The sequence below is a fragment of the Phoca vitulina genome, unplaced genomic scaffold (assembly GCF_004348235.1).
Source record: "Phoca vitulina isolate PV1807 unplaced genomic scaffold, GSC_HSeal_1.0 scaffold10, whole genome shotgun sequence".
Taxonomy (NCBI): domain Eukaryota; kingdom Metazoa; phylum Chordata; class Mammalia; order Carnivora; family Phocidae; genus Phoca; species Phoca vitulina.
In genome coordinates this window covers 33,784,386-33,926,491 of record NW_022589713.1, presented here as the reverse complement: position 1 = coordinate 33,926,491, position 142,106 = coordinate 33,784,386, and the positions used below count along the sequence as shown (strand labels likewise).

The following is a 142,106-nucleotide window of genomic DNA, read 5'->3' as shown; positions in this document are numbered from 1 at the left end:
ATGCTGCTGCTGCACTCGAGTTTGAAAACACTGCTTATGAAGCCGGTAGCATCTACCGCCAGAGAATTGATCAGTCCTGTATTTCAGGGCTATCGGGCCATGTGACTAAGTGTATAAGGCCAGTGGCTGCCCCTTTCTAGATTTTCTGTACCATGCCCCCAGATGAGCAGGACTTGTGCCCTGTAATAGGTATATAATATGACTAGATGTTATATGGCAGGGTAGGATTCTAAATGCAAAATCCACATTGCACGGGCTTCTGATTTCGGTTCTTCCTACAGACCTGGATGAATTTCTGCCCACAGACTCTAGGAGTAAACTGCTATTCTCATGAGTTGGTATGCTCACTGCTAGCAAGTCTTTACTAATTACCTATAGATTTACTTATCTATATTCTAGAAAGTAAATTTATTCCTAAGGCTTAGACACTTCTTTCCGGCTGTGCAGGAAAAACAAAATGTCTTAATAGTGGTAACAATAGGATTGTCATTTAAACCATAGTCAATATCCAGGACCAGCTCTTACCTTCTGAATCCGTATAAAAACTCATTCCTCCTTCTCATGATGCAGTTCTATAGAAGAAAATTGGAGAAGACTACCTTACCATGTGCATCATAACCAAGAAACTGCATACTGATTTTTCATATGTCTGGATTCCATTGTTTTAAGGCACTGTGTTGGGACATCCAAAGACTTTACAATTTGTGACTAACATATTAGGCTTTTGAACTAGTAATGATCTTTTATGTATGGGTCTTCTCTCAGTCTTAGAAGAGAGGCCAAATGTAATTTTTTTAGATTAAGCCAAGAGGCACATAGGTTTTTTTACTACGTCACTATTTAAAGTGTGGTCCTGGACCAGAAGCGTTAGCATTACCTGGGAGCCAGAATCTCAAGCCCCACCCTAGAGTTACTGAAACAGAATCTGCACGTTAACAGGAGCTCCAGGTGACCTATCTGCACAAAGAAGTTTGAGAAGCCCAGCAATACTACACCTGGGAGACAGAGGCTTTGCAGCAGGAGTGTTCTCTGGAGGGAAGTGGTAGGTAGCCTTCTCAAGATGTCCCCCAATGACCCTTGCCTCCTGTTAGTCACTACCTTGTGTAATCCCCTCCCCTTGAGTGTGAACTGGACCTATGAATTGCTTCTAAAAATAGACTATGGCAGGGATGCCTGGGTGGCTCAGTCAGTTAAGTGTCTGCCTTCAGCTCAGGTCATGACCCCAGGGTCCTGGGATCGAGTCCTACATGGGGCTCCTTGCTCAGCGGGGAGCCTGCTTCTCCCTCTCCCTCCCCCGCTCCCCCTACCTGTGTTCTTTCTCTCTGACAAATAAATAAATAAAATCTTAAAAAATAATAAGAAATTAAAAATAAAAATAGACTATGGCAAAAGTGATGGTATGTCACTTTTGAGATTATGTTATAAAAGACTGAGACATATCCTGCTCACACTCTCTCCCTGACTCTTCTTACCTGCTTACCCTGATCAAGCAAGATGCAAGGCTTCGAGCTGCCCTGGAGAGATTCATGTGATAAAGAACTGAGGGTGCCTTTGGCCAGCAGCCGGCAAGGAACAGGATCCTGCCAACAAGCACATGCATGAACTTGGAAGTAGATCTTTCCCCAGCTGAGCCTTGAGACAACTTCAGCCACACCCAACACCTTGACTGCAAGACACTAAAGCAGAGAACCCAGCTAAACTGCATGCAGATTTCTGATCCACAGAACTGTGAGGTAACAAAGGTTGTTTTAACCTTTAGGTTTTAGGGTAATTTGTTACTCAGCAATGGATGACTAATAACAAGCAGGAACCAGTAGATCAAGGATATCAAAAGTCCAGATATCATCCAGACTCCCCGGAAGTCACAGGGACCTAACAGACGATTAGATAAATATAGGCAGAGTAAGTACCTAAAGAAGATTATCATTGAGTACAAGATGAGTAGTGAGACTGAAAACTGGATTCATTGAAAGTTCACCTAAGTGAAGCAGCAGGGCCCATCTAACACTCTACAATGAAGCTTTAAAGTCAATGGGGGATCCCAGAGCTCCCCAAGGTCCACACACATACACACTCAGTATCTAATCAGCTTTTAATGCTTCACTCAAATATAAACAGATAGCAATGGATCACTAGACTTTGAAGGAAGATTCTACCATGATGGAAAGAAAATAGAAACTAAGAAACAATACAAGAAGCAATTTTCTTTATTATTGGAGATATAAGACAGAGCATCCAAGAGAGCGGAATGCTACAAAAAAGGAATACAAAACACGTAAGAGTTCTTGAAAATTAAAGGCAATTTACAAAATAGAAAAAGTATTAGAAAAGTTAGAAATCAAGGAAATCACCATTAAGCAGAACATAAAGACAAAAGATGGATATTAGAAATTATTATTATTTACTTATTTATTTTTAAATATTTTGTTAAGTTTTATTTATTTAAGTAATCTCTACATCCCACATAGAGCTTGAACTCACGACCCTGAACTCAAGAGTCACAGGCTCCACAGACTGAGTCAGCTGGGTGCCCCGGAAGTGATTGCTTTTTAAACTTAAAGATTAATCCAAGTGCAGGAGTTCCAGAATGAAAAGTATCAAAGAAATAATTGAAGAGAGTTTCCCTGGAATTAAATGAAAGGGTTGCCAGATTAGAATACACATAGATTATTCTGCACAACTAATGAAAAAGAAAAACCCTCAAGGCATGTCATGATGAAACGTCAAAACATCAGGCATAAAAAGATCATAAAAACATCCTGAAAGAAAGATCAGATCACATACAAAACAATAGAAATCTAAATGTCATCAGACTTCTTAACAGCATCACTGAATGCCCCAGGAATGCCTTTAAATTTTGAGATAAAAATACTTTACCTCAAAACTCAGCCAAACCATTAGTCAGATACAAAGTTAGGATAAAGATATTTTCAGACAGGTAAGTGTTCAAAAAACTCCCCTTCTATACACCTTTTCTTAGTAAGTCACTAAGGCGATATAACATAGACTGGGAGAAGAGAGGGAAGAAAAATGTGCATTTTTATGTGTGTGTGAGTGCACAAGCATGTGGGTGTGCTAACATACCTACACATATGAGAGGTACCAGAAAAGGGGATGCATGTGACAGGAAAGTGTTATTTAAATTCTCATCTTCCATAATAGCAAGTCAGTAGATAATACCTAAAACTTATGAATAAAAAAAAATAGCATTTTTAAGGATCTGATGAACGATGGGGAAGGATGGGGCAAGGAACCACTGTTACTCATCATAAGTCTTGTAGTACTATTGACTTCTTAAATTGTGTGAATTTATCAGTTTGATGAAAATAAAAATTACTTTGAAAGCAAAAACTGGGGGTACCTGGTTGGTTCAATCAGTTGAGCATCTGCCTTCCGCTCAGGTCATGATCTCAGGGTCCTGGGATTGAGTCCTGCATCAGGATCTCTGCTCAGCAGGGAGTCTGCCTCTCTCTCTCCCTCTGCCTCTCCCCACCACTCATGCTGTCTCTCTCACTGTCTCAAATAAATAAATAAATAAATAAAAGCAAAAACAGGGGTGCCTTGTGGCTGTCGGTTAACTCTTGATTTCAGCTTAGGTCATGATCTCCCAATCGTGAGATCGAGCCCCGAGCTGGACTCCACACTGGGTGGGCCTCTGCTTGAGAGTCTCTCTCTCTCTCTTCCTCTGCCTCTGCCTCTGCCCCTCCTCCTCCACCCTTGCTGCTCTCTCTCTCTAAAAAAAAAAAAAAAAGGTAAAAACCATCCAACTCCCCTTAAACACCACAATCTTCCAAAATAATAGAAAATATCTACAGCTGAATTATAGCTGCTCTTAGGTGTCTGAGCTGCTTTTTCACTGGTCCCATGTCTGGTCAGGATATTACTAATAAAACCGTCTCTTTCTCTCTTCCAAGTTAAAAGAAAGAAGAATGCTTTGACCCTATAATTCCATTTCCGGGAATCTATGCTAACAAAATAATCCTCAATACACAAAAATCTTTATGTGAAACAATATGTAGCACTGTTTATATATTATTGCAAAACTGGCAAAATTACCCAACCAGAAGAAAATTCCCCTTGCCTTTAAAAAAGAATATTTATGAAGATGAGGCAATAATGTGAAAATGTTGATAATCTAATGTAAGTGAAAAAATCAGTATGAAAAAATGCATATGAAGTAATATTACGATTTTTTAATCCTATGCATTAAAAAAAGATTGGAAGAATACATCAAAAGGTTTAACAATGGTTTTGTTTTGATGACGATAGTATAGATATTTTTTCTTTTTGTGCATTATCAAAAAATTTTTAAATTTTTGTCTAATATTATAATGAAAATATTTGAAAATATGAATTAAAATTAATATTTATGTTAAAAATGTTTTTGGAGTTTACCATTTTGATGCTGCCAACTTGGCCTTAATGTTTTTACCCAGTGAATTTTTTTAATGGCAGTCATTTTAAACTTATAGATAGTTGACTCTTTCACAACTTTATGAATACAAACCACAATTACACTAATACTGATAAATTTTCAGCAAGAAAGTATTAACTAGAGAAATCCATCAGGCCAACGTGACTTGAATAATTTATTATTGAACAAGTCAATAAATTATCAATTTTTATATGGTGAAGTTAAACTATTTCAAGTAGTTCCCATTTTCATTTTGGTTTGTTGGAATTATTTTCATAAACATCAAACTTTTCCCTAAAATTCTTATAAAAAAAGAGCTGATTCATTGTTCAATTTTTTCTCTTTCTTTCTTCTTTTTCTTTCTTTTCTTTTTTTTTTTTTTTTTTTTTTCTTTTTTGGCCAATCAGAGCTTCAACCATTAAGCTTTCTGCTTTTTTTTTTTTCTTTTCAAGATTTTATTTATTTATTAGCAGGGGGAGCAGTAGAGGGAGAGGGAGAAGCAGACTCCCTGCTCAGCACCCTGGGATCCCAGAACCCTGGGATCATGACCTGAGCTGAAAGCAGACATTTAACTGACTGAGCCACCCAGGCACCCCCCATTAAGCTTTCTTTCAAGAACTTATTTCTTCCAAGTCCATCTGCCTTATCAAATTTTGCAGATTTTTCAGTTTGTCAAGATTTAATTCTATTATTTTTGAGTCAATAACAAATCTTACCATGTTTAATTTTAGCCATTGTAAGTTTTATTTTTATCATAATATTCATTATGAATTTGATTTTTTAAAGCCTGTTGGTTTCTGCTTTTTTAAAAAAATCTAACTCATGAAAAAATGTGATAAATTCTCCTCAGATATTTCAGGATTTGTACAAAGTTCATGACTGGGCAACTCCACTGTTGAACAAATGTCCTAATCATTTTTCCCATTTTGAACTGAGTCTCCAAGCTGCTGATCAAGAAAAAGGTAAAGTCCCAGTCAAAATGTCCTACTTCATAAAAATCAAATAACTAGAAACGACAAGATAATATTTATCATTAGCACTTTTAGATACCTACTTTATATCAGGCACTACAGTAAGTCCTCAGGATGAAATGATGCTAGTCTCTACTCAGACAACTCTAGGGCTTTTAATGAAGGAGGACTACTACAGTCTTCATAATATGCTCATTAAATTGGATATACTTTTTAAACAAGATTTACTTATTTATTTTAGACAGAGAGAAAGAGATAGAGATATAGAGGGGGGCAGAGAGAGAATTTCCAGCAGACTCCCCACTGAGCATGGAGCCCCACGACGGGCTCAATCTCACAACCCTGAGACCATGACCTGAACTGAAATCAATTCTGATGAGTCTGACGCTCAACCAACTGAGCCACACAGGTGCCCCTAAATTGGATATACTTAATGCATTGGTTAAATTGGATACATTTAATCTTTTTCCACAGTTGATATTTAAGACTTTGCCAGTAAGCAGATAACTACAATGCTGCATCACTTCCCTGGTCCACCTCGTTTTTCTCCATCCTAACATCAAGGCTCCAATTTAGCCCTCCCCCCCCCCAGTAATCTATTCTGAGTGATCTTTTTTAAAATCTAAAATTATGTCATCTCCCTGCTTAAAGCCCTCCAATACCTGTTCATTTCATATAGAATAAAACCAAGGTCTTTCCCATGGCTTAGAAGATCCGACATGACCCAGCCCCTGCCTCTGTCTCCAACCTTATCTCCCTCCTCTCTCTCTCCCTGACTATCCTTCCATCCCTGCTTCATTGGCCTCCTTTCTTTTCCTCTAGAAAATTTGCTGTTCCTTCTTGCCTGGAATGACTTTCCCTCTGGTCATCACATGGAGTCACATTTTATCCACACTTTATCTTTTTTTCCTTCTGGAGACTTCCCTGATCCCCATTTAATGTCTTTCCATTCTTGTTCCACAATTCTTGTCACTATCTGAAATTATTTTATTCATTTACTTGTTTATTGTCCCCTCTACTAAAATATGGGATACATGGAAGCAGGGGCCCTGTCCATCATGGTCACTGGTGTATTCCATTTGTCTGACACATGGCTGTTCCTCAATAAATATTTGTGAAATGAATGAATAAATGATGTGTAGGAAGAGCTATAATAGAGGAATAAAACACGTGTCATGGAAGAGTCAGAAATGCCATGACTAAAGAGTGGGTTTTGTTTAGATGATGAGTAGAAATTCAGATGGTAGAGGGCAGGCAGTTGAGAAGGGGGCCAAGTGGAAGAATGGAGAAGAAAGGAAGATACAAGAGATCCCGGAAGATGAAGTCTGTGTAGAGGTGACCAAATGAGAAAGAAGGAACAGGTGTACTGAGGAATGAGATCAATATGGTTGAAACCTGAGTTGTTTCATTCCTGCCTGACAAAGACACTGTGGTCAGCAGAATAATGGTCCCCAAAGATGTCCGCATTCTGTATCGTGATTCCCCAGAACCTGTGATTATCTTAAGTTACGTGACGAGGGAGAATTACGGTGCAGATGGAATAAGGTTGTTCATCGGCTGACCTTAAACTAAAGAGATTAGCCTGGGGGACCCGATGTAATCACAGGGGTCCTTTAAATGGAAAAGAGCAGGGCAGAAAGTCAGTGTCAGTGTGATGCAGGCTGAGAAAGACCATGCAGGCCATTGCTGGCTTTGAAGATGGAAGGGCTGCCACAAAACAAGGAATGCGGGCAACCTCTAGAAGTTGGCAAAGGATCTTCCCCTAGAGCCTCCGGAAAAGAATACAGCTCTACGGAGCCTGGATTTTAGCCGAAAGAGATCCACTTTGGACTTCTGACCTCCAGACCTATAAATTAATAAATTTGGGTTGCAATATGATGCCAAATTTGTGGTGACTTGTTATAGAAGCAATAGAGAACAAATACAGACACCATGAAGTCACTCAGGTAAAATGAGGAAAGGAAAAACAAAGCTCCCAGCTAGTTTTGAGTTTATGGACTGGTGAGTAGAAAAGGTCTGGTAAGCAGTAGAGAGATTGCATTCTACTCTTGGAATGCTGACTGCACGCAGTTCATCTTTGTTTGCACAACATGTGAAAACAACCTGAAGAACTGAGAAATCCTTAAGAACACCTTCAAAGCACAGAGGGAAAGAGCGGGTGAATGAGATGGGGAAAGGAGCCTGCTGAGTGATCACTATTGCTTTCCCTTGTCATCCTTTCAAGATTCAGAAATCATTTATTACATGGATCTCTTAAGCAATCTTTTATAGATTCTAAAAAAGTCTATTAGGTACTGAGTCTTCTGATATTCTCTGAATTTTTTTTTTTTTTTTGAACTAGAGAGAAACTGGATGCTTTCATTTAAAGGAGGAAAAAAAAAATCTCTGAAGAATGTTTTGTTTTCTCAGGAAGATGGGCAAGCTGTGAATAATCACCATTGTGGTTAGCATTAATTCTTGCAGACTTGATCCTTATAGGTCAACCAGATCCCTTTCTTTTGCTTTATAAATTGAGCTGAAATAGTTCCTGCTGACCCGAGAGTGCTGGCTGGCAGCCCAAAAGCACCACCCTGCAGGCCCTGTATAATGAGACAATCCACAGGGCTGATCTCAGCATAAATAAAAGTTCAAGCTGGGACTTAAATTTTTAACACATTGCAGTATGAAAGCAAAATAGCCAGAGGAACTGCAACGGAATGACATCATTCAAATCACTGAATAAGCATTTAATCATTCAAAGAACCAATATCATAAAAGACATGTCATTATGACAGCATGGCCCACAGCTGCCTACAATAGATGTTTCCTTCTTACTTTATACCCAGGACAAAACATAAGGAGACAATTACATTTGGTGTTCTGTTTCGGTTTATTGGAGTGCTTTGTTTGGGGGCAAAGAAAGGTGAGAAAATGTTTGGTTTTCCTTTGTAGAAAAAAGTTTCTGCATGTAAAAGATGGAAGGAAGGAAGGAGCCGATGATAAACACACACACACACACACACACACACACACAAACCTTCCCCATTTCTTTTGGACTAATATCGAAGTCAGGTCATTACTTTGCCATTCTTTGGTGAGCTAGATTTAGAAATGTCTCAGGAGCATTGTTAATATTTGTAATATGAATATGTAAATTTCAAAAGGCAAAAAATTGTATTCTCATACAAATATTTATTAGGCTGCTAGGATACACCTTATTAAACTCTTGGAAGCATTGTTTAACAAAAGTGAAAAAGTGTTACGTGGTATGAAACTAAACATATTCTATTTTTGAATTTTTATTATTTGTGGTTATATATTCATTACTGTGCCACACCCCTAGATTTTCCTTCTTCAAGTTAATGACTTATCCTAGGAAAAATGAAGGAATAAGTAAAAACAGGGCAAAACATCTTAAACCAGATGTTAGCAGTTGAACAATAATTTTGTACATCAGTTTTAAGTACATTTTTAAAAATTCATAAGCATGCAAATTTAAAAATGAATTTACTAGCTTGCAAAAACATTTGTTCATTAACGCTGTTTGTTAAACAACACAACTGCTCTAACAGCTTATGAGTAAGTTCCCCTTAAATCTAACAGAAAAGGTCAGAAGAAAAGACTATCTTTGGAAGTGATTAATAACACACTTTAGTGCAAAGCATGTTTCTCAACCTTTTTTTCATTATCACCCACCTAAGGGAAAAAATAAATAAATATAACTTAAATGCTCCCTAATGGGAGAAATGAAGTACTAAGGAACAGGAGTTTTTCAGGTGGGGTTGAGTTTTGAAGGGCCACAAACTACTGTAATATCTGTATTTTTGCCCCTTAAAAAACAATTTTCACTTCCTGGGGGGTGCCCCTTCGAGAATTCATGGTGTAAAGAAAGCAAGACCAAAAAAAGTAAGGGCTAGGGTGTCCAGAGAGGAGTAGAGGGGAAGGAGGAAGAGGTGGAGGAGGGAGGATACAAAAACTCATTGAATGTGGGCAATTATCCCCCTAACCCCATGTATTATATAAGCTGATACGTGTGTACAGCAGATTTTTCCCAAGAGTGGTGCTATTGACATTTTGGGCTGGATAATCCTGTTGTGACAGGTGTCCTGTGCATTATAGGGTATTTAGCAGCATCCCTGGCTTCTCCCCACTAGATGCCAGGACCAAACCTCCCAGTCCCCAGTTGTGACAACCAGAACTGTCTCCAGACATTGACAAATGTTCTGGTGGGGGGGAGGGAGAGGAGGGAAATTGCCCCCATTGAGAACCACTAGTGATTCACAAACTGACAACAGAAAGGAGAACTAGAGCTCTGGGGTGTGTGGTAGGAGAGAGAGTAACTTCTGTGGGTGAGGTTAAATGACAAATGGAGAGAGCAGAATAATACTGTGTTCGTTTCTTATTGCTGCTGTAACAAATTGCCACCAACTTAGTGCTTTAACACAATGCATATTTATTATCCAACGGTTCTATAGGTCAGAAGTCCAACCAAGGTCTCACTAGACTAAAATCAAAGTATTAGCAGGGCTGCATTCCTCTCTGGAGGCTCTTGGGGAGAATCCCTGTTTTCTTGCCTTTGCCAAAAGCTGTAGGAGGCTGCCCACATTCTTTGGATTGTCCTCCCCTTCCATCTTCAAAGTCAACTACGTGAAGTCAAATCCTTCTCATGTGCCCATCTCTCGGACACCCCTGCTTTTCTGCTTCCCTCTCATATTTAAAGGACCCTTGTGATTACATTGAGCCCACCAGATAATCTCCCCATTTCAAGGCTGGCTGCCTAGCAACCTTAATTCCATCTGCAACCTTAATTCCCCTTTGCTTTGTAACTTAATATATAAATATCACAGGATTCAGGTATAAATATCACAGGATTCAGGACATGGACGTCTTCAGAAGGGCCATTGTTCTGCCTACCACAAATGCATATGGAACAATCCCATTAATGTTCATATTGCTGACTTCTGCCATAGGAAAAAAAACAAAACAAAACCCTGCTTTGGAGGAAGAAGCAAGAGGGGAACACACTCCAAGTTCCTTCTGTTTCCATTGAGAGGTACCTGCAATCTTCTCCATTTCTTTATAAAACAATGGAAGTTATTTCGTGGTAGGTAATAATACATAATCCTTACGTGGGTTTGTTTTGTCATGATCCTGGAGTTAAAGATGTACACTTCAGCTCACGAAATTGCAGGTGAAGACAGGGACCTGCAGATATAATTTGGTATAGCAGTTTATACAAATGACTGGAATTTCATTGTGTGATTTCTTTGTTTATTAAACACCTGTTTATTTAGCCTTATTTTATAGGCACTCTCACAATAGCTATTATTAAAGCCTGCCTCCTGGGACTAACTCAAAACATCCCTTGAAAAGCCTTCTGTATCCATAATCACGTCTGATGTTTCCATTTAGCTGTGAGTTTTCTGGTCCATAAACGCACCACATTATAAAGAGATCAAGGGCTCTAAGCCATGTTCCTTTCCAACCATCTATAGTCTATTGGCTTTGGGGTAATATGGCTCATAGAGGTTCTTACCAACTCTCACCTCAAAATTAACCTCTCCATTTACAACAACTTTAAAAAACAGGGTAGACTCCACTGACTAATCCACTGGCTAATAACTAGTATTATAGCGCCAGATAAACACCAGATAGAAAACTCTGTCTCTGCCCAGTTCCCAGAAGAAGGAAAAATGAGACAGTCTTTGGGGCAAGGAAGCAACAGTGCATTTTTGAACTCACTGGGTAGTTGAGGGCGAGAAGACAGATCTGGGTCTCATACCCCTTTGATACTTTTTGGAAGCCCACTCCTGTTCCCCACTTCCCTCCCTCACTCTCTCCCTCTCCTTCCTTTCCCTTTTTCGTTTTCCCTTCCCCCCCCTCCCTTCCACTGCTATTTATTGAACGCCACAGTGGACAAAAAGAGACAAGAAATCTAACTGCACCAGACTTACGACTTCTGGGGGTGAAGGTGGCCAGATAAACAGTAAATAAATAAGTAAAACGCGAGGAATGTCAGATGGTGCTGTTACGGGGATAAAATAAATAGAGAAAGGGAGAAGAGGGAATGCCAAGGGCAAGGATGAGGGAATTTTAAATTTTAAACAAAGGGTCCAGGAAGGTCCCACTGAGAAGGTGACATTTGAGCAAAGACTTGAAGGAAGTGAGGGAGTGAGTCATGTCTTTGGAGGAAGAACATTCTGGGTAGAGAGAACAGCCAACGCAAAGAGCCTAAAGCTGGAGCACGCGTGATTGTATTTGAGGGCAGCAAGGAGGCCAATGTAGCTGCAAAGGCAGGTACAAGGAAAAAGAGTGGGAAGTGAACCCAGGGAGGTAACTGTGCCCCAGGTCCCTGGTAAGAGTGAGACTCAAAGGCAGTGAGTGCGTTCCTCTGTCTCGGGGGGCATTTTGAAAATTGGTGGGGGTGTTTTTGATTGTCACAACAATGGCAAGGGTGGTACCCGCATTTCATGGAGGCCAAGACTGCCAGAAATCCTGCAACTGTGTGGGACAGTCCCACTCAATGGGGAATTGTTCTGTGTTTGACACAACTTCCAAATGTCTTGCCACAGTGACAGAGGGGAAAGAAAATTTTATTTTGTTATATGAGCCTAGAACTTCGTTTCACATATAAACACAAACTACTTTTTGTACAGTTTTAATATATACCATATTTTCTAGAGTATAACTACTTTGTGAATGAAGGGAAGGTTGTTGTTTGTCTAGTTTGGAACTTTATCAAGATTCTTTAAACAGTTCAGGAATCAGATCATTGATGGCAACACTGTTTATGGTATTTGAGTGGCCGATAGCATACACACTTGTATCAGGCTATATTTACAGTCATTCTGCATACAGGTATAAACACCATCTTATCACTTCATTATATCGTCTGACCTAGTTATATGTAGAAATTTACATATTGACATACATATTGTTTTATTACAGATTACTTTTATATTTCCTTTATATTATAGTTTGGGCATTATATTGATTTTTCTGAAATTATATTTGTAGATTAGTTGTTATATATACATTTCATATTATGATAATAAAGAGGGCATTATAAATTCTTATTATAAAAAGAGGGTGTTGGGGCACCTGGGTGGCTCAGTTAGTTAGGTGTTGGACTCTTGATTTTGGCTCAGGTCATGATCTCAGGGCTGTGAGATTGAGCCCTGTGCTCAACTGGATTGGGCTCCACGCTGGGTGTGGAGCCTACCTGAGATTCTCTCTCTCCCTCCCCCTCTTCCCCTCCCCACTCATGCACACGTGCTTGCTCTCTCTCTCAAAAAAAAAAGAGGGTGTAGGGCACCTGGGTGGCTCAGTCAGTTAAGCGTCTGCCTTCAGCTCAGGTCATGATCCTGGAGTCCCAGGATTGAGTCCCACATCAGGTTCTCTGCTCAGCGGGGAGTCTGCTTCTCCCTCTGACCCTCCCTCCTCTCGTGCTTTCTCTCTCTCACTCTCTTTCTTAAATAAATAAATAAATAAATAAATAAATAAATAAAATCTTTGAAAAAAAAAGAGGGTGTTGACCCCAAAACAAATAATCCAATTAAAAGTGGGCAGAAGACATGAATAGACATTTTTCCAAAGAAGATGGCCAACAGACACATGAGATGCTCAACATCACTTATCATCAAGGAAATGCAAATCAAAGCTACAATGAGATGTCACCTCACACCTGTCAGAATGGCTAACTTGAACAGCACAAGAAACAACAAGTGTTGGCAAGGATGTGGAGAAAGGGGAACCCTCTTACACTGTTGGTGGGAATGCAAACTGGTGCAGCCACTCTGGAAAACAGTAGGGAGGTTCCTCAAAAAGTTAAAAATAGAACTACCTTAAGACCCAGCAATTGCACTACTAGGTATTTACCCAAAGAATACAAAACCACTAATTCAAAGGTATACATGCACCCACCCCAATGTTTATAGCAGCAGTATCTACAATAGCCAAATTATAGAAACAGCCCAAGTGTCCATTGACTGATTAATAAAGAAGATGTGTTATATGTATCAATACATAGATATATATAATGGAATATATTACTCAGCCATAAAAAAGAATGAAATTTGCCACGACATGGATGGAGCTAGAGAGTATTATGCTGAGTGAAATAAATCATCAGAGAAAGACAAATACCATATGATGTCACTCATATGTGGAATTTAAGAAACAAAACAAACAAGCAGAGGTGAAAAAAAAAAGAGAGAGAGAGAGAGAGACAAACCCAGAAACAAACTCAACCATAGGGAACAAACTGATGGTTACCAGAGGGGAGGGGGGTAAGGGATGGGTGCAATAGGTGATGGGGATTAAGGAGTGCAGTTGTGATGAGCACAAGATGATGTATAGAGGGGCGCCTGGGTGGCTCAGTCGTTAAGCATCTGCCTTCGGCTCAGGTCATGATCCCGGGGTCCTGGGATGGAGCCCCGCATCGGGTTCCCTGCTCAGCGGGAAGCCTGCTTCTCCCTCTCCCACTCCCCCTGCTTGTGTTCCCTCTCTCGCTGTCTCTCTCTGTCAAATAAATAAATAAAAATCTTTAAAAAAAAAAAAAGATGATGTATAGAAGTGTTGAATCACTAAATTGTACACCTGAAACTAATATAACACTGTATGTTAACTAACTGGAATTTAAATTTAAAAAAGAGAGTGTTGGGCCCTTTGAATCCCAAAATAGAGTGGAAACTGCTAGTGTAGGAGTCTTGTAGGCCTTTTGTCCTTTTTTTTTTCTTATTTTATCTTTTACTCTGAGATTGAAAAACACTGGGGAGTTTTGAGCAAGAGTACCAGGATCTGATAAGTTTTAGAAATGTCACTCTTGCTACTTTGTGGAGAATAGATTTTAGGGAATCCCAACTCAAAGTGTAAAAGGTTTATCAGGACCCTCCTCCTATACTGCTCCGTGGATCCCTACGTTTTTATCATCGTAGCCCACCAACAGTCAGAGGGCTGCTCAGCCTCTCTGCATCTCAGCTACCCCTTCCAGAAGCAGCCCACACCTTCTCCAGACTCTCCATGTTCTCCTGGATCTGGGTTCTCTCTATGTTCTCCTGGATCTGGGTTCTATAAGTTTTCACTGCTTGTTAGCTCCAATGCCTGTATATACATAAATATATATATAAAGTATACATATAGTTTATATACTTACGTGTGTATATATACTTTATATACTTATATGTATATATACTTATATGTGTATGTGTATATATATACTTTATTTACTTTATATACGTATATGTGTGTGTATGTATATAATTATATATAAAATTTGTTCTACCTTTCTAGTTGTCCTCAGAGGGAGAGCTTGTCCAGATTACCTATTCTACCAATTATAGATCCCACCATTATTAAAGGTGGAATATCTATGATTCTTTTTAAAGACTTTATTTATTTATTTGTCAGAGAGAGAGGGAGAGAGACAGAGAGCACAAGCAGGGGAGAGGCAGGCAGAGGGAGAAGCAGGCTCCCTCCCAAGCAGGGAGCCTGATGTGGGGCTCGATCCCAGGACCCTGGGATCATGACCTGAGTCAAAGGCAGACGCTTAACGACTGAGCCACCCAGGCGTCCCTCTATAACTTTTTTAATTAAAAAAAAAAAAAAAAAACTCGAAGAAAAGAAATCAAAATAACATGGTTCTCTCTAAGTGGTGGAATTCAGGTAATTTCTTTTTTTTTGTATTTTCAAAATTTATGTAATTAAAAAAAAAAAGACTTCTTGCTTGTTAGCATTAAGTTCAAGAAGTTTGAAAGTCCGGGGAGCCTTAGTGACTCAGTGCATTGAGCATCTGACTCTTGATTTCAGCTTGGGTCGTGATCTCAGGGTCATGATCTTGGGGTCATGATCTCGAGGTCATGGGATCGAGCCCCTCGTTGGGCTCCGTGCTCAGTGGGGAGTCAGCTTGGGATTCTCTCTCTCCCTCTCCCTCTGCCCCTCCCCCCACAATGCTTACTCTTTCTCTCTTTCTCTCTAAAATAAATAAATAAAAATCTTTAAAAAAAAAAAAAAGAAGAAGAGAAGAAGAAGAAGTTTGAAAGCCCGGGGGCACCTAGCTGGCTCAGTCAGTAGAGCATGTGACTCTTAATCTCAGGGGTTGTGAGTTTGAGCCCCACATCAGGTGAAGAGATTACATAAAAAAAAAAGTCCGACACATTCTAAGCATATTTAAAAATAGAAATAATTTGTACAGGTAGTCTAGAATGTGGTATTTAGAGTTAATTTTAATGTATATTTTAAACATTCCTTTAAATGATGTGAAAAATTTAAAGTAACTTACTATTCCTTGGAATAGTCTGAACACTTGATTAGCTAAAAAGTCAAACATATATTTACTATTTATTTAAAATTAGAAGTGATTTAGGGTAAACTTGTTAAGAACACTGTCGTTTATTGTAAGATATGTGAGATTTTTAAAACATCCTTCACCTAGAAATGATAATATTTAATTGATTATTAGAAAATCATTAGGGGCCCTGGCTGGCTCTGTCAGAAGAGCATGGGACTCTTGATCTCAGAATTGTGAGTTTGGGCCCCATGTTAGGTGTAGAGATTACTTAAATAAATAAAACTTAAGAAAAAAAAATCATTGTATATAGAAGAGACTACATGTAAACAATTATGTTTCCACTAGAGGCACAAATGTATTTTGAAACACCACATTTAAATATTTATCTAAAACTGGTAAAGTTTTAAGAAGTTCCAAAACATTGAAGGCTAAGTAATTTGTGCAAAACTGTTCCTTGACTCTATTAGACTTGAAATGTTGGCCAAAGAAATTATTGATAATGAAAATGCTTTCAGAAAAAAAATGGAGAGAAGATCATGAAAGCGCTGTAATTTTGTGAGACAGACATTGTTGATGCTCAGCCAGAACACTTTAGATTTACTTTTTACTGCTCCTGTGTTGCCCTCTTCAGCTTCTGTGTGCTTTTGTTTCTAAGGGCCTGCACCTGGGACCTTGAGCTTCAGGTGCCACTTGCCTGCTAGGTTACGTTCTAGTGCCTGGGAGTTTACACTCTCCCCAGGTGACCCTAAGCCCGTGACAGACTGGTGCAGGAGTCTGTGAAAGCCCAGTTTTGTTGCTATGTGTTGGGACAAACTCTGAGGCATAACTTACACACCAGTATTCCCCCAAGAGGACTTCTGTGATAACCACTAGCACAGGAATCCCTGATTTGGAGTCAATTTCTATATATGTCATTATTTCAGATTACAACTTCTTTAGGGAAAAAAATTAGTATAAAACTTTTTTCTAGATCATGTCAAAATGCAACAGGATTTATTTTTATACACAAGTCACATATGACATACATTGGAATTAAATATACTTTATATATTCAGAAATTTAACGTTATTAGTTTACTAAGGAGTTCTTAGGGACTGGAGGGTTAATGTGCACTAATAGTATACAGTTAGGACCATTTTTATATGATGATATATAAACTGAAAATCCAGACCTAGGGTCTGCAGAAAAAAGAGCTATTCCTGGTCTAGGTGGAAGACCAAATTATTGATTAAGTGATTGCTTGGGGAAATGCAGAATTAGAGGGCAGGAAATTGGCTCTTACGAGAAATTTCAGTCAAGCCATCATGACCTAAGTAGATTCCTTTGTTCCACTACAGAAATACTTCTCTCTAAAAAATCTGACCCAGGCGCCTGGGTGGCTCAGTCGTTAGGCATCTGCCTTCGGCTCAGGTCATGATCCCAGGGTCCTGGGATGGAGCCCCACATCGGGCTCACTGCTCAGCAGGGAGCCTCCTTCTCCCTCTCCCACTCCCCCTGCTTGTGTTCCATCTCTCTGTGTCTCTCTCTCTCTCTGTCAAATAAATAAGTAAAATCTTAAAAAAAAAAAAAAATCTGACCTAGACATCCAGACTCCAAGAATACTCCTTCTCCCAGGTAGAATTGGAAAATTATTGACAAACCCTGGATTTATTGTGTTTTCCATTTTATACAAAAACTTGAAGCCATGTGCCTAAGATGATTCCTGCCAGGAATTGGGAGTACAGGAGTTTGAACTCCAGCAATCTGACGCCAGCATCCTTGTCTTTAACTATTGCCCTACTAACACACAGCATCAGCTCTCATGTTGATAATGGGAGATATAAGCACAAGAGAGACTAAGAAGCTTGCCTGAGGCATCAGAATGAGTCCCAAATGGTAAAACTAGATTATCTTTAAAAAAAAAATTACATACTTTAGGGGCGCCTGGGTGGCTCAGTCGTTAGGCGTCTGCCTTCAGCTCAGGTCATGATCCCAGGGTCCTGGGATCGAGCCCCGCATCAGGCTCCCTGCTCTGCAGGAAGCCTGCTTCTCCCTCTCCCACTCCCCCTGCTTGTGTTCCTGCTCTCGCTATCTCTCTCTCTCTCGTCAAATAAATAAATAAAATCTTTTTAAAAAAATTATACTTTATTTTTTTATTTATTTACTTAGTTATTTTTAGTAATCTCTATACCCAATATGGGGCTCGAACTCACGACCTTGAGATCAAGATGCTCAGGGTGCCTGGGTGGCTCAGTTGGTTAAGCGTCTGCCTTTGGCTCAGGTCATATCCCATGGTCTCGGGATTGAGTCGGGTTCCTGGCTCAGCAGGGCATTTGCTCCTCCTTCTGCCCCTCCCCCTGCTCATGCTCTCTCTCTCTCTTTCAAATAAATTTTAAAAATCTTTAAAAAAAAGAGTCACATGCTCTTCTGACTGAGTCAGCCAAGCTCCCCCAAACTAGATTACCTAGTTGGATGTGTGCCTAGTTCTTTCCTTCCTGTTAACCTCTTGATTCATCTAAAATCCTCTTTAAACAGTTTCTCCTGGTCCCAGCTACACTACAGAGTATTAACAGGGGGTCATGGTGGTAACACAGGTGACCACTAAGAGCCCTAGAAGGTCAAGGGAATCTTGACTAGTCTGGCCACCCAATCCCACTTGGAGACCATTCCACATCTACAAGCCCTTGAGATTAAAGTTTTATTTTATTAAAAAAGGCAGTGGCTTTTGTTTTTGTTTTTTATATTAATTCCAGTATAGTTAACACACAGTGTTATATTCGTTTCAGGTGTACAACATGGTGATTAAACATTTCTGTGCATTACTCAGTGCTCATCATGATAAGTGTACTCTTAATCCCCATCACCTGTTTCACCCACTCCCTCTGGTAGCCACCAGTTTGTTCTCTATAGTTAAGAGTCTGTTTCTTGGTTTGCCTCTCTCTCCCTTTTTTTTTTTTCTTATTTTGTTGGTTTTATTTCTTAAATTCCACATATGGGTGAAATCATATGGTATTTGTCTTTCTCTGACTGACTTATTTCACTTAGCATTATACCCTCTGGAACCATCCATGTTGTTGCAAATTGCAACCTTTCATTCTTTTTATGGCCTAGTAATATTCCTTTGTGTTGATAAATACCACCTCTTCTTTATCCATTCATCTGTCAATAGACACTTGGGCTGTTTCCATATCTTGGCTATTGTAAATAATGCTACAGTAAATATAGGGGTGCATATATCTTTTCAAATTAGTGTTTTCATTTTCTTTGGGTAAATACCCAGGATTGGAATTTCTGGATCATATGATAATTCTACTTTTAATTCTTTGAGGAACCTGTATGCTGTTTTGCACATGGCCACACCAGTTTGCACTCCTACCAACAGTGCGTGAGGACTCCTTTTTCTCCATACTCTACCCAATACTTCTTATTTCCTGTGTTTTTTATTTTAGCCATTCTGATAGATATGAGGTGGTATCTCATTGTGGTTTTGATTTGATTTACTTGATGATAAGTGATGTTGAGCATCTTTTCATGTGCCTTTTGGCCATCTGTGTGTCTTTTTTGGAGAAATGTTTGTTCATGTGTTCTGCCCATTTTTAATTGCATTATTTGTCTTTTTTTTTGGTGCTGAGTTGTAGAAGTTCTTTATATATTTTGGATATTAACCCTTTATCAAATATGTCATTTACAAATATCTTCTCCCATTTCATAGGTCGTCACTTAACCAACTGGGCCACCCACGCGCCCCTGATTTGCAAATATTGAACTACACTTGCACCCCGGGAATAAACCCCACTTGGTAGTGGTGAATGTTTTTTAAACTGTATTGTTGGATTCTGTTTGCTAATATTTTGTTGAGGATTTTTACATCTATATTCATGAGAGATACTGGCCGCTAGTTCTCTTTTTTTGTGGTGTCTTTATCTGGTTTCGGTATCAGGGTAATGCTAGCCTCATAGAATGAATTTGGAAACTTCTCTTCCTCTTCTATTTTTTGGAACAGTTAGTGAAGAATAGGTATTAACTCTTCTTTAAATGTTTGGTGGAATTCACCTGTGAAGCTGTGTGGTCCTGGACTTCTGTTTGGTGGGAGTTTTTTGAATACTGATTCAAATTCATTCCTGGTAATTGGTCTATTCAAATTTTCTATTTCTTCCTGATTTAGTTTTGGGAGGTTATATGTTCCTAGGAATTTACCCATTTATCCATTTCTTCTAGGTTGTCCAATTTGTTGGCATATAATTTTTCAGAATATTCTCTTATAATCCTTTGTATTTTTGTGGTGTCAGTTGTTATTTCCCCTCTATCATTTCTGATTTTGTTTATTTGAGTTCTATCTCTCTCTCTCTCTCTCTCTTATGAATCTAGCTAAAAGTGTATCAATTTTGCTGCTCTTTTCAAAGAACCAGCTCCTGGTTTCATTGATCTGTTCTATTGTTTTTTAGTTTCTACTTTATTTATGCTCTAATCTTTAATATTTCCTTTCTTCTACTGGTTTTGGGTTTTCTTTGTTCTTCTTTTTCTAGGTCCTTTAGGTGTAAGGCTAGGCTGTTTATTTGAGATTTTTCTTGCTTCTTGAGGTAGAAAAAAAGGCAGTGGCTTTTGAAACACAGAGTGACATTTATGAAGAGTAATAAGAGGAAGAGCACCATTTTGAAACAATGATAATGCTGTTGCTCATGAAAACAATCAATGATATTGTAGCCTTAGACATATTAATTTCTACCATTACATTGTAGGATGGGTTACATTAGGGAAACTTTTCAGTTGACAGCTAACATCTTCAGTGGTGATGTCTGCCTTTGGGTTTGGCACTTCTTGGTCTTGTTCTTAGGTTTTGTTATTGATCTTATATTGGGGGCCTCCAGTTCTCTCTTCACTGACTAACTATAAGAAAAAGAAGAACCAGGGTACAGTGAGGACATAGAGGAGCAAATCTATGACCGGTCATTATACCAACATATACCATACAAAAACTAACAAGAATGAACAAATTAGAGAACTAAATTAGGAGGGAGTGGAACGTTTAGCAATTTCTTATCCTAATCACAATACGAATGCTGGGTGTCTTGGCAGCAATAGATTCTAAAAGACCCTACCCATAGAATCCAACTATAGGCCAATGGACAAAATTCTTTAATGTGGGTGATCATGTTTTAGATTTTCCTTTCTGATAAGTGAAACTTCCTAGCTTAGTTAATAATCAACCTCTGGGGGTGCCTGGCTGGCTCAGTCCGAAGAGCATGCTATTCTTGATCACTTGATCATGAGTTTGAGTCCTATGGTGGGTATAGAGATTACCAAAAATAAATCAACTTAAAAAAATTAATCTCTGGAACCTAAATGGTATGTTTACAGTCTCAGAGAAAGAAGTTCAGTGATTAGATGACTGATAATTACATTACCTATCAATTACTATTTCTAAACCAACTAGGACTGCCAAATAATCAACCTCTCTTTAAATGACAATGAGAATTGCAAGCAAAAGAGTTCAGATATTCATAGCATACCAATTAAATTAAATGGTTTGATCAATTTTGTGGGATGAGTCGTCCTTTACTAAGATTTGAGGGTGAGCTGTGAAGTGTGTGTTCCAGATGATTCATTAAATTTGAATGCTCTAATTATGAGTTTTAAAGGTACAAGCTAACTATTCCACCTTTGCAGCAGATTTTTTTTAAGGTAACCTGATCAGTGGTTCCTAATAAAGGCCTCTATTTTAAGTTTATTTTTCCTATATAAAAACAGATCGAAAACTATATGTATAATGATGATGTTCACTGCAGCATTAATAACAATAGCTAAAATCTACAAATGAGCTAAATGTCCAGGCAACATTCCCAAGGCTCGACTAGAGGGTAATGTTGGAGCTGTGGGAAGAGGGTTGCGGGGCAAAAACTGCCAATTTGGGTGAGTCTCTGTGGGGTGGTCAAGATATAGCTTGAGGCTGCATGTCACCTCAACACTGGTATCTCAGGCCAGCTTGACCCTTCTAGGACAAATCTAAAGACTGTTTTTAGGGGCGCCTGGGTAGCTCAGTCTTTAAGTGTCTGCCTTTGGCTCAGGTCATGATCCCCGGGGTCTGGGATCCAGCCCCACATCAGGCTCCCTGCTGGGCTGGAAGCCTGCTTCTCTCTCTCCCACTCCCCCTGCTTGTGTTCCTGCTCTCACTATCTCTCTCTCTGTCAAATAAATAAATAAAATCTTAAAAAAAAAGACTTTTTATTGCAAATGATGAATATTTATAAACTTATTTTGAGTATCCAGCGCTTTGGCAAAACAAAACAAACAAACAAAAAACTCAGGCCACATTGAAGCCTATGGAAAACTAAAGGTCTTTTTCAACCCAAATTTTCATTCTTAGTAAAGTTGTAGTAGTTCCTTCTTTTATAGTTAGTACTGTTGGGATAAAACTCTTTTTGTTTTGTTTTTAAAGTAAGCTCTACACCCAGCGTGGGGCCTGACTCACCATCCCAAAATCAAGAGTTGCATGCTCTACTAACTGAGCCAGCCTAGATCTCAATGGGATAAAACTCTTGTCAAGAACTTCTATAAACCCTATCAACCTAACAAGGGAAGTGGTAATCATACACCCCTTAAAAATCTGTGGTAACAAATATTATTCTGATATGAAATCTATGCATCAAACAGATTTTGTATGGGAAAACCAGACTTCAGACGCCTCATCTTTATCTGCTGGGAAATACCACAAAAAAGAAAAGAATGTCAAGGGTCTAAAGCAGCAGATCTGTACAAACAGAATTTTCTCTGATGCTTAAAATATTTTCTGTGCTTTCCAATGTGATAACCAATGTGGCCATTGAGCACCTGAAATGTAGCTAGTATGACTGAAGAACTTTTTTTTTTTTAAGTAGGCTCCATGCCCAGCATGGAGCCCAGTGCAGGGCTTGAACTCATGACCCTGAGATCAAGACCTGAGTTGAGATCAAGAGTTGGATGCTTAACCAACTGAGTCACAGAGGTGCCCTGAAGAACTGACTTTTAAAATTATATTTAACTTATTTTTAAAAGATTTTTAAGATTTTATTTATTTATTAGAGAGAGAGAGAGCACGTGCATGAGAGAGAGTGAGAGAGAGCGCGTGAGAGAGCAGGAGCAGGGGCAGGAGTGGGGGCAGGGTAAGAGGGAGAAGCAGGCTCGATCCCAGGACTCCAGGATTATGACTTGAGCTGAAGGCAGACGCTTAACTGAGCCACCCAGGCACCCCCTAAAATTATATTTAATTTAAATATAGTCACAGCTGACTAGTGGCTACCATATTGGATGGTGCAATTCTAAAGTATTTTTCAGTAAATATTTGTGCAATTGCCAGAAAGAAGCTATGTCACATAATAAAGTGGCAGGCAAATTGGTTGCTGAGTTGTATGTAGATAACCTTAATTTGCCAAAAAAAAAAAAAAAAATCAACTCAGTAGGGGGTTGCATTCTCTGTAGAAAGTTTAAAAACAACAAAAGCTGTCTAAAAGTCTATCTGTTTTTATTACCATTACATGTTGACAGTTCTAAGCAATGTCAGTTATAGAGTACTCCTCTCTGCCAGAGTGGACTGCAGTGGTTTCTGCTCTGCCCCCTTGGTATACCAGCTCTCCTCCACAATACCTCACACGTGTACAAGGACAAAAGAAAATCAAATGGATTAGTGTATGTGATGGCTATTAGAGCTATTCACAAATACATGGTTCTTCCTCTCCTTCCAGGCACATGGTAAAATTTCATTTCCTTACCCTTGATCTCAGACTTCCTTCAGAAAATCTTCTGAGCAGAAGCACTAAAAGCCAGGGCATGCTATACTGTACTCTCTTTGTCCTTTGCCATGGCCACATGGCAATGTTCCAGATAACGGCTACTCTAATAGCCTGGTTTCTGGAGAGAGGACCATGATGAACCTTCAGTGAACATGTAGTATGTGCAAGAAATAAACCTTTATTATTTTAAGCCACTGAGATTTGGGGGAATGTTTGTTACTATAGCTTAATCAAGTCTCCCTTACTGATACAATATACCTACTAATATCCCTTAGCAATTTCAGAATTTAGAGATGAAACCAGAGCTCAGAATCAGAAGGATAAAATGAACAGTTGAGTTTCCAGAACTTATTCTACAGAAAGTTACCTTTAAGAATATTTTTTATTCCAATATAATTAACATATAGTGTTGTATCAGTTTCAGATACAACACTATAGCGATTCAACAACTCTATACTCAATTCTCATCACGATACGTGTACTCTTAATCCCCTTCACCTATTTCACCCACCCCACCCCACCCACCTCCCCTCTGGTAACCACCAGTTTGTTCTCTGTATTTGAGTTTGGTTTTTTGTCTCTTTTTCTCTTTGTTCATTTGTTTTGTGTCTTAAATTCCACATATGAGTGAAATCATATGGTATTTATCTTTCTCTGACTTATTTCCCCCTAGATCCATCCATGTTGTTGCAAATGATAAGATTTCATTCTTTTTTTTATGGCTGAATATGAATATTTTTTATGGCTGAATAACATTCCATTGTGTGTATGTATGTATATACATATAACCTCTTCTTTATTCATTCAACTATCAATGGACACATGGGTTGATTTCATATCTTGGCTATTGTAAATAATGCTACAATAAACATAGGGGTGCATCTATCTTTTCAAATTAGTGTTTTCATTTTCTTTGGGTAAATACCCAGGAGTGAAATTTCTAGATCATATAGTAATTCTATTTTTTAATTTTTTGAGGAACCTCCATACTGTTTTCCACAGTGGCTAGACCAGTTTGCATTCCCACCAACAGTGCATGAGGATTCCTTTGTCTCCACACCCTCCCTAATGCTTCTTGCATTCCTGTGTTATTTTAGCCACTCTGACATGTGTGAGGTGAAACCTCATTGTGGTTTTGATTTCCATTTGGTATGCCCATGACTTTGCCTCTGCCACACTCATAAGTGCAAAAATGAAACTAGGTAAGAATACCATTTTTCCTATCAGACTGGCAGAGCAGAATCTCTTTGCCAATGATGAGTGATGTTGAGCATCTTTTCATGTGTCCATTGGCCATCTGGGTGTCTTCTTTGGAGAAACATTTGTTCATGTGTTTTGCCCATTTTTAATTGCATTATTTGGGTTTTCTTCAGTGTTGAGTTGTACAAGTTCTTTATATATTTTAGATATTAACCACTTATCAGATATATCATTTGCAAATGGCTTCTTCCATTCTGTAGGTTGTCTTTTAGTTTTGTTGTTTCCTTTGTTGTGCAGAAGCTTTTTATTTTGATGTAGTCCCAATACTTTATCTTTGCTTTTGTTTCCCTTGCCTGAGGAGACATATTAGAAGAATGTTGCTATGGCCAATGCCAAAGAAATTACTGCCTATGCTCTTTTCTAGGATTTTCATGGTTGCAGGTCTCACATTTAGGTCTTTTATCAATTTTGAGTTTACTTTTGTGTATGGTGTGAGAAACTGGTCCAGCTATAAGAATCTTAAGAGCAGAGTAATGATGGTTATGCAATGAGCTAGCAGCCACCCTCCATTTAATATAGCATGGTACTTAAGAGTATGGATTCTGATAGAAAAATGGACAACAGATTATAATGAAAGGTCACTGTAAAGCAAACATAAGACTTTTTTTCTAAGGCCAACATTTTTCTTTTCTTTTTTTTTTTTTTAAGATTTTATTTATTCATTTGACAGAGAGAGAGAGAGAGAAAGAGGCAGAGGGAGAAGCAGATTCCCTGCTGAGCGGGGAGCCTGATGGGAGGCTCGATCCCAGGACCCAGATCATGACCTGAGCTGAAGGCAGACGCTTAACCACTGAGCCACCCATGCACCCCCAAATATGACTCAAAAATAATGCTCAACTTTACTCATTGAACTAGTTAGGGTCAAGCTAGGCTAGGCTGCCATAAGAATGAACACAACTAACACAGCAGCTTAACACAAAATTTTCTCACTTGCCCAGTCTGATAGAGACTGAGCAGTTTTCTTCCATCTTGTACCTATGCAATTTGGATTATTGGCCTCCACTGGCATCCACTTGATCGTCTTGGAGGAAGTAATGTATCATTTGTGTTCATTCTGCTGGCAAGAATGTCATAAAACTCCTACCTAAATGTATAAAGGACCAGGAAAACATCGTTTAGGTATGTGTCCAGGGAAAAAAAAGCTATGGTGTGCCCATGACTTTGCCTCTGCCACACTCACAAGTGCAAAAATGAAACTAGGTAAGAATACCATTTTTCCTGTCAGACTGGCAGAGCAGAATCTCTTTGCTAATATATAGTTTTTAACTCTGCCATTCTACTTCTAGGAATTTATCCTACAGATAAACTGAGATATATGTAAAAAATTTCTGTAAAAGCAACAGATTGGAAATAATTTTAGATGTTCATCAGAAAGGGCCACATCAAACAAATTATGATGCATCCACGATGTGATATCATGCAGTCATAACAAAGAACGAGGAATATCTTCATGAAGTGATACAGAATAAGCTCTGAAATATGTAACTAAATGAAAAAAATCAATATATTGACATTTGGGTAAAAGAAGAAAGTGTTTTTTGTACATGTGTGAAAGAATCTCCTGATGAAAATCCAAAAAACTGATCAGATTGATTGCCTCCAGAGGGGACCTGAGACTTTTACTGAAGGGAGACTTTTACTGTCAACCCTAATTGTACCTTTTGAATTTTTAGCCATGTCAATGTATTACCTAGTCAAAAAAAAAAAATTTTTTTTTTTAAAGATTTTATTTATTTATTTGAGAGAGAGAATGAGATAGAGATAGAGAGAGAGCATGAGACAGGGGAGGGTCAGAGGGAGAAGCAGACTCCCTGCCGAGCAGGGAGCCCGATGCGGGACTCGATCCTGGGACTCCAGGATCATGACCTGAGCCGAAGGCAGTCGCTTAACCAACTGAGCCACCCAGGCGCCCCTACCTAGTCAAAATTTGAACTTAATCTTATTGGATGAATTCAGCCACTTTGTGACCTTGAGCAAGTTGCTTCTTTTTTATGTCTGTGTGCTCATCAGCAAAAGGGAGTTAATATTAGTACCTGCAGTTACGGGTTGTGAGAAACCAATTGCTCTATTTCTAAGAAAATTTTAATTGATTTGGGTGTTTTAATCTCATTGATCTAGAATTAATGCAAACAGAACAGCTTGTTGGATTGTCAGGGAATGCCTCTTAAGGTGACATCTAAGAACTGGGAGTTTTCTCATAAAGGCATTAGGAGAGTGCTTGGCTTGTCTGAGGAACAGCAAGGAACCTGCCGTATCAAATGAGGACAGCAGTAGAAAATGAGTCCAGTGGTGGGAAGAGTATAAAGATCATGGATCTGGGACTTCAGCTTCCAGTACCGGTATGACAACACTTAAAAAGCTACAGTATGGAGAACAAACTATAGGGTAGCAAGAATAGAAGCAAGCCCTTTTTGGAAAAAAGGAACACTGACATTTAGCCTGAACCCTCCCCCTCTTCTCCTTCCCAAACTAGCATTCAGTTTGAAAAAACATTTAAATGGGTTTTTCTAATTCATGCAAGGACCAAAGAAGCAAGAGAAAAAATTCTCAAGACTAAGTACTATACATTTTATTTTCTCTCAAAGTGACTGTTTCTGCCATTACATTTTGTGTAGGTTAGGGTATTTGGCTTGCTTATTAATATTAGATGACAAAAGGTAACAGGTGTTTTAGTTTAATAAACATTTATTCCTTTAGTTGAACAACCTCTAACACACAAAGTATATATATGGTTTAGGATCTCTTTTTGAGTGGAAAGGAATTTAGGTCTCAAGAGGTTTTGAGCCTTTTTCTGGAAATCATTTAACTGACCCTAAGACCCCTGAAAAAAATATAAAAACTGGTTCAAGGAAACCAGCAATTCAATTTTGAAATCAAACTATGGATTAAGTCAGCAATCTTAAAGTTGGGGCAATTCCTCTATTTCCTACACACTCAAAATTCACACTGGAGAACAGAAACCTCTTTACTGCGAAGACAGAATGGAAACAGAATAGTGGTATACTTAACATCAAGGTGGCACAATTGATGGGCTGGCAAGTTTATGGAATGGCAAAGATTTTGAGTTGAGTAAGGATGAGAAAAATGACTGTGGATAACACATGTAAGGATTAGATTGGAAACCACAGACTTGTACGGACACCAACTACATGACTATTCTCAATAGCCTATGGGAATGCCTAAGTGGGTTGACCCAAGATGACTTAGGACTTGGAACGAGCAATGATGTACTTTTAAAGCCAACCCTATTTTTCCCCCTAAGGTGGCTAGTGGATTCATAATGGTCACAAAGACCATGGATAAAGTATTTAAAATTCTAATCAAAGCCAACTTTTTTATCCTCACACTTAAAAGATTATATGATGGCCACCAGTTTCCCAATTCTAGCATTGGTTACTAGCTTACAAATCATAGTCTTCTCATTCACCTAATGTCCAATTTCCGTAAGTTTTCATATACACTAAACACCATTAACTGACTGCTTTGTAGGAAATTCAGTATTCTACAGATCCCATGGAGTCATGGGATAGAATCAGGAGCCTCTACATTTTATGTTAACTTCAATATAATTTCAAACTCCAATACTGTGGAGACGAAGGCAATTTTGCTTCAGTTAAGCAGGATTTATTTTCATTTTTAAGACAACCCTCCTGTAACAGGTAGGTTTATTCAATTCTCTTTAAAAAAATGGTGGCATTCTTTTAAAGTATTCTTTCCAAAGCCGTAGTTACATAAATGGAATACTGGATTCAACCTGAAATTGTGGTTCCTACTTAACACTGTTCTGCATATGATCATGATTAAAGATTAGGATATTCTTCACACTTCCAAGCAAAATCCTGTTTAAAAAGCTTGTTCTTTCCAAACCCCTAATAACAGCCATTTGAGAGTAAACCAGAGCATTACATCACCCCAATGAAGCTGGTTTCATTACATGCAACAAATCTACATGGCTAGCTTCTGCATTCCACGTTTACAGATTTTACACCTATTATACCAAACAGCATTTTAAACACTGACATATAAACTCCCTAATAAGATAAAGCAAAGACAAAAGCGTTTATCTTATTAGAAACAAGATACACCATCACTTAAAGTCTTCAAACATTATTGCACTTTAACTTTCATAATTTGACAATGCATTCATGGAACAATCTGCAGACAACTAAATTTAACAGACAAATTAAAGAACACTTTTAAGCAGACATGACTGTCCTAAATTGTTTATTAGGTAAAATTTTTACAAACATTACTTATATTAGCGGTAACGGTGGAGCTGGAGAGTATTGCGTCTTCTCCATGCCGCACGGCGAGAACCACCAATAGTGTGGTGGAACTTGTGACCCTTTCCAAGGCCACGGCTCTTGCGGCCTGCAGATGTCAGCCCTCGCATTTCCCTGTGCTTGTGGACTGGTTTGGTGATCCACTGGGTGTCAGGATTTCTTCTGATAGCTTTATGGAATGGATCAATGAGGATGACCTCAAAGAATTTGTACGTGGAATCTTCGCCAACCCAGTAAGAATTCAAGACTCTCAGAGCCCCACAGTGGCGCCCAGCTCGCTCCTGGAACAGGAAAAAAGGCCAAGGTCAGCCTCCATCTCCCATAGAAGGAAATTAGGAAGTAAGAATTCCCTTTAGTTTACCACACTAGACAAGAGACTAAGGTCGTTCACTTAACTACCTCAGTAGTTGTAAGCATCTTCCCAGAGGCTAGGACCCCAAATATGGTAAGACTTACGACAATAATACATGAAACATGCTCTGATTTGAAACCATTACCTATTATCACCCCCTTCCTGACCAAGGCACAAATGTTAGTATCTTAGAAAATTTAGGAACGTAGTCCTTTTCTAATACAACTGAGGGATCAGCAAACTTCATACAAAACTTTAATAATACTTAGCATATTATTTTAGGCTTTGCAGGCCACAATAGTCTCCTTAGTTTAAGTCGTCTTTGCCTTTTAAGAACAAAAATAAAACATTTTTAGTTTACAGAAGGCAACAAACCCTTGTTTGCCAACCTTTGGGACAGAGCACAGCTTCATTTACTAACCCAGAAAGACAACTTACAACTGAACATTGAAAATTAGCCATATGAATAAATGCAGCTTCTGTACACCTGGGGAGATGTGCTCTTCAAGACAAGTTTACTGCCCTTCAAAAGCTTAGGTTCCAAGGTTCACACTAACCATAAAACACTTTTCATTATATACAAGCAAAGCCAGATTAGTAACAAAGACTAAGACTTTGACAGCAACACTTTACTAAGTAAACGAAGTAAAAAATCACAAACCCCATTTTAAACACAACAGGGCTCACGTAGGTACAAGTTAACCAAAGAAGTGCTCAAATCCTTCTCCACCATCTCCAGGAGGCGACAGATACAACTGTTACTGAAAAATCACTTACCTCTGCAACAGACTGAAGGCTTCGGGCAAACTTTAGCTGGTTAACACCATGATGGACAGGCTTGCCGTAGGTAGCACCCTTAGGAACTGGGCGTTTGCGACCACCACGACGCACACGAATCCGATATATGACATAACCTATACAATTTACAGTGATCTTATAAAAGCTGTACGGATCAAGACTCAGTAACTTGCTACTAAATGCTGCAATGTCAAATATATTTTGGACTATAAGCCAAATACTATACACCTGAAGGTAAAATAAATACCCATTTAAGACTTACTCTAAAAAGAAACACATTCCAGTGTTTTTCAAAGTACTTTATGACACAGGAAGAGTAACTTCTCATTTCCACTCTACACTGAGATATTGGGGCCATAGTACCTCTAATTAGCAGTTTTCTAGCATTTCCCCAGGAACACAATTTTGTCCAAGCATGCATGCAGAGACCACTCACCTTGCTTGGCCTTGTACCCCAGCCTGCGCGCTTTATCGGGCCGGGTTGGGCGGGGAGCCCTGTGGAGCGCAGAGAGCTGGCGGTACTGCCAGCAGCGCACCCTGAGAAGAAAGCGCATGACATCGGACTGCTTCTTCCTCCATAGCTCCTGGATGTACTTGTAAGCACCCATCTTGGCCTACCTTTGAGCTAAAAAAACATCATGCATTTAAAATGAGACGATCGCGCCCGTCCATCTTAGTTCCCCACCAGCCACAAGGAAACCACTGAGGCTGAAAATGGCTCTCCATAACTGTAGGGAATAGCTGCACCCTAGCAAAGCGGCGCTGTCACCTCTGCGACCACAGCGCGGAGCAGCGCAGGGAGGGTCTCGGTACATTTTTGTTGAATGAATGAATGGCGCTAGATTTGGGTACTGAGGAGGGCTGCTGAATGAGGCAGGCGGCGTCCCTAAGGGTCTGGCCTGCAGAGACCTCGCCGATACCATTAGAGGAAGGTGCTGTAGCCGTTATCGCCGAAGGATAACTTTCGAGGAAAAAATCCCTTATTGCACCCAATCCGCAGGCCTCGCTTTAGGACACTCTAGGCTCGGCCTTCCATCCCTCAGCCCCATGCTTCCTTTTCCTTCACGCTCCAGGGCCCGCTCGAATTCGCGCCGCCATCACATCACCACCCTAGCCCGCCCCGGGGGCCGCCTCTCCACGCCCTAGCGGCCTCGCATCCTGTTCGAACTCGCGCCGCACAGGAGGCAGGAGGAGCTCCGAGGACGCAGGGTCCCCGAGTCTGGATGGCTGAGGCGAAGGGAGATGAGCGGCGGATGCAGCAGCGAATTCCACCAACACAGCCTACCTGATGGCTGCCGCCGGACGGAAAGGAAAGAGCCTTTCTCCCACAATCCTTTTTGGGCTCCTCCCCCACAGCGGCGAGCCTCTTTCCGGTGGAAAGCTGCGGCTCCCACAGCCTCATGGGACATGTAGTTCCGGCAGCGAGACTGGTGGGCGGAGTTCGGCCCGGATTGGGCGCAGCCTCCCCTATTATCCCGCCCCCTGGCCCTCAGGATTTGAGTTTGAGAGGCAGGGGCGGCTCAAAGGGCGAGAGTCCTCGGCCAGGCCTCGGCGGGCGAGCGTCCAAGGCCGTCCTGCAGGCGGGAGGAGGCAAGTTGGGGGCGGGGCTCAGGTGGCCGAAGCCGGTCGTGGAGCAGCTCTGCCAGAGTACCGCTGTCTTAGGAACCTGTGGAGGTGTCCAGGTCTGTGTCTTGAGGTACAGGGAACCGCTTCACGCACCGCGGTCTCCTCAGCTGAGGAGTCGCGGCGGGTTCCCCAGTGCGGCGCTATCCATCCCCCTTAGCCCACTAGACTGGACCCGGAGACGCTCTGACAGACCCTCGCGACGCTGCCCCAGCAGCCAAATAAGACGTTCGTGCTGCCAGGGCTTCGCGGGGGGGTAGGGCGCCATGCATTCGGGCTTCAGCCTCCGCAGGCCCCGGCTCCGCGGGATTTTACCCTAAAGAAGGGTCGGAGGGTGGGGAACTGGGGGGCTAGAGAGGGGAGCGCGGGCGGCTCGGCGCCTTTTCATTTCCGTGCCTTTCCTGCGTACCGACTTGGTCCCAGGTTTGCTACGTCAGAACCAGTTTTTTTTAGAAAGGCAAAATATTTTTGTGCCAAGACCTGGTTATCAGGTACGAATGTTTTGGGAAGAAATGCCGAGAAAATGCTGGCGTTTTGTGTTGAGTTCTTTATTGAAAAATAGTTTGTTCTTTGCGTCTCCAGAATATTTTCATTTTTGACGCAGTCATGTAGTTTACCTTCTAACTTATTACCGGTTTTGGTTTTCTCTCCTTATTTCCTATTTTCCTTTTTTTTTTTTTTTAAATCGTAGCTTTATCATTCCAGGAGTCCTCACAAGGTTCATTGATTTATTCAGCAAATATCTATGAAATGCCTAATATGTGCCAGGTAGTGTCCCAGCTGCTGGGGATGCAGCAATAGTGAACGCAGAAATTCTAGGAAATGGGCAATAAACATAAATAAGATATATATTATGTTCGGTAAAAAGTACTAAAGACAAACATTAAGGGGAGGGAAAGGATAGTGAGTGTTGGGGTGGGGGGGGTCAAAATTTTGGATGGAATATTCAGGATTAGTCTTCTTGAGAAATAACATTTGAGAAAAATCCCGAAGGATGTGAGCCTTGGAGATTTGGACTGATTTCAATCAAAAGGAAAAGTGCCAATGCTGGAGTATGCCTGGATTCATACAGAAACAGCAAGGAGGCTGTGTGGCAGGAAACGAGCAGATGACATCAGAGAGGTGAAGTGTTCCTAGGGAGGACTTTGGGTTTTCACACTGCCAGAGATCAAAAACTATTGGAAGATTTTAAGCAGAAGGGTGACTTTCTGTGACTTACATTTTTTAAAGGATTATCTGGATTGCAGTTTTGAGGCCAAAAGAAGGGAAAAGGTTGAAGCAGAGAGACTAGGAAGTTGTATTAGTTCTTTTTGCTAGTAATAGCAAACTTACTGGCTTAAAAGAACACAAATTTGTTGTCTTACACAGGTCAGAAATCTCAGTAGGCTAAAATCAGATTGCTGTGTTCCTTTTAGAGAAGCTAGGGGAGAATCCATTTGCTTGCTTTTTCCAGCCCCTCCCCTTTTTTTTTAAGATTTTATTTATTTATTTGAGTGGGGGTGAGGCACAAGAGCAGGGGGAGGAGCAGAGGGAGAGGGACCAGCCAGCTCCATGTTGGGTAGAGCCGGTGGAGGGGCCAATCCACCGACCCTGAGACCATGACCCTAGCCAAAACCAAGAGTCAGATGCTCAACCAACTGAGCCACTCAGGCGCCCCTGCTTTTTCCAGCTTTTAGAGGCCACCGGTATTCTTTGGCTCCTGATCCCTTCCTTTTCAAAGCCAGCAGTATAGCATCTTCATATCTCTGTTTCTCTTTCTGACACACATCTCTCCTTATAAAGACACATGTGATTACATTGGGTCTACCCAGATAATCCAGGATAGTCTCCCCATCTCAAGGATCTTAATTTAATCACAGGTGCAAAGTTCCTGTTACTGTGTCAAATAAAATACTCACAGGTTTTAGGGATTATCACATAGACATCTTTGAGAGACCAGGTGAGAGAAGATGGTGCCTCTGACCACTTCATTAGTGGTGGAGGTGGTAAGTGATCCAGCCCTGGATGTGTTCCGAAGGTGGAGGCTTTACTGGTGGATCAGATGTGGGGTGTAGGAAAAATGAGTCAAGAATGATTGCTATAAAAAATTAATTAAAAAAATTTAAAAAGGGTGCCTGGCTGGCTCAGTTGGTGGAGCATGCGATCTTGATTTCAGGGTCATGAGTTTGAACTCCAAGTTGGGCGTAGAGATTACTTTAAAAAAATAACTATAGGGGTGCCTGAGTGGCTCAGTCTTTAAGCGTCTGTCTTCCACTCAGGTCATGATCCCAGGGTCCTGGGATTGAGCCCCGCATCGGGCTCCCTGCTTGGCGGGAAGCCTGCTTCTCCCTTTCCCACTCCCCCTGCTTGTGTTCCCGCTCTCGCTGTGTCTCTGTCAGAAAAAAAATAACTACAAAGTTGGATGAATCATTTGGAAAGGAGTTCTGGCAATGCAAATAATCGCTGCTAATTTCTTAATTAGTTTTTGCAGTTTTGTTTCTTCATTTGCTATTTACAGTTGCTCAGTAGTTTTGCAAGATTTGGATTGGTATTTCCAATTGATTCTGATATTCCTGAGAGCAGGTATCATTTCTGTTTGCCCCCCTGGTTTTGTCCCTCATGCTTGGCATTATGGTAAGACTTCAGTAAATACTTAATGATTAAAAGAATGGTAAGCTGGAATCTGCTCATTATATTTTATTGTATGCAATATTGTTTACAAAACCTTTTATATGTAAAATTATTCATATATAGATAAGTAAAAGTGTTGCACACAGTACCTGATGTTTGCATAAATAAATACACAGTGTATAACTTTTCTCCATGCGGGGCTTCATAATATGATCTATAACATCTCTCTATGATGTTAAGTGTTAACAGTATTACTGTTGTTTTAGTAGCATAAAAACAGTTGTGCTTTACTTATAAAAGTAGAATGATTTGGGGCGCCTGGGTGGCTCAGTCATTAAGCGTATGCCTTCGACTCAGGTCATGATCCCAGGGTCCTGGGATCGAGTCCCACATCGGGCTCCCCGCTCCACGGGAGGCCTGCTTCTCCCTCTCCCACTCCCCCTGCTTGTGTTCCCTCTCTCACTGTCTCTCTCTATCAAATAAATAAAATCTTAAAAAAAAGTAGAATGATTTCCTTAGAAAAACAGAAGTACTGACAGTTTCGGCAGCTGTTTCTGATAGCTCTTTAAGGGGATTATTGACTAAGCTCAGTGTTTTCCACAGGAATGGATCAAATCATGTTTTTATTCTGTAGAAACATTATTGATTAGCCTGGAAAGCAAAGCAATATGCAGTTAAGACTGCATTGGATTTTGCCTGTTAAGCCTGTTCTCTCAAGTCATTTATATCAGATGAGGATTTATAATAGGTCACAGATTGAATTTTATTGTACAGCAGTTACTTAGAGTAGGGACTCTACCAAGTAGTTCTAACTAGTGATTTACATTAGATACTAACTGGGGTGCCTGGGTAGCTCAGTCAGTTAAGTGTCTACTCTTCAGCCCAGGTCTTGATCTCAGGGTTATGAGTTCAAGCCCTGCATTGGGCTCAATGCTGGGTGTGGAGCCTACTAAAAAACATTAGATACTATTTTTTAAAAGAATTAATACTTTAATTAGCAGGTCGCTAATCTTCAGCTTTAGGTAATATTATTGTTTCCCACTTGAAGACAAGAACCTAGAATGTTTCAGCTATGCTTTGACTAATCACATTTATCCTTTCATCTTTGTTTTGTTTTTGGTGGTGTAAAATATTTAACATGGATTATTCTGTTTTATCTTGCTTCTTTCCTTGTAAAATACCTTAAAATCCTTTTTTTTTTTTAAAGATTTTATTTATTTATTTGACAGAGACCCAGCGTGAGAGGGAACACAAGCAGGGGGAGGTGGAGAGGGAGAAGCAGGCTCCCCACGGAGCAGGGAGCCTGATGTGGGGCTCGATCCCAGGACCCTGGCTGGGATCATGACCTGAGCCGAAGGCAGATGCTTAACGACTGAGCCACCCAGGTGCCCCAAATACCTTAAAATCCTTACCGAGTGTTTGAGTAACCTCTATTCAGTTATTTTTACTATTTGCCTTTGATGGAGATTCTCCTGATAGACTGAAACAACTCCCCCAGTTTATTTATACACACACATTCAAAGTAATGTATATTTTTAACACACTTCATCTGCTAATCCTAATATCAGTGAGTGATCAAAGTATAATTGTAGCATGCCACTTTTAAAGCAGATATATTAAGACCACTTCCAAAGACTGGAGTAGTTGATTTCTGGATTTCTTAAGATTCTGTTGGTTTCAGCATTTTCCCAGTTTGCTTCAGTCCCCAGGAGTCGTATTTGCCTCCCTTTTATGGGGAGTCTATTGCTATTAATAATTGGGGTGTTTTTTCTTTTAACTATCTGGTTCACTTAACTACAACATGTACCTACCCTTTTAAAGCACTTGTGTTTATTTGAAGATTGATATAATGTATGGTAAAGGCATGTTTTTTTGATTGAGAGGAAGAGGAGAGAAGGGAAGGTATTTAGAAATTCTGCTGGGACTAAGACATTTTTGGAGGAAGGGAAATAACAATAGAAAATTAGAATTTAGATTCCAGTAGCAACCTTTTCTGACAACAGAACTGTTCTGTGCTGCCAACATTTTTCTTATCCTCTGACAGATTTCTTTTTCATCCTCTTGGTGGCACGTGGTTAAGTGGCAACGTCCTTTAAATTTTAACTATTATCATTAAAAACCCTTTGAAAGAAAGATTCAATGATATCATAAACTTCTAGGAAACCACAATATGCAAAAAGAGTAGAATCCTACGATAAGTGAGATACTAGATTAATCATAAATTCAGATGTAGAAATCCTTTTAAAATAGTCCATTGTTGCTGACATAGGAGATATCATACCATAGATGATCAGGGTGACACAGAGCTCTCCTCTTACAAATAAAGACTGAGAATTTTTCTATTGCAGTTATGTTGAAAATATATTTTAAAAAAAGAGAGGTGCCTGGCTGGATCAGTTGGTAGAACATGCAACTCTTGATCTTGGGGTCATGAGTTAAAGTCCCACATTGGGCATAGAGATTAAGAAAATATATGTGAGTGTGAGTGTGTGTGTATGTGTGTGTGTGTGTCTCCCTTAAGAGAAGTAGTTCTCATAGAAATAGGTGATAAATATTCTTGGGAAGATTTGGAAGGATCTCAAGCATGCCACCAGGAAATAATAACTACATTATGCTAAGTGATGATTATTTCTTTACTGGTAAAATGTAGTGTACTGCTCTGGAAATGAGCGCTGTATTATTACTGTGCTACAATAATGGTAGCAGTAAAATTTTTCCTGTCAGCAGATTGGTGTTGTGACTAATTTGGGTCATAAAATATTATAGACTTTTGGGGCACCTGGGTGGCTTAGTCGGTTAAGTGTCCAACTCTTGGTTTCAGCTCAGGTCTGATCTCAGGGTGGTACGATCGAGCCCCGCGTTGGGCTCTGCACTCAGCGTGGAGTCTGCTTGAGATTCTCTTTCCCTCTTCCCCCCAACATGCTCGTGTGTGCTCTCTCTCTCAAATAAATAAGTAAATCCTAAAAAAGAAAAAAAGATTCTCTGCCCTTCCCACCTTGGCTCACACACTTGCTTGCTCTCTCTAAAACAAATATTACAGAACTTTGAGAAAATAGAGTTATGGGAAGTCATTTGTTGCTTACTATTTTTGGTATTGGTTAAAACAAACAATACTAATGTACAACACACGTGCATATACAGAAACGTACCTGGAAGCCCTTTGAATGCTTATCTGAACTTTCTTGGTGTAGTTGCTTTCTCACTTCAAGGAGTTGTGGCATCCCTTTTAGTCATTTATTGCATGTTCTACATTTCTAGGTAAGAAGAGAATTGGGGGAAATAAGGTGGTGGAGATGGCAAAAGGCAGTGTGGAAATTTAAATTCTCTTATCAAGTTATTCTGTTGTATTCAGTGAGCTTTTTTTCCTTTCTGCCCTGGTTTCTGGTATCTTGACTTCTGGAAAATAAAAGCTTTAAGGAAAATTGAAGAGTGTGTTACCCAATTTTGCTCTTCCTTGGATATGTTAGGATGAGCAATTTTTCTAGCATTAAGAAGCATGACTCAGGGGCACCTGGGTGGTTCAGTCGGTTAAGCATCTCCCTTCAGCTCAGGTCATGATCCCAGGGTCCGGGGATTCAGCCCCGCATCCGGCTCCCTGCTCTGCGGGGAGCCTGCTTCTCCCTCTCCCTCTGCCTGCTGCTCCCCCTGCTTGTGCTCTCTCTCCCTCTCTCTTTCTTTCTCTGTCAAATAAATAAATAAAATCTTAGAAAAAAAAAAACATGACTCAAAAAGAAGTGTGACAAAGAGAGCCCACGTGGCTACCAAAACCCAATTTTTCACTCTCCTGAGAAAAGACTGATGGCATTAATAGCATTAATGTTTCTCTAAAAAATCATGTCTGTTCTCTATCCAGATTTTTGTCTTCACGCCTCCTTAAATTTTTGCTTAAATGTTTTTTTCCCAGGTAAATACTGATGAGCAGGCAGTGTCTTTCAAGGATTGGTTTCATCTAGGATTTGATTTAGATCCTATAGACTTAGTGTTGAAATATTCTTTGTATAAAATGGTTTTTTCTTTTTGAAAATAAACCTGTATTCATATCTACATGTATTTGTGTGTTTATCTAGATTACCTCTGCAAAAATGTACAAGAAACTGGTACTACTGATTGCTCTAAGGAAGCAAATGGGAGACTAGGAATGGGGTTTGGAAGGATATGCCTTATTGTATATATCCTTTTTTATTTTTGGAATTATCCCTTGTGTATGTATGACTTATTTAAACATAGAAAAAAAGAAAAACGGTTGATTCAAACAGTGTACAGTTTCACAGGTCTTTTATTCTCTTCACAGTGATATATCCTGAGAGAAGATGGGAAAGGGCTGCAAGGTTGTGGTCTGTGGCTTGTTATCTGTGGGGAAAACAGCAATTTTGGAGCAGCTTCTTTATGGGAATCATACTATTGGTAAGATTATTTTTCTCTAGTTTCTCTGTAAGTTCCTGGAACTGCTCAGGGTCTTTTGTTGGTCATAACCTAAAGATGGGTGATGGTACACAAAAGTGAGGTGTAATCCAGAAGGACTAAAGGGTTGAAGAAGTCAACAGAGATTGAAGGGCAGGGGGATGGGGGGTGGGTATAGGGGAGAGAAAAAAAAAACTTTGTTATTGAAATTCAAGAGTATTTTTTGTAAGTTACAATAGGTAAGAAAACAAATGTGTGTGTGCATATGTGGTTTCCCTTGTATTTAAAGCAATTTTTTTTTTTTTTTAAGATTTTATTTATTTGCGAGAGAGAGAATGAGAGACAGAGAGCATGAGAGGGAGGAGGGTCAGAGGGAGAAGCAGGCTCCCTGCTGAGCAGGGAGCCCGATGTGGGACTCGATCCCGGGACTCCAGGATCATGACCTGAGCCGAAGGCAGTCGCTTAACCAACTGAGCCACCCAGGCCCCCTCCCTTGTATTTACATAATCAATAGTGGTCTCGGAGTCACAGAATCACTGACTTAAGAATACAATGAATGATGATCTCATTTAAGTTTCAAACATGACTTTCCAATACTGCTATATAAGTTTTAAAAATGGAAGAAACAGTTATTTGCTCTAATATGACCTAATTTTGTGAATTGGATTATGTCATTTATTTTTTCACTTATTGAGTTAATTAGTAAATACTTGCTGTATGATACAAGCTGTAATGAGGCCTTGTGAGGGCACAGAAGTGAAGAAAACCACATCTCTGGCTTTTTAAGGAGATCATCATTTAGTAAGGAAGACAGTACAGGTTCGAATGAAATGAGGTTTGTTAGATAAGTGGAACCATGAATCTTTAAAGTATTTATCTCTGGCAAGTAGCTCAGAGCACATTTCTATCTTTTATTAACCATCTTGATTAGCTCTGCTTCTCTTCCACCTTCCCAAAATAATATATAATGATTTTGGTTAAATCCATATTTGGTTTTTATTATGATGCTGGTGCCTGCAGTTCTCAAATTTTTTGAGAACTTTTGGTTTCAGAATCCCTCCTGTCACAAATGCTGCCATATTGATTCTTTTTTTTTTTCTTTTAGAGATGGGGGAAGGGGCAAAGGGAGAGGGAGACAGAAAAATCTTAAGCAGGTCCAGGTGGGGCTCCATCTCACAACTCTAGGGTCATGACCTGAGCCAAAAATCAAGAGACGGATGCTCAACTGACTGAGCCACCTGGGTGCCCCTGCACTATTCATTCGTAATTTTTTACCCCCTGATTCTGATTTATGCCTGTGCAAAAATAAATTATGCCCAGGGGAGAAAATCTCTTTACCCTCTAAAAACCCTTATCATTTAGTATTTTTACTGTGTTAGAAATTAAAACTGAGAAATTTTAAAAAATACTCATTTATTACTTAAAATAATAAACTTATTACATGCTAAGATAACATTTTTATGAAAAATAATTATATTTTCAAAAAAGTGAGAGAATGAGCATTGATTTACATTTTTTGAAAATCTGTTGTTCAGCTTACTAGAAGGCAGCTGGATTATCATACCTACTTGCTTTTGTATTTAATCAGTTGTGGTATATTTTTTTAGTTGAAATATATGAAGAAAACCTGGCCTCACACAGATAAATCGTTGGAAGAAGTAGGAGTATGTTAATAGCTTTTCCAGATAATTGTGGATATTCTTGGGGCACCTGAGTGGCTCAGTTGGTTAAGCGCCTGCCTTCAGCTCAGGTCATGATCTCAGGGTCCTAGGATTGAGCCCCACATCAGGCTCCCTGCTCAGCGGGGAGTCTGCTTCTCCCTCTCCCACTGCCCCTCCCCCTGCTTGTGCTCTCTCCCTCTCTCTCAAATAAATAAAATCTTAAAAAAAAATTGTGGATATTCTTTGCTATTTCACTAAAACTCAACAAGTGACGTTTACTTAAAGCTTATTGGAAACCACGTCAGTGAACTTTTCCTACTCTATTACAGTAAAATCTCATTGATCTAACTTGAACTATAAATGGGATTTTTACCTAACAGTGGTTTTTAAACATCATAAATTGATCATTTGAAAAATACTCGCTCACTGAGATAAGCAGATCTTCCAAATAACATTTATTAATATCATCACCAGTCTTATCAGTATTAGGAAGCTATCAAGTTCATGGTGATGGATACAATTCTCATTTTCACTTGAAAGATCAGATTTTATCATTGACAACAAATACTGCCAGTCATGTTCCTTGAAAACGATAGGCTCCCTTTATTCATTTTGAGAAAACATCTATCCAATACCTCAAATAACATAGTTTTCCTGTCATTCCTTCTTTAAAAAAAATTTGGCTAGTTCAGTTTGCAACTCAAACACAAGACTTTTTCTCCAATTACCACAATTCATTATGCAGAATACTTTATGCATTAATCACATAGAATATTAAAAAATGTAAGTATGTATACTCAAGGATTGAGATAATAAAATCAGTAATTTTTACTGCTTCATCAAGGACATTTTTGACTCAAATTGGCTTTTTTTTTTCCTCCAAACTGCAAATATGATGTGGTGAAGAATACAACTACTAATAAATACAGTTGGTGCTCTTGCCTTAATTTATACTAAAGCCTCCACAGTTTTACCCACCATTGCTTTTGCACCATTAGTGCAAATGTTAACATAGTGGAAAAGACAAATGTCTTTGATCATTATGAAAATAGTTTTGTCCATGTGGATTCCCTGAAAGGAGACATTGAGGGATCTTTAGACCACACTTTAGGAACTGCTGGTGCCTCTAAATATTCTCAGCTGAGCAATGTTCTATACTATGATCAGTTTTCTTTCTTTTTGTTTTTCTGGAGGCTAATATTTGCTTTGTCATTTCTTTAGTTTTATTTATCCTTTTGCTAATTCCACAAGTACACATGGTTCTCAATTTTTTACAAAGTTAGCTACATCAGATAATCTCTTCCCCCCCATCCCCCGGCTTGGAGATACCCTTCCAGGAGTTAGTGATTCTCTTATCTAGGCCTATTACACAAGAATGGAACCATGGAACTTTTCTTTACCTTTCTTCCTGGGTTTGAGTTCCTGTTTCTTTTCTTTTTTTTTCTTTTTAAGATTTATTTATTTAGGGGCGCCTGGGTGGCTCAGTCAGTTAAGTGTCTGCCTTCAGCTCAGGTCATGATCCCAGGGTTTTGGGACTGAGTAGGGCATCCGTCTCCTTGCTCAGCAGGGAGTCTGCTGCTCCCCCTGCCAGCTGCTCCCCCTACTTGTGCTCTCATTCTCTCTCTCTTGCTCTTTCTCTGGCAAATAAATAAAATCTTTAAAAAAAAATATTTATTTATTTATTTATTTGAGGGAGAAGGGGCAGAAGGAGAGGGAGAGAGAGAATCCCAAGCAGACTCTGCACAGAGCATGGAGCCTGCCACGGGACTGGATCCTGCCACCCTGAGATCATGAACTGAGCTCAAACCAAGAATCAGCTGCTTAACCGACTGAGCCATCCAGGCACCCCCTGAGTCCTGTTTCTTAGATTTCTTCTTGTCTTCTTTGGGTTTACACCCTCTTGGTGGAGCATATCTTCCAGGACTTTTTGTGTTGAAGAGGTTGTACAAAGGAATGGAGCATCACGTGATGACAGCCCTTAAAATGCCCTCTGTGGTTGGTACTACTTTGGTACTGCTGTGTGTAGTTATCCTGGGGCTTCTGAATAGTGGTATTTACAGTTGTCCCTGTGATTTCCTGTACCTCTGTGTTAGGGTGTATTTTCTGGATCTGAGGTCTTCCTCTCTCTATGATTATGTGCTAATTTTGATGGAGGGCTTCCTCAAATAGTTACCTGAAGAAATGTACATGGCACATTTTTTTGAGGCTTCATATGTTTGAAAATGTCTCTTACTCTCAAAATTAGAATTTTGATGGGTGTAGAATTCTAGATTGAGAATAATTTCCTTTCATAATTTTGCAAGCATTGTTCCATTATCATCTTTTTTTATTATAAAATTCATCATACACATAGAAAAGTGCATAAAACATGTATGGCTTAATGAATAATTATAAAACAGTCCTTTGTGTAATCTCCACACAGGTCAAAAAGAATATTGAAGGCACTCCAGTAGCTGCCATATATCTCTCTCCAGTCACAACTCAGCTCTTCCCTTGACTTTTGGTTAATCATTCCCTTTTTTTTTTTTAGGATACATCTGTATTGTTGTAAATAGCTGTGGTTTAATTTTCATAAAGGCTTGAGGCGCCTGGGTGGCTCAGATGGTTGGGTGTCTGCCTTTGGCTCAGGTCATGATCTCCAGGTCTTGGGATCAAGCCCCATGTTGGGCTCCCAGCTCAGCGGGGAGTCTGCTTCTCCCTCTCCCTCTGCCTCTCCCCCTGCTCCTGCTCGCTCTTTCTCTGTCAAGTGAATAAATAAAATCTTAAAAAATATTTTTTTCCATAAAGGCTTATGGTGTTCTATTGTATGAGTATACCTCAATTTATCTCCTCTCTTTTGATGAACATTTTGATTAATTCCAGTTTGAGCTATTAGAAATAATGCTATTATGAACAGTCTTGTACATTTAGCCCAGCTATTATGTGGAAAAAAAAATTTTTTTTTAAGATTTTATTTGAGAGAGAGATGGAGAGTATGTGCACAGGTGTGTGAGGTGGGCAGGGGAGGGGCCCAAAGAGGAAGGGGAGAGGGACAAGCAGACTCTGTGTTAAGTGTGTGCGGAGCCCACCCACGGGGGTTCGATCTCTTGATCCTGAGATCATGACCTGAGCTGAAATCAAGAGTCAGCTGCTTAATGGACTGAGCCACCCAGGTGCCCCATATGTGGACAATTTCTGGGTTATATATGTAGGAGTGAAATTGCTGGTTCATAGAGGATGTGTTTTTTCAATTTTAGCACATTCTCTTCTTGCTTCCAGTATTGCTTTTGAGAAGCCATTATGATTTTTTTTTTTTTTTTAAGATTTTTATTTATTTGTCAGAGAGAGAACAAGCAGGGGGAGGGGCCGGCAGGAGGAGAAACAGGCTCCCTGAGGAGCAGGGATTCCAATGCGGGACTCCATCCCAGGACCCTGGGATCATGACCTGAGCCAAAGGCAGACACTTAACCGACTGAGCCACCCGGGCATCCCAGCCGTTATGATTCTTGATGCTTTGGATGTGGAAGCTTTTGTAGACTCGTTTTTGTCCCCAGTGTTCTGAAATTTCACAGTGGTGTATCAAATTAGTTTTCATCTGTGGTGGTGGGCACTCGGTGGGATCTTTCAATATGGAAATGCGTGTTATTCAGTTCTGAATTATTTTCTTGAGGCTTTCCTTCTTCTGTGTTCTTGTTCTCTCTTTCTGGAACACTTTTGGATGCTGGGCCTTCTGGACTAGTCCTCTAATTTTTAAATTTCGCTTGTTTTTCATCTCTCAATATTTTGTTTCCCTTTCTGAGATTTCCTCATCTTTATATTCCAGCCCTTCTATGAGTTTTCATTTCTTAGGGCATCCATGAAATAAGAACAGGATACTATCTTGTCCCTTTTAGTAAATATTGGGTAGTGTTTTTGTTTTCTTTGCATAGTCTTTTCCTTCTAAGGTGCTCTTTTCTGATTTTTGGTCTCTCTTTTCCTCAAGTATCTGATAATTCTCTGTTACCTGTTCTTAATTAAGCATGGGTAACTAAAAAGCTAATTGAAAGCTCTAAGCATGAGGATAGGGTTTATGCCTTGAAGCTTCACCATAAGGTGATCTGGTGAGGCATTTGTTGGAGGAACCCTAGATGTTAGTATATTTAGGAATTTTCCTTTTGCACTAGCCAGATTCTTCTGCCTAAAGGATAAAGACCCAGCTCCAATATTTTGGGAGTAGAGGGAGTGTGTCACTTAAATGCTTTCACTGTGGAACTCAAACCCAAGCATACTCTGTTTTACCCTCTCCAGAGATTGCACCCTTAGTCTTCTGTTGGTGTGGAGGAGGTGTAGTTGCTCAGCAATGTAGAGTGGGAGAGAACTAGAGACTGGGGGGAAGAGTCATGGCTTCAGTTGATCTATAAAGTAATAAAATGTCAAAAAGTTAACATTTAAGGGCAGGGGGTGAAGTGGAGGAGGAAAACCAGACTGGCCTTTGGTGGATAAAACATGTACCATGACAAAAGTCTTGTAATTTTTGCCTGTAACTTTTTTTTGTAATCAAAGCCCAATAAGTTTGTGTCTTAATAGAATAACCTTTAATTTCCTTAAGGTAGCTTAATTTATCAGAGGATGATACGTATACTCGAACCTATGAATAATTTTCCCTTCCTCAACATTGACCATATTCCTTAATATAAAGAATTAGGGTGATAAAAGTAAATTTTTGGTTTCTCATGGTCCAGTCTGTTTATCATTACTTGATTTTCCTTTCAATCTAATACTTTATGGAGATTTTATTTAATACTTACAGACATTTCATATAAGGTACTTTTAACAAATCATTGTACAGATTTTAGTTTGTTTACAAAAACTATAGCAAGAGTTTTCAAAAACCTATACAAGCATACCTCATTTTATTGTGCTTCATTGATACTAGTGATACTGTGGGGTTTTTTTGTTTGTTTGGCAGGTTGTTTGTTTGTTTTACAAATTTGAGGTTTGTGGTGACCCTTCATTGACAATGCAAGTCTATCAGTGCCATTTTTTCCAACAGTATTTCCTCACTTTGTATCTCTCTGTCACATTTTGGTAATTTTTGCAATAGTTCATACTTTTTCATTATTATTTTTGTTATGTTGATGTATGATCAGTGGTCTTTGATATTACTATTGTAATTGTTTTGGCACAATTCATATAGGCATGAACCGTACCTATAGGAGACAGTGAGCTTAATTGATAAATTTTGTGTGTATTCTGACTGCTCCACCAACAGGCTGTTTCCCTATCTCTTGCCCTCTCCTCAGACTTCCCTATTGTCTGAGACCCAGCAATATTGAAATTAGGCCAATTAATAACACTACAGTGGCCTTTAAGTGTTCAAGTGAAAGGAAGAGTTGCACGTCTCTCACTTTAAATCAAAAACTAGAAATGATTAAGCTTAGTGAGGAGGGCATGTTGGAAGCCAAGATAGGCCGAAAGCTAGACCTCTTGCACCAGTTAGCCAAATTGTGAATGTAAGGAAAATTCTTGAAGGAAATTAAAAGTGCTGCTTCAGTGAACACACAAATGAAAAAAAAGTGAAACAGGCTTACTGCTGATATGAAGGTTTTAGTGGTCTGGATCAAAGATCAAAGCAGCCAAACAACATTCCCTTAAGCCAAAGCCTAATCCAGAGCAAGGCACTAACTCTTCAATTCTGTGAAGGCTGGGAGAGGTAAGGAAGTTGCAGAAGAAAAGTTTGAAGCCAGCAGAGGTTGGCTCAGGAAGTTTAAGAAGCCATTTCCATAACCTTAAAGTGTAAAGTGAAGCATCAAGTGTGGTTATAGAAGCTGCAACAAATGATCCAAAGGATCTAGCTAAGATACCTAATGAAGGTGGCTACACTAAACAACAGATTTTCAGTGTAGATGAAATAGTCTTATGTTGGAAGAAGATGCCATTTTGGACTTTGATAGAGAGGAGAAGTCAGTGCCTGGCTTCAAAGTTTCAAAGGACAAATTAACTCTCTTGTTAGGAGCTAATGCAGCTGGGGCTTTTAAGTTGGAGCCAGTGCTCATTGACCATTCTGAAAATCCTAGGGCCCTTAAGAATTATGTTAAATCTACTCTGCCTGTACTCTATAAATAGAAAAACAAAGCCTGGATGGTAGCATGGTTTACTGGATATTTTAAGTCCACTGTTGAGACCTACTACTCAGAAGAAATATTTCTTTCAAAATATTATTATTCATTGTCAATGCAGCTGGTCACTCGAGCTCTGCTGCAAGTGTACAACAGGATTAATTTTTTGTGCCTGCTAACACAACATCCATTCTGCAGCCCATGGATCAAGGACTTTCAAGTCTTACTGTTTAAGTGGCTAACTGAACATAAAAAAAATAAAGGGAAAAAAATATATTTTGTAAGGTTACAGCTGCCATAGATAATGATTCTTCTGATGTATCTGGGCAGAGTAAGTTGAAACCTTCTGGAAAGGATTCACCATTCTAGATGACATTAAGAACATTCACGATTCATGGGAACAGGTCAAAATGTCAACATTAACAGGAGTTTGGAAGAAGTTGATTCCAGCCCTCATGGATGCCTTTGAGGGGTTCAAGACCAGCGGGGGAAGTAACTGTGGATGTGGTAGAAATAGCAAGAGAACTAGAATTAGAAGTGGAGCGAGCCTGAAGATGTGGCTGAGTTGCTGCAATCTCATGATAAAACTAATTTAACAGATGAGAATTTGCTTTTACAAATGAGCAAAGAAAGTGGTTTCTTGAGATAGAATCTCTGTGATAATGTTGTGAAGACTGTTGAAATAACAACAAAGGATTTAGAGTACCACATAAACTGATCTAATAAAAGCAGCATCAAGGGGGCGCCTGGCTGGCTCAGTTGGAAGAGTGTGTGACTCTTGATCTCAGGGTTGCATGGGTTTGAGCCCCATGTTTGGTATAGAGAGTACTAAAAAAATTAATTAAAAAAAAAAAGGCAGCAATTTGTCTCATCTTTTTAAGTAAGCTCTACACCCAATGTGGGGGTTTGAGCTCATGAACCTGAGATCAAGAGTTGCATGCCATACCAACTGAGCCAGCCAGGTGCCCCAGATTGACTCCAATTTTTGAAAGGAGTTCTGCTGTGGATAAAATGCTGTCAAACAGCATCACATGCTACAGAAAAATTCTTTGTGAAAGGAAGAGTCATTTGATGTGCTAGACTTCATTGTTGTCGTATTTTAAGAAATTGCCACAGCTACCGCAGTCTTCAGTAGCCACCACCCTGATCAGGCAGCAGGCATCGACATTGAGGCAAGACCCTCCAGCAGCAAAAATATTACAAGTCCCTGAAAATTCAAGTGATGGTTAGCATTTTTTAGCAATGAAGTATTTTTAAATTAAGGTATGTACTTTTTTTAAGATATAATGATATTGCACACTTAATAGACCAGTATGAAAGGGAGGTACACAGGGGCGCCTGGGTGGCTCAGTCGTTAAGCGTCTGCCTTCGGCTTGGGTCATGATCTCAGGGTCCTGGGATCGAGCCCCACATTGGGCTCCCTGCTCTGCGGGGAGCCTGCTTCTCCCTCTCCCACTCTCCCTGCTTGTGTTCCCTCTCTCCCTGTGTCTCTCTCTGTCAAATAAATAAATAAAATCTTTAAAAAAAAAGAAAAAGAAAAGGGAGGTACACAAAATGATCTCCAAAGGCCGAAGGAGCCATAAGATTGAAGAAAAAGGCCAAGTCAAGCTTGACAAAAAATGGTTTATTAAAGGGACTTGCAGACAGAAGTGTGTCTTGCAAGTAGATCTACAAGTAGATCTCTGCAACCCTACCCCCATAAGACCTACTTTTACAGCCCTAGAGGCTGAGTAGTACAGGCTGGGAGACCACCTGGGAAGAAATGTTTGAGAATCATAGTCGTATCTCTAGAGCAGATCAAGGACATTATGCCCTAAGTATGGTTAAACAGAAGGAATGGGGAAGGGGGGGGGACTGTGCTTAAGAAAGCTTCTGGTCACAGAGCGGTCATCATGGCGGATTTGTCCAAGATGGCGTTAGGTTGGTTCACACACTCCACCCCTCAAATATGGCTCTCATAATCTCCCATGCCCATCTCTTCTGCAGTGTTCCCTTGAGCCATTAGAGAGGGGCTCTTGGCAGTAGGTTCCTTTGCCAGACTGTGTTCCAGTTGAAGGCATAAACCACAGCAGTAATACAGATAGCAACAGGAGAAGAGACCTATGAAAAGGGGAGCAAACCACATATCTAGCATGACTCTCATTGTAAACCATCCACATATGTCCATGTTCATTGCAAGAAAGGGTTTCCTTTACCAGAACATGAGAAGCAGCAGGCTGAGGATAAAAGAGTAAATGTTTAGTAGGTACTTGTCTGGGGATATTCTCTTCCTCTATTGAGATGATTCTAGTGCCTTTGCCCTTTGTCAGGAGCACAGAGGTGGCCTGAGGTGCACGAGCAGGTGGGACATACCAGACATGTTGCCCTGGGGCCCAAGAGTCAGTCTGTACATGTAAAATTAAAGGTGGTGCAAACAACCATGAAAGGCAACTATAATGCCTTTCAGTATGGATGCTTGTCTGGAATACGTCTATGTTGACTGTTTTGGCCCCAACTCCAGCAGGAACAATGGGGACCACTTTAGCTCTCTGGGACATTTCTCACTCTGGCAAGAAATAGCCTATCATTCCAGGGGAAGTTGCCATTCTAACCCCTGTTCAATTCCCTCCCCCAGGAGGATGGGCTGAGGAGACTGGAACCACAGTTGTCCCTAGTCTGCTGTGAATCAGCAACCAGCGTCTCAGGCCTCATTTTCTGGATGGCAATAGTCCAAGGCATGCTGGTTTTGGTACCTAACCATGCATTTGGGGTGGTGCCACAGATGGTCTCAGTCGAATTTAACAAGTGTATAGTTTCTGGCAAGACTTGTCTATCCATGCAACCGTGGCGCCTGTAAGAGAGCTCTGAGTTGAGCTTTAATAAAGAATGCCATTCTTCTTTTCAGTTAGCCTGGTGGCCTGTGGATCATAGGGTAAATGAAACCACCAATGTATGTCCTCACATCATATCTAGTGAAATGTGTTTCCATATCACAATCTATCCTTTGAGGATATCTGTACATGGCACTAAGTTCTAGGGCATTGCTGGTGGCATTTTGATTGGCTCTTTTACAGGGAAGGACTTAGATGAGCCCTGGCTGTATCCACACAAGTTAGTGTTCTTTTTCCCTTGACTCATGGTTAGAGGGCCGATATAATCAGTTTGGCAATCTAAAACCAATTTGATCACATGATGTATGTGTCTTGTGGTGTGTGGAACTTCCTAGGTGTCAAATGGGAGCAGATCAGGCAGTTACTGATGCTGCTAGGATGTCAGTATAGCAAAGGGGCATGCCAGCTCCCTTCATTATGTTTCAACCCGCCTTACATTGCAATGCCCACTGTGCTTATAAAAGCATGCAGCCAGTTTTGAACTTTGCATGGGGGTAAGGGCCCTGATTTTTGCTAAATGTCTGCCTCAGTATTCCCAGTGTGTGAGACAGGCCTATGCACTGAGACATGGAAAACAGTATGAGAGGCTGCAGGGTCCCATATTCCACATATCCTTCCATAATTCTCCCCATAATGGGTTCTGTAAAACTTTTCAGTCATCCTGAGCCCATCAGGCCCTTATAGACAGCCTAACTATCCATGCAGAGAGTAAGGGGTCAAGGTTCATGCATACATACCATCTAGGCAGCTCTCAATTCAGCCCATTGGCTGCTTTTATTATCTGCAGTCTCAAACCAGATAGTATCAGTCTGGAGTGGGATTATTCCTGCAGTTAGTGACTAGGATTCCTTCTAGGAGAGCCACCCGTATACCAAGCATCTTCAGAAATAGGGTATGTGCCTTCCTTTACTTGTGAGGGGGTCTCCGTAGGAGGCTTTTGGGGGGTGATCATTAAAGGTTTCGTACTCTGCTGGCTCCAAGATACCATGTAATTCAACGCTCCCAGGGGACCGTTGGCAAGAACACTGTTGTTGTAGGTAAGCATGCCATCTTTGCAGTGTAGGGGCTGGTGTTACAGCGGAGGCCAGTCTTGTGAATATACAATCTAGCCACCCCGTTATAGGCAACCCAGTCTGGACAGTTACTGGAAGAGTGGCAGTTAGGGCCTCCACTTGTTGAAGGGCCTTATAGCCCCCTATACTTGTTGTTCAATAGGAAAGTATCGTATCTTTGTTCTCTTCCAGAGTTGTGACCAAAAGTTCAATAGGGTTAACTTTCCATGCTGTTCCTGCCAAAATGCCCAACTTATCCCATTTGGCATAGTGGTCACATCTAGGGTCATGGGGATACTAGGTAAAGGCATTCCTAAGGCCTGTGCTTGAGTAACTAATAGCTTGGTCAAAGCCAGCTTGATGTTCTGCCCAATGCCAATGGGCTGCCTTTTTCACCAGATGGTATAAAGGGTACAGGCATTGTGCTAGATTGGGCTTACGCCCCTATAGTACCCCAGGAGATCTAGGAACCCTTGCAGTTGCATGTCTTAGGAATCGGAAACTGTTGGATCTTGTCAGTCACAGAGCCCAGTATGAGACACATCTTAACCTGACCAGGTAACCCCCCAAAACTTGACTGCTGGCCCAGGGCCTTATACTTTTCTGTGGATTGATGGCACGTCCTTGCTTGTTCAGATGAGAGCAGAGACTGTTCAAGTAAGACTCTAACAGAAGTCTTCAGAGGTTAGCATCACATCATTGACATAATGGAACCTTTTAACTGTGAGTAGTGGTGGATATAAAGACAAATCACGAGCAGTCCTACCATGATAGATAGTGGGGCTGTGCAAATATCCTTGTGGCAATACCTGGAATGCCCATTGTCAACCATCCCATGTGACTCAGGATGCAAAGGAATACTAAAAAAAGCATTGGGGGAGGGGGGGTGCCTGGGTGGCTCAGTCGGTTCAGCCCTGACTCTTGGTTTCAGCTCAGGTCCTGATCTCAGGGTCGTGGGATCGAGCCCTGCATCAGACTCTGTGCTCAGCTGGGAGTCTGCTTGAGATTCTCTCTGTCCCTTTGCTGCCCACCCCCCACATGTGCTCATGTGTGCACACGTGATCTCTCAAATAAATAAAATCTTTTTTTTTTTTTTTAAGATTTTATTTGAGAGAGCACAAGCAGGGGGCGTGGCAGGCAGAGGGAGAGGGAGAAGCAGGCTCCCTGCTGAGCACAGAACCCGATGCAGGGCTTGATCCCACGACCCTGAGACAGGACCTGAGCTGAAGGCAGACGCTTAACCAACTGAGCCACCCAGGTGCCCCTCAAATAAATAAAATCTTAAAAAAAAAAAAAGTAAGCATTGGCTAAATCCAAAACCACATGGTAAGAGCCTACACCATGTACTATTTGTTCAGTGATTTGGGTAATATTAGGACAATCTTACTTAGTTCTCTATGAACCATGGTCGTTCTCCAGGTGCCATCTGGTTTCTTCACAGGCCATACAGCACTATTATAGGGATTTTTTGCTGGCCTGATTATTTGTACTCTTGCTAATTCCCATATAGTGGCAGGTATTTCCTCAAATCCTCCTAACAACCAGTATTGCTTTACATTTATAACCTGGGGAGGGGTAACAGGATCCCAATTTGCATTTCCCCTTAAGACAGTTTTAATTACTGTAAATCGAAAGTGAAATTCTCCTACAGAGCTTTGTAGTAGTTTTTTCCCAGAAGAATGTATATGGTTAATATATTCTCCAGTATTGGAGAAATGAAAACCTCATAAGGAGCAGTTGGGCTTTTATTCTCAAGCGCGCTGTTGTGCATTTCACCCTTATGCTTTTCTTTTCTTTTTTTAAGATTTTACTTATTTGTCAGAGAGAGAGCACAAGCGGGGTGAGCAGCAAGCAGAGGGAGAAGCAGACTCCCCGCTTAGCAAGGAACCCGATGTGGGACTCGATCCCAGGACCCTGGGATCATGACCTGAGCCGAAGGCAGCCGCTTAACTGACTGAGCCACTCAGGTGTCCCTAGAGCTTTTTTTTTTTTTTTTTTTTAAGATTTTATTTATTTATTTGACAGAGACAGTGAGAGAGGGAACACAAGCAGGCGGAGAGGGAGAAGCAGGCTCCCCGCTGAGCAGAGAGCCCGATGCGGGGCTCGATCCCAGGACCCTGGGATCATGACCTGAGCCCAAGGCAGCCGCTTAACGACTGAGCCACCCAGGCGCCCCTAGAGCTTTTTTTTTTTAATACAAATTTTAGCAGTACCATCCAGAGGTAGAAAATACTACATAACTATAATGCATACATATGGACACACAGAAACACACAGATACAGAGACTTTATAGCTTAAAATTACTGCCATGAAATAGGTACAAAACTCACTCGTGAATGTTGGATCTAAATTTGTTTTTTTTGGTAGATGGAATAAGGTAAGGTAACCTGTCTAGATGGCTTAAGCTTTTTCCACTTGTATTTGGAGAAGATACTTAAGATTTATATGTCCTTTTAACAGAGAGAAAACCAAATTCTAATTTTTCACCAGCTTTTGATATTAAAACTCATTTTAATATAAATTCATTTTAATCTTAGCCAGCTTGACCACACATAATATTCCTTTCCAAATAATCCTTTTCCACAGACCTTCTACAACTTTCTCCATTCTGATTTTGTCCTGTTTTTTTTCTCTTCAGACCACCAGATGCTCTTTAGGACAAAACTATTTTTTTATTCCTCAACAAAAAAGCATCTCCATTTTTCATACCTTCTCCTACTGAAAACACATCCTACTTACCTGGCATACAAAGATATTTCCCATGAGTTCCATGGTTTAGCATCCCAGGCTGGCTTCAAATGATGGTTGTAATCCAAAGTTGCCACATTTGGGGCGCCTGGGTGGCTCAGTTGTTAAGCGTCTGCCTTGGGCTCAGGTCATGATCCCAGGGTCCTGGGATCGAGCCCTGCATCGGGCTCCCTGCTTGGCAGGAAGCCTGCTTCTCCCTCTCCCACTCCCCCTGCTTGTGTTCCCTCTCTTGCTCTCTCTCTGTCAAATAAATAAATAAAATCTTAAAAAAAAAAAAAGTTGCCACATTTTATGTCCTCCAGGGCGCACAAAGTGACAGATACACTGAAGTCTCAATTTGTGCATCCTGGGTTTAGATAGAATCTACCAAATTAGAGAGCAGAAGAGATGTGGATATAGTCTCCTGTCCTTCTCCAGTTGTAATTCTTTATCCAACTGCCTTATTTCATTTCTGACACTAGCCAGACATTGATGGTCACCTGAAGGGCCCATAGGAGCAGCCAACCAACCAGGGTCACTGCTTGGTGGCCTTCCTTACCCCAGTGGGTCATGCAACTTTGTAATAGCTCTAATCCATTTGGCATCTTCAGGGTGTCCCCATACTCATTCAGCAGTCCATAGGCATCAAGCAAACAGATTGTGCCTTCCCACATTAATGTGGTCAGCCACTCCAGGGTTTCCCCCAACAGAAGCTTCGTTTCCTTGCCCATTCTTCAGTCTCTGGGCTCCTCCTGGCTGGCTCACCAATTGTTCTATGAAAGGGAGGTAATATGCAAAATGATATGCAAAGGCTGAAGGAGCCGTAAGACTGAAGAAGAAGGCCAAGAAGTCCAGCTTGACAAAAAATGGTTTGTTAAAGGGGCTTCTGGACAGAAGTCCCTCTTGGGCAGCTGCAAGACAAGTAGATCCACCTCCTATAAGACCTGCTTTTACAGCCCTAAAGGCTGAGGCGTACAGGCTGGGAGACCACCTAGGAAGGAATGTTTGAGAATCATAATCTCCAGAGCAGATCAAGGACATTATGCCCCAAGGGTGTGGTTAAGGGTGTGGCTAAACAGAAAGAATGGGGCAGGGAAGACTGTGCTCTAGAAGGCTTCAGATCACAGAGTGGTCATGGCAGATTTGTCCAAGATGCCATTAGTCTGGTTCACACAACAGTGTAAACATAACTTTTATATTCACCGCGAAACCAAAAAATTCGAGACTGACTTTATTGTGATACTCACTTTATTGCAGAGGTCTGGAACAGAACCAGCAATATCTCTGGGATATGTCTGTATGTTTTATTGGCATAGGATGTTATCCACACGATTTTATTTCTGGATATAGCTCATATTTAAATATGAAGATAGTTCCTGGGACCCTAGATACCTACCTTATAAGCCTCTTCACTGTTCATTAAAATTCAAAGTGTTATTCTCCCCTTAATTCCCTTATCAACAAATGATTATTGAATACTTGCTATGTACACAGAATGGTTTGTTTCTCTCAAAGATGTGGGACTAGTTGACAAGACAAAACTTACACAAATGCAACAAAGAAAAATGCATTATGAAAGGATCACTCAGGCCAGAGAGGAACATAAACTGGGACATCAGTTATGAGATGAGCTCATTCATTCATTCAGCAAACATTTACTAAGGACTTCCTATGGATGTAAGTCAGTTTGTTAGTCCTCACAGCTATAAAGACAGATTAGCCAGGCTTGGCTCTCAGAGTTTACAGTCCAGCTTTTGAGGGGACAGATAATGAAAGACTGAAGTATAAAATGGTATTACTGTACAAGGAACAGTAGGAGCAGAAAGTTGAGAAGGGGATAATCAGGAGAGGATCCATAGAGTTGACATTTCAGTGAAGTTTGGGAAGTAGACTAGGTCTTTTACCAGGTATTTACTGAGCTATTGCAGTAGTTCAGGTGAAAATAATAAGCCAACAGGAATGAAGGAGGCAACAGATTAAACTGGTGTTCCAGCAGCAGAATGGCTGGTTTTTGATAACTTTCCTGTAGTCTTCGTGGTCAGTAAGAACTCTGAAGACAGCCAGGGAGATGGCAATCAAGGCAAGAAAGCAAGGAGAAGGAACAAGTGTGGGGAGGAAAGATAAGTTTTGTTAGTTTGAAGTATTTGCATGACAATGACATTCACATATAAATCCCCAGTAGGCACTTGAGAACTAAAGCCTGGTGCTCAGGTCCAGACAGGACATACCAATTTTTGAGTCCCTTAAACAGACTCTGGAAATACTGGAAGTTGTACAGAATTAAGGCAGCAAAGTTACCCCAGGTCCTGTCCTTGGCTGTGATGGAGAAAAAAATGGAGAGCTACTTAGTTGTTGAAGCTTTTAAAATCAGCCTTTAAATTCTCCAATTTTCGTACTAAGTTCTTTGACTCTGTTAACAGTTACTTTTTTAAAATTACCTAATAGTAAGTCTCATTGCCAAATTTTTATTTCTACTTTTATTTCTATACAGAAGAAATCTATTTTAATACTGCTTTGTTCACTTACTATAACACCTTTCACTTTAAAGAAATTTGGTAGATGGAAATGCGATTCTTATATGTAGTAAATAGGGAAACTTCTAGAAAGCCAACTTCTAAAGGAGAAGAAAATACTCACCAATTGGTACTGAGTTATCCAAAAAGAATAATATTTTTTCTTTATTGAGGTTTAATTGACTTAACACTTTATTATAAATTTCAGGTATACAATGTAATGGTTTGATATCAGAGTAATTTCTTTTTAATTCCAGGAATGGAAGATTGTGAAACAATGGAAGATGTATATATGGCTTCAGTGGAAACAGATCGGGGAGTAAAGGAACAGTTACATCTTTATGACACCAGAGGCTTACAGGAAGGCGTGGAGCTACCAAAGCATTATTTTTCATTTGCTGATGGCTTTGTTCTTGTGTACAGTGTGAATAACCTTGAATCCTTTCAAAGAGTAGAGCTTCTGAAGAAAGAAATTGATAAGTTTAAAGACAAAAAGGAGGTAAGTGGGTCTGTTAAAAATGCTAACTATGAATTGTAATATTTAAATTGTAGCATGAACTTTTGGGCAGTTAAAATATTTAAAAAACATTAAATTGTATTCACAGTATCTGTAATCTTCATAATATTTTTTCTTAGCCCAGGAAATACAGGATTGAACGAATTCAATCAGGACCAGCGTTTGACTTTCTGCTTTTGTTTGTTACCATGTGCAAGTTGAATTTTAATGACACTGTGTCTCAAATACTATGTAGTTCACTTCATATTGTTTGGGATCGCTGTTTCCTAGGGCTCTCTTTGTCTCATTGGCTAAATAGGATTCTTGTTTTCGGCCTTAGCAGAAAATAATAAATTTAAATATATATAAATAAATAAAATGATTGGATTCTCCTCATTTACTACTGAGAAATAAGTGCCTTACCGTGATCTGTAGCCTTAAATCTGGCCCATACCTATCCTTTTCGTCTTATTTTTATCATTTTGTTCCTCTGTCACTGTACTCCTGGGATACTGGTATACCCTTTGTTTTATTCAACGTGATGATTTTGTTCCCCTGTTAAGTCTTTGTCAATTGCTGGTTCCCTCCCTGGAACTCTGAACGCAGCTCTTTCTCCAGATCTTCACACAGCTGACTCCCTGTCATCTAGGGAACCACATAATATATTGGTTAACAGCATTGGCTAGATGTTCTTAACCTAGATTGTTACATTTTATTTATTATGTTAAGCTTATTTTGAGATAATTGTAGATTCATACGCAATTTTAAGAAATAATAGAGATCTCTTACCCAGTTCCACCAGTGCTAACATTGTACAAAACTCGTATAATGTTACCACCAAGATATTTAGGTTTATAGTCAAGATACAGAACAGTTCCCATCATTGCAAGGATCCCTTCTGTTATCTTTTTTTGCCACACCCACTTTCCTCCCATCTCCCTCCCCTTAGTCCCTGACTAATCTATTTTCCATTTCTATAACCTTGTCATTTCACGAGTGTTAACATAAATGGACTCATACAGTGCGTAACCTTTTGGCATCAGCATTTTTCACTCAGCATAACTCTCTGGAGGGTCATCCAAGTTATTGCATGTATCAGAAGTTCATTCCTTTTTATTGCTGAGTGATATTCCATGGTATTTATGTACCAAAGTTTATTTAACCATTCACTTGTTGAAGGACATCTGGGTTGTTGATATCTTAATTATTTTGAATACTTATTTGCTTTGTGAATAGATTATAGTTACAAGGTTCAGTCTTCAAAAGACATAGAGGCAGGTAATGGATGCTCTCCTCCCACCTGTTTCCCATTTTTCCCACCTAAACAGATAAATGCTGTTATTTTCTAGGGTATCCTTCATATTCTCCTCCCTGCCCCCCAAAAGTTGAAAGAATGATTCATTGAACACTCATATTTGATACTCGAATCTTGGCTCTGCTTCTCAACTTTCTGCCTCACTTTCCTTAACCGTAAAATGGGGATAGTAGTACCCTTCTCATATGGTGGTTAGGGAGATTTAAGAAGCACATTCATTCAACAAATGCTTATTGAGCAACTACTATATGCCTGGCATTGTTTTAGGTAAAAGGTATGGAGAATACAAGACAAACAAATGTATATCATGAAGAGGGCGCCTGGGTGGCTCAGTTGGTTAAGCGACTGCCTTCGGCTCAGGTCATGATCCTGGAGTCCCTGGATTGAGTCCCGCATCGGACTCCCTGCTCTGCAGGGAGTCTGCTTCTCCCTTTGACCCTCTCCCCTCTCATGTGCTCTCTTTCTCATTCTCTCTCAAATACATAAATAAAATCTTTAAAAAAAAAAATGTATATCATGAAGAGTCAGATGCTATGTAGAAAAGTAAAGTAGAGCAGGGTGCAAGGGTACTGTTTTTCTGTAGGGCAATCTGGGAAGGCCTCCCTGATAAGGTAACTTTTAGCAGAGATTTGAAGGAAGTGAGGGAGGGAGCCAGGCCCATGTGGTGGAGGAGTGCTCCAGGTGGAGGGACTAGCTGGCACAAGGGTCTGGGAAAGTGTGCTTTGTCATGTTCAGGAACAACAGTGAGGCCAGAGTGGGCTAGGAGGAGTATGGTAGGAGATGAAGGCCACACTTTGGATCAGAAGCCATTGGTTTTGAGCAAAGGAAAGACATGATCTAGGGACGCCTGGGTGGCTCAGTCGGTTAAGCGGCTGCCTTCAGCTCGGGTCATGATCCCAGGGTCCTGGGATCGAGTCCCACATCGGGCTCCCTGCTCAGCAGGGAGTCTGCTTCTCCCTCTGCCTCTGCCCCTCCCCCTGCTTGTACTCTCTCTCTCTCTAGCAAATAAATAAATAAAATCTTTAAAAAAAAAAAAAAAAAGAAAGACATGATCTAGCTTAGGTTGCATTTATTTATTTATTTTCATGTTTGATTTAAAAAAACATTGGATAATGATTGCACATGGCTCAGAAGTAAAAATGATATATAAAAAGGACTATTGTGAGGTCTAGTTCCCACCCCTGTCCTCAACCACCGAGTTCCTTTATCTCAAGCATACTATTCATTTATTTTTTTATTCATTTATTGATTGATTGATTGTAAACTCTGTGCCCAACATGGGGCTTGAACTCATGACCCTGAGATCAAGAGTCACATCCTACACCACCTGAGCCAGCCATGTGCCCCTCAAACATGCTTTTTAAATATTTTACCACTTGTTTTGGGGCATCCTTCCAAAGTTTCTTTAGATAAATACAAGCAAATAGGAATATACATATAGTTTTCTCCCACCCCCACTTTCTTACACCAAAGGTAGCATAGTGTTCAGCACCTTACATTCATGTAATATATCTTGGGAGTCCTTTCCATAGCAGTACTCAGATTCCTTATAATTTTTTTCTATTTTTTATTTTTTTTAAGATTTTATTTGACAGAGAGGGGGAACACAAGCAGGGGGAGTGGGAGAGGGAGAAGCAGGCTTCCCGCGGAGCAGGGAGCCTGATGCGGGGCTCCATCCCAGGACCCTGGGATCATGACTTGAGTCGAAGGCAGACACTTAACGACTGAGCCACCCAGGTGCCCCTAGATTCCTTTTTTTAAAAGTGATGCATATTCATTGCGTGGGTGTATACTTACTTAACCAGGTCCAAATTGATGGGATACTTGGGCTATTTATAGTCATTTGCTATTATGAACTGTGCTACAATGAATAATCTTACATATTTATTATTTTGTATGTTTTAGGGTATAGTTGTAAGATCAGCCAAAATGGGGTTTTTGAATCAAAGGATATATTGCCAAATTACCTTCCATAACAAGGGTATGAAAGTGCCTGTTCTCCAGTCTTGACAACAGTGTGTGCTTGTGGATTTTGTGCATCTTCTGGGTGAGAATGGTACTTTAGTAGTTTGTTTCCTTAATATGAATAAGGCTAAACATCTTTTGACTTGTTTTAAAATGTTCATTTTGGCTGCTGTGTTGACAACAGGCAGTTGAGGGACAAGGTGAGAAGCAAGTTTTGTGAAATGCTATTGCTCTGGAGCACTTAAACAGTTACCAATTGAGGAGAAACCACTTTAAAAATAGGGAGTGATCTAACTATGTCATGGTGCAGATAGGTCAGAAGAGCTGAGGGCAAAGACGTGGCCAGCCTTTAGAAACTTGGGATGTCTTTTTTTTTTTTTTAAAGATTTTATTTATTCATTTGAGACACAGAGATAGAGCGAGCGAGTGCGAGCAGGGGGAGAGGCAGAGGGAGAAGCAGCCTCCCTGCCGAGCCAGGAGCCGGACATGGGGCTCGATCTCAGGACCCTGGAATCATGACCCGAGCCGAAGGCAGATGCTTAACCATCTGAGCCACCCAGGCGCCCCGAAACTTGGGATGTCTTAAGAACACAGTAAAACAGTGAGATGAAGTTTGATTGGACTGGATATAAGGATTAAACACAGCAAAGATAGCTCTTTGAAAGAATTTTGAGTCAAAGGGTAAATATATTGTCCTATAAAGGGAAACGGAGCTGGAGAAGGATATGTAAAAGAGGGCTTTTTTAGGCGAGAGCTAGTGTTTGTATGCTCATGGAATGATTCGATAGAGAGGAGAAAATTGATGGGGAGGGGAATAATTGCTGGAGTGACAGTCCTGTCTAGGATAGAGGATGGGTTCTAGAAGATGGCAGGTTGTTAGATATGGTGATGGATGCAGGTGAAAGTTTAAATTGCTTCTGTTTTCTTACTGAAATAGTATGGACATCAGCTGAGAGTAAGGGGGGAAAGAAGAGATGTTGGAGGTTGAAGAGGGTCAAGGTAGGAGCTGTTAATATATTTGCTGGAGAACACCAGCTCACTTAAAGTCAGTGGTTATTGAATTGGGACCAGCCAGGAGGGCTGTTTTTTTCCCCTCCATCCATGTTCAGTAGGTGGTGTAGGCACAGTCCAATTAAGAGTTAAATTTAAGGTGGGGGGTTGGCCAGGTGAATACAATGGGATGATGATGTCAAGGTAGTAAAAGAATCTAAACTGGGCCAAGAACTGAGGACAGGAGGAGGGTTGAAGGACAGTGATCAAGGTAGGAGAGACAGTGGGTTGTAGGTCCTTCTGGTGTTGAGGATTGCTGTAGTCGGGGTGTTAGGCATGAACTAGGAAGGTATGGGTGGGAGTGGGATTCCTGGAATTGGGACTATAGAGGGGAGCAATTACAATGGCAGGAGTAGGATGTGTTCATGGGAGTGAATGGCCAAAGAAGTCAGGAGGATGATTAAGGCTATTTGGGAAGGGTCATCCATATGGTTAGTGAAGTCACTAGGACTTACGATAGAAATAGTGTGGGAGTGACCATGAGCCAGGTCTGTAATGAGTAGCAGCAGGGTGGGGGTGGGAAACAGGTAGTAAGTAGTACAGACTAATAGTACCAGCCTTCAGTTTTAGGGTTCTTAGAGGACATTATTGGAGGCAGCACTGAGGGGCAAGGATACCCCTTACATCCCCTGTGCCCACTGTGGTAGTGAGTACTACAGAGCTGAGCCAGTTTCAGCTAGGAAAGATGAAGGGAACATCCAAAGCAGAGATGGGGACACGAGAAGGGGATTTTGTTAAAGTCTAGGGGCAACATGGAACAGTTTCTGCAAGTGGATCAGACTAGGTGATAACATGTGAAGATGAAAATGTGGGTGATGAATGACAGGAGGACCTGAAGGGATAGATCCTGTTGAGAAATGAAGGAATATGAGACTTGCCAAGAAAACCAGCGCTCTGGGGCCTGTTCCATCCTACCTAGGAGGCATGGTCTAACTGGAGCACGGAGAGCTCCGTTTTAAGGCAGGAACACAGCAATGGCTTAAATGTCCTAGTTCAAAGCTGCTCCTCAGAGATGCCTTCTCTTAAAACTCTTACTGCCCTTCTACTTTCCATGATCTTGTTTTGTCTTTATACAGTTAAGGGTCTGAAAATTGGATACTCTCTCTCCTCCAGACCTCCCCTCGTCCTGGGCTTTGACTGCCTTGTAACTGCCATATTCTGGGGGCCTGAAACTGCATGGTGTGCAGTAAGCACTCAGCTTAAGTGAATGTGACTGCGTACATTTAGTGTAAAATACTCCTATGGGTCCATACATTCAACAAATGTTTAGTGCTTGCATCAGGCTCTGGTCTACGATCCGGAATAATGTGAACAGACTTGAGTGACTTCACTTACCCATCATTTAAAATGTTTCCTAGTTAACAAGCTGTATAGCACCTGCATTTTTAACAAAAATGCATTCAGGAAGAATGAAGTTATAACTCAGGTCACATCTGAGGATCAGTTTTGAAGCAGCAGTTCTATTCAAAAGGACAATTTTCTTGATTTTTTTATTTTGTCTAGGAACTAATGTTGGCAAAGTGTCATCTTTTTTATTTTCCTTTCAGGTAGCAATTGTCGTATTAGGAAACAAAATTGACCTTTCTGAGCAGAGACAAGTGGATGCTGAGGTGGCACAGCAATGGGCAAGAAGTGAGAAAGTACGCCTGTGGGAGGTAACGGTTACAGATCGGAGAACTCTGATTGAGCCATTCACTCTCTTAGCCAGCAAACTTTCCCAGCCCCAGAGCAAATCGAGCTTTCCTTTGCCTGGGAGGAAAAACAAAGGGAACTCTAGCTCCGAGAACTAAAAATCAGTAATGCTACAACTGTCTGTTGAATAGATTGCCTTTAGGTGTCCATGAGCATATTTAAAACAAGGCATTTGCATCTACCTTTGGTCCTTAGGAAACCTTTAAGGAAGTAATGTACTTTATAATTAAATTATTTGGGCTAAGTTTATTGCCTGATACGAAGTAATTATTTGCATTGTCATTGTTTGAAACTTGTCCCTGAACTTGGCACCTAAATTTTTGTTGCATTTGTCCAAAGAGTAAAATAAAGTTTGGGGAGTATGTAGATATGTCTGTAAGACCAGCAGCTCCACAACCCCCAACTTGTTTCAGAAGCCATTTTTCTGTGTAACTTTATGCAAACTTCTCAGCTCAAATATAATTTTAAGAAGTTCATTAATCATCTAATGTCTAGAATTATAAAATGACATTTTTAGATCACAAACGGTAAACAATTTAGGTGTTAAATTTTCTCTCATGGAGACCTTGCTAAATAGGACAAAACCTATGATTTAACTTTGTTCAAATTGTATGTTTAGCATGACTTGAGGTAGTAGGTGGTGTAAATATGTTCAAAGCATTTGCTCTTTCTTTAGAAAACCACTAACCATTGAAGGACACTAAAGCTTCCATTTCCACAAGTATTACTATACCTTCTTCAACCGTTTTCTGGATACATAGTCATGTGGAATAAAATGTATCATAAAAATATTGGACTTCAGGTTAGATACTGGAGTTTGTGCTATGGTATTCTTTGAAGATTTTGGCAATATCCGAGCAGTGGGACTAACTGTATTTCACAAGCTGACGCTACTGTAACTCATTTTAGAAGTAGGAAGCAAGCTACTTAGTATTTCAACTGGCAAAGCAGTTTTTTGTTTTTGTTTTTTTTTTTAGAAGTGGGGGCAGGGAGCAGAGGGAAAGTGAAAGAATCTTAAGCAGGTTCTGTGGCTGGATCTCACAACCCTGAGATCATGACCTGCGCCACAATCAAGAATCGGATGCTTCACCACCTGAGCCACCCAGGCACCCCTCAGCTATTTGATCTATATGTAAAATATGAAATAAGCTGTTCAGCAAAGACATGTTAAAAAAAATCTAGTACACTTTTTTTTTTTTTAAGTAAACTCTACCCATGGGGCTCAAAGTCAGGACCCCAAGATTAAGAGTCTCTACCAACATTTCTTAAGTGGAGTACTTTCAAGGCTAGGTTCAGGGAATTTAAAGTCAATTGGTTCATTTCTGTGAGAGTTCAAACCAAGAACTGCATAATACAAAACTTGCAAATCAGCTAGTGTTGCTTCCATTTAACTGGCTAAAATTCCTCATCACAAATACATTTTTTTGCCAAAAAACTATTCAGATAATGGTTAAGTCATTCCCTGAGGTTGATCTCGGTTTCTTTCCTATTATTTTTACAGAGATGAATACTTTTACAGTGCTTTAAAAAAGTTTCTCTGGAGCAGATGCAAAGAAACAGAACTGCTGGATATATGTACATTTAGGTACTGCCAAATTGCCCTCTCAGGGAGAGGTATTAATACAGTCATGAGAATCCATCTCTAACCTTTTTTAAGACACCTCAAAAACAGCATACCAAACCTAACCTAGGTCCTTGCTCATTATTCAGTCTGTATTACTTGTAGGTTGTGTAGTAGCAAAGCTTTAGAAGAATCTGCAAACTACAAACACAGGCAAAAGGAAGTAAATGAATACAGCAGTGTTAGGTGGTTGTTTTAATATTGTTTATTAGCACAGTAACAAATGCAGACTTAAGTAGTCCACAACATATAACCAATCCACTGAGCAACTCCTATTCCACACCTTACAGTTAACAGCTTAAGGTATTTTACTACAGGTTTTCACAAGTCGTGATTCAAACCTCTTATCTTGTCACAATAAAGTAGATTGGCATATAAAATAAAATACATAACTACTCATTTCCTATATGGTGTCTTATAGCCACGTATCCATTTTATATATATGAGATGACAGTCTCTAAAAACTGTTAAATATCAATGTTCCCTCCCAAGAAGGGAAAACAAATTCCAATTTTTTTGAAAAAAAAAAAAAAAAAAGTGTAGTCTTGGAAGGACTTTACATAAACAGCCATGTGTGTAACCTGTACAAAATTAAGCTATTTTAAATTTACAGACTACAAGCAACTGAACCCAAATGTCTATTCTCTGTACTACATTTCAGCTAATATTGCAGAACTAATGACAGTTTTAAAAGTTGCTATTACCAATTCTGTCTACTGTAGCAAGATACCTTAAGTTACAACAAAATCTTAGGAAATAAGACTGAATAATATCTGTTATAGAAATACCCTACTCTTTACCAACTCCCACCCTCCCCCACCCCTTCAAAATCATAAGCAGCTCTCTCTGTGACAGACAATGTAAGAATTGTGAAAACCCAATTTATGTAGCGTATCTCTTGGTCCACTGTCTGGCCATTCTGTCATGTTCTGCTCTGTTGGTCATATACTGAGTGGCAATACTTCCCACCAAAGGGTCAGCTGGAAGAAGAGAACGTTTCAAATTTTAGCACATAAATCAGTGACAGCTTGGAAACAAATATGCGAAGTATTTGTGATCAAAACCAGTTTTGAAATACCGTTCCATCATCGTGGCCACCATATGCATGGGGAAAACTTGTTAACAAAACAAAATGCTCAGGCTTTAGTACTAGTGTAGCTTTATCATTCATTCTATTTTTCTCCCAACAAACACCACCCAATTGGAAGTGTTTTTGCTCTTATGTGTTAGGTAAAGTTCAATAAAAACTGGAATGTTCAAGGCTACGATGAACATGGAATCCAACTGTGTTCACATGACTGTTCAGTGGAATACTGTAAAGTCCTCTAGGCTGTTGCAGTATTGACCTCTAAACTAGTTACTTAGAAAAAGCCAGGTTACTAGGTCAAAACCTGGACCTCAACAATTAAGTAGAGTGTTGCTCCGAAACCTAAACAGAATCTTTAATAATAAAAGGAATAAGCTCCCCCCCCCCCCACCGCAATCAGTCTGATAATCCCTAAGTATTATCTCACTTTCAAAATTTAACACCAGCTTTGGGGCAAGTACTCAGTGAACCAGCAGGCACAGGAGAGGTTATTAGGCAGACGACTCAACATTTAGTTAGAAATATGTGGTTTAAAGAGAACTGTATGAAAAATGTAAAAACTTAAGGCAAATTTATAGAAGTCCTAGTTTTAAAACATCTTGTTCCTAGAGCATAGAATTACTGCCTTTTTCAACTAGTAGATTGAACTTCTCGATTAAAACTTTCTTTGAAAAAAGATTAGTTTTTGTCCTTTTTTTTTTAAGATTTATTTTTTCATTTGAGAAAAAGAACATGAGCAGGAGGGGCAGAGGGAGAAAGAATCCTAAGCAGGGCCCAACACGGCCTAATCCCACAACCTGAGCTGAAAACCAAGAGTCAGATGCCCAACCGACTACATGTACATCCAGGTACCCCTACTTTTTGTTCTTTCAAAGCTCTTTGTACTTTACCAAAACAAGTATTTTTCAGGTGAGGAGAAAGAAGGGAAAAAAAAAAATTAACCTTACCAGGATTACAGTCTGTAAGAAGGGAGCAGATAGAAAGGAGAACTTTAGAAATGGTTAGTGCTGGACTCCAATTATCTTTTAATATGTCCAAGCAAATAACTCCTTGACTGTTAATATTACAGTGATAGATTCTTGTCCGAAATGTAACCTAAAAAAATAAGACAGTATTAAAATTTAAACAGGAAACAATAAAATTTTTCCTAAATTGCTTTTTCAATTGAGTGGCTGTAATTTAAAAATGTCTGTTTCTTTAAAAGATGAATAAAGAGTTTAAGATAGGTTAAGATACACTCTCAGTCATTTCAATGGTAATATCCATCAACAAAAAGCATGGTAACTTCAGTTTTTTCTCAAATTCATCTTTAGTAGTTTCAGTGTTTTAAATACTTTTTAAGTTTGAAATAGCTAAGTGTTTGCTGACCTCTTGTGTTAGCTGGTGGTACTACATGGCCTTAAAGTAAGCTTTATAATAAATTCAAACAGATACAACACAGTGGGTACATAAACAAAAGCAAAATGCTCAGCTGTAAAGGCTGTAAAAAAAAAAAAGACGACGACGATGAGATTTGGTTCTGCTTTTTCTGACTTTTACATTAGATCCTGCAGATATCCCGTCTTACGTAGGTCACAGAGTCACTATAATGGAGTTCCACAAGTGAGGAGCCAGAAATGGGTAAGGATCATAGCAGTAGACAAATTAACACAAGCCATATAAGCCTGGGTTGCTTTATTTTGGTTTCCTAATTCTTATTTGTGAGACACAAAGAATCATTCAGAAGTAAAAATTACCACTTAGTAAATAAGAATCACAGATTGAGTGTCACAGGAGATACTATCCTAGATAAGAAAACCCAAAGCCTGGAGGTTAAGAATTTGAACAAGACCAAAATGTGACAAGGAGCAGAATCCAAAAGTCTTTGGTAGGAGATTCTGACTTTCTAATTACTTTAGTGCACAGATATTTTGACACCATTTTTAACTGTTCAGTAACTTCTTCCCTGTGAGTGGAAAGTAGGGGATTGATTCTGGGTTGCTATGTTACTAAAAATAGCAGGATTTTAAGCACTATCAAAACAAAGCACATACTCCTAGAACCATGGTCTCTGCAAGAGGCAAAGCCCCCTCCCCCCATGCAAGTGTTTTGTGTCCATCCAAATGTACTTAGAGATTTGTTAAGATATAACAGAAATCTACCTTTTGTGATTAAAACTCTATTTTAAAAGCTTCAACAGTCTCTCATGGCAATATGTAAATTTGACTATAAATCAGGAAATTCTTACCTTTGGAGGCTTGAAGGGGTATTCTGGTGTAAAAGTGATATCAAGGAAGAATACACCACCCTCATACACGGATCCTGGAGGCCCCAGAATGGTTGATCTCCATTCATAGATGTTATCACCTTTGGGACCAGCACTGTGAAGTAATACATCAAAAGGTAAGCAGATGGTGGCACCATCCAAGTTTTTACAGGGCATTAAAAAAAAGGAAAAAAGATCTCTTCTCTCTTTTTGTTTAATGTGTGGATTCTCTCCATAAAACAGAAGTGTCTTTCAGACTCAATCTCATTCTGGACTGCAACAAACCCATCAGCCTTAAGTCAAGTAAACTGAATGATAAAGAATGTTTAAACCACTTTAAGCCTACTTAAGCTGTGAATAAGCAAGAAATTGAATTCTCAAACCTCTCCTCGATCATAAGAAAATGTAAATATTCAGTGGTTTTGCTCACAACTATTCATTTCTGATGACCATTTTAAGAACAAAGTTTCATTTCTGACTCACTGGGGTTCTTGTTCCTTGTTCTTCTATTTCCATAATCTTATCCTAAAAGAAGTCCAATGGATTACAGTACTTTTTACATTATAAACCATGTTGGGTGGGAGGAGCACAAGGATGACAGAGTATCCAATGGCAAGTTATTTAATTTGCCTTTCAATGTATAAAATGCTATAATCAGGTTCTCTAAAAATTACAGTTGGGATGTTCATTTATCCCTTTCCCTGTTAAATCACTTTTATATTTAGTTATACCATAATACCCTTCCAAAGCATTGTGTTGGCTTGTAGAGTGTTCTGTATCCAAGTACAATAAAAACAGAAAAATATTGACCCTCCAATTCCAAGACCAATGAAGAACTTAATATAACCTGCCCAAACAACTAAGTGTGGGTAGGACTCTGGTATTGAGGAGAGAGGAAAAGGTACTAATTTTAGGTACTAATTTTAAAAAGACTTCCCAGAGCATGGACATGACAGTATTCAATTGGTTAACTTACATGTTTTAGCTGAGATTTCTCAAACCTAGCTACAACAGTTGCTTCAAGGATAATGATGTGTGTCAGCCAAACAACAGAAAGGTCTTTACTTGGAGAGACTTGTATATCCCAGTCAATACACAGGATAATTTCTACAGAGCAGGCAAACTGCTATTTTAAATGAATGGATGGTATGAACTGGATTCATTCACTCATTCTTATTGAATGCACATGTAGGCCAAGTTAAATGGCAGAGATTTCAATAATGAACAAGACAAAAACTTGTCTTCAAGACGCCCTCTGCTAACTGGCTAGAGATGAGGTTCATTCAATTCCTTCATTTAAGAGAAAGATTAGAGGAAGAGGAAGGGAAAGGAAAAAAAAAAAAGATACCTGCCTGTGGCCTTATACTTTCCACAAACCCACCACAGATTTTTTTTTCTTTCAGAATGAGTTCACAAAAGAAAACCAGAAAGAAACAGAAGTTGGGGAAGAAAACATGATGTGGCAAAAAAGAGAAAAAATACAGATAGAAGAACATGGGCTAATGGGAAGAGTAGGCCCAAACTGGCTAAAGGGCACAGAGCTTGGACACTGACTTGAGCACTTACTAGCTATGTGACTTTGAGCAAGTCACTAAACCTAAACCACAAATTCTCAGGAATGTTTTATCATTAAAAGGGGGGGGGGGGGGGGGGGCAGAGGAATCTCTGTAGAGAAACAGACCCACAGTAGTCTCATTAAATGGTAGTACCACGTTGTTATGAATTATTCCTACTGATTTCAAATAGTATGGGTCCTTTAATATCCTTGTGATTGGTATTCTCAAGAACTTTTTTTTTAAGATTTTATTTATTCATTTGAGACAGAGAGAGAGAGAGAGCAAGGGGGAGAGGCAGAGGGAGAGGGAGAAGCAGGCTCCCCGCTGAGCCAGGAGCCCAATGTGGGGCTCGATCCCAGGACCCCGGGATCACGACCCGAGCTGAAGGTAGATGCTTAACAATCTGAGCCACCCAGGCGCCCCTCAAGAACTATTTAAAAAACTTGTTTTGGAATGGATATATATGGAAAGAGATTATTTAACATGGTCTCTAATATGAAGTCCTGGGTTTTTTTTGTTGTTGTTTTGTTTTAAGATCACTTCCTACTTTTATATATCATCTGACCATAATTTTCACAAGGTGGGATGTAGGGAGAACTTTTAAATCAGCCCTCTACTTCTAGGAACATGCGGTAACCTCTAGTGAAAGAATACTATCCTGATTACAGCTTCATGTCCTGAGGTTAAAACTGGTCTTTGGTCATCTGGTCTGCCTACATATTTGCATCCAGTGTATGTTCTTGGGCAAAAAGTCGATAGACACTGGCCATTACAGCTAGGACACCTGTTCACCAGACTAGAGTTAACTGAAAAGTGGACTAATGAGGTGAGGACACCACTGATACAGAGGTTGCAGATAACAGATAACTATCCTATTTAATCTAGTTAATGATATCTAGGGCTTAAAGGCTAAAAGGCAAAGACAATCATCTGCTGTAAACCTCTTTTTACAGATGAGGAACCCAGGCCTGAAGGACAAGCTAGGCCATCTAAAACCCAGTAATGGCAGCATTCCATACAGTTTTCCTCAGTTAGCTTGGTAATGCTAAGAAAGAGACCCAGAAAAAACTAGCAGTAAAGTCAGTCTCACCCTAGAGGCGACATGTTGACATGGGCCCAATTCTGCTGACCTCTTAGTACAGAAAATTGTAATTTCCGAACTTCATTGTTCCTCAACATAACCTATGGAACTTTCAAGATTCCTGACCCCTCATCCTAGGCCTGCTGAATTTAGAATATTCAGAAGGGACTTAAGAATCTATGGTGATCTTTAAACAGGTCTTGGTTGCTTTTGGGAATCACTGGTACAGGTTACTGGAGGACAACCAGTTTGGAACATAAGCTTTAACATTACAGCCCATCACCTATGATATAACTGGATATTCAAATCAAGGTGGCTACTTGTGTGTAATCAGCTTTCAGTTTGGGTATAAACTTTTCGGAAAGTTCAGGGAAAAAAAAACAGAAAAAGGCATTAAGGAATCAAGTATGCAACATAAACATAACATAATAAAAAAATACCATGCTTCTGTCAAACTTTGAAAATGCAGAATAAAGGTGGGTTATATTAAGAAAAATAATACTAAGTGAAATAATATCAAATGCAGTTGAAATCCTAAAGCATGCAACAGGAGCCCTGGAGAAAACTAAACAGCATGGATCCCTAATCTGTAGATCCTCAACCAGGGGACTTGAGAGTTACAGGGAAGGATCTGAGAACCCACTGGAAGGACCAAGCATTGCTGCTTGAATAAAAACTTTACTCACTTTAAAGCTGTTACTGGAGAAATTCATATAACATTTTGTCATATGCATTTTATTAATCACAGAATGAAACAAAAATTACGGTCCTGCAAATCTTTTGCCTTTTTTTTCTTCCAGGTTCTCACTGTAAAGTTAGGATCTACTGATCTAGAAGGTGGGTAGAGAGACCTATGGGAGGGAAGGGGTGAGGGCCCAAGTTTACAACTCTCAGAAGGCCACTGTGAAGGAGAACGAGGAACAAGAGAATCTTTACGTGCGACACTACAGGGAAAGGTCTGTTCCAGCACCCCACCCCCTTCTCTATAAAATGACTGACTAGGTTTACCCTCAGGTCAGCATATTCCTTTACCAGCCTTCTGTCCCCACCCTTTAAGATACCTTTTAGTTCCACAATAAGAACTTATGGAAATGTACTTTAGAATGGCATGTGATTTAAATTAGTAATCAATTTAAGTGATTAGAAAGTATGGGAGATGGGGGAGTTTAAATTAAGGGAATATGGGAACAAAAAAAATACACATCCCTGTTTGAAGATGTTGCAACATAACTGTGATTAGAATCTTGGCATGAGGCTGAGACTGAGAAGGTGGAAGGAGACCATGCCTTTGCCTTTCAGATTTTGTTAGAGACTTAAAACACCTCTCAAAATAAATGTATAATACACAGAACTCTTACACAAGTCAAAAAGAAAAAAAATTCTGCCCTTGATTCAGTCTTTTTTCCTTCTAGTCAAAATAAATAGAGCTGTGGCAAACATTTTAAGAAAAATAACAGTCAAGGGCACCTGGCTGGCTCAGTTCATAGAGCATGTGACTTTAAGATTTTATTTATTTGAGAGAGAATGAGAGAGCATGAGAGGGGGGAGGGTCCCAGGCAGAAGCAGACACCCCGCTGAGCAGGGAGCTGGACGTGGGACTCGATCCCATGACTCCAGGATCATGACCCGAGCCATCCAACCAACTGGGCCACCCAGGCACCCGAGCATGTAACTCTTGGTCTTGGGGTTTTGAGTACAAGCTCCACACTGGGCATATAGCTTACTTTAAAAAAAAAAAAAGAAAAGAAAAATAGTCATTTCTACTTTTTTTTTTTTTTTAAAGATTTTTTATTTATTTACTTGACAGAGAGAGAGGCAGCGAGAGAGGGAACACAAGCAAGGGGAGTGTGAGAGGGAGAAGCAGGCTTCCCGCGGAGCAGGGAGCCCGATGCGGGGCTCGATCCCAGGACCCTGAGATCATGACCTGAGCCGAAGGCAGACGCTTAACAACTGAGCCACCCAGGCGCCCCAGTCATTTCTACTTTTGACACAATATTTTCTTCTGTAATGGTTTCTGACTTCAGAGAGATACATTAACATTAGCAGCAGGGACTGTCATGAACCACAACATTCTTCTGAAGGAAGGTCTGCCTGTTGACTGATCAGCACCAAACTCAATGACAAGGACTCTTCCTCCACCAGCCTTTCCCTTAATGCTCAAAACCTGTTTCCTCCAGTAACCATGGGACAAGGCGGCTACACGTCATACTTCTTATGCCTTATTAATACTATATTGGTAATTAAATAGAATTTGAATAGTATAAAATATAATCAACACAGTCATTTAAGGTATAATCTTAAGAAATAAAACCAATTAGGAAAACTGTCATTAGAGCGGTCTTATTACAGAATTTGATGGGCTCTCTGGATAGACTTGAAAAAAAAATTTTTTTTTTTTTAAAGATTTTATTTGAGAGAGAGAGCACATGAGAGGGGGGAGGGTCAGAGGGAGAAGCAGACTTCCTGCTGAGCAGGGAGCCCGATGTGGGACTCGATCCTGGGACTAGATCATGGACCTGAGCCGAAAGCAGTTGCTTAACCAACTGGGTCACCCAGGTGCCCCTGACTTGAAAATTACAATAATTACATAAGCTAATGTTTAAGCTTCATTCTGTTTTAAAATCATGTTTTTGTAAGTCCTCCCCCACTCCCATCCTCAGTACTAACTTACTATAGACTACTGTTCTTCCATTTCAACAGCAACCAAAGATGGATTTCAATTTTTAAAGAACATCCTGGAAGCAAGGTGAAATTATACTCAGTGTTTGTAAAGATTATATTTCTATCTGATCAATTTTTAACATTTTTATTGGGAGAGATGACCCTTGCATACAAACACAGAAACCCTAATTCAGGTATTATTTTAGGCATAATTCTAAAAAGCTTAGGTATGTGGCCTCATATCCTAGAAAAAAAAGTTGAGGGTAAAGGCTGGGAAGATGAAAAGAAACGTGCTACAGACAAGCATATGGATAGCAACAGCACAAAGTAAGTGAAAAATGGGGCAAGTTAGCAAATGCGCCAGCATATTTCAAGAAAGGGTAGAGGCTCATGATCAACTGAGTTAAAAGCTCATTCTACCCACCTAAAAATCCCAAGTAATCTCTCAAACCAGTTGCTTATACACAATGTATTATGTCATAAAAACCTCCAACTCCCACATGCTCACTGCTTTAGAGCAGTAGTTCTCAATAAAGGGTGGTTTTGCCCCCCAGGTGACATTTGGCAATGTCTGGAGATATTTTGGGATGTCACAACTAGGAGGGAGCTGTCACCTAGTGGGTAGAGGCCAGGGGTGCTGCTAAACATTCTCCAATGCACCAGGCACCAGATAGCTCCCTACAACAAAGAATTCTCTCAAGGGCCGCCTGGGTGGCTCAGTCGGTTAAGCATCTGCCTTTAGCTCAGGTCGTGATCCCGGGGTCCTGGGATCGAGCCCCGCATCAGGCTCCCTGCTCAGCGGGGAGCATGCTTCTCCCTCTACCTGCTGCTCCCCCTGCTTGTGCTTTCTCTCTGTGTCAAATAATAAAATCTTTAAAAAAAAAAAAAATTCTCTCAACCCAAAATGTCAATAGTGCCAAGGCTGAAAATCCTGCTTAGAGAAATGTGCTCAAGGTTGAGCTAATAAAGGTAAGAGCTTCATAGTTTGAATCCCTGTTGTCAGACTCTAGTGCCCATCCTCATCTTTGTTTTACTGCTGTGCGTGGTACAGAAAAAAAACATTCAATGTCCAGGGTTGTTGTTATTAAAAGTTAGATTGGCATGTGCCCTAAATGTTCTATAGATCCCTGATACTCAAAATGTGGTCCCTGGACAAAGCAACATCAGCATCGTCTGGGAGTTTGTTAGAAATGCAGACTTCGACTCCACCCCACACCTAATGCATCAGAATTTGCACATTAAAAGTTTGAGAATCTGGGGCGCCTGGGTGGCTCAGTCGTTAAGCGTCTGCCTTCTGCTCAGGTCATGATTCCAGAGTCCTGGAATCGAGCCCCACATCAGGCTCCCTGCTCCGCGGGAAGCCGAAGTGCTTCTCCCTCTCCCACTCCCCTGCTTGTGTGCCCTCTCTCACGCCCTCACTCTGTCAAATAAATAAATAAAAATCTTAAAAAAAAAAAAAAAAGTTTGAGGGTCTGTTCCTGCTCTCACTCTGTCAAATAAATAAAAGCTTAAAAAAAACGGGGGGGGGGGGATGCCCCTGGGTGGCTCAGTCGTTATAACGTCTGTCTTTGACTCAGGTCATGATCCCAGGGTCCTGGGATCGAGCCCCACATCGGGCTCTCTGCTCAGCAGGAAGCCTGCTTCTCCCTCTCCCACTCCCCCTGCTTGTGTTCCTGATCTTGCTCTCTCTCTCTATCAAATAAATAAAATCTTTAAAAAAAAATAAAAGTTTGAGAATCTAGCTACAGAGGACATTAAGTGGCAAATAAATGCCAACTCTACCTTCTAATCATCTAGGCTTAATTTTACCATTTATATTCTCTAGCTCTCTCCTCCACTACCTATAATTCTCTGCAGTAAGAAGTATCAACCCTGGTAATGCTTACTAAATACCATATAGAGAACTTAGAAAATGCTTTTATAGGAAGAGACCCACAATCAAATCTATATTCCCTACAACCCACTACTCAAAATCCATTCTTAATTTACTCTTCTTTTCCTAAGACATTCAAAGAGAATAGGACAGAATAGTATAAATGCAGCAATCTACCAGAGGGAATCCTCATCTCCCACAATCATCTCCCAATAGACATACTCTCCAGGGAATGAAAGCTGCCTTCTCCATGACATCTACATAGCACACGCAAAGGAATTTTATAAAAAATAAAAACAAAAAGCTTCTTATCCTCACCTTCCCTTCATAAAACAGTTGCCATTTGTAACCCAGAAGTGAGTGGCAGAAGGAACTTGAAAAATCAGAAAACCTCAGTAAGGTGACTAACACACTAGTGGCTTGGTGAGGTGATATTGCTATTAAAAAGTGGGTTGGTCACTTTCTAATACCTAAGAGAGGCCTCCTCCTACAAGGTGGTACTGCTGGGGATGTACCATCCAGGTTATCATTCCCTGGGAAGAACTTAACAGTTCAAAGGCCAACCTAAAGGACTCCTACATAAGAATTCACATCAGTGGTATCCAGCATATCTAAGCAGTTGCACTGGAACGAAGTGGGCCCAAATAGGAGGTTACAGTTTCCTACACATGGGAGGAAAACGGACTCAGACACTTAAGATCTAGAATAACATGATCCACGTCCACTAACAATGGTGTTCCCATGGAGCCCCCCCAAACTGTGTCATAAACATTGAGGAAATGGTGCCTTTCCTCCAGCAGAAAGGGGATAAACCTTCAAAGGAATTTGATACAACTTTTCATGAAGCACAAGGCTGATTTTAGGCCTATGGAAACTATAGAGTTCATTTTTGAAATCTGTTCCAAACCAGAAAGTGGACAGATTGGTAGGTATTTACACACTACTGCAGACATGTGGATTTAACAATCTCTCTTAGATCAGATTTTAAGTCTCTAGAGAACAGTAATTTTCCACACATACTACAGGGCTTAGTATAGTAGTAATTAACAATATTTAATTAGCTGGCAAAATATGTACCACTGTTCAGAATTACATGACAATGTTTCCAAATTAGGTGAAATAACAAAACACCACAAAGGCTCAATCTTGCTCAGCTAGTCATTCAATTGTAGTTTTACCTTATATGTTGTTGCTTTAGAAAACAATCCAGCCCTTCTGGAAATCTACACTCCAATCTTGAAAAAAGAAAATCAGATGCACACAGAGTAAGGACACAATTTTAAAAAGAAAACTAGTTTCATGATAATTTGAAAGAGACAACAGTAGGGATAGTGAAACGAGCAGATCTAAAACACTGTGGACATCACCGGGTCCTTACCACCAGGGAGGGATGGCCAAGTAATGACAGTGTTTAATAAATGGAACTAAAAATCACGCTTTAGGGGTACCTGGGTGGCTCAGTCGGTTAAGCGTCTGCCTTCAGCTCAGGTCCTGATCCCCAGGGTCCCGGGACTGAGTCCCACATTGGGCTCCCTGCTCAGTGGGGAGTTTGCTTCTCCCCTCTCCCCCTGCTCGTGCTCGCTCACTCTCAAATAAAATCTTAAAAATTTTAAATAAAAATCACGCTTTAACTTCTGGATTACTGACATACGAGTGGAGTTTAAAGGTACCAAGCAAGTGAAATGCAAGCTAGTCAAATGTCAAGGGCCTAAAAGGAATTGGGGTAGGGAAGGGTGGAGAATGGCACATAGGAACGTTTAGAGAGAATTAAATAAAAGATCAGCATCTCTTGTGTCTCAAAAAACCATTTTTTCTATACAAGGTTAAACAGGTAGGTGTTCAGGATAAAGGTAGATCAGACAATAGCTCTTTTCTGCAGAACTATAGAAGCTTGACTTAAGAACAATTCTAATTTGCTCTTTCCCCGGAGAAGATAGAAAAACGGTCAGAATAGAATCAAGTTCCCTCTACTGCCACTAAAATAATCCAGAGCAGGATATCTGCCTTACAGTCAAGTGGTTGAGTCCTGATTTTTTAGTTGCATTACTTATATTAGCATATATAACACTGTTATCTAAGTGAGTAAACAGAAATCAATTACCAGTCTCTGGTTCTTATAGTAATCAGTTCACAGGGCCTACAAAAGCACCACCAACTCTTCTATTGGGATGATAATTGTGCTGTCGGTAAGTGAGAGTAATGGAGGAAAGCAGAATCTCTTCTTTAAACTTTTGGAGGGGATATGGTACAGTTGTTAACACTTGTACCTTCCACACATTTAATGCAGATCCTCAAAAGCAACAGTGTTGCAAGGAAGGCTATTTAAGGGATACCAAAATTCTCAAAAAGGAACTTACCAGGTTTTACTCAATTCTAAGATTCTACGGTGTATCTTTTGACTAGGAAATGACCACAGTTAAAAGTTTCCCGCTCACTCACACTCAACTGCACAGCCTCCACAAAGAACTGCTGCCAATCTCATACTGCAGGTGAAGTAGGCAGGGGGTGGCATGGTAAGAGGGAAATGTGAGAAGTAAAAAGTGTAAATGCACAAAAAACAGGTTAAACATCTTGCCACAGAGCCGAGAAAATTGCCTGCACTATCTTGCTGCAGTGATTTGGGGGGGGGGGGGGTCATTTATCATGTGGTATGAACACTCAATTTTATTCTCTGGTAAAGCTTTTTTAAATTAAAATAATTTTAAATTTTTTACTGCCCCTTTTTGCTCTTAAAAGTGTTCCAATTAGAATGTTACATTTATGAGGACATCTCAAAACACCCTCCTATACCACCCAATCAGCCTGGAACTGCCCTGACAGTCTCTTAATTGTAGCAATTTTACTGATTCTTTGTCCTCAACCGGCATCCTCTTTCCAGGAATTTGGATGAACAACCAAGCAGGTATCTCTCATCCTAGGTCCAGATCCCTACAACATCCCTCAGTGCAGAACTCACGTGGATTTGGTGGATAAAGATGTTCTAAGCTAAAGCTGGCATTCACATCTGGGAAAGGCTAGATCAGCACTTCTCCGAAGACCCTTTCAGCAAGCCCACAGGTCAAAACTATTTTCACAATTCTAAACAGTATTTGCCTTTTTAACTCTCATTCTCTCACATTTGTACTGTGAAGTTTTCCTGAGACTACACGAGGTGTGACATGACAACAGACTGAATGCAGAAGCAGATAAAAAATCCAGTTGTCTTAAGTCAGACGTTAAAGCAATTTGCATATATGTAAAACAGTGTCACTCTTCTAAGTGTTTTAGCTTTGGAAAATGTTATTTTCATTAAAAATGTAAACATGTTTTTGTTATTTTAAAATGAATGGTAAATATTTTTAATGTTTCGGCTTTAATCCTGAATACAGTAAAAATCCATAATAATGAGCCACATAAACAAAAACTCTTTGGGGCCCATAATTTTTAAGAGTGCATACTGGGGTCCTAAAACAAAAAAGGTTTGAGAACGGCTAGGTAGATCAGCATAACTGGGCAACAATTTTAAAATGTATTTTACTCTTACTCCCATCTGATACTTAAAAAAAAAAAAAGTTTTAAACAGGAACTAGAAGCTGTTTGTCTCTCTGCCCTTCCCCCTCTCTCTGCACCTCAGAAACCCTAAAGCCCATGTAAGAAGTGTGACTACCCTGAAGCCTACCTACTGGAGAGACCATGTGGAAAGACCTAATATAAGGCATGACACCCCAGGTGTTCCAGCCCTTAGCCATTTGAGTTTTCTTGGCCCAGGCACCAGACATGGTGAGTAAAGAAGCCTTCAGATAGTTCCAGCTGCCCCAGCAGCCCCCAGATAGACCGGAGTTTGATAAATGGTGGTTGCTGTTTTACACACTACGTAGTTTAGGTTGTTCTGTGAACACTCCCCAGGAATAACCCTCAACCAATAGCTGATGGTGGAATGGGATAATTCTGAGGTAAATGCTTTATCCAATTCCCCAGAGTTCCCTTTGGCAACTTTCACTGTGGGAGCTGGTACTAACAATTTTCCTACCCTGTCTTCCTTCCCACTTCTAACCTTTGTTCCTTACACCACTAAAAAACTACTTGTATTAGAATTCTCATCTTAAGGGTCTCTTTCTGGGGAAAGCAAAGTTGAGACACCACTGAAGTTGGACACACACAAGGGAAAAGATGAACAGATATGATTACATAAAAACTGAAATCTGTAAGAGAAAGATTAGAAAAGGGTGGAGGGAAGAGAACTGCAGTACATGATTAAGGGCTAATTTCTTGACTATGAAAAAAACTTGAAACATACTAACTGCAATGGATAAAGGACTCAGGCTTTTCTCAAAAGAAACTCATATGGCCAATAAATTCTCAATCTTACTTAGACTCAAAGAAATGCAAATTAAACACGGAAGCACATTTACCTATCAGACTGGCAAACATTTAAAGATTTTATTTATTTATTTGACAGAGACACAGCAGGAGAGCACAAGCAGGGGCTCAATCCAAGGACCTTGAGGATCATGACCTGAGCTGAAGGCAGACGCTTTAACTGACTGAGCCACCCAGGCGCCCCAAGACTGGCAAACATTTAAAAGACTGGAAATCTGTGTTAACTGTGTGATGAAATAGGCATTCTTTTCCATTGCTGGTGGGAGCATAAATTAGTAATCACAGATTGTGATTAAGTATAATATATTCAAATATAAATCCAGTATACCCTTTGACACAGAAATTCTGCTTCTCAGAGCTTACCCTCAGGAAATAATGGACACATGCACATGGCTATAGTACCAGGATATTTAATAAGAACCTTACGTATGATGAAACAAGTTTGGAATGAACTAAACTATCAACAGGAGGTAGGTTAAACTGTGGTACAACCATACAGCAGTATTCTATGCAGCTCTTAAATGATATGAGGTATACATATTCAACAGGGTTTTTTAAAAATCCACAATGTAATGTGAAGTGAAAAGGCAGATTTCACAACAGTATGCAAAAAATCTCATTTTCATTATAAGACATACAATATAACCGAACTACTGATCATGGTTATACCTGCAGGATGAGATGCAGGGGATTTATTTTATAATAACAATGTATTTCCATTCTTAAGAATGTAACAAAGGGTAGAAGAAATGGAATCAAATTCACCTAGTAATAGAGAAAGTCAACTAAGAGAGAAAGAAAGTAACTGTGGTTACCCTGGTAAGGAGGGTTTTTGACTGGAAAGCCAGGCTTTTAAACTTGCAGGGATGCAGGATACTCAATCTAGGCAATTTAAGCCCAGTTTTCAGAGACTGTGGTTTAGAACAAAGTTGCTAAGGATCTCAGAAGGGTGACTTTTGACAAGTTCACTCCTGCCTGTCAGGGCCCAAATACGTTTTCAACAGTGACCCAGTGATTTACTGCATCTTTGGGTGAAGATCTAAAACAGTCATTCACAGAAAATGAGTAATACTGCTCCCATCCCCAACTTAGAGCCCTGTGAAAGCTATCAGTAACTATATGGGGTTAAGGTGTCTTATGGTCCCATTAAAGGACAGATTTGGCCCTACTACTATAAAAGCTTCCACTGACAGTATCGCTCTTTCCTGCCATCTCCTCCCTCCTCTCTTCAATTCAGGCCCTCTCTCCTAACCTCTTTTCTACCATGCTCCACATAGGGTGCTGACAGACTGAACCCAGGGAGAGACTGCAAACCCTCCAACAGCATAAAGCAAAGGAGCTCAAGTTTATACAACAACAGCACACAAATATTTTTCAAAACAAGGCGGAAGGATCTGACAGCCTACTCAGCAGACACACCCACCAAATACCAACGGTTAGCTAAGATGATCTGTTCAATGACTAAATAGTCAAGATATCTAATCATCAATTTATCTAATAGTTATTAAAACATGAAACATTTGAAGTGGGTGGATTTAACTGCAGGTAAATTGTGCCTTAAAAAGTAGATAAAGCAGAAAAATACCCTAACATTTGCTGAGAAATTTATCATTTTTAATCATTCTTTCATAAACTTTTTAACCTTTACTCAAATCCTTTGTATCAGGAGAGGTAACATTATTCCCATATTATTATTATTTTTTTTTTAAGATTTAATTTATTTGAGAGAGAAAGAGAGAGAGAGCACAGAGGGAGAGGGAGAAGCAGACTCCCTCCTGAGCAGAGGGCCCAGTGCAACCAAAGGCACTTAACTGACTGAGCCACCCAGGCACCCCTCGTTATTCCCATTTTAAAGATGGGGAAGCATTCAGAAGGTTAAGTGATGGGTCTGTACAAAATCCTAAAGCTAGGAAGTCACACTTCTGGTCAATACCACCCAGGCTTTCCTACAGTGATACTATTTTCCAATACATCCATGGAGTTTCTAATAAAATTATCTGTCTTTGGACTCCCCACCAATTTTGTTTAATCACATTTACTACTCTGCCTTTCCTACCTTATTATTTCATTTCTCTTTTACATTTGGATGGAAGCTAGAGTTAGGAACAAGAAAATCTTGTGACCTGCTAAGAGGGGTTATTAAAACTTCTTAAAAATTGATTCAGTTTTTTTTTTTTTGTAAGCAATGAATTAACTAAAAAATAAGTATATACCATATGGAGTACTACTTAGCGTGGAGGAGAGGGGATTTTAATAATAATGTGACAACTCCAAAAATCGAGAACCCCCACCTTAATGAAAACCAAAGATGGTTTTGGGAAACAAGCATCAGTTCAACTAATAGTCCAAATGTTACGCTCTTAAATTGCAAAAAGAATAAGCAACACAATTTTTTAAAGAACTTTAAGGGGGGGGGAGGCTAAAAAGGAGGTATAGAACATGACACCTACTTCCCCAGCTCAGAAGTCTGTTTGGTCCACTCCACTCCACTCCATTCCATTCTAGTCCACAGTGGCACTGGGAGGTCCAGCAATCACTGGAATGAATGACCTGCACTGAAATGGAGGTCAACTCCTGCCTGAGGATACAATATCACCCACTGCTCAATGCTCTGTGAAGCTGAGGCCTCTGCAACCTCTTTGTTCCCTCCCTCTCCATTGCAGGATCTACAGCTCAGAACCACCAGGAAATCACAGGGTCAGGAGGTGAGGAGAGCTATTTACTGCACTTGGAGAGTCATTGGCTTCTTTCTTGGCCCCAGCTGGCCAGAAGAGAAAGGCGAAGGCTGTTTATATTTGCAAAGGGCTGAGAGTGTGAATGAGGGAGGCTGTGCCCTGTAGGTCAAATACAGGGCTGCGTTCGGAGGGGAGAATCTGCTCTGGCCTCTTGTTCGCTGCTCAATCTCATCACCAAATCTCTGTCCTGCTGTCTACACATACTCTTCTAGCTGAGGAGCGGAGCAACTGCTTTAACAAAACTAGGTGCTGCAGCAGCTGCTAAAGAGGCCAAGTTGGAGCACCCACATGTGACATTTCACAGGCCGCCCAAGTCTAACTTATTAAAGTTTACTCCTAGCACTGGTAAGCAGACAGACACACATGACCTTCACCAGTGGCCACTGACCAGCTACCATCCTGGCTTGTCAATTAACACAGACGCAGTGCATATGCTACCTCATGTTAATATCAGGTGCCTCCTAAAAGGATTCTCATCATTTAATATTTAGTAACAAAGGAGTGCAAAGCGTAACACCCCAACAGAAAAGAGTCCTAACAAAAATGTCAGCTAGTAATTTCCAATTTTATATGAAAAAGACTCGCAGAACTAACTGCTAAGGTATAGGCCTATTCAGGCTAAGTTTTATGGAAAAGGCCAAAAGGCAAGAAAAGCTCCGACTGAAAGAGAGGCGGCGGCACCTGTTCCAAGCCGAGGGTGAGGAGCTTGGCTGAGAGGTACAAAATGTGGCTAACAGCCCACATGCAGGATTGGAAAATAAGGTTAAAGAAGAGAAGGACATGAAAAATGAAGAAAAGAGGGGAAATTTTAATCTTATTTCTTTCCTTCTTAAAAGGAAAAAAAAAAAATAACCCTAATTTAAGTACTGGACCAGAGGGGGAAGACAACTATCTCAGAACACATACATAAAGATGACAGACTGAATACATGTACCACCTTTTTACTCCTTCCCCAAACTCCGATAACATGACAATAAAGATATTTTTTTAAAAGCATAAACCTACGAAGATGGGAAGAAAAGGAAAGGAGATAATATTAACAGAAGTTTGGAAGCTAGGAGGAAAATGGGCAAGTAGTAAAGGACTCAACATATCCAAGAAGTTGAATCCTAAACTGGCTGTGAAGAAAGCCAAATCAAGCCCAGGTAGACTACCTAACCCTTCCTAAAGACTAAGGAATCTGTGGTGCCCAAGGAGGTTGAGAATGAGGCAGGGGAATGTTCTAAAATAAGGACTGGTTAGAAGTGTGTCTAAGTAGTCCAATTCCAAGACCCTGTGTGACAGGTGAAATTTTAAGATGAGCAGCATGATGTCCTCCCCCCAATACACTCTGATCTCCTCCACATGAGCATGAGCAGAAGTTCTGACTTGCTTCTCCCCAAGAGAATAAGGCAAAGTTGATAGGACACAGCTCCTTGGATCAGGTTATGTTTTCTATAAATTCTTAACGTTATATAAGATTCGGTCTTAGCTGACAAGAGAGAGACTGTCTTACTAGTCTTGAAGGAGCAAGCTGCTATGATGTCAATTGCCCGCAGAGAGGGCTAGAGAACTGCTGTGGCCTCTAGGAGCAACTGACTTCAGTCCTACAGCTGGAAGGAAGTAAACTCTATGTCACAACTACATAAGCCTGGAAGCAAACCCTGAGCGATAGATGAACACACAGGCTAGCTGGTTCCTCGACTAGCCTAAAATACCCTGAACAGAGGTCTAAGCTGTGCCCTGACTCCTGACCCATGTGAACTGTACATACTAAAATGTGTGTATTGTTTTGAACTGCTAAAGTTTTGGTAGTTTGTTACACAGCAATAGAAATCCTGCCAGACTGGGGTTTATTTTCTGGAGAGGTTTAAAACTGAGGGTCTCTGAACCAGGGGACATTAATATGGATGAGGGCAGAGGTGCTGTACTGACAATGAGCTTATGTATGGCCAACAATAAGATCCCCAGTTTTCTTTCTCAGCTCCCAGAACAAAGCTTGGCCTTCACCCTCCAGACACTCTCCTTTGGGGGATGTGAATGGCCTAGAGGACAGACCTCAATAAAATTAAGGGCTCCCTAACCAAGTTAACAGATAACCAAGGAACATGGTTCTTCTCTAAAATGGCAAACAAAGATCAAAACAAACTAGAAGACAATTAGAGAAAACAGAAATTACAAAGAAAATTTCAAAATAAATGGAATTACTAATATCCAGAGAGATAGAAGATACTGCACTGATGAAACAAGGATATGGCTAAAACAAAAAAGTATTCAGAAAAGAAAAAGGAGGGTAGGGGTGGCATGGTGGTAACGGATGAAGGTAGTCAAAAGGTACAAACTTCCAGCTACAAGATAAATAAGTTCTGGGGACATAATATATAGCATGGTGACTATAGTTAACAAAACTGTACCATATATTTGAAAGCTGCTACCAGAGTAGATCTTAGAAGTTCTCATCATAAGAAAAAAAACTGAAACAATGTGAGGTGATGGATGTTAACTAAATTTACTGTGGTAAAGTCATTATGTAATACATACATATATCAAATCACTATGTTCTACACCCTAAACTAATACAATGTTATAATTATATTTCAATAAAATGGGGACGGGGAGAAAAGAGGAGCTTTTAGAAACTAAAAATGAAAGCAGACAAACATACTTCAACATAATAAAGGCCACATGTAACAAACCCACAGCTAACGTTACTCAATGGTGAAAAACTGAAAGCTTCCCCTCTAAGATCAGAACAAGAGGAGGACGTCCACTCTCGCCATTTTTATTCAAGATAGTACTGAAAGTCCTAGCCACAGAAGTGAGACAAGAAAAAGAAATAAAAGGCATCCAACTGATAAGAAAGTAAAACTGTTGACTACTTGGAGATGACGTGATCCTATATACAAAAAACCCTAAGGACTCCACCAAAAAACTATCAGAATAAATGAATTTAGTAAAGTTGCAGGATACAGAAATCTGCTGCATTTCTATACACTAATAATGAAGCAGCAGAAAAAGAACTTAAGAAAACAATCCCATTTACAATTGCACCAAAAATAATAAAATATCTAGGAATAAATTTAATCAAGGAGGTGAAAAGCCTATACTCTGAAAGACACTAATGAAACAAATTGAGGATGATACAAACAGAAAAACAAACCATGCCCCTGGATTGGAGGAATATTGTTAAAATGCCCATACTACCCAAAGCAATCTACAGATTCAATGTAATCCCTACCAAAATACCAAGAATATTTTTCACAGAACTAGAACAAACAATCCTAAAATTCAAATGGAACCACAAAAGACCGTGAACAGCCAAAGCAATTCTGAGAAAGAACAAAGCTGAGGTTTCACAGTTCCAGATTTCAAACTATACTTCAAAGCTGTAGTAATAAAAACAATATGGTACAGGGACAAAAATAGACATAGATCAATGGAACAGAATAGAGAACCAGAAATAAGCCCACAATTATATGGTGAATTACTCTACAACAAAGGAAGCAAGACTATACAATGGGGAAAGGACAGTCTCTGCAACAAGTGGTGTTGGGAAAACTGGACCACTTCCTTACACCATACACAAAAATAAAATGGATTAAAGACTTAAATGTAAGATCAGAAACCATAAAACTCCTAAAAATAAAACATAGGCCGTAATCTCTTGGACGTGGGCCTTAGCAATATTTTTCCGAATAGCTCTCCTCAGGCAAAGGAAACAAAAGCAAAAATAAAGCACTGAGACTACACCAAAATACAAAGCTTCTACACAGGAAAGGAACTATCAAAAAATGAAAAGGCAACCTACAGAATGAGAAGACATTTGCAAATGATTATCCACAGGGGTTAATATCCAAAATACTTAAGAATTCATACAATTCAGCACCAAAAAAGGGTAATACTTTGATTTAAAAATGGGCAGAGGACCTGAAAAGACATTTCTCCAAAGAAGAATGGCTAAGACACATGTAAAGATGCTCAACATCACTCATCATCAGGGAAATGCAAATCAAAACCATAATGAGATATCACGTTGCATTTGTCACAATGGCTATTATAAAAAGACAAGAATAACAAGTGTTGGAAGGATGTAGAGAAAAGGGAACCCTCCTGCACTGTGAGTGGGAATGCAAACTGATGCAGCCACTGTGGGAAACAGTATGGAGGTTCCTCAAAAATTAAAAATAGAAATACCAAACGATCCAGTAAATCCACTGCTGGGTATTTACCAAAGAAAAAGAAAACATTAATTTGAAAAGACCTATGCACCCCAATGTTTACTGTAGCATTATTTACAATACAAAACACTTCAGTGTTCACTGACAGATGAATGGATAAAGAAAATGTGGTATACACATACAATGAAATATTACTCAGCCACAAAAAAGAATGAACCCTTGCATCTGCGGCAACATGCATGGACTTAGAGGGTATTACACTAAGTGAAATAAGTCAGACTGAGAAAGACAACTACTGTGTGATTTTACTTATACGTGAAATCTTTAAAAACAAAGCAAATGAGTGAACGAACAAACAACAGAAACAGACTCCTAGATACAGGAAAACAAACAAACAAATCAAAACAACTGGTAGTTGCCAGAGAGGAAGGGGGGAGAGGATGGGCAAAATAGGCAAAAGGAATTAAAAGGTACAAACTTCCAGTTATAAAACAAGTCAGTCACAGGGCTAAAAAGTGGAGCAAAAGGAATATATTCAATAGTATTTTATTATCTTTGTATGGTGACAAATGGTAACTACACTTACTGTGGTGAGCACTGCATAATATACAGAATTGTGGAATCACTATGTTCTACATTTGCAGTTGACATAACACTGTGTCAATAACACTTCAATTAAACACATACACACAATGAACAAAAAAACTTTCAAAAATATAATGAAGGGTAAAGTTATAATCTCCCAAAAAAGGTAGGGAAAAAGGTTAAAAAAAAAAAAAAAGAAAATATACAACTTTCTTGGTACAGACATGTGTCTTCTGCAGGAATGTAGTTGGAAAGACTAAATGAGAAATCAGAGGACCTTAAATGCCTACCAATTTAGATTTTAACAGCTTTGCACCTACAGTAGTGAAGTGAAAAAACAGTCACTGTTTTAAGAAGTAGAAAACTCTAAATACTGAAAACATCAACCTATTCAGAAACAGAAAGCTACAAACTCAATCTTCAATGAATGAAGCAGATAGCCTAATTAGGGGACTATAGAAATCTAACAACCTGGATTAGAGCAGTGACAGAACAAAATTATCTAGGGGGAAATCCTAAGTACTTCACTGTGACAATCCTTAGGAGTTATCAATAAACCAAAAATCCTCTGAATACATCAATACATACACAAATATACGATGCCTACATCCAATTCTCACTGAGCAGAAAGAAACCCGAAGGGTCTCTGCCTGGCCTGCCCAGTCTCCCGGCAGATTGTTAACCAGATATCCCAAACACTACCATGTAGCACTTAGTTACCTAAGTCAAGTCATCATTTGCTAAATCAACAAAATCTGAGTTTATGTGTATGATCTTGCATGTTCAATATGCTATTAACATTTCCAAAAACTATCAAACCATGTACCCTGATTTTAGTTCAGGAAATATTTACCATTAGTTATATGCTTAACTGATATTTGTTTGTTGCTATATGCAGTAGTTAAAAAATACAGTGTACATGCTACTTTAGATACCGTTTAGGTTTCTTTCAAGAAGTTAAAAAATACCAGTTTAATATTCTTTTAAAAACACCATTTAGATGGCTTTCTCGCTTTATTTAAATGGGATTTACACCTTACAGCATATAAAAATGAAGGATTTTGGAAGGAAACACATCTCATCGGCTTATCTGGCAGCTTGGTTGGGTTGTGCTTCTTTTAAGAACCCGGGCTCACAGTTTATAAAGACTCACAAACAGGCACATTCAACGCCACATAAGCAGGAGGTAAAATGAATTCCAACATAAACTCAGGCTAGCCACTAAAATCCAGTGGATTTTTAACCACTAATTATACCTCTACCAGAATTTAGTTAACCAAAAGCATTGTCAATATTTAGCCATTTTAGTGTTTTGTTAATGTGCACTTCACATTAACAGTGAGCACCACACAAAGCCACGAGGAGGCACACCAACTAAGACAGTGCTAAAACGATGACACAAAATCAGAGCAGTGGAGAGCTGTTCCGCACAACAACGAAGTTAGTGAGGTGCCGCCGACAGCAGTGGAGGAGGGGCAGCGGCAGCGCCGGTCCCGACCCCAGTCCCCACCCCGCAGAAACCTGATCCGAGGACAGAACGCTCGTCTGTACTCAGCCAAGGTGAAGGCACTCAGCAGCCAAGGAGCAGACAGCTGCTAGAGCAGGCAGGCTGACAAAGCAGTGAGCCTCCGAGTTCCAGTCTGGTAGAGCAAAATGCCTTTGTCCTCCAGCAATAACCATGTTAATCAGAGCCATCCTTCACTTCGAGAGACCCTTACACATTTGCTTTAAAGTGCAAAGTGTACATACAGGATGTGGTTCTGGAGAAGTCCCTCTCCAAAGGGAAGTAAAGGAAAATTTCAGTGGCTTTGGGGCTGCTAGACATGGAACTGAGAGTATAAGATAAATTTTAATGTGTTTTATGATAATACAATAAACCAATTAAAAAGTATCCACTCAGACCATAGTTGTTCAGTATTATGCTATGTAGAAAGTTCTTACAAGAGTCACAAAAATGTCTACTGTCTATTCTCATAAAACTCCCAGCTAAGAGGAGGGTCAACAACAAATGATTAAAACACAAAGCAGATTGTTAGAAGATGGATAAAAGGGCAGTGGAGTAGGTATCTGCAAACTCAAGTGCAGGTGGCTTAGAAATGGGCCAATATAAACATAGGGGCAATTCTCTCTTTCCTTCCCTCTCGCACATGCACGCAAACATGCTGGCTTTCCACCATAAGAATAGCTCCCTTTCTTTCACTTGTGAGGTGAAGTGGGGAAAAAAAGAGGACAAGTATTTAGAACAAATTCCCCAAAATGAACAGCCTTAGTGATGTAGGTCAGTGATTCTTACACACATTTTCAAGACAAAGTTTTCACCAAAAGGTAACGAATAAAGTATTTGTTTTCCATAAATTTTAATTTATTTAATACAAAGTTCTTTCTGTCCATTCTGATATCAAATTGTTCCTATTTTGTGATAAAATTATCCTTTGTTTTGTGAAATGCTGAGGACAGTAATGGTGATTTTGTTTTCAATGTCCTTGCAAGACAAAATAAAATTAGCAGCTTTGTATCAGCCCCCTGTGAGCTGAAATTTCATATTTAGTACTGTAGTAACAGCTTTTGCCCATAACCCTGGGTGGGTTTGGTACACATCTCCAGTTTGATAGGCAACCAAAAAGGTTTTGGAAAGAACATCCTAAAGCACTAAATGTGTTATTTTACAAGGACTTCTCACTTATCTTGGTATCCCTTGTTCCCTCAAACTTCAATTCTCCCACATGAAAATTTCTATCTTCAATTCCATTTCTTCTTTTCCCCCTTCATTTCAGAAGTATATGTGCATCTTTCCAAGAAAACATGTGGTCTATCAAATTCCTCTTACTTTATCACTGAATCTAACACTTAGTTACAAAAAGTTCAAACTTTCCCATGCAAAAAGAGAAACATAACTAAATAAAGCCTATTCCAAAGTATACTCCTAAATACCTCTTACCCCCCACCCCTTCCAGCTCCGGGTCTAGCTTTCTCCTGCCCTTTAGTGGCAACTTCCTGCTTCCACCTACACACACCCTTCCACCTGAGATTCAATCCTGCTTTATCTCAATATTCAGTCAACTGTTCTCTTATAAGTAACAATGACCATCCAATCTCAAAATCAAACAGCATTTCCAACTTTCTTCATTAGCTTTTTGGTCAAGAACTGATCAATCCTGCCTTCCTGAAACTCTCTTGCCAATCATGACATTAATTTTCTGATTCTCAGCTTAATTCTCCTCTTACCTCTGAACTCCCCTCTCTCCTTTCTAAAGCCTTTCCCTGTTAATCTGTCAAAGCACAGGGACAAAGCCCAAGGAGCTCCCCTTGCAACAGTATGAAGAAGAGAGCGATGCATTTCAGGGGAGGGTTTGGATATATGTGAGGTGCAGAGTGGCCTTAGTGGGCATTAATGGAAGGAGAAAGGGAGAAGGCAAAGTCGGAATCTGATACAAATTTAGTAGGAACTCTTAGCACTGTCCTAACAGTTATTGGGCCTTGACAAACTAGAAAAATAATGTCTACTACAAAGCAATGACTTTCAAACCTTACTCCAGATGGGGGAAGAAGGTTTTGATGTTTTTTAAATGCTTCATTTCCCTGAAATCTGTTTTAAGAAAGGGTTACAGTGCTTTCAAAACCTTTAAAAGTACACTTCATAGTAAGATACAACTAAACACACAGGGAACTTGAAAATAAGAACAGCATACAAAAATTCTAATTCAACCCTCAGTTTCTTATCTAGCAAGCGTGGCCAATGATATCCTACATACCACCTCACTGAACTAAACCGTGAGAAAGTAAAGGAAGTACTATATAAAATGGCTTTGAACCCTACAGCACTATTTAAACCAAACAATTATTTTTAAAGCAGTAAGTGCTAAAATTTTCATAGAAATAATGACTATTGGAGTATTACATTTTGGCTTTCCAATAATCAACTTAATCTTTTCATTTTAAAGGTCAAAATTAATGTGTTAAGAATCCACATAGCTAACAAAAGCATTATACTGAAATCAAATAATACAAACATTAATATCGTATTATTAAGGTATGTACTGATTTAATAAAATTTAAAAACACAGACTTACAAGAATGGTGGAAGTGCCTCCTGAAGATTGCAAATGTGTACCCCTTAATAAGGGACATTTTAGAGACCTACCTTTTTTTTTTTTTTTTTTTAAGATTTTATTTATTTATTTGAGAGAGAGAGAATGAGAGACAGAGAGCATGAGAGGGGGGAGGGTCAGAGGGAGAAGCAGACTCCCTGCCGAGCAGGGAGCCCGATGCAGGACTCGATCCCGGGACTCCAGGATCATGACCCGAGCCGAAGGCAGTCGCTTAACCAACTGAGCCACCCAGGCGCCCATAGAGACCTACCTTTTAAAACCCAAAGATTGCTTTAAGCATGCTTTAATTTCACCACTACACAGTGAACTCTGTATTTCTATATTAGATACATACCCGAAATAACTGCTCTGTGCATCTGTAAGTTGAAAATATATTCCTCATTTTAATTTGAAAACTAGAGTCTCACAAAATAATTACTTAAAATAATAAAAAATTATACCTGAAAATCCTAACCTGTTCAGAGAACAATCTGCTTTCATAAATGTGAAGCCTCTATCGTACATTTAACTCCCATAAAATATCATCAAGAAGCTGGTCAAATGAGTAATTAATCCATATATTCATTAAAAGCAGACATTTAAAGATATACTTCTCAGTAATTCTCATTTAACCATAGGATTTAAATTCAGTATTCCATGAAAGCAGTATCACGATCCTAGGTATTTAACAGAATCTCCTAGCTTTTGTAAAGGCCACAAGGTGCTGCTTCCTCCTACAGCACACACATAAAAGTTATTATTATTCCTTTACTATCCATTAATGAAATAGATCCTAACTTATTTTAAATTCCTACGTACACACCTTAATTTGAAAAGATTAATAGCTTATTAGTTAGTTTGCTTGTAACCTATTCAGTTACAAGGAAAGATACCTAACTTAAATGAGCCCGAACCTAAAGAATTTATTGGCCCACATAATTTAAAACACCGAGAGAGATGGCACCTGGTGGCTCAGTTGGTTGGGCATCTGCCCTTGGCTCAGGTCATGGTCCCGAAGTCCAGTAACACCATACTTAATGATGAAAGACTGAGTGCTTTTGCTCAAGATCAAGAACAAGACAAACACATCCACCATCACTATTTCTATTCAATACTGTACTAGAAATTCTAGCCAGTGCAATTAGGCAAGAAAAAGAAGTAAAACTATCTATTTATAGATAACATGATCTTGTATGGAGAATCCTAAGGAATCCACTAAAGGCTATTAGACTAATAAATAAGCTGAGCACGGTTGTAGGGTACAAAACTCAATATACAAAAGTTGATTGTATTTCTATATAGTCTACCAATGAATAATGGCAAAAAAAATTTTAATTCCATTTATAATACCATCAAATTTTAATTCCATTTATAATACCATTTATAATACCATCAAAAAGAATAAACTTAATAAAAAGTACAAAATATATATACTGGAAACTACAAAACATCATCGAAAGAAATTAAACAAGACCTAAATAAATTGAAATGACATCTTATGTTGACAAACAGAAATCTAGCATTAAGATAGAAATATTTCCCAAATTTGTTCTACAGATTCAATGCAATCCCTATAAAAATTCCAGCTGTTTTTTTTTTTTGTACAGAAATTGATGAGCAGATGCTGAAATTCATATGAAAATGCAAGGGACCCAGAATTCCCAAAATAATTTCAAAAAAGAATAAGGTTGAAGACTCACATCTCTCAATTTCAAAACTTACTACAAAGCTATAGACATTAAGGCAGTGTGGTACTGGCCTAAGGCTAGACATATAGATCAGCGAGACAGAACTGCGAGTCCAGAAATAAACCCTCGTATTTACGGTAAACTGATTTTTGACAAGACTGCCAAGACAACTCAATGGGGAAATAGTCTTTTTACGAAATGGTGCTGGGATAATGCGACAGCCATATGCTGAAGAATGAAGCTGGATCCCTTCCTCACACCATACACAAAAATTAATTCGGGGCACGGACTTAAATGTAAGAACTAAAACTATAAAACTCTTAGAAGAAAACATAGGAGCAAATATTTGTGACTTCGGATTAGATAATGGTTTCTCAGTTACAACTCCAAAAGCACATGCAAAAGAAAAAATGTATAAATTGGACTTCATCAAAAATCACAAACTTTGGGGGGTGGTTGGGTGGCTCAGTCGTTAAGTGTCTGCCTACGGCTCAGGTCATGATCCCAGGGTCCTGGGATCAAGCCCCGCATCAGGCTCCCTGCTCAGCGGGGAGCCTGCTTCTCCCTCTCCCACTCCCCCTGCTTGTGTTCCCTCTCCCACTGTGTCTTTCTCTGACAAATAAATAAATAAAAATCTTTAAAAAAAAAAAAATCACAAACTTTGGGCTGCAAACAATACCATCAAGAAAATGAAAAGACAACCCACAGAATGGGAGAAAATATTTGCAAATCATGTATCTGATAAGGGACTTTTATATGGAATATAAAGAACTCTTAAATCTCAGTCATAAAGAGACAAAGCAAATTTTCAAATGGGCAAAGGATATAGACTTTTCTCCCAAGACACATAATGGCTAATAAGCACATTAAAAAAAAAAGGGCTTAACATCATTAACTATTAGAAAAATGCAAATAAAAGCTACAATGAGATACCACTTTGCACCCACTAGCTGGCTATAATAAAACACAGAGAGTAAGTGTTGGCTAGATGGAAATGTAAAATAGTGTACCCACTATGAAAAACAGTTTTGCAATTCCTCAAAATGTTAATACAGCCCTCCTCTTTTGGCCTTCTGTTTAAATCCTTCCCCCATCTCCCTAGTGTCTATAAAATTTTCCCTGACTACACTTTCATTTCTCCCATGTCTGATCTGCCAGGGCAGTTTGTGATTGTATCACATATTTATTTGGGCATTTATAATTACTTGTCCTGTTATTTTTCTTGAAGTTGTGTTGTGATTATCCTCCTCTGAGCTCCTTATGGTAAGGACATACTTCGGCAAGAGAACATGATGGGACCGAACCTTTATTAAGTATCTGCTTAATAAATACTTAATATGCATTACCTTAAAACAAGTTTTAAACTCAGAGCCTGAGTTTCTTCACGTATAAATCACTATACTACGACCAAGGCCTGTTGTAAAAACAGGGAAAAGTCCAAGATACCCTAAGTTAAAAAAGCAAGGTGTGGAAACAGTGTCTCTAACATATTACCATTTGTGTTTATAAATAAATGGAGGTGGGGGCGCCTGGGTGGCTCAGATGGTTAAGCATCTGCCTTTGGCTCGGGTCATGATCCCAACGTCCTGGGATCCAGCCCCACGTCGGGCTACCTGCTCCGGAGGAAGCCTGCTTCTCCCTCTCCCACACCCCCTGCTTGTGTTCCCTCTCTATCTGTCAAAAAATAAATGAAATCTTAAAAAAAAAAAAAAAAAATGGAGGTAGGGGAGGGGGGTTTGTGTTTCTCTTTTTTTAAGATTTTATTTATTTTAGGGGCGCCTGGGTGGCTCAGTCATTAAGCGTCTGCCTTCGGCTCAGGTCATGGTCCCAGGGTCCTGGGATCGAGCACCGCATCGGGCTCCCTGCTCCGCGGGAAGCCTGCTTCTCCCTCTCCCACTCCCCCTGCTTGTGTTCCCTCTCTCGCTGTGTCTCTGTCAAATGAATGAGTGAAATTAAAAAAAAAAAAAAAAAAAATTTTTTTTTTTTTTAATTTATTTTAAAGGGGGGGCGGAGGAGTAGGAGAGGGACAAGCAGACTGTGCTGAACGCGACTTGGGGCTCGATCCCACAACCCTGAGATCACAACCTGAGCCGAAATCAAGAGTCAGATGCCCAATCAACTGAGCCACCCAGGCGCCCCATATGTGTTTGTATAGATTAAATATACCTAAAGTAACTTGCACAGGAAACTTGCAACAGCAACTGCCTTTCAGACAGGAAATGGGAAAACTTACTGTTTCTCTATATCCTTTTCTACTGTTTGAATTGTCTTATCATGTGCATTCATAACCTCCAAAATAAAATTTTTAAAAATTACAATGTATACAATACCCACAAACACATATACAGATGTATGAAATATGTATTTTTTGAAATATATTTTTTAAGATATTAATACCACAGGGTATTTCTACCCTTTGAGGTAAAAATAAACTTCATTTCAGTTGTAATTATCTTACTTTTATCACCACCCTTACTTTCTTTGAAAGTGCTTATTTTGACATCATGTTCTACTGAGACATGACATTAATTTACTAGATGTCTTCTTTTCATCTAGGGAGTTAGAAGACTGACTCATGCTTTATTTATTTTTTTTTTAAGATTTTATTTATTTATTCATGAGCGACAGAGAGAGAGAGAGGCAGAGGCAGAGGGAGAAGCAGGCTCCCTGCTGAGCAGGGAGCCCGACACGGGGCTCGATCCCAGGATCCCGAGAACATGACCTGAGCCAAAGGCAGATGCTTAACCATCTGAGCTACCCAGGAGCCCATATTTTGATTAGTAGTATATGTGCCTGGTGAACAAAGTCATTACACATCCTGGTTTGCCCAGGATAATCCTGCTTTATGCCTACTGCCCTGGCATAATTACCAATGATAATTATATGATCACCCAACTAATGAACCAAAGAGAAAAGTTTATTCTTCTTGTAACATCAATCAGGAGAACCATTCCACCAGCTTAAGGAAAAAATTACAACAATTTCTTATAGTAAATTCCTCTTTTGGAAGTACTGAGAAGTGTGTAACAACATGACTAACATTTTGGGGTTTTTTTGGGTTTTTTTAGAGAAAAGAAGCGTGCACATGCGTGATGCAGGGGAGGGGCGGGGGGGGGGGGGGGGGAGAGACAGAGAATCTTAACAGGCTCCACACTCAGCACAGAGCCTGATACAGGGCTCGTTCTCAAGACCCTGAGATCAGGACCCAAGCCAAAATCAAGAGTCTGACCCTTAACTGACTGAGCCACCCAGACGCCCCTAACATGACTAACACTTTGACCTCACAAAGCATACCTGGTTCCTATCCTTAGAGTATTTCAAGGTAGGAGTTATTTGTTCATCCTGATAAATCATTTTGAAAGGAAAAAAACCCAGCTAGACACCATACTACTGTTATTTTAAATAGAAGAAAAAAAAAAAAAAGGCTGCCTCTATTTTTCATCTCTACCAATTCCATCTCGAATGGTATACTTCAGGATATAGTAAATATAACAAACACTCCAGTTTTCCTTTTCATTATCCATTCCTGAACATGTTTAAGAAGCAACTAAAATAAGTCAAATGTTACATTAGACCATAAGAGATTTATTTAATCATTCCTTCCTGACCACTGAGAACTACCTTCTCTCATGAAGCACTGGAAGTTTATGATAAAACAAGAAATTTCCCAAAATAACAGACAATAACAATTAATTTTATTAGATAATCCTGAGCACTGGTTTTCAAACTTCAGTTGACTAAGGACCATTCTGGAGCAGGGTTTGCAACCTATGACTCACATGGGCCAATCAGGCCCACTGACTGTTTTGTTCAAACAAGGTAAGAATGGCAAATTTTACATTTTTTAAGTAACTGAAAACAATTTAAAGAAAATAATACTTTGTGACACTAATATCTTATTAGTGTCTATAAATAAAGTTTTATTGGAACACCACCATGTTCCTTCATTTATGTATGGTCTATCACTGCTTTTGTACTATGGGTAGAGTTGAACAGTTCGGAGACCACATGGCTTGCAAAGCCTTACATATTTACTATCTGGACCTGTACTGAAACAATGGGAGAGGGAGAGATGGAGAAAAGAGGAATTTCCATTTTTAACAACCACCTGGTGCAATTCTGTCATAGATAATATATTTAGAAAAAACTGATCTAGACCATTCCTCTACAGACGCTCGTAAACATGGGAAATTGTCAAGTGGAGACTTCTAATTTCATAGCTGAGTAAGATGTGAGCAACTTCAGAGAACAGAGAGGCTTCCTTCTTTCTGCCAACACAGTACGTACATGCAGAGCCAACTCGGCCTCCCCTCCCTTAAAGGCACGCAATGCACACTGCCAGACATTTAGATTCTGAGGTTAAAAGGAGAAGTCCATTAAGCAGAACATTTAAATTTCATGTGATAAATTAATTTCATTTTACCTTAAAATTTGTGCTTTTGAAGATAGGCTTACAAAGTCCTTTGTAGCCTATGGGTCACATTTTCTTTTTTACCACCAAAAAAACCTACTTTAACAGTTTACCTTTCACATGTAGACCTTTAATCTACCTAGAACTTTCTTCATATATGGTATTAGGGTAGGAGTTCAGTTTTATTTGTCTCCATATGGTGAGTCAGTTTTCCCTACACCCATCTATTAAACGCTCCATCCTTTCCCCCACTGTTTTTCTGGTACCATGGTAATCACATATTAAAATCCAAATACATGCGTGTCTATCTCTGAGCACTCTAAATCTTCTTCATTTGTCTATCTTACTACAATACAAGGCCAGGGCAAGAATAACATTGTACTACTGGGGCACATCTTTATACATCTGGTAATGCAACAACCACTCTCTCCCAACATATTCTTTTTCTAAGACTGACCTAGCTGTTCCTGAACACATTCTCCATACATATATTTAGATTAAGTTTATAGAGCTGCCTCAAAGAAAATAAAATCCAACTGGAATTTAGGCTGGAATTGAATTAAATTTATAATGAAGAATTAATACCTATACACTATAAAGCTAACAGATAGTGGTCAGAGAGGGAGAAGATACATGCAAAACCTAGAACAAAGGTTTCATATCTAACATATCCAAACAGAACTTTGGTGCAAAGAGTAGGCAAGTGATATGATTAGGCAATATACAGAATAGGATACACAAAAATCTAACAAGACAAGAGACTAACATAAAGAGGGGTATAATCCAAGAAAATGCAAATCAAATTGTAAGATACCACTTTAGATCTACAGAATGATAAAAAGTTGAAAATCCGACCATGCCAAGGAGATCTAGGGATACAAGAACTCTCATGCCCCACAACTAGTAGGCACGGAGAAGAATACCACCATTCTGGAGAAGTATCTGGCACAACTTAAGTAAAACTGAACTTCAGCAAACTCTGTGATCCCTCTGCAGTTTGGCTAAATTCTTACAGGGGTTCATAGAAGCATATGCTAGAATGCTCCCTGTTGCTCTGCCAGTGGTGGGGGAGAGCTGGAAGCAACCAGGGCTTCTGCAGAGAGTGGATATGTACCTGGTGGAATTTTATGCAGCAGTTCACACCAATGAATTAGGCCTCTGCAGAGCAACAGGGAGATTAAAACATAGTGCTCAGTAAAAAAGTGGGAAACAAAATGAGATAATATCATTTATGTAAGTTAAAAATACAAATACACTACATACACTGGCAGGAAGACATATTAATAATGTATAGAAACACATTAGAAGGAGTGCTTTGGGGTTAACTGGAGTAGAAAATGAGGATAAAATGGAATAAAATAAGCAAATAGGAAAAAGGAGAAAAAGGAACTTACAATTTATACAAATTCTCAATTTTTATTTTTTGGTGGAGAGACTGCTAACACCAAGCTAGCTACTGTAGCCTGCACCTGGGAGAGACCACTCCCAACATAACACAACACACACACACAGCTCTACACTAAAATTACTGTTACATACCCCAGTTTTACATGTAACAGAAGAGCCTTAAGCATAAAAAATATATATAAATGGTGAAAGAAATATCAAGAAGACATCTTGAATTGGTACAATCACAATGCAGGATAAAGATGGTATTATCTGTAATTTGAGTAAAAAGTAGGATACCCATTAAAGAGATAAAAGAACACAAGAAAAGCATTTGGGTGAAGGAACTATTTTAGACAGGTTTTGTTTTTAAGTTCCAGTGTTTGGTTGAAAACACTGACTCCAGAGGGCAGTCGAGGATGGCTGCAGATAGATATGAGAGTCCTCTGGATTGTCCACTGTTGTAAAAGCCACATATATATTAAAGATGACTGTGGCATGGAAGATGTATGCAGTGCTAATGACATGAACGCTTTAGGGAAAGTGGAAAGATGCTGATTTAAGACAAAACAAACTAATAGGAAGCAGAGGCGAAAATGACTGTGGAAGGTAAGAGTGGAGAAGGTAGGGAGTAAATCATTATAGCTCTCATTGATTGAAAGTAGACTGTGTGTAACAAAAAACTAAATAATACTTTTGTGTTTAAAATACCATTAAAGGGGCGCCTGGGTGGCTCAGTCGTTAAGCGTCTGCCTTCGGCTCAGGTCATGATCTCAGGCTCCTGGGATCGAGCACCGCATCGGGCTCCCTGCTCCGCGAGGAGCCTGCTTCTCTCTCTCCCACTCCCCCTGCTTGTGTTCCCTCTCTCGCTATGTCTCTCTCTGTCAAATAAATAAATAAAATCTTTAAAAATAATAATAATAAATAAAATAAAATAAAATACCATTAAAATCAGGGCGCCCGGGTGGCTCAGTCAGGTAAGTGTCTGCCTTTGGCTCAGGTCATGATCTTGGGATCCTGGGATGGAGCCCAGCTCCTCAGCAGGGAGCCTGCTTCTCCCTCTCCCTTTGCCCCTCCCCCCCCACTTGTGCACAGGCTTGCACACGCTCTCTCTCAAATAAATAAATTCTTTAAAAAACAAAGCAAAACATTATAATCTATCCAATAGCAGTAGGCACCAAATATTTAAGATAAATTTCTGCAAGCAAACAAGAACTGAGACAATCTAGAGTGTTAGAAGAATGGTGCTCCACAGAGTTGTGCAGTGGCCCTCTCATTTTCATTAACAGCACAATGCTGTGCACAGTTCAGAATGTCAATCAATAAATATTTTAACAATTAGAATTGTCTATTCTGTAGTTAACAAGACTGGTTATCAATCTCATAATTACACAGACCCAATCAAGGTATTATGGTAACCTATGAGCCTCCCCTGTCCCCCTCTTTACCCTTAGGTAATAGATGGCTTCCCAAAGAAAGTCAGTTTTAACTGTAGAAATCTGAAGGAAACTGTCTTCAAACTATGCTCTTGACAGAAAAACAGCTTTATATCATACTATTTTATATATATATATATGTATATATAAACATGCATTTATACAGAATATATATAGTGTACACACTGTGGTATATTATAGTAGTAAATAGCCCTATATATAGTATTATATTTATATACTTATATAAATAGTATATGAACTATATAATAATAGCATATGGTAAACTTTATCGTACTTATACCACAACTATACTATTATAGGGCTCTTTATTTAAATAAAATAAGCCGTTGGCTCTTCTCAGAGGTCAAAGATATCAAGGAAGGAAAAACTGAACCTCTGAGTATCTATTCCAGAAGAATCTAAGGTATAAATGTCTATTCCATTTAGTGTTCTAAAATGAGGAATTTTCATTCTCTTGAAAAGTATAAAATCATATGTATAACTTAAAAGATCAAAATTTTAAAACCCTAAAAATATACTTGTAACTCATGGTAATGAGATTTCATATCACAAAAACTGCTATTAGATTTTAATACAGAATTGTATATAAGAATAGACTCAGTTTTATTTCCTCAAGCTCTGAATTCAGTTTATATAACCAAAGGAGGCCTAAAACACTGCTTCCCTATCCTCAGATCAAAAGAATTTAGGGGTATTTAAAGCAGATATAAGATACTGAAAAGACCTATTCTAAAAAACACCCTAAGACCAAAAAACCCCTCAATGGGCCATGAAACAGTTCAAACCTACTTTCTTACCTGATCCTAACACAAAGCCTGTTAAACCTGAGATTCACCTCCCATTTAAGTCAAACTAAAAGTTACACCATATTTACTTTCATCTAGTTACAATAAATGTTTCAAGGTAAATAAGCAACCACTAGAATAATCACCAGTGTAACAACCACTAGAATAATCAAAGTACTAAGTTCTGTGCCTCAAAGTCTTTTTAGAGACTCCTTTTTTGTCCTCCAACAGCAGTTACCCCCTCACCACCCACCATCAACCCTCTCCTACCGGAACTCTAAACCACTACCACCCAAACACACTTCCGCAAAACAAAAAGATCTAGGACAATGGTATAAAACTGGGACTTGCAGCTGCATGTCGTATTTTCACTCACCAACCCATATGATTTCAAATTTGTGTCAGAATAGTACAGTACAACACTGTGTTCAAAAGTAGTCATGTGGTTTTTTTGGTTAATGGTGACTGCAAATGTGGCTCCAGAATCCCAGAACTGAATGGCATTGGTTTAGAAAAGGCAATTTTTTTAAAATAAAAAAGTATAAAAGATAATTTTATGATGTTTACATTTTCTCCTTATTAGATTTAAAGTATATTTATACATCCAACAGAAATTTGAAGTAGAAATGTAATCTGTAACAATGTAGCTATTTAAATTCTACTATAATCAACAATAAATTCTTCTAATGAGCTGTAATTATATTAGAATTAATATGCACTCAACACATACCTAGTCCTAAACCAGTATGAGTAGAGGGATTAAAAAATATCAATAGTCTAGGAGTGCTCGGAGGGAAGCGAGGAGGTGGTGGCGGCGGTCAGTGGCAGCCAAGTTGCTTCTAAGGGGAGCCCAAGATGACCGGTTCTAACGAGTTCAAACTGAACCAGCCACCCGAGGACGGCATCTCCTCGGTGAAGTTCAGCCCCAACACCTCCCAGTTCCTGCTGGTCTCCTCCTGGGACATGTCAGTGCGCCTCTACGATGTGCCGGCCAACTCCACGCGGCTCAAGTACCCGCACACCAGCGCTGTCCCAGACTGCGCCTTCTATGATCCAACACATGCCTGGAGTGGGGGATTAGCCCATCAACTGAAAATGCATGATTTGAACACTGATCAAGAAAATCTCGTTGGAACCCATGACGCCCCTATCAGATGTGTTGAATACTGTCCTGAAGTGAATATGATGGTGACAGGGAGTTGGGACCAGACAGTGAAGCTGTGGGATCCCAGAACTCCTCGTAATGCAGGGACCTTCTCTCAGCCTGAAAAGGTGTATACCCTTCTCAGTGTCTGGAGACCGGCTGATTGTGGGCACTGCAGGCTGCAGAGTGCTGGCGTGGGACTTACGGCACATGGGCTCTGTGCGGGAGCGCCGGGAGTCCAGCCTCAGGTACCAGACTCGCTGCATCCGGCAAACAAGCAGGGTTATCTATTAAGCTCCACTGAAGGCCGAGTGGCAGTTGAGTACTTGGACCCAAGCCCTGAGGTACAGAAGAAGAAGTATGCCTTCAAGTGTCACAGACTAAAGGAGAGCAATATCGAGCAGATTTACCCAGTCAATGCCATTTCCTTTCACAACATCCACAATACATTTGCTACAGGTGGCTCTGATGGATGTGTAAACATTTGGGATCCATTTAACAAAAAACGACTATGCCAGTTACATCTGTACCCCACGAGCAGTGCATCCCTGGCCTTCAGTAATGACGGGACCACGCTTGCAATAGCATCGTCGTATATGTATGAAATGGATGACACAGAACATCCTGAAGATGGTATCTTCATTCGCCAAATGACAGATGCAGAAACAAAACCCAAGTCCACCTAACCATCTCGTGAAAGTGGTTTCTCTATGGCAAGCTTTGTTTTGCTTCCTACAAATACATACTTATCCCCTAAGGGATGCGTTATAGTCACTGTGGACACCTTATTTAGTATGTGGACTTCTCTGTTTTCTGTCTTACAAAAAACTCGTCTGTGTGCCCTTTCATGCTGACTTTGTATAGGATGAGGAGTCTTTGGGTCCTTGTGTGGTAGTCCGAAGAATTGTTTTTACCCCCAGAAAGCCCAGCTGCTGTTTATGAGCAGCTTGAGCTCTTTTTGTAAAATAACTTAAACCTGTTATTTCCATGCTGTCTAATAAATCAGAGATTCAGAACCCTTAAAAAAAAAAAATCAATAGTCTAAAACAATTAAAAATTCTAATCACAAAGTACAGCTGATATGGCCAGAAACAGTATCAGTCTCCAAATATCAACATGAATTTTATTCATTCATTCATTCATTAAGATTTTATCCATTTATTTGAGAGAGAGAGCACGAGCAGGGGGAAGGGGCAGAGGGAGAGGGAGAAGCAGATTCCCCACTGAACAAGGAGCCTGACGCAGGGCTCAACACCAGGACCCCAGGATCACGACCTGAGCCAAAGACAGATGCCCAACCGACTGAGCCAACCCAGGTGCCCCGTCAACATGAATTTTAAATAAAATCTCTTACTCATTAGAGCACATAAAATTTTAAGCACAAGCCATTTGAGTTTAATGCTTCCAATAACTCCTTATATCCTTTCAATCTTTTCAAACAGTTCACCAACATTTCTAAAAGTAAATATTATCAGTATAAATGTATAAAAGCTGGAATAACAAAGAAGTACTATTTTCTAATGACTGACTTTTATTTACAAGAAAAATGTCATGGGTCAAGCTTCTGGCCAAGATGGAATAACAGGAACCAAATTTACCCTACCACCTTAAACAATTAAAAAACCCAAAATATCTGAAACAATAGTTTGTAGACAGTGGACATCAAGGCAGCTCAGCTCAAGGCAGTGATTCCTGAGAACGAAAAACAAACACAGGAAGACCTACAATTGCCCCTGCAGTGTAGGGATGGGCAACCACAGTGGGTAGAGCTCACAAGTACTAGAAAAGAAAGAGCTGCACAGCAAGAGAACTCCAGAGATCTGTAAAAGGTCCCCTGAAAGTATCTGGCTAAGTACTGATCAGCACATGTGTGAGAGGACACAGCACTACCCAGTGCCAGGGAAAGAATACCCAGCAGGTACAGAGGGAACAATTTCCAGGGGTACCTCATGATTAAGAATAGTTTGTATTCCCACTAGTTAGAGAAGAAAAACCTCAATTTCCAGGGCACTGGGTAAAATACTAAGATTGGTATTGCCTCAGTAGAAGTGAAAAATTGGCTTTCATTACTGTTCTGATCACTCTTAACAAAGCTTAAAAGCAGGTCTCAAAAGGATCAGACTATTTCCAAGTAACTTAAATACATCTGAACTTAACTGCAAACCAAAGAATAGATTTAAAAATACAAAAATATCCAGCACCCAAAAAGGTTACGATTCACAGTGTATGGTATTCAATAAAAAATTCCCAGATATGGAAAAGTTTAAAAATGTGAGGAGAAAAAACAATCAACATTAAAAAAATCCAGAAATGACAGAGATAATAAAATTAATGGACAAAGAGAGTAAACTGTTGTTGTAACTATTCGGTAAGTTCAAAATGATAGACAAATGCCTGAATGTGTTAGGTACAGGCATGGAAATTATAAAAATACCCAAAAATTAAGCCTTCAGATGAAAAATACATGAGATGAAAAATACACTGGACGGGAATAAGAGTATGTTAGACACTGCAAAAGAAAAGATGAATAAACTTGAAAACACAGCAACAGAAAATACTCAAAACAGACACACACAAAAAAGACGCTGGAAGTGAGCATCAGTGATCTGTGGAACAACTTCAAACAGCCTAATATACAAAAAGGGAAAGGGTCAGAAAAAATATGTTAAAACGGTCTCTCTAGAATTCTATACCCTGCAAAAATGTTTCAAAAACAAAGGCAAAATAAAGATTTTTTTCAGGCATACAAAAACCTAAAGAATTTATCATCAGCAGACCTGATTTTAAGAAATGTTAAAGATAGTCTCTCAAGTGGAAGGAAATGAGGTGTATATCTGAAACTACACAAAGGAATAAAGAACACCAGAAATGGTAATAAATTTGTGGAAAAGATAAATTTTAATTATTTCTTAAATCCCTTTAAAAGATAATTAAGTGTTTAAAGCAAAAACAGTAACAAAGTATTGTAGGGTTTATAACATGTAGAAATAAAATTTATGAAACAAAAGCACACTGGTTGGAAGCAAGAAATGTTGAAGGATCCTGTACTATAAAGAAGGGGCATAGTATCACTTGAAGGTGTAATATGCTAAAGATGTGTTCTATAAACTCTATACCAACTACTAAAAAACAAAACAAGAAGTTATAGTTACTAACCCAACAAGGCATACATTGATCAAAAAAACAAATTAAAAAAAACCCCACCTCAATCCAAAATAAAGTGTGAAATATGGAAACCGCGAATAAAGAACAGATGGAACAAACAGAAAACAAGACATTAAGACAGAAGATTTAAATCCATTCACATCAACAGTAACATTAAACATAAATGGCTGAAACATTCCAATTTAATGGCAGACCATCAGGCTGGAAAAGAGCAAGTCCCAACTATATGCTGCTTAAAAGAAGCTCATATTAAATATTTTAAAAGTCATGTACCAGCTATCACTTACTAAATCACTAATCAATATGAAAAGCTTCTCCTGCAGGGACTTAAAACTATCAATTTGTAGAATAGAGCAATACCATGGAAAAAAAAGGAAAATTTTCAACAGAATGATAAAGATTCTCAATTCTCCAAATTACCAGACTCTATCTTCTATTGAAAGCACATACCATATATTACTTCTCTCTATGCCCAAAGTGCCTCAAAAGACTGAAGTTGATAGAAATGGCACTTATCAAATAAACCATTCTTGCTCAAACATATGTAAGCTACTTCCCTAATTAAAAAACAAAAAGCCAAAGACCAAAACCAACCAAATACAAACTATGTTCAATGCTTAATAAAATGCAACAAGACACTTACGATTTTTAACATATCATAAACCCTCTGAATTTCAAGGTGGGATCAGCCAATGCTAAAAATAAAAATATACGGCAAATTGGACTTGGATATAGTGGGCAACATTCCCAAAATTTAGTCCCTCCTCACTTCAGAAGAAAGCAAATATATCACTAAATACTTCAACAGTTAACATATTACTAACTGTGTGACACCAACATCATGGGATGCTTAGAATTTTGAGAGCTTTCCGAGTACTGGTGGTAGGTCAGAAAGATACTCTCTGACTCAGCCCCTTAAGTCTAAACAGAGCACTTGTTTAGATTCCTTGCTTTTAAATCCTGGCTCCCAAATTTTCTAGCTGTGTGATCATGGACAAGTTACTTTACTTCTTTATGCTTCAACTTCCTGATCTGTAAAATAGTATAATTTTTTTTTTTTTTTTTTTTAAGAATGCTTTTTAAAGTAGTAACAGCTATTGTGAACTGTGATCTTACTACGATCAGGGCACTGTTCCAAGTAATTTATGTACAATATATTTTTAAATCCTCAAAACCTATGAGATAAGCATTGTTATCCTCGTACAAATATTTGTGTTCCTCCCAAATTTACATAACTTAGTCTGATTCCAAGACCTGCCATCTTAATCAATATGCTAAAAAAGTAACTCCTTTATGTATTTTTCCCCAAAACTGCCTGTCTTTTGCTCTAGAATGCGAACTACTTAATATGAGCTTTATTGTCTTCATTTTGAGTAATCCCAGCAATCTAGCACAAAGAGAGCATAAAGCAGATCAATGAAAGTGGGCTGAATGGATTCTGTGCATGATCTTGTCATGTGACTCACTCATGCATGGGCAGTAATCAGAAGACTGGTGTTCTATCCCCACCCATACCAGTCCTCAGCTGTGCCATTTTAGGAAAGTCACATCACCTCCCTAGATCTGAGTGTTCTCATTTATAAAATGAAGACATGAACTAGACCTAAGTTCCCTTTCAGCTCTAAAATGTCCAAGAACAGCCAATATTGCTCTTTGGGAGAAAGAACAAAAGAACTGCCTCTCACCAGAACAGAAACACTTTGCCGTTTTCAGAGTAACATTTAGAGCCCCTTTATTTGTTTAAAATCTCTTGTTCTCCCAGGCTAAGAGCTCCAAAAAGGCCTGGACCTAGTCTATCTTGTTTACAGGTATCCCCCAATACAGTTCCTAACACATGGAAGATACCTGATGTTTAACGAGTGAAATGCATTATAGGTGAAAACTTATGAGCAATAAATGAAATGGGAAACTGTTTTTTTTTTTTTAAGATTTTATTTATTTATTTGTCAGAGAGAGAGAGAGAGTGTAAGCAGGGGGAGTGGCAGGCAGAGGGAGAAGGGCTCCCTGCTGAGCAAGGAGCCCTATGCGGAACTCAATCCCAGGACCCTGGGATCATGACCTTAGCTGAAGGCAGATGCTCTAACTCAGCTGTTTCCTAAATTCCATGAATGAATGGCTAGTTTTATTACCTGAATACTCATTTCGGATATTCCTATTTACTTTAGTTACAAAACTGAATTCACAAGACTTTAAAATGCTTTAGTTCTTGCTGTTTCCATGTATTTCACCTGTATCCTATACAGCTCTTGTTCCAGAAGGCCCATGTAACCTAGAAAGTAATCTTAACATCTACAGTAAAAGCTCAAATGTTTTTTCTGAGAAATCTATCTAGTATTTCCTATATAACTAAATCATAAAAGCAGCAGCTGAAAAGAAGTTATTAGAAAATAGCTTAAAACTCATGCCTGTAAGTATAAAGCTACTATGTTGAAGTGAACTTTATTTTGAGGATTTCTGTAGATTATGTACTGAACACAGTGAAATTTAATCAGTCTCAATTCATCAGGGTTCTTCAAACAGTAATTTATAAATTGAAAAAGCTATACTTATTTTTACCCTGAGATTTCCCTTAAAAAAAAAAAAACTGAAAAAATGAAAGTTTCTAAAATTGAATGACTCTTTGTTTTAATAATTTATAATTATGTCATAAAAACAGCAACTGACCAGAGGTGTACTATATGCAAAACATGCATTACTTCCTTGGTTATCTCTGGCTTCTGTATTTTGTTTTAACGCAGAAGCCTGAGCCTCCCCCTAGAGATGATTCAGTAGGGGTGGGCTCTGGCATCTGTATTTTTCTAAACTACATGTAACTGAAACAGCAACCAGGGTTGAGAACCACTGCATTAAACATAAAACAATACAAGACTGCTTTAAGTGATTACTTCAAATAAGTAACTCAATATGCAAAACCTAAAAAAGGTTAACACACTGTACGACTAGCCCAGCCTTTTTCTGTTCTTTTTCTAAATTTTAAATATTACCAATTGGTGCAGTGATTCCTCACACTGATTTGTATACAGTACAGGGAATACCACAAGTCTTAAAATTCAATATAAATTCCTTTTAATTTTAAAAAGAAATTTAAAAAAAGCAATTCCATTAACTTAAGGGAAGGGAAAGGGGACTGTACATCCCTCCCCCTTTTTAAAGATTTTATTTATTTGAGAGAGACTGAGATAGTGACAGAGATAGCGAGAAGAGAGCATGAGCAGGGAGGAGAGGGAGAAGCAGGCTCCCACTGAGCAGGGAGCCCAACGCAGGGCTCGATCCCAGGACCCTGGGATCATGACCTGAGCCAAAGGCAGACGCTTAACCGACTGAGCCACCCAGGCGCCCCTGTACATCCCTTTTTTTAAAGCCTTTAAGAGACTGGGCAGAAATAAAAGATGATTTCATAAAGGAAACCCAAAACCAACTAATAACTATATCCACTGTTACCCCAAAACTGAGTTTATTATATTTAAAGAAATTTTCCCCAAACTGAAATCTCCCATTGTGTAAATATTTTAATTTAAAAAACATTTATAGGGGGTGCTGGGTGGATCAGTCAGTTAAGACATCTGACTCTTTACTTTGGCTCAGGTCATGATCTCAGGCTCATGAGATCGAGCCCCACGTCGGGCTCAGTGCAGAGTCTGCTTGGAATTCTCTCCCTCTCCCTGTTTGCACACGTGTGCACATGCACACTCTCTCTAAATAAATAAAAATCTAAAAATAAAAAATAAAAACACCAAGCTTTTATTATAGCAAAGATAACTGCACAACTACATAATAATGAAGCTGTGTGGGGCTCATAAAGAAACTGTAAAGGCCTTGTCCCTATGACATTTCAAAAAATGTCGGCACATGGACCAAGAATTAACCTGTTAGGTCATCTATCAAAAGTTGGGAGTTTTTGGGTATAAAACTTTTGGCATCTTAAATCAGCTTCTTTCTTCACACTCATGCCTATAATTTTCTTTATACAGACAACAAAATTTGCTGAAAATACAAGAAATTACACTCTCTCCTGCTTTGCTAACGCTGCTATCCAACATACTTCTCTAATGCATTAAATTAGTATTTTGTAACTACTGCTTCAGGGTGGCTTTCAGACCTCATGTGGCTTTCTGAATCACTACTTGTATCTTCCAACCTAACTTTGTATTAATATTCTAAAAATGGGGGGAAAACAATTTATTATCTAAAATAATAAACCAAATTAAATTCATTAATGTAGCTGCTCCCAAAGGTGCCTAGGAAACAAATCTTCCCCAATGGGATAGTCTATTAACTTCTAACTTTTTTATATATGACTTTTTTTTTTTTTTAGGTTAGGAATAGGCAGCACAAAACCTGTATTTAAAAAATAGAAAATAATATCTTCATTTTATACTATGCAGAGAGAAATGAAGGAGTTTGATAGAATAAAAGGAAGTTCTGTGAGACAAACATACAGACGTTGAGGAAAAAGGGAGAAAAGACGGGGGAAAAAACCAAAAGGAGATGTGGTACTATATAGTTAAAATTAGTATTTTGTATTTTCCCTTCTAGGTTTCCACACCCCAGGAAAAATACAGTCCCTTCTCCCTTGCTAAAAATCATGTTTTGGTCCAGCAGAATATCTGTACATGGACAATGATCAGAAACTGAATTCTATTTTTATAAGTGTTCCTTCTTCAGGAAAATTATTTATTTATTCCTTCATTCATTCAGTAAACATATGAGCAGTTGCCATTTTCCAAGCACTGTGCTAGGTGGCTGGCATGGGCCCTATTCTCACAGAGCTTAGAGTACTGAAGAAAATCAAATGGCCAGTTATTAAAATCTAAGTGAATAGGTTTCTTCTATTAGAAACCAATTTCTATTTTGTTAAATTAACTATCAACATTGGTGTCATTTGGACCCTTTTACTTTAGTTACTAAGCTAGCTGGTTGGTCCAGAAGTCAATCAAGCTGTACTAACTTACTAACTGGCCCCTTACCCAGAAGTTTTAGAACTGTCAAAAAAAGGCGGGGGGGAGGGGGGGGAGGCGTTAATTTCATTTCTCTCTGCGTATCTGAGGCCATGTTCCTCCAGGCAGGCTATGGGGCAGCCAGCAGCAGTTTGCATTATGACAAAAAAATAAAGCACATTTGCAGAGAAAAGCAGACGAGAGAACGAATCCCTGGCTTCTGCCTTTCTGGTACCCAGAACATTTCAGTTCTTGAGTTATCATTCACATACTTGGATATCCTTATAATGATCTCATCTTTTTATTCAAAGGAGTTAGAATTAGACTTTTGTTACTTGCACATAAAGAGTCTTACTTAATAACAGAAGTGGTATCCGACTGAACTCCGTAATTCTCCCCAAAGTGAAGTGGTTGAGAGCAAAGGCCCTGGAGCCAGACTGCCTGAGCTCCTATCCTGGTTCCTCTACGTACTAGCTATATATATGTATATAACCCATTCTGGATTTCATCATCTGTAAAATGGCAGGCAGTACTCACCAATAGGAATGGTTTAAATTTTAAATCCGTTTCTACATTTAAAGCCCTGAGAACAAAGTTTGACCCACAGTAACAGCTTAAAGAGTTAGCTATTACTGCTCTTGTTCCATGACCAACAGCTCCGTGGGGGATCTAATGCTGTGACTTCGGTGCTCCAACTGTGACCAGTCATCTGGCTCCACACATTCCCTTCCGCATGACACAGAGAGCGCGCGCAACGGCAAGGCAACATCACTCAGGCAGCGAGAGGCTCCACATCTAGGCGGATGGGTAACACTAACAAGGCAAGAGGACCAGAAAAAGCAGCAGCTAATCCACTGCTCCAGGCATCGCAGTGTTCTCTCATGAAGAGCTTCCATACATCCCAAACCCCAAACCTGCCCCCACTCCAGTATTTACTCACACTACTCCTCATTCTGTTCTGTTGGTTTTCTAAACCTAAATATTTTTTACATCGTTCTATTTCAACAGATTTCAGCTTGCCAAAAAAATTACTGATGGTTATAAACATTACAATTCTTTGTTATTTGTGATTTTTATTTTTGTGTATAATGGGGACTGGGCAAAGAAGGCTGCCATTTGTGAACCCTAAATCTATTTATATGATATGCAATGACCAAGGCCTTCTATACCTGTCAATGGTTCTCTGTGAAGGGGATATAAGATGACTTCAAATAAAGGATTTAGAATAAATTTGAACATCATCCTGAAAGGCTTACTGAACTAGGACCAAGCATGACTCAGAGATCAAGCACATGCATTTAAGAAATAGAGGGTTCTACACCTTGTGCACTGTTGGTGGGAATGCAAATCGGTGCAGCCACTATGGAAAACAGTATGGAGGTTCCTCAAAATATTAAAAATTAAACTACCATATAATCCAGCAATTCTACTTCTGGGTATGTATTCAAAGAAAGTGAAAACACCAATTTGAAGAAATATATGCACCCCCATGTTCACTGCAGCATTATTTACGATGGTCAAGACACATGAAATATTTATCCAAAGAAAATGAAAACATTAATTCAAAAAGATATCTGTACCCTGTGTTCATTGCAGTGCTATTTATTAAGAGCCAAGATACAGAAACCACCTAAGTGTCCATCAAAGGACAAAAGGATAAAGAAAATGCAGGGTGTGTATAGATAGATAAATTAGATAGATAGATATAGCTATAAAGATATACATACATACATACAAGGAAATATTATTCAACCATAAAAAAGAATGAAATCTGGCCATGGGCCACAACATGCGTGGATCTTAAAGACATTATGCTAAGTGAAACGTCAGAGAAAGACAAGTATCATTTGATTTTACTTATATGTGGAATCTTAAAAAAAAAAAAAAGAACTCACTAGTGATTGCCAGAGGCTGGGGTGGGGGTTAAAAGGTACAAACTTCAGTTATAAAATAAGTCAGTAATGTACAGCATGGTGAGACTCAGTTAATAATATACTGCATTATGTAACTGAAAGTTGCTAAGAAAGTAGATCTTAAAAGTTCTAATCACACACACAAAAATTTGCAACTGTGTGGTAACAGATGTTAACTGGATTTATCGTGGCGATCATTCCACAATATACGCAAATATTAAATCATTATGCTATACACCTGAAACTAATGTTATATGTCAACTATATCTCATTTTTAAAAATGTCTGAAGCTTCAAGAGAGCAAGTTTTCTCATTTGTGCAGCAGCTCCACCACCTATCTTGGGGCCAGGCACAGGGCAGATTGCTTGCTGTTTTTATAACTGAAGGTGTGGTGTTTCTTACAGGTACTGATTTAATGTTGTATTCTCAGGGAATGGGCTAAGATATTCTAAAAGAAACCTAAAAAGTCAGTAGCTTAAAAAGGATCTATGTTTATTTCCAGGAAGGGAGGTGGCAGCTCAGTTGGTTGAATAACTGACTCTTTGGTTTCAACTCAGGTCAAGATCTTGGGGTTGTGAGATAGAGCCCCATGTCTGGCTCCGCGCTCAGTGAGGAGTCTAATTGAGATTCTCTCTCTCTCCCTCTCCCCCTCCTCCCTTTCTAAAATAAACAAATAAATCTTAAAAAAAAAAAAATCATAGATACAGAGAACTGACTGGTGGTTGCCAGAGCAGGGGCAGGGATGGAGGGCGTGGTAGGAGAAATGGGTGATGGGGGTCAAGAGGTACAAATTTCCAGTTATAAAATAAATAAGTCATAGAAATTAATGTACAGCATGGCGACCATAGTTAATAATACCATACTGCAAATCTGAAAGTTGCTAAGAGAGTAAATCTTCAAAGTTCTCACCATAAGAAAAAGAATTCTGTAACCATGTACGGTGGGCAGATGGTAACTACCCACTGTGGTGATCATTTCACAACGGTTGACCACTGAACATGCTACCCCCCACCACACACAATTGAAAATCCACATTTAACTTTTCACCCCCCCAAAGCTTAACTACTAATAGCCTACTGTTGACTGGAAGGAAGCCTTACCAATAACAGTTGGTTAACACATATTTTGTACATTTCTATGTATATAATGTTTTCTCACAAATAAGCTAGAGAAAAGAAAATATTAAGAAAATGATAAGGAAAATACAATTATAGAACTGTTTAAAAAAAATCCATTTTTAAGTGGACCCACACAGTTCAAACCTGTGTTTTTCAAGGGTCAACTGAATCACTATATTGTACACCTGAAACCAATGTAATGTACCCATGTACCTCAATTAAAAAAAAAGAAACAGAGGGTTCTAAAGGGCCAGGAAGTAGTTTTAAAGAATCATATAGACATGACTTTTTCCAGAGATATTTTCTTAGCAAAAATAATCTTTAAATTATTCTAGAGCCAAAATTCCAGGTATGTAGCTAGCTAAGTAATAAAAAGGAGACAAGGAAGAAGGAAAACATATAGCATATTCTAACAATGCCAGGGCTTCTGTACAGACATTCTGAAATAATGTCAAACTCTAGGGCTCCTTGTCTTAGAGACCCAGAACCAGCAGAGCCCATCAATCCATGCTAATGGTCACGAACTCTCTGGAAGAGACCGATCTCCTTTCCTTTTTTCTTTCTCTTTCAGAGGTTTCTTATATGTACAAGGAACCAAATGAAGCCTGTAGGGAGAAACACACACGACCCTATTTCTAACCTCAAGAAATATGTAATCTCTCTTCTAGACCCCTTCCCTTTCTTCAATTCTTTTTCCTTTGCCTTCTCTCAGCTCAATTTAGATCTCCCAAAGGCCTCTAACCTTTCCCCCCTTCTGCTCCCTCAATCTGTAAAAACCCTCACATTTTACTTCTTTCCCACATTTTACCTCAAGGAAGAATAGAGGGAGGGACCGCCCCTCAGGGTTTCTAGAGTTTGTCAGAATTGCTGGAGGGTTTTCATTCTCCCATCCTCCCCCAACCCAGTCCCCAGGCAAATTTGCTAATCTCGCTTCCCCTCCAACTACTGAAAGTAAGCAGTTATAGATGTGCTCAAACAGGGGCAGGATTAGATACTGCTGCAATCACATGACAAAAATTTTAGATGAAAGGAGATAATAAAAATAATAAATGTATAACTTAGATCACTAATAAACTCTAATATACAGTGTCTTGTTCACCACTTGTTTTGTCATTCTATGTGAAGAGCATGTATCACACTTGTATCTCCAACACATTCTAATTCAAGGTTATGCACATGGACACATAAATGCCCAGCACATAATTTTAGTCAAAATTTTTCAAGTCCTTTTTTCTGATGGTGGTTATTACTCTAACATTTTATGCAAAAGTAACTTACACCTATCTATAATACAGCACCTCCATGTCTTTACTAGCAAATGCTTCAACTAACATCGGCAAACATCCAAACAAGGATTCCATCTTCTCATACTGTAAAACTGATCTAAATTTTAAATCACTAGGTATACTGCATTTTCTTAAAAATTAAACCTGTATTTAAAATCTTAAGGATGGGGTGCCTGGGTGGCTCAGTCGTTGGGCATCTGCCTTCGGCTCAGGTCATGATCCCAGGGTCCTGGGATCGAGCCCCACGTCGGGCTCCCTGCTCAGCGGGAAGTCTGCCTCTCCCTCTCCCACTCCCCCTGCTTGGGTTCCCTCTCTAGCTGTCTCTCTCTGTCAAATAAATAAATAAAATATTTTAAAAAAATAAAAAATAAAATAAAATCTTAAGGATAAGGGCGCCTGGGTGGCTCAGGCGGTTAAGCGTCTGCCTTCATTTGGCTCAAGTTGTGATCTCGGGGTCCTGGGATGGAGCCCCATGTGGAGCTCCCTGCTCAGCAGGGAGCCTGCTTCTCTCCCTCTGCCCCTCCCTGCTTGTGCTCTCTCAACGCGCGCGTGCTCTCTCAAATAAATAAATAAATAAAATCTTAAGGATAAGTATTACATTTAACATAAAATACCAGAAATTGTTTTGTTTTTTACCAACAAAAAACTAGAACAGACTTTGTGGTTTAGTCACACTTCAACTTGACTATAATAATTTCTCAGTGACTAAATGTTAATATCTAAAGAATGCCCTGGTAACATTTACACAATCTTGATTACTACTAATCAAATGCTGTAATTTGCTTCAGTACTCATTCAAATTGTTTAAGTTATTTCCTGGTGTTAGGCACAAGAAATAAAAATAAAACAACCAGATTTTAAGGAACTTAATCTGTTACAGTGACAGACACAAATGACTCTAAATGAATGTGATAAATGTTGTGAAGAATTATATGCCATGGGACACAGATGAGAGTTGTGTGGAATGAATCATTTTTATCTGAGTCTTGAAGAATAATAAGGACAGAAACTGGGAGAGGAAATATTCCAGAGAGTAGACTGAATATATTAAGTAATGGGGGGAGAAACAATAAAATGGGGATACAGTAGACTGGAATCAGGTTGTAAGAAATTTATATCATATAAATTTCATATACATCATTTTGGGCACTTCATTCTTCAAAGAGCAACTGGAGGCCTTAAATTTTCAAAAGAGGAATGCCATGATGATCAAACCTATGTTGGAGAACATCTAGAAATAAATGGCCAGCCTGATGAAACATTACCAGTAGCCAGGTTGTAAAATAAGCCTATCTTTTTTTCTTTTTTGGAAATAAGCCTATCTTTTAAAAATTTAAATACAGTTTTGTTGAGTAAAATTTAACAAGCAATGGGGCGCCTGGGCGGCTCAGTCGGTTAAGCGGCTGCCTTCGGCTCAGGTCATGATCGCAGGGTCCTGGGATTGAGTCCCGCATCGGGCTCCTCGTTCAGCGGGGAACCTGCTTCTCCCTCTCCCTCTGCCTGCCTCTCTGCCTGCTTGTGCTTTCTCTCTCCCTGTCAAATAAATAAATAAAATCTTTAAAAAAAAAAAAAAAATTTAACAAGCAACAACTTGCAGTGAAGCCTACAATTCACAGAGCTACTACAAGAGGCAGCAGAGTATAATGGTTAGGCATAAAGGCTTTGAAGGCCAGGACCTGAACAGAAGCTTCACCACTGAAGAGCCAAGTACCCTTTGGCAAGCTACTTAACTATTTTAAGCTTGTCTAACCTGTAAAATGAGAACAGCAATCATATTCACATCAGGTTAGTGGATATCATTATTATTTAAGTTTTATTCTATTTTTAAAATCTCCACAGCACAAAGTATGAAGCAAAAACCAGCTAAGATTTGTGTAAGTCTAAAAAGTTGTCCAAAATACCACAAATCAAGCTTTCCACTGGTTCATTATTTTGTATAAAGTGAATACCCAGAATTACTGGACACACTGCTGTCATTTTACAATATAATTACAAAAATGTGGGGCGCTTGGGTGGCTCAAGTTGGTTAAGTGTTTGCCTTTGGCTCAGGTCATGATCCCAGAGTCCTGGGATGGAGCCCCACATCAGGCTCCCTGCTCAATGGAGAGGCTGCTTCTCTCTCTCTCTCCCTCTGCTGCTCCCCCTGCCTGTGCTCTGTCAAATAAATAGAATCTAAAAAATAAATAAATAAATAATTTCAAAAATTCATTTCAAAGTCTAATACAAATCACTTGAAGTTTTTTGTCATGTTGATTATTTTATATTATTGGTGTCATCTCCCTTTAAGCAAATACCTACATTATGTTTGCCCTGAAATTTTGTCCCCTTAAGAATTCTGAATGACATGTCTAATTTTTCTATAATGGACTTTTAAGTAAAAAAAAAAAATTTTTCCTAGGGGGCTCTCTCTTAGCTGTTTATTATTAGTTCAAGGGGAAAAAAATCATAAACTGGTCTTTCAGTAAGAAAAATTGCCCTTCATTATGAAATGATTTAATTCCTTATCAATGCAACCCCATATCTCCTTTAATTATTTATTAAGATATGCTAGAATTACATTTCATTTTACAGGATAAAAAAGCTAATCAAAAAGGTTTCAATAACTTAATTTTTTTAGTAACTGAAATTTCAAATACATGCCTAAGAATGTTTATATCACTACTCCAATGTTTTACAGCCTTAACACCTGTGTTTGTCCTACATGTCCCCTTTAGTCCACATATTTCAGCTATTATAACTAAAAATTATGGCAAAATTATCACTGCATAAAAGCATCTACCAAATCAAAGAAACTGGAAAGCATTCTCTCTCTATAGTCATATCACACTGATTTGAGGCTTCCCATTGTATAGATAAATCTTTTCGGTATCACAGGTAACCAACCAAGTGGGGACTAGAGGGAATCTGGCAAGCTGCCTCCCAGACCACTGAGGGTTCTTCATTGCTTCCTCAAGCTCTCATGTGCTGTTCCTGCTCTTAAAGAGGTACAAAGCCAAACTCTTGATGCTTCCACACTGGCAGACTCTGGCTATCTTCACTTCAACTGGACAGTGAGGAAGCCAGGCAAGGGGATTACAAAGACAACTAACAAGTTGTTTCTGTTGGCTCTGAATGCTATATACTCATTACAAAGCATCCATACTTTCACCCAACCATTATGTCAAGACAAGCTGAGTACTGTTATACTTCCCTTCATAGGTTTAGACACAAATTTTGGGTAGCATGTCTCTAATTTTTATGAAATTTCTAGATGTAATAGATACAGATATCTAGACATAATAGGTGTAACAGATATATCAATTACATCTAGACATAATAGAAATGCTATATAAGAAAATGTCAGTAAATCTGTTCATTAATAAAAAAAAATAAAGATACAAAGAATATCTCCAAAAACTCTTTTTTTATGAGTTGGAAATTTTATGAGAATTTTATTCTCCAAGTATAGGCTGAGTGTGGTGGTATATATATATCATTCCTCTACTTAAAGCCCTCCAATGGCTTTCTACTGAAATAAAATCTGACTTCTGCCTACACCTCATCTCCTACCGCTCTCATCCTCATTCACAATGGCCAGTCATGCTGGCCTTCCCCATACAGCACCTGTTTGTTGTCTTTCTGCCTAAAATGCCCTTCTCATGCCTACGTCCTTGTCATCATTCACAGCCATCTCCCTAAAATGGCCTATAACAATGACCCAACCTGCCCAGTCACTCACTATGCCATTACCCTGTTTTCTTAGTATTTTTTTTTTTAAGATTTTGTGAAAGAGAGAGAGAGAGTGCATGCGTGCACAAGTAGGGGGGAACGGCAGGCAGAGGGAGAAGGAGGCTCCTCACTGAGCAAGGAACCCAATGCGGGACTCGATCCCAGGACCCTGGGATCATGACCTGAGCTGAAGGCAGACGCTTAACCGACTGAGCCAGCCAGGCGTCCCAATTTCTTAGTATTATTACCCGAAATTACTTTTGTACATTTTTAAATTGTCCCTCCCTCCATGTGAGTGTAAGCTCCATAAGGGCAGGGATACTGTCTTTTTTTACTGCTCTATAGGAAAAGCCCAATAATTGTTAGAATGAGCAAGTGAATACGGTGAGGAGTGGCTGGTTACAGCTATATCTTAAAGTCAAAGGGCCATACAATGGAAAAGGCCAGGTCAGGCAGAGACCAAAGTACTGGCAGTGTGCTGTGATGTGTACTGCTCAGCCTGGCTCACAGTAAAACAGGCAGAGAACACAGATGGAGCAAGTAGGAGACTGCCCCGGCCACCCCAGCTGAGTCACTAATAACCCTTCCAGGCCTCAATACACTTGGCAAAACTAGTACTAAGATTTAACTGGAACAAACAAAAAAGTGTTATTAGTACAGACAATTGTCATGATGCAAATGATGTGCGTTCAGTAGGTTATATATTTTAAAAACTCATTCGAGGAACCTAATTATTACTCTACAAGGCCTGGTAAATACCTATTAGGGAATGAATCATACCTTCAAAGTTAGGCCAATAACAATTCATATACATAGTCTGGATGCACACAACTCTATCTCTTCTCTCAAAAAGTCAAGTGTCTACAAACTGGTGTTTTTTTTTTTTTTTTTTTTTTTACTCAACTGAGCATGTCCAGAAGAAACTGCTGAGAAAACTGCACCCAAGTGGCTCACCCTTTTTTTGTAGAAGGTACAATAAGGGGAGGGAGCACACCAGGGTGTGAGAAAGCCAAAAATGCAAGAGCGAACTGACAAAGATTTCAACCAGAAAGGAAAATGCAAATTAAGCCTGCAGTAATGTCATTAGGTATCCTGAGATTTGACTTAGCCCGTTAAAAAACAAGATAGCATTTCTCTTTATGCACCTCCAGGTTAAATGACAATGTGCAAATGTTATCACCCTCAAGCCATGCACTACAGTGGGTCGAGGCTTTCCAGAGATCAGAGAAGCTTCAGAACCTTAAGATGACTGCTTTCTAAAAAGGCTGGGGAGTGTATATCTTTGGAAAGCAGTGAGAGTTAGACTGGAACAAAAAACCATGTAGAAAGGTTTCAGGAGTGGCTCTGGAAAAAGAAGAACGCAGCAGTCATCTGGCAACAGAATGGAAAATGGATAAAAATTCATTTATCAATACATACCATGTAATAATTAGGACACAAGAGCACAGATGAGGGAGCAGCCAGTCCTTTTAGCTATAAAATTCCCACTGTACACATTAATTTGGGCTCCAAGATCTTTTTTTTTTTTTTTTTTAATTAAGTAGGCTCTATGCCCAGTGTGGAGCCCAACTCGTGGCCTGAACTCACGACCTTGAGATCAAGACCAGAGCTAAGATCAAAAGTTGGATGCTCAACTGACTGAGCCACTCAGGTGCCTCTAGGCTCCAAGATCTTAATAGCTTTTTACTTTTTTTCCACAATCATGTCTTTTATTTTATTTTTTAGAGTGGGGGGAGGGCAGAGAAAGAACCTTAAGCAGGCTCCACACCCAGGCGAAGCCCAACATGGGACTCAATCCCACAACCCTGAGATCATGAACCTGAGCTGAAATCAAGAGTTGAACATTTAACTGACTGAGCCACCCAAGCACCCCTCACAATCATGTGTTTTAATTTGCAGGTACTACAATACAGAATCTCCCCCCAATATATATAAATGTAAAACAGCTATATTAAAAGTCATAGTAGAAACCCCTGCATCTACACAGAATCTAGCAGTACGGCCAGACAGAACAGAAATCAATTTCAAACTACAGTTCTAACAAGAATTGTGTCCTCAACATATGGTTTATTTTAGGACTGGTCCATATCACTTGACAATGTTTACTATGTAATAAACACTTCAGATGTGCAAAAATCTCAGAATACTAAGCTACAAAGAAGAAACATTTTCTGGGGAGGCTACCAGTCTAGCTGAAAACTGAAGCTATGCGTTCTGAGGACTTTCACAGACACAATAACTCAGAAAAAGGACCAAGGCCAAAGAAGTATCATATACTATTAAGTAATATATGATATTGCTATCTTTACTGCTAGTCTCTGCTCACACATTACTATAATCACTTAACATACATTTGTTTTGAAATACTTACTTAGGTTAGAGAAAGTTATCTTTCATGTTTATAAAAATATCCTCCTGGGTGCTTGTCATAAAACAAATGTTTTCTTTTAGAGTCTTTGATGTATACCAACTCAACATCTCCTTTTCTTTAGGATAAATGTGTTCTAGCAAAGTCTACTACAAAATAATATTTTATAAAGCCAATTCCAATAAATTACCTTGAAAAACTGAGATGTATTCCCATAGAGGAGGATTATGTGTAGTAGGAGAAATTTATTTGGGGAGCAAATTTCCTATGGAGCCAAATACTTGTGGCTCCACATGGTATCAATGCCTAATACTGCTGTGATTCCAACTAATACTCTGAAGCTTAAGGATGTCTCCCAACCCTGAAAATGTCTTAATTCTACCCTCAATGCTCCCAGAACCCTTTATAAGAACGTCTGAGTCACTAACCTACCGAAGGCGCACAATCTGGCCACTTTCATCTCACCCAGTGACCTCCAGCACCAGGATCTGAGCCTGAAGCTTCCTATTATACAAATAAAAATCATGTCTCATCCCAATGGCCAACAGACACATGAAAAAGTGCTCAACAACACTCGGCATCAGGGAAATACAAATCAAAACCACAATGAGATACCACCTCACACCAGTCAGAATGGCTAAAATTAACAAGTCAGGAAACGACAGATGTTGGCAAGGATGCGGAGAAAGGGGAACCCTCCTACACTGTTGGTGGGAATGCAAGCTGGTGCAGCCACTCTGGAAAACAGTATGGGGGTTCCTCAAAAAGTTGAAAATAGAGCTACCCTATGACCCAGCAAATGCACGACTGGGTATTTACCCCAAAGATACTAATGTAGTGATCCGAAGGGGCACGTGCACCCCAATGTTTATAGCAGCAATGTCCACAATAGCCAAACTATGGAAAGAGCCCAGATGAATGGATAAAGAAGATGTGGTATACATATATATGTACGTACGTATACAGACACACACACGATGGAATACTACTGAGCCATTAAAAAAAAGAAATCTTCCATTTGCAACGACGTGGATGGAACTAGAGGGTATTATGCTAAGTGAAGTCAGTCAGTCAGAGAAAGACAATTATCATATGATCTTACTCATATGTGGAATTTAAGAAACAAAACAGGATCATAGGGGAAAAGAAGAAAAAATAAAACAAGACGAAATCAGAGAGGGAGACAAACCATAAGAGACTTTTAATCATAGGAAACAAACTGAGGGTTGTTGGAGGGGAGTGGGGTGGGGGGGATGGGGTAACTGTGTGATGGACATTAAGGAGGGCACATGATGTAATGAGCACTGGGTATAAGACTGAGATGAATCTCTGACCTCTACCTCTGAAACCAACATTAACATTTTATGTTAATTAACTGAATTTAAATTTAAAAAAAAACTGCAAATAAACTCTTCCTTTTATATATGCTATTAGCCAACTTTCACATCTAGTATTGCCTAGCAGTGAACAGCACTTGATCACACTCCACAGGACATTCTGATGTACTAAGAGTTCCATAAAACATAATCAACCTTTACTAAATCAATTTGTTTATTCAAGAAAAAACAACAACAAAAAAACCAAATAAAAACCATGTCTCTATGTCATCAATTTTAATTTAGAAATTTGTCAGTTATTTGGATAAGAGATACCACAAATCATTTCTCCTCCAAATACTCATATACTATAAAGGCATACTAGAAGATAACCTCTAATGATTTGAAAATGTGAAAAATATCAATCATAACTCAAAGAACCCACTTTTAAACAAAATTAATGTCAATGAACTATACCATGTTTTTGAGACTAAAAATGTTGTAAAGTACCTGACTGAGGGTACCTGGGTGCCTCAGTTGGTTGAGCGTCTGCCTTTGGCTCAGGTCATGATCCCAAAGTCCTGGGATCGAGTCTCGCATCGGGCTCCCTGCGTCATGGGGAGTCTGCTTCTCCCTCTGCCCTTCTACCTGCTCGTTCTCTTCTCTCTCTCTCTCAAATAAATAAAATCTTTTAAAAAAAAGTACCTGATTGATAACTTTTGTGGTGACATGGATAAAAAGACACCAGACCTAGATCACTGAGGATGTTTGCGAATCACATGCCCCAAGTCCCCCACACCCAAATCTGAATGGAACTCTGGCACCTGAATTTTTACACACAAGCTATTATGTACACATACCGCTCTGCTGGGAAATACTAAGATAAACATTTGCATCATGCGACATTTTCTTATATGAAACTATTACCCACATTAAACAATGACTCTAGGTGTCCTATTGTCCCCTGGCTTACTGTGTGTAATTTACAAGTATGTGTCTTGGGAAGACCAATCTCAGAAAAAGGGACAATCTTAATTATCATGTTACACAGTTCCAAGAGTACCTGGATAATATGAAACAATAAAATGTGACTGGTAGATGATTAGAAAGATGCTGATATGATGATGCTTTAAGAACTTCAATGTAAAGTTTGAACTTAATAGCCAATCTTAAAAGGATGAAAAAAATTGAATATGATGAATAATTTACACTGTATTAAAAGTAAGCACATATATACTCATTCTCATGCATCCACAAGTGCGAAAAGTAAAAAAGATCAATACAAATCAAAGCATATAAAAAAATTTAAAGATGGCATCAGCAATTTACTGATTTTCCAATTTATCCATTCCCTAGTATTTACAAAATAAGCCCTGCTAAAGGGATTCATCAAGATGTGATATGTGAACCTGGCACTACTTACATATGATATCCATAAAGATCACAAAGCACTTGAATCTAGTAAAGCAGAAGTTAATTTTCTCTAGTGGGGGGTAGGGGAGGAGGAAACCCCCCCAAATCCTTTGAGAATCCACTAAAAAGAGAGACACCTCCCCCCCAAGAAAAATAATTACACAATGTTAAGAGTTCTGCCCTAAAGTGTAAAAATCTGATAATACTAAATCATCTCCCCTGGATAAACACAATGAAATCTTCTAATTGGGCAGAGTAACACAAACATCTTTTCTTTCTTGAAATCAACCCCTCTTTTGCATCACCTCTTCTACAGTAGATCTGTAAAATCCAGTGGTTACTTGCTGGTCTTTCCCGACCTCACCGTGTTATTTCAGCACTCATAACCACTCTACCTCAAAACGCTTTCCACTTGCTGCTTTCGGACATTACTCTCTTGATTTTCCTTCTATCTCTTCAGTCCCCTTTGCTGGCTTCTCCTTCAGACTATACAACCTCTAAACTAGAGGTTCAAGTCTGCATCCTGGAACCTCTTCTCACTACACCTTTCTTCTCTTGATGAGCTTGAGGGATTCCCCAGACAAGAGCCTCTATATAGTGGTGTTTCCCAAATGTATATGTATCTCAAGCTTATGAGTATAACTTGAGTCTAAAATACTCCCCTGGGCTCCATTTACCTATATCTAACTTCTATTTTCTATTTGACACCTTCATTTGGATGCCTCATTGGTATCCATCTAAAGCCTAACATGGGGCACCTGGGTGGCTCAGTCGGTTAAGCGTCTGCCTTCGGTTCAGGTCATGATCCCGTGGTCCTGGGATCGAGTCCCGCACTGGGCTCCCTGCTCAGCAGGGAGTCTGCTTCTCCCTCTCCTTCTGCCTGCCACTCCCCCTGCTTGTGCTCTCTGTCAAATAAATAAAATCTTTTAAAAAAATAAAAAATAAAGCCTAACATATCCACAAAGGACTCATTTTCTATGCTGCCCTCATGCCAAAACACATACACACTGGAATAGTGGTCCTATTCCAGTCTTGTTCCTATCAGTAAAACATGGCCAATCATCTACCTAATTGCTAAAACCACAGAAATTTGGAGCCATTCTTGGTCCTTTTTCTTACCTCCCACATGCAATCCATCAACAGGTACAGGTGTTCTAACCCCATGTCCACTGCCACCATCTTAATCCTAACTGCCATCACCAGCTGCTTGGAACACAGCAATACCCCCCTTTCTGGTTTCCCTTCTTCCACTCGTGCCTTCCTCCCAGCTATCTTCCACATAGCAAGGAAGGTAGGAAAAGACTTTTAAATCACTACTGAAACAATGTCACTTCCTTGCTGCAAAACGTTGAATGGCTTTCCAGTGTTAGAATGAAATCCAAACTCTAGTTTACATGACTCTGCATCACATGGTACTACTCCCCACCTCAGGGCCTCCGTGTCTGTGCTTCCCTCACTCTGGGATGTTCTTCTTGTATTTTTCACAAGGTTCTCCCCTTCCTTCTCATCTGTCAGGTCTTTGCCTAAATGTCTTTTTAAGCCTTCTCCAAGTAATTTCCCTACCCCAATTACTCTCCATCACTGCACTGTTAATTTCTCTTACTAGCTGAAACAACTTGTAGTTACTGTCTATATTGCCTACTAGAATTCAAGTTCCAGGGAGGTTTGAAACTCAGCGTGGGGAGTTGAGGCTCGAGCCGCTGTGCACCCAAAAGAGGAATTGGGGCCGGGCACCTTTCTCCTTACCCCAGGCTGGGCCCTGCCCCACCTGAGTCCTCCTGGGTGAGATGGGCTCAGCCAAGAGGACCCCAGTCACTCCAGCAGCCTCCACCGCACAAGCTTGTGGCCCAAGTGGCGGAACCCTGTTTACCTATTGCCAGCATCCTGCACACTCCCATCCCAGTGGAGAGCTCTCCACAGCCAAACCTACCAGCAGGGGAGCAGCTGGGGGGTCCTAATCAGATCCAAGACTCAGACCCCCACTCTTCTACCCTTGGCACTGCATGGACACCTGTGAAGACCAGCAGCAGAGAGCCCCCCAAGCCCACTGGTGAACACCTGAGTGCAGTATTTGAGACCAAAGGCCCCAAATCGAATCTCCCCGCCAGAGCCTGTTCTGCCCTTAGAGGCAACTTCATCTTCTGAATTGGACATGCCTCTGGATACCTAGTTTTCCCCTGAGAACCAGATGCCACCCTAGAGCCAGACTGAGCTCCCCTCCAAGCAGGTGTTCTCCAAGGAGGAAGCAGGACAGCCCTCAGAAACCCCTGTGACTAGCCAGGGCTTGGACAAGCCCTTAAGAAAGAACCTGAGACTCCCCAATCTTTAGGTTCTAAAGCACAATAGATGGATGGTAAATAAACGGCAAGGTCCTATGGAGATCTCTCCTCACCATCCTGCAGGATGACAACTCCCCCAGAACTCTGACACCATGACAGGGTAAATGGCCTTCTCCCCTGAGTAAAAATGCTAGGGAGGTAAAGGAAGCAGACCTTCTGGGAACTGGATGACTTCTGAAAACTGGAGGCTGAGTGTGGGAGCAGGGCCAGGACCAGGACGAGGAAAATCAGTACTTTCCAAACTTGGTAGAGAACTAAGCCGTGAGTAGCTCCAGTGCTGAGTTCACCAGGGTCCTTGTGATATAGTATCCTCTCAACCCCTTCTTTCCCTGGGAGACTAGAAAAGATTTTATTTGAGAGAGAGAGAAAGCGCACATGCGCACGCACGCATGCACATGGGAGGAAGGGCAGAGGGAGAGGCAGAAGTAGACTCCCTGCTGAGCGCTGAGCCCATCAAGGGGCTCAATCCCAGGACCCTGAGATCATGACTGGAGTAGAAGTCAGACGCTTAATGACTGAGCCACCCAGGGGTCCCTAAAACTTTTCTCTAAGTAAAATCCTTCCAAGCTGCTCTATCCATTACTATTTGAAAATGTGCTTCTATGCCTTTTTCTACAGAACTTATCAGGATCCACCCCACATCAATTTTCCATCTATTAAATAGATACAAATACTCAATGTCCCGGTATTACACATAATGACCATCATTTCAATGCTAGTAGACCCTACTGAGACTCTCCATTAATTATTAATATTTAAAATTTAATACTGACATAACTCAGTCCTAGAATCAAGTCAGATGAACACCTGTGGCAAATGCGATGTTAAATGCTACTTAAGAGCTTGACAATATAGTCCCTTTATTTTGGCCCAGCCTTGCCCTTTGTCATATTCAGGTTCTTTAGAAAGCAGAGAGAATTCAAGTTTTTGACTACTTTGTTAATCGACATATTAGTGAACAGTATGCTGCCCCAGGTAACAAAACCCAGTGACAACTTTCAATTACGTTCTGCATATGAAAACTGTTGGCTTCCTAGGATTTTCTTGACTGGGCTGAGACATTACCTTGGCCTTCCACAGGTTGATATATCACCTATGTAGTGCAGCGCGGATTCTACAAAGCAATCCATAATCACTTGCATATAGGTTTCAAGAAGGCCATGAGCATACAGCAATTCCTGGATTACAATTTTTCAGCAAAGGGCTCTGATGAGCTTCTTAGCCTATAGAGTAGGAAGTTTCCCAGAGGATCAGAGGCATATTCTGACACCATTTACTAGGTCTTTTGTTTGACTTTACAGCAGGGCTGCATAAGAGAGGCTGAATAAGAATGGGCTTATTATGAAACCCTGTTTCACTCCACTGATGATGGGGAATGTGTCAGATGTCTCAGGCGGGTGCCAGCATCTATAACGTAACTATCTGGAATAGCTTTAGGATTTGGGGGAACATCGCTAGGAAGTCCAATTTATTTAGCACCCCTAAACCCACTCTCACTTGTTGGCAAACAGTAATCTTATCAAGTCAAAACATGGTAATCAAAGGTACTGGTATTTTCTTTATACAATCTTCTCAATCTAGCCTAAAGCACTGACCCCGTCTTTTCTATCACACTGCAGTCCAGAGCTCCTCTGTGATTCCGAGAAGGTGAAAATTGCCAAAACTGCTTGGGTGCCAAGTCAGAAAGACTGCCAGCAACAGACAGCTGTAAAATGTGACAGCAATTTCCCCAGCTCTTTCCATTATTTTCTGAAGAGGGTAATGAAGACATTCCATGAAGCCATCAGACTCAAATTAGGTTTTTGTGTCTGTGTTTTAATTTAACAAATATGTACTGTTTATCTTCTCTTTCTTGGACAAGGTAGGAATGGCAAAGACGTAATCCCTGCTCTCAAGGAACTTACAATCTACCCAGAAAGAACAAACCAAATAGCAATGGGGACAGATGCTGCTTCTTTTTGTTCAATACAAGTAGCTGGAGTGTTATTCAAGGACGAAAAATGCTTCCAATCCTTTAGAAACTGTCACTCCATCATAAAGTTCCAGGCTTCCAGCCTTTCTAAAAATACGTTCTCCACTTATGACCTCAGTTCCATATTCTATCACCTTCTCTAAAATTGTGTTTTAAAACATTACAGTATCTTCCTCCCTCGCATTTTCACTTTTTTCTACTTGCTTCTTCCTCTCAGCCTACAGAGCACACTCTTAATTCTACACCTTAAAGGCCAACAAAAAAATTTCCTTGACCTCCCATAAGGCTTGCAGCTCTCCTCCTACTCTGCTTTTTTCTCTAGGTCCTCGTTATTTCCCCCACCCTTCCTGTGTAGACATTCCTCAGAGCACAATTCTCAATTCACCTCTTCCCCTTGGCGATTAGGAGTCCTTCAGCCATCATCCAAACTTTTAAATCCAATGTGTACCTCCCCCAAAGCCAGTTCCAGCCTCAGCATCCCTGCCAGCCCACCTCAGATGCAATGCATGTAACCTAAACACACAGATGTGTCATGATGTCTGCAGCACACTTTCAAATGGTCCTGCAAAATATAGAGATAAGACAAAAAGCAATCCATAATCACTTGCATTATGTTTCAAGAAAAAAGTCATGAGCGGGGGGGCGCCTGGGTGGCTCAGTCATTAAGCATCTGCCTTCGGCTCAGGTCGTGATCCCAGGGTCCTGGGATCGAGCCCCACATCGCATCGGGCTCTCTGCTCCACGGGAAGCCTGCTTCTCCCTCTCCCACTCCCCCTGCTTGTGTTCCCTCTCTCGCTGTGTCTCTATCAAGTAATAAAATCTTTAAAAAAAAAAAAAAAGAAAGAAAAAAGTCATGAGCATACAGCAATTCCTTGAATATATATTTTATATGGTGAAGTTTTAACAGCTGAGAGAAGGATGCGTGTCATTTCAACTTTTCCATAGCTTTGAAATTCTTCAAACTAAAAAAATTGGGGGAAAAACCATGTAGGGTCAGAATCAAGGAGAAAAGTCATGGTCTCTGCCTTTTAAGGACTTTATAATCCATTTGTCTAAACAAATCTAAAATTAGATTAGGTAGACGTGGAGAGTTCAATGACTGATTAACAATAAACTTAAATATATAATCAAACTGCAAACATTGGGGTGCCTGGGTGGCTCAGTTGGTTAAGCGTCTGACTTTGGCTCAAGTCATCATCTCAGGGTCCTGGGATCAAGTCCCGCATCGGGCTCCTTGCTCAGTGGGGAGTCTACTTCTCCTCCCTCTGCAACCCTTCCCAGGCACACGTGCTCTCTCCCTCCCCCTGCCCGGTCTCCCTCAAAAAAAAACAAAAAAACTACAAAATATTTACTGAGAGCCTGCTAGATGGCAGCAACACGTTAAGCACTGTATATGGTCAACAAAACAAATAATTAAACCTTAGAAAGAGGATCTATCTAACCCCTCTGCTCCCTCAAACGAGTTCTTCTTCCGGCCTTACTGATCTCTGTTAATGGCACCACCATCTTCCCCAATACCCAAAGAACCTCTGAGTCCTTTCAAGTCCTATATCTCTAAATCAGTGGCCAAGTTCTCTAGATTCCACTGCTTTCCACCTCTCTCTCCTCTCCACTTTGATGGATGCCACCTGTCCCCAGGCCCACCTGGCCTCCCGCCTGGACTACTGCAGCTCTCTCCAAGTCTCCTGCTTCCCACCCAACTCCACTCAACCCTTGCTTTGTCTCTATCCAGATACTCAGTTCTAACTGAATTAGACTTCAGCTCAAAAGGGTTTCAATGATTCTCCAACAACTATATAATGAAATTCAAAGCCTCAGCCTGACACTGAAGAACACAACCTTTATCTCTTACTGCTTATTCTCCCACTCAGGCCATAGGTTTATTCACTCTTACCTAATAGTGTCCTCCTGACCTTTCCTGTGCTACAGAGACGTCTCTTACTCTTCCCACTCCACTTCTCATTTCCTCCAGGAAGCTTTCCCAGATATCTAAGTGCTCCAGACACTACTCCTCACACCCAGGTCAAAGCAATCTCTCACTGCTCTGAACCTTCATAACATGTAATGTGCCTTTATTACTTTCCAAATAACATTCATGTTTCCAAGGACTATTCAAGATCTGTACATGCATTTCTCACCACCCTTACTAGACAATGAACTCCTTCAAGGCAGTCACTTTTCATGTGTAACGGGGACTCAAGGTTTGTGACAAGAATTTAATATTAGTATCCTTTACAAAGTCTATAAGAACTGTGAAATGTGGCCTTGTAAGCTGTAAGAATCTTTCCTCAAAATACTGTTAACATTTAAACAATGGGGGCGGTGGCGACTGGGTGGCTTAGTCAGTTAAGCCTCTGCCTTGGGCTCAGGTCCTGGTCTCCAGGTCTTGGGATGGAGCCCCGAATAGGCTCCCCGCTCATCAGGGAGCCTGCTTCTCCCTCCCTCTCTGCCCCTCCCCCACTCGTGTGCTTGAGAGCTCTCTCAGATTAAAAAAAATCTTAAAAAAAAAAAAATGGTATGGGGGGGTTTTCCTAACTTTTTTAATGGTAAAATATGTAAAATTTGCCATTTTTACCATTTTAAGTGTAAAATTCAATGTCACTCACAATGTTGTACAACCATCACCACTACTTCCAAAATTTTAATCACTCCAAACAGAAACTCTGTACCCATTAAGAAATAACCCCCCCATTCTCCCCTCCCCCAGTCCTGAAAACCTCTAATCCTCTGTCTCTATGAATTTACCTATTTACCCATTAAGAAATAACCCCCCCAATCTCCCCTCCCCCAGTCCTGAAAACCTCTAATCCTCTGTCTCTATGAATTTACCTATTCTAGGTATTTCAATGCAACTGGAATCACAATATTTGTCCTTCTATGTCTGGCTTATTTTACTTAGTATAACATTTTTCTTTTTTTTTTAAGATTTTATTTATTTGTCAGAGAGAGAGAGAGCACAAGTAGGGGGAGTGGCAGGCAGAGGCAGAGGAAGAAAGCAGGCTTCCCGCCAAGCAGGGAGCCTGACATGGGACTCGATCCCAGGACCCTGGGATCATGACCTGAGCCAAAGGCAGACGCTTAACCGACTGAGCCACCCAGGCGTCCCTAACATTTTCAAGATTCATTCATATTGTAGCATGTATCAGAACTTCATTCCCTTTCATGGCTAAATAATATTCCATTGTAAATATCACATTTTGTTTATTCACTCATCTGTTGATGGATACTTGGGTTGTTTCCTCTTTGGGGCTATCATGAACAACTATGAACACTGACAAGAATCTGTTCGACTCCCTGTTTTCAATCCTTTTGGGTATATACCTAGGAGTGTAACTGCTGGGTCATATGGTAATTCTGTTTAGCTTTCTGAAGGACAATAGCAGTACAGTTTTACAATCCAGACACATGGTCTTTTGGTAAACAAAACAGTCACAAGAGTTCCTACTCATTTAGTAAGCAATTCATTTCTGGATAGATTTCCTTCCTTCCTATCCATTCAGGCGCTAGGTGATGATCTAATTTCCAGGAACCTGACCCTCGTTTGGGGGCTACTTTGTGCTGACACTCCAGTCTCCTGATTCTCGCTGTTTTTCAACACTTCCTCTACACACATAAAGGCAAGCACACTGCACTGGTAACATTCCAAATGAAAATTATTATGAAACTCAACAGTGTTTAGATCCTGAAGTCACATTTTTATCTTTAATGCATTTAGTAACATCAGATGGATGAAAAACACATTAAAAGGGTTTTTTTCAGGTAAGATACAGGATTTTGTAAAGAACTTCTGTTGAACGCATTTCTTATACCCAAACAACCATTCAAAGCAAGCTAAACTTGGACAAATTGTATAGGCCTTTACTATTGCAAGGAAAGGACCTCTTTTCCTTTCAAGGTTAGCAGCCTGGGATTTCTAAATTGACATCTCATTATTATTACCACCAATTCCAGATTTTATAAAACCAGAAAAATACAACAATGTACATTCACAGAAACTATCTTCAAGGATACACACAAAGCGCAAGTTAGCTCCATATTAGGAGCATCTCCGTGCAAAGGAGCAGGATCAGAAGAGATCATGAGGGGAATTTTTCACTTTTTACAGCACAACTTCTACATCTCAACTTTTCTTTTCCTTTTTTTTTTTTTTTTTTTTTAAGATTTTATTTATTTATTTGACAGAGAAAGAGAGCGCGAGAGCAGGAACACAAGCAGGGGGAGTGGGAGAGGGAGCAGCAGGCTTCCCGCGGAGCGGGAAGCCCGATGCGGGGCTCCATCCCAGGACCCTGGGATCATGACCTGAGCCGAAGACAGACAAGCTTAACAACTGAGCCACCCAGGCGCCCCTACATCTCAACTTTTCAAAAACACTCAGATTATTGTATAATGACTTAAAACTGTATTTAAAATACAAGCAATAAGAGGCAATGTTAGTTAAAAAAAATATGAGCTATTAAAAGGAGCTAAATGGGCAAATCTAATAATACCAACATCTAACACATACAGAAAACTCTAATCTCATTTGAATTTTACAATACTATGAGTTAGGCAAATCAGATAGTCGGCCCTTTTAGTAAATGAGAAAAAGGTTAAAAAATTTTAACTTCTACAACAAATGCATTACATTTTTAAAATGTTCTTCACTTTAGCCTTTAAATTATCTTTAAAAAAGGTAAGATTTAGCTGGGGCGCCTGGGTGGCTCAGTCGGTTGAGCATCCAACTCTTGGTAGTGTTTTGGCTCAGGTCATGATCTCGGGGTGGTAGGATCGAGCCCCATGTCCAGCTCTGAACTTAGCAGGGAGTCTGAGATTCTCTCCCTCCCTGCCCCCCTACCCTGCTCACGCTTGCGCACATGCTTGCTCTCTCTCAAAATAAATCTTAAAAAAAAAAAAAAAAAGGTAAGATTTAGCTGTAAAGCTTTAAGACCAACTGTATCTGATACACAGTTTTTACAGAAAAATAAAACGCCTTTACTTAGTGGGGTTTACACATTTAAGAAACACAAAAATAATCATTAAATATAATAAAGTCATATAAAACAAGAATTTATTTTTATTATTCTCCACCGTGCTTGAAATGTTTAATGACTTCTCAAAGACATTTTATCCTAAAATAGTAACTCCAAAAAAATCTGAACTTTTAGATTTCAAGTTGCTATATGAATAGTTTACTCAAAATACTAGTAATCCCTTAGGTAAATTCTGAAGTTTAAAGCACTTGGGAAAATGTCATTTATTACATACAGACATACTGTCTATAGACACTTATGTCTACAGATTAGTTATATAGCTATAACTAGTCAATTTAGCAAAGCTTGAGCCTAACAGGTGCAAAACTGACTCTAGTGGCCCAGAGCACATCAGCTATCTAAAAGGCATAATTTTATTTAAATAAAACTTTAAAAAACTTAAATAAAAAGCATAATTTTACAATCCAGGATAGGGCATGCTTTAGAAAATCATTACAGTAGTTAAGACAGTATTTTTTTTCCTAAACAAATAGCCAAAACGGAAGGAAAAAGTCTAACCAAATGCACAGTACATGAGTTGGGAGACTATTATTTCATCTGCATATATACATACAACCAAATAGTTAGATACCAAAGAATTTGATTTATGTGGCAATATAGAAAAATTTTAAAATATTCACTTCTGACCTGGTCACTGAATGTCATCTGCACTCCATTCTTAAAAAACAAAACAAAACAGAACAACAAAATCCGAACCTACTCAACACAATATTCAACACTGACGATTCAACTTTATGTGCTCACACATTATAACATATTTAGCAATTGCATTTCACACAAGTTTAAGTTCAGTAACTTTGAAGTTTGCCAAGTAAAGTGCTAAAATTACTGGAATGCAAGCAGTGCACCTTCAAGAGAAGCAATTCTTCTACTGATCTGCAATAATCAACTGTGTATTGAGAGGTTACTTTGTACCAAATGCTATATTTTAATAAAGTAACACGTTTAAATTTAAAACCACAGGCTGAATACTGATTGAAAAAAGGCAGTCTTATAAAGGATTAATACATAAGATACGTTAATTCAAAGTCAATTGTTTAACTCATTCAAAATAGAATTTATAGTTGATGAAATTACAATTTCAGAAGGACCAAACTACGGAGCTCTCATGCTGAGTAACAGAAAAATTTACTAAAAATAAACATGCACACATTCAATATGTCACTTAATCCATACATTTTTTAACTTCAAAAAGTATCCCCAAATTATCCTCTTCCATCTCAAATAATGTACATTAAAATATTTAATAATTCAATCCCATAAGGTACCAACACAAAAACACAAAACCAAATTTAAGTTAGCTGAATACTGGGACTACTATATGACACTTAGTCAGTAATGGCAGTAAGCCAACACAAAGTAGAAACTGTAATTCATATTACCTAAGCAGCCATACTGAAAAATGCTTTCAGAAAATAAAGCACTTTTTTTTTTTAAGATTTTATTTGAGAGAGAGAGAGAGAGGGAGGGAGAGCACGAGTGGGGGGAGGGGCAGCAGCAGCAGCTGGAGAAGCAGGCCCCCCACTGAGCAGGAAGCCTGACATGGGGCTCGATCCCAGGACTCTGGGATCATGACCCCTGAGCCGATGGCAGAGGCATCCACCCAGGCGCCCCAAAGCAATGTTTATTCTTAAAACTCACCATAATATACATTCTCTTGCAAATTAAAGACGCCTAGCGTTTTCTCTGAAATTTAAGAAATTTTTTTTCAAAACGTTTAAGTACATCAGTTTGTCTCCCCACAACCAACCACCCAATAGCCATCCAGTTTGGTGCTTCACCCAAGCCCCAAAACATTCGCGGGTTTCACCTTGAGGGGGTAATGAGGAGCGTTTTCCAAGGATAAAAGTTCTACATGTTCAGCAGCACAAATCTCTCACATATGAACTCAGCTCAAATGGTATGAAACTAAAGTGTACTCTTCCTATTTTTTAAGTTATTAATCCCATAAAAACCTTCAAGGTGTTTACAATTTTAAAGCTGATTGCACGTATTTGCAAGAAAACCATTAGGTTTTGATACTGAGAGGTTGTAAGTTTTGAAACATGCTTTAAAAACTTTATAATTTCATCAGCTAAAATCTGAACTCACAAGAGGCACACTGGAAGAGACACAATACCAAACAGGAGCAGTAACTACACAGCACGCACCTATACCATGGGGAATGCCCAAGGATTCAACACAACCAACCAGGGGAAGCTATAAGCTCCTATCTGAACAATGATTCCACTAAAATAAAAAAGTAAAATGTCACAGCCCTAGCCCTTGCCTATTTCTCCACTTTCTCAATAGTATAAAAAGATTCTTAAAAGCCATGAGAGAAATCCTTAAGAATAATTAAGTGGTTCAGTTACAAGCAATAATTTAAGAGCATTTCAAACTCACAATGACTTTCCTTACAAAACAGGACAAAATTTTACCAAAGAATATCCCACACCTGACCAACAGTAAGAACGTATGTAACCAAAATGGCAATATTAAAGTTTCCATTTAACCCATTAACCATACCTTAGAAACTTCAGTGTTAATAAATAAAGTATTTCATTTAGGTTTTCAACTTGAATATTTCTACATGCTTATTTTAAATTCTATGCACGGCCACTGAATATTTTCTTCTTCGTAACTTCTTCTATCTCTAAGTTTAGAACACTTCTGAAATGTCACATCCCATTCCAATACTAATCCTGAGAACTGAGAATTAGGTTAAATGTTGCACCTAATTTTTAAATTATGGGAGTAATAGATTTGAATTAATCTCCCTTAAATAAATGGCTCTATTACAACATATTAAGTCCTTCCTCACTTCACTGTTGACTTAATAAAATCCAAGTCTTCCACCTTGCCTCAACAGTAGCAAAACAGTTATTCTAAATAAAGTGACTGGCAAACACTCCAAAAAGCTGGAATCAAATTGCTTTGAAACTGAAACACATGTATGCAGTATGAAGCAATTCTGAGGAAATTAAAAAAAGCACAACCCCATGGAAGAGCTTAAATCTATAAAATTTAAAAAACAAAACCTTTTTATCAAAGCCACAAATTATATCCTGAACTGATCTGCCAAAGTCCAACACAAAATTTATATATACAATGAAATCTGAGAATCCGCTGTGATTTAACTCTGTGCTCTATTAGCTTAACAGAGAGCCTGAATAACAGATTAAGATGGCAAAGCCATTTTCTAAACCAAAATGAACCTGAGTATCTAAAAAGGTTTTACATCATCCCTAACGATATATCCAAGATCCACGATTAGGCCAAGTGTACACCTTTAAATTCATTTCACAGTTCTGTTTTATATATGTGAAAGGGTCCACGCCAGATAAATTCATTACTTCTCTTCAGCATAGCACTGAGATTGTCAAGAGGCTCGTCAAAACATTACTCCCAGGTTAATCAATTTCAGTTGTTACTTGATGTTAGCACCAAAATAAGCATTCACGAAAGAATAAAAGCAGAAGTTTTTAATAACAAAACGAAAACCCCCAAGATAAAGATTAGAAGAATTTTAAAAAGAAAAAATTGTGAAAGGAAGCTCACCTGCAGTTAGGTGGAGGGTCTAAAGTGATGTCTGCCAGTTCCTTCTGAATCCTGGAATCAGGGAAGTGAGAGAGAAACACAAGAAACATGAAGGCGTTGGTAGCCTCCCACCGTAATGCATAGGTCTGGCAGATAAACCTAACTGCCTGCCATGATAACTGGGTTCTACTGAGGGAGAAGGAAACTACACATCAAAAGCTTCAGGTCCGTAGTTAGAAAAAAACTTTTTTCCCCACAGGCAGTGAGCTGGTGGTCCGGGGTCTCTAGTTATTATCTAAAATGTTTCGGTTCCAGTCTTGCCTCGCACACTAAGGCAGCTGTATTTCTCGGGGTTTTCCATTTAGGAAATAATTGTAAAGCTTCTGGCTTGCGGACTCGTTTCCTAAGTTGCATTAGAATGTGCCTGGACACAGTCACTTCTGCGCTGCACTTACTCTCCCCTGGACCGAGAAACCCAAGCCGCCGCGCGGGTGGGAAGGGCGCGCCCCCCCAGTCTCCGCCCGGGGTCACCACTGGCACCTCGGATGCCCTCCGGGCCGCCTCGGCAGGGCGCCCCCCCCACGCCGCCCCGCGTCCTCAGTGACGAAGCCAACATGGCCGCTCCCCGCGAGGCCCCTCGGGCCCTGACTGACCTGCCCGGCGTCGCGGGGTGCCGGCGCGGCGCAGGCCGCAAGGCCGACCCGTCCGCTCGGCCGCCCGGGCTCCCCGCCCCCAGCCCGCGCGCACCCGACGACTCGAGCGGCGCCCGCCAGCCCGGCCGGTGAAGTTGCCGGCCAGGGGTGGGGAGAGCCCGCGCCGGGACGCTCGGCGACTCCCCCGCTCGCCTCCACCGCGCCCCGGGACCGCCAGCCCCCACGCCGCGCGCGGAGCCCTGGGCGCCAACACCCCCGCCTGCCCCTCCAGCGAGGCCGGACGTCAGCAGGCGGCCCGCACAGGTGCACCCAGCCTCCGTCCCGCACAGCGCTCGGACTCTCGGCCCCCCTTTCCGGACCTGCTTTTTCCTGGATATCCTCTAAATTCCCTGGGGTCTGCCCCCTTCCTTCTCCATCCCACCATGCACACAGAGCCCGGGACATCCCCCACCCCGCCCCGCTGTCTATCTCCACACCAACCCACGACTTCACAAAGAGCCCCATCCCCCACTCCTAGGCCGACGCCACCAGGCAGTTCACACCAAGCCCTGGCCTTTGTCTTCTGCTTACCTAGGCGCTTAGAGCATCAATTAATAAGACAAAGTTTGAGGCCTTTAAGCCTCTTCCATCTACTAAATGGTGTCTTCTATTTTTATAACCTTTCTTGCTCCTATCACATAAAACCCTAAAGGGCCATGTTACAACTTAAAAAATCTCACGGAGGTAGTACCGGAGTAAAAACTAAACACACACATTCTAAAGGCAATCAGAATCACAATGGATGCTTTTCTCTCTCCAAAGGTTCTCTGAGGGTGGGAAGATAGGCTGGGTAGATGCAATGGGGAGTAGGTTTTAGAAGGCATTGTTTTTTCCATGTCTAAGTAAAGAGAAATTAAGGGTGGTTATTGGGGAAGTTCTTTAAACCTTCCTATTGGAGGACACTTCCTGTCCCCTACAAATCTGGTCAGCTTTAGAAAGGGGTTCGCTCACAGTTTTTAAGACATCTACTTATCTGTGTCCTGCTAAATTCTTCTGCTACCAAGAAGCATTTCAGTTCTGAGACATTCCCAAACACCCGTGCTGTTTGACTCATTATTGTATGTTAGACTAAAAGTATGGAATCCTGGTTTCCTGATTATCTGCATGTTAGAATGACTGTACCTTAAGACCTATGTACACAGGCAAAAATATCCTCCACCTGAGCACAACTTGTATAAAAATACATATTGACTTCATTTCTGCCAATCCAACCTCTACGATATTTACTGAAAAGGTAGTTACTTCTTTAATACCTAAAAAGTATAATACCAGACAGTGTTAACCACTTCATCTCTACAATTAACATTTGCACCATTTCCGTAATACTGACAAAAGATTTGTAAAAGTAACTCACACATATGTTTCACGGAGTAATTCTTGTCCAGACCACTCTCAATGGGGGCTTTTCCTCTATCCACGGACTAGAAATGAGACCACTTTCCAATATGTAGTGAAGTAACTTTATGTCTACCAATTCAGGCTTCTTTTTTATTCTATCTCCTGGTATATGTGCCCCTTCCAAGTCTACCAGCAACACTCAGCTTCCAAGTCAATGTATTTCAGACATCAGCTTTAATAGGGTCCCACTAACATTAATTTCCCCCTTATTCTCTCCTGGATATGCTGCCCCTCTCCTTCACTATTAACCTTAGCTCTGCTTTAAGACTAACAGCCACTCTTTCAACAAGATATTCAGGGAGCTAAAACTGACGTTAACTTCATACGTAAAATTACCCCTTGTAGCTTCCCACCTTTCATTTTTTGCACACCTACTCTCTTTTTCCCAGGAATTTCCAAATATGTTTTTAAACTTCCTTAGCATAAATGGACAAATTGTGTCTAATGAAAAATCCCCCTCAGTAATTTGCTGACACAAAGGAGACTGTTTTATATTTGACACCTATGCTTTTACCCCCAAATATATTCATGTGCGCCAGTGATATCCTGGTGCACAAAAAATACTAATAAACTAAAGCAAATATCCTGCCTTACTCAGGTCAGGCCAAAAGCTGTTCCAGCATGGATCAGGGAGCACAGGTACTGCAGGTAGGGGTGGGGAGGAGTAGGGAGTTGGGGAGATTAAGGAAAGCCCCATCCAACGTGGGCAGGGGAGATGCCAGGTTCTAGAAGAACGAGCACAGGACTAATCAATGAGGGCCAGTTTGTATTCCCAGGAAGCTGAAATGCCATCAAACCATCCCTCCAAAAATAAGAAGAATCTTGCTAAGAAGGCATCTTGCCATTTAACTCTAAACCTCTACACTATTTAAAATAAGCTAACGTCACTCTTTCATCCCCCCCCATGGTTAGGTCACCAAAGCACTTTACCAACTTTTCAAATTTCTGGGAGAATGACAGGACAAACTTTCACTCTGAGTTCCAGGCTCACTACTCGGTGGAGATTAAAGACTCACATTCCATTTTATTTTACGTTTCTTTAAAAAAGATACCCCTATTTAACCCACCATTTGTATTCCTTACTATCTTTCTGGGTTTGCCACTTTAAAGTTTAATGACTGTCCACCTAAGCAGGATTTATGAAAGGGCATGAGGGTTCCCAGGAATCTGCTAGAGATTATTTTAAGGGTCATGGAGATCAGAGAATATTACTGAAGGATGCTCAAGGTAAAAAAGTAGTTTCTTCCAGAGACATAGAGGAAAACAGTAAAGAAAAAGAGCCACTGTTTGAATTCAGCTTGGAAAAATAGTAAAAATTTTTTACAGCATATGAGAGGATGTATCATGAAAAAAAAGTCTCCCTGAAATTTGGCAAAATTGAAGTTTTTAAAGAGAAAAAAAAAGAATCCCCCAAATAACCTAGAATATCCATTTTACATTATATATCAATTCATCTGCCTCAACTCTCCAAATCAGAAGAATCTCTTTAAGTTCCATCTGAAAACATGCTTTCACTTATTAAATTTTTTACCCCACTAATAGGAGTTATTCCTGACGCAGTTTTGTGGAGAAAGCTCCACTCAAAAAAAGATCATAGTGCAACAGGTGAGGAGGAAGCAAGATGGTAATAGGATTCATTTTGATAGTTGTCTGGGCAGGTATTAGTAATTAAGTGGGATGACAGCTTTGAGAAGGGTCACAAGCTAGTGATTAATAGGACAAGTAATTTGAAATCAGATTTGGGGGTCACTAGTAAAAGTAATGAGGATTCTTACAAACTTCACCAAGAAATGAGAGAGGCAAGCCACAACAGCTGCATGTGGACAACGATTAAAAGAAAAAAAACAGAAGCAGGAGAGTAAAATAATTAAAGCTTCCAAGGCCCTTTTTTCATTTTTAACAACACGCAAACCATGAGGAGCATTCAAGCTACCCCTCATTGGGAGGCAGACGAAATGCAACAAGAGGTAGTTCGGTAAATAGGAAGCCTAGGGGGTTGGGGGTGGAGTACGGTACCTCTTGGCGCTGGTAGAGAGGAGTTTGGAGTTTTTGCTCATGCTGACTTTACTCTCCTTCTTCTTGGGGGTGTTTGTTTCTTTCTCGGTTTGCTGGTTGGAGGACGAAGATGAGGAGGAGCTGGTGCTGGCCCTCGAATCGTCATCCGACATAGCGAACCCCCCACCCCACCCCGCAAACAGCCCCTGCAGGGGGAGAGAAACAAAACAGAAACACACAGACCATGCAGTCAGTGTAAATAAGGAACTCGGGTGCTGTCAGGAGGGCTTTGGCCAGGGGTGCACCCGGCCGCCCAGCGCCCTCCACTCGCTTTTCAAAGTCTTCAGGCCCATTAAGGCTTTAGCAAATCCGACGCGGCTTGTTTATTTTTGGCCCCAAGTGGGGGACGCGGTGGGAAAACGATCGGGAGCACACCGAGCGCCCCCCCCTGCGGCCCCCCGGGGCTCCCCTCGGGGCAGGGAGGGGAGAAGCCGAGCAGGCGGAGGGCAGGGCGGGGGCGGGGAGCGCCTCGGCGGGGCAAGGAGGGAAGGTCCCGGCGGTGTGCCGGCCTCGGGGCTGTTTCAATCGGCTTTCCGGGGGTTGCGGGGGGGCCAGTGGCCAGGGCGAGACAGCGGGGACCAGGAGTGGAGTTTGGCGAGGTCGGGAAGAGAGGAGGGGTGGAGAGGAGTAAGAGAGGAAGCCGAAACGGGGGGACGGAGGCGGGGAGCGGGTGCCCGGGTGGGGGAAGGGAGAGGCCGGCGGGGGGGGGCAGGGGCGACGAGGCCCGAGGCGCCCCCCCAGCGCCGCGCCCCGACGCCTCTCCCCGCAGGCCTGTGGCTCGGCCGCCCGGCTCAGGGCTGCGCGGCTGGGGCGGGGGTCCCGAGCACACGCCCGACTGCCACCCCTAGTGGGGGTGGGGCGAGGGTGCGGGGGGGGCTCGGCCTCCACAGCGGAGGAATAACAATGAGCCCTTCCGCCCCGGAGGGGTTAATGCCCGCGGGCCCCCGCCCCAGGGGGAAACGGGGCTCCCCCGCCTCCCCCTCCCCCGCTCCCGGCCCCCTCAGCGGCCAGTGGGGGGCTCCCGGGGCAGCGCTGACAGTTCGAGCCACAATGCCCCCCCACCCCCGACGCGGGCGGCCCCCGCACCCCACGCGGCCCGGGGTCCCTACCCATCCCCCGCGGGCGGGCCCCGGACCCCTGGGGCTCCTCGGCCCCTCTCCGCCCCCCCCCAGCCCCGTGCCCGGCGGTCCGGGAGGCGCGGGTCGGGGGAGGCGGCGAGGGGTGTCCCCGAGGCCCGGCGACGCGGCCGGGGGGCGGCGGGCGGCGGGGGGGATCCCCGTACCTCTCTTTGTGTCTGGCTCCTCCGTGCCGCCGCGGCGGCTGCTGCTGCGGCTGCGGCTGGGCCTGGCCACTCGTGTCTCTCTCTCGCTGGGAGAGAAGCGGAAGTGCAGCAACAGCAACTATTAAACAGGCAATGGCTTCCCCCAGCCACACACGCTCGCACACACACTCCTCCTCCTCCTCCTCTTCGCCCTCACCCCTCCCCCACCCGGCCCGGTCCCACCCACCCGCGCTCCCCTCCCCCTGCACACCTCCGGGGGGGCGCGAGGAGGACACAGGGGACCCCGGGAAACCCTGCCCCCTCCCCACCCACTCCCCCACCCCAGCGCCGCCGCGGGACGCCGGTGAAGGGGGCGAGGGGTGAGAATTTTCTCTCAAGTGGTTTGGGGACCTGGATTCTGGGCTGGAGAGGGGAAGCCGTTCCGAGCTGGGGGGCGCTGGGAGCGATAGGAACTGTATGGAATAGGGCGGTCACGAGAGGAAGTTCTTTCCAATAAGGGCTTTTGGAAAGGGGGGGTGACAAATTGGTGGGGAAGGTAGTAATTTGGTGGGAAGGACTTTGGACTAGAGAATGCAGTGGAAACTCCCCCTAAAAAGTGATCAGTTTAAGGGGAAAAAAGAAATCCCACAACAGGGTTTCCCTTTGAGCTGACACTGGCTTCCCCCTCTAGCAATTTACCTGCTAAGAGCAGAGGTCGGTCTAGGCACGCCTGTTGAGAAAAATCTCAAAGTAGGAGTTTTCTGCTCAGGCACGTGCAATTTTACAATTTTAGATTCTTTTAGTCACTTTTTATAAAAAGTGGTGTTTTATAAAAGTGATACAAAGGATTCGTGACAGGTAAAACCAACATGTAGCAGGCTTACAAATGTGAAGTAACTGGGAAAAAGCCCATTGCTACTGAATTAGACTGGATTTAGAATTTTGGGTGTCAGTTTACTTTATTTATTTATTTATTTATTTATTTATTTATAGTTTAGTTTACTTTAAATAGAAAGTTGGATTTTTGGAAATTAGATCAAAAGTTTTGGGACTCCGGAAACTGCTTCAACAATAATATAAATGCTATTCAAATAATCTTAATATTTTTAGAATAATCACTCAGTAATTCTTATGAATTGTTCCTTGTTTAGCATTTTTACCAAGGTTAAGATTAAGCCATCAAAAAAAGAGATTAATGCATCAAATTATGATTTAGTTTCTCACTTGTCATTTCAGTTGAAGGAAACTGAAGGTATACGTGCAATGCCACATATACAGGGTCTGGTACATTAAGGAGACCGTGAGTCAGATTTCCACGGGCTACTCTAACTTATCTCATTCAAATTGCCATCCTTTTCCATAGCAACAGTGGCTTCAGTTACCATAGGGCAACACAACAGGTGTAAAGCTTATGGCAAATCCACTAACCGGGGAAACAAGCACTCTTACCACCACCTGAACCCCTTCTAGGTTCAAAATTGAAACTCCAACTTTATCAGGACTCATAAAGTAATTGTGCATGCTTACCAGGAAACCTGTATCTACCAGGAATTG

At 40.1% G+C, this 142,106-nt stretch overlaps 3 protein-coding genes and 2 pseudogenes across 6 annotated transcripts; 3 read left to right on the top strand and 2 right to left on the bottom strand.

Annotated features, from left to right (window-relative positions):
- Nucleotides 1-27,201: 27,201 nt before the first annotated feature.
- On the bottom strand, nt 27,202-31,474 carry RPL15 (ribosomal protein L15). Of its 2 annotated transcripts, none has more exons than XM_032408798.1 (4): nt 31,376-31,474; nt 30,527-30,715; nt 30,070-30,206; nt 27,202-29,221 (listed from the first exon to the last, which is right to left on the bottom strand). In XM_032408798.1, exons 2-4 carry the CDS (start codon nt 30,696-30,698, stop codon nt 28,916-28,918), a joined length of 615 nt encoding a protein of 204 aa, XP_032264689.1. In that variant the 5' UTR covers nt 30,699-30,715; nt 31,376-31,474; the 3' UTR covers nt 27,202-28,915. The 2 variants fall into 2 exon arrangements, with proteins under 2 accessions (XP_032264689.1, XP_032264690.1); XM_032408799.1 differs by lacking the exon at nt 31,376-31,474 and adding an exon at nt 31,270-31,367.
- Nucleotides 31,475-31,554: 80 nt separating this feature from the next.
- Nucleotides 31,555-62,949, top strand: NKIRAS1 (NFKB inhibitor interacting Ras like 1). 2 transcript variants are annotated; one of them, XM_032408797.1, is made up of 4 exons: nt 31,555-31,772; nt 38,615-38,727; nt 55,883-56,124; nt 56,262-57,744. In XM_032408797.1, exons 2-4 carry the CDS (start codon nt 38,634-38,636, stop codon nt 56,469-56,471), a joined length of 546 nt encoding a protein of 181 aa, XP_032264688.1. In that variant the 5' UTR covers nt 31,555-31,772; nt 38,615-38,633; the 3' UTR covers nt 56,472-57,744. The 2 variants fall into 2 exon arrangements, with proteins under 2 accessions (XP_032264688.1, XP_032264687.1); XM_032408796.1 differs by lacking the exon at nt 56,262-57,744 and adding an exon at nt 61,999-62,949 and having other exon boundaries at nt 31,558-31,772.
- Nucleotides 62,950-63,322: 373 nt separating this feature from the next.
- On the bottom strand, nt 63,323-140,784 carry UBE2E1 (ubiquitin conjugating enzyme E2 E1). 2 transcript variants are annotated; one of them, XM_032408795.1, is made up of 6 exons: nt 140,574-140,779; nt 139,253-139,437; nt 135,168-135,218; nt 67,079-67,211; nt 65,799-65,946; nt 63,323-64,744 (listed from the first exon to the last, which is right to left on the bottom strand). In XM_032408795.1, exons 2-6 carry the CDS (start codon nt 139,402-139,404, stop codon nt 64,647-64,649), a joined length of 582 nt encoding a protein of 193 aa, XP_032264686.1. In that variant the 5' UTR covers nt 139,405-139,437; nt 140,574-140,779; the 3' UTR covers nt 63,323-64,646. The 2 variants fall into 2 exon arrangements, with proteins under 2 accessions (XP_032264686.1, XP_032264685.1); XM_032408794.1 differs by lacking the exon at nt 63,323-64,744 and having other exon boundaries at nt 65,613-65,946; nt 140,574-140,784.
- On the top strand, nt 100,619-102,233 carry LOC116635076 (annotated as a pseudogene).
- LOC116635078 lies at nt 123,191-125,030 on the top strand (annotated as a pseudogene).
- Nucleotides 140,785-142,106: the final 1,322 nt, after the last annotated feature.

What these genes read in the sequence shown, in the direction of transcription:
- NKIRAS1 (XM_032408796.1), top strand. Translation starts at nt 38,634, where the DNA reads ATGGGAAAGGGCTGCAAGGTTGTGGTCTGTGGCTTGTTATCTGTGGGG. An exon ending in TTATGGGAATCATACTATTG is followed by an intron (nt 38,728 to 55,882) that starts GTAAGATTATTT and finishes TTTTAATTCCAG; the next exon opens with GAATGGAAGATTGTGAAACA. An exon ending in AGTTTAAAGACAAAAAGGAG is followed by an intron (nt 56,125 to 61,998) that starts GTAAGTGGGTCT and finishes TTTTCCTTTCAG; the next exon opens with GTAGCAATTGTCGTATTAGG.
- RPL15 (XM_032408798.1), bottom strand. Translation starts at nt 30,698, where the DNA reads ATGGGTGCTTACAAGTACATCCAGGAGCTATGGAGGAAGAAGCAGTCC. An exon ending in GGGGTACAAGGCCAAGCAAG is followed by an intron (nt 30,207 to 30,526) that starts GTGAGTGGTCTC and finishes TAAATTGTATAG; the next exon opens with GTTATGTCATATATCGGATT. An exon ending in GCCTTCAGTCTGTTGCAGAG is followed by an intron (nt 29,222 to 30,069) that starts GTAAGTGATTTT and finishes TTCCTGTTCCAG; the next exon opens with GAGCGAGCTGGGCGCCACTG.
- UBE2E1 (XM_032408794.1), bottom strand. Translation starts at nt 139,404, where the DNA reads ATGTCGGATGACGATTCGAGGGCCAGCACCAGCTCCTCCTCATCTTCG. An exon ending in GACCCTCCACCTAACTGCAG is followed by an intron (nt 67,212 to 135,167) that starts GTGAGCTTCCTT and finishes ATTACTTCACAG; the next exon opens with TGCTGGTCCCAAAGGTGATA. An exon ending in ACCCCTTCAAGCCTCCAAAG is followed by an intron (nt 65,947 to 67,078) that starts GTAAGAATTTCC and finishes TTATTTTTTTAG; the next exon opens with GTTACATTTCGGACAAGAAT.